The sequence below is a fragment of the Oncorhynchus clarkii genome, chromosome 19 (genome assembly GCF_045791955.1).
Source record: "Oncorhynchus clarkii lewisi isolate Uvic-CL-2024 chromosome 19, UVic_Ocla_1.0, whole genome shotgun sequence".
NCBI classification, from domain to species: domain Eukaryota; kingdom Metazoa; phylum Chordata; class Actinopteri; order Salmoniformes; family Salmonidae; genus Oncorhynchus; species Oncorhynchus clarkii.
In genome coordinates this window covers 64,580,638-64,724,816 of record NC_092165.1, presented here as the reverse complement: position 1 = coordinate 64,724,816, position 144,179 = coordinate 64,580,638, and the positions used below count along the sequence as shown (strand labels likewise).

Below are 144,179 nucleotides of genomic sequence, written 5' to 3'. Positions count from 1 at the left end.
AAGGCCAAATTACAGAAAGACTCATGTGAAGGCCAAATTACAGAAAGACTCATGTGAAAGCCAAATTACAGAAAGACTCATGTGAAGGCCAAATTACAGAAAGACACATGTGAAGGCCAAATTACAGAAAGACACATGTGAAGGCCAAATTACAGAACGACAGATGTGAAGGTCAAATTACAGAAAGACTCATGTGAAAGCCAAATTACAGAAAGACACATGTGAAGGCCAAATGACAGAAAGACTCATGTGAAGGCCAAATGACAGAAAGACCCATGTGAAGGCCAAATTACAGAAAGACTCATGTGAAGGCCAAATGACAGAAAGACTGATGTGAAGGCCAAATTACAGAAAGACACATGTGAAGGCCAAATTACAGAAAGACTCATGTGAAGGCCAAATGACAGAAAGACTCATGTGAAGGCCAAATGACAGAAAGACTCATGTGAAGGCCAAATTACAGAAAGACTCATGTGAAGGCCAAATAACAGAAAGACACATGTGAAGGCCAAATTACAGAAAGACTCATGTGAAGGCTAAATTACAGAACGACTCATGTGAAGGCCAAATTACAGAAAGACTCATGTGAAGGCTAAATTACAGAAAGCCTCATGTGAAGGCTAAATTACAGAAAGACTCATGTGACGGCCAAATTACAGAGGAGGAACTTCTTGATGCAATTAAAGCCTTTAAGGATGGGAACACTCCAGGGCTGGATGGCATACCAGTGGAAGTTTACCAAACTTTTTTGATAAACGCAGAGGACCATTATTAGCATGTTTTAACCACTTCTATATAAACAGTAGATTATCAGATATTCAACAAGGTCTGATATCATTATTACTGAAACAGGACCCAAGTGGTATATATAAAGGTCCAGTCCATTTAAAACATTGGAGACCTCTTACACTTCAGTGTAGAAGTAAAGTAAAAGGTATTGTCAGATATTATTCATCCTAATCAGACAGGTGTTTTACATGGACGATACATTGGAGATAATATAAGACAAGTACTGGAAACAATAGAACACTATGAAATAACGGGGAAACCAGGCCTGGTTTTCATAGCTGATTTTGAAAAGGCTTTTTATAAAGTACGACTGGAGTTTATATATAAATCCCTGGAATATTTCAATTTTCGGGAATCTCTTATAAAATGGGTTAAGGTTCTGTATAGTAACCCTAGGTGTAAAATAGTAAATAATGGCTACATCTCAGAAAGCTTTAAACTATCTAGAGGAGTAAAACAAGGTTATCCACTATCGGCATATCTATTTATTATTGCCATCGAAATGTTAGCTGTTAAGATTAGATCAAAGAATAATATTAAGGAATTAGAAATCCGTGGCTTAAAAACAAAGGTGTCATTGTACGCTGATTATTCATGTTTTCTTTTAAAACCACAATTAGAATCTCTCCACGGCCTCATAGAGGATCGAGATACTTTTGCTATCCTCTCTGGATTGAAAACAAATTATGAAAAGTGCACTATATTAAGTATTGGATCACTAAAGAAATACAACTTTTACATTACCATGTAGTTTACCAATTAAATGGTCTGACGGAGATGTGGACATACTCGGTATACAAATCCCAAAAGAAAGAAATTATCTCACTCCAATAGATTTTTATAGAAAGTTAGCAAAATAGATAAGATCTTGCTACCTTGGAAAGGATAATACCTGGTTAACTCTTTAGTCATATCACAGTTGACCTATTTGCTCATGGTTTTGTCTACACCTAGTGGTCTGCTTTTTAAATTATGCGAACAAAACATATTCATTTTATTTGAAATGGCAAGCCAGACAAAATGAATAGGGCCTATTTATATAACGAATATGAATTCGGAGGGCAGAAATGATTAAATATTAAAGCATTACACCTCTCACTAAAGGCATTAGTTATACAAAAGTTATACTTAAATCCAAACTGGTTCTCTAGTAAATTGGTAGGAATGTCTCATCCTATGTTCAAGAATGGCCTTTTCCCCTTTATTCAGATTACACCTGCTCTCTTTCGGTTGTTAGAAAAGGAAATCATCTCCAAAATATCGTTCTTTTTTTAAACAAGCCTTAGACAGTTGGTTGCAATTTCAGTTTAATCCACCTGAAAAGACAGAACAAATAATACAACAAATATTGTGGTTAAAATCAAATATACTAATTGATTAAAAAAAGTATTTTTCAAAGAAATTTTAAAAAAAGGTATAATTTTAGTGAATGATATCTTAAATAGGACTGGTGGAGTTATGTCACACATGCAGCTAACACAGACATGGATTTTGTGGTAATTGCAGCATTACCATAAAAATGGAAGAGGCAAGTAGAAAGGGAAAAAAGTAAGGAACTTGTATGTTGGCCTTTTTTAAAGAACATAAATAGTTAAAGAGAAGTGTGATGAATAAAAACATATACCAATTTCATTAAAGGACCAAAAACGGACAGCTGTGCCATATTGTCACGATCGTCGTAGTGAGGAGACCAAAGCGCAGCGTGGTGTGAATACATTATTTTAATGTTAGGCAAATGAACACGAAGAACATCAAACAAACAAACAAACAAACAAACAAACAAACAAACAAACAACAAAATAATAAGACGACCGTGACCGCTATCAATACTGTGTGCAAACATGCAACATCACATAGACAATAACCCACGAACCCAAACTGGAAAATAGCAACCTAAATAGGTTCCCCAATCAGAGACAACGATAAACAGCTGCCTCTGATTGGGAACCAATCCAGGCCAACATAGACCTACAATATGCCTAGACTAGACATGCAAAACTCTAGATGAGACAAAAACACACATACCACCCTCGTCACACCCTAACCTAACCAAAATATATAAAGAAAACAAAGAATACTCAGGTCAGGGCGTGACACATATAAATTGCAAAATAGTTGAGAAGAGATTTTGGTTTATGAATTGATGCGCAAAACAACGCCGGATTCAAAACTTCTAATTGTTCAATTTAAATTACTATACAAAATTCTTGCAACCAATAGAAGGTTAGAGAACAAGTATTTGATACACTGCCGATTTAAACAGCAAACAATGCAGAATTAGGCCGATATCCAGAAAATAGCGGTTCAATTCAACAACCACCTAAAAAGAAGCTATTCCCAAATCTTCCATAACAAAGCCATCACCTGCAGAGAGATGAACCTGGAGAAGAGTCCCCTAAGCAAGCTCGTCCTGGGGCTCTGTTCATAAATCTTTGTGGGCACAGTGGTGTGTAATGTTTACTGTTAATTTGTATTGTTTATTTCACCTTTGTTAATTATCTACTTCTGTTGGCCATCATTGTAAATACGAATTTGTTCTTAAAACTTCTTAAGGCTTGGGGGCAGTATTTTCACGTCTGGATGAAAAGCGTGCCCAAAGTAAACTGCCTGCTACTCAGGCCCAGAAGCTAGGTTATGCATATTATTAGTAGATGTGGATAGAAAACACTCTGAAGTTTCTTATACTGTTTGAATGATGTCTGTGAGTATAACAGACCTTATTTGGCAGGCGAAATCGCGAGGACAAACATCCAGGAAAATATAAATATTTTGAGGTCAGTGGGTTTTATACGGGGATCTGGATTTCTAAGACACTTGTTTGCAGTTCCTTTCGCTTCCACTAGATGTCAACAGTCATTAGAAATTGGTTGATGTTATTCCTTTGTGTAATGAAGAAGTAGAGCAGTTCCGAACGAGGGTCGAGTGAAGTGTACTGTTTGTTAGAGGCACACGACCTGAAAGCACACTCCACTTTGTTTTCGTCCGGCATTGAACACAGTTTATCACGTCTTAAATTTTAGCGATTATTTATGTTAAAAATTACCTAAAGTTGTATTAGGAAAGTTGTTTGAAATGTTTGGAACAAGTTTACAGGTAACTTACTAGATATTTTGTAGTCATGTTGCGCGAGTTGGAACCAGTGTTTTTCTGCATCAAACGCAGAAATATTATAGTGTTATAGTGTGTGTTATAGTGTATATAGTGGGTATTATAGTGCGTGTTATAGTGTGTATAGTGTGTATTATAGTGTGTGTTATAGTGTATATAGTGTGTATTATAGTGTGTGTTATAGTGTAGTATCATATAGTATGTATTGTAATGTGTATTATAGTGTAGTATCATATAGAGTGTATTATAGTGTGTATTATATAGTGAAGTATCATATAGTGTGTATTATAGTGTGTGTTATAGTGTATATAGTGTGCATTATAGTGTGTGTTATAGTGTATATAGTGTGTATTATAGTGTGTGTTATAGTGTATATAGTGTGTATTATAGTGTGTGTTATAGTGTATATAGTGTGTATTATAGTGTGTGTTATAGTGTATATAGTGTGTATTATAGTGTGTGTTATAGTGTATATAGTGTGTATTATAGTGTGTATTATATAGTGAAGTATCATATAGTGTGTATTATAGTGTGTGTTATAGTGTATATAGTGTGTATTATAGTGTAGTATCATATAGTGTGTATTATAGTGTGTATTATATAGTGAAGTATCATATAGTGTGTATTATAGTGTGTGTTATAGTGTATATAGTGTGTATTATAGTGTGTGTTATAGTGTAGTATCATATAGTATGTATTATAATGTGTATTATAGTGGAGTATCATATAGTGTGTATTATAGTGTGTATTATATAGTGAAGTATCATATAGTGTGTATTATAGTGTGTATTATAGTGTAGTATCATATAGTGTGTATTATAGTGTGTGTTATAGTGTAGTATCATATAGTGTGTATTATAGTGTAGTATCATATAGTGTGTATTATAGTGTGTGTTATAGTGTATATAGTGTGTATTATAGTGTGTGTTATAGTGTAGTATCATATAGTATGTATTATAATGTGTATTATAGTGGAGTATCATATAGTGTGTATTATAGTGTGTATTATATAGTGAAGTATCATATAGTGTGTATTATAGTGTGTATTATATACAGTGCCTTGCGAAAGTATTCGGCCCACTTGAACTTTGCGACCTTTTGCCACATTTCAGGCTTCAAACATAAAGATATAAAACTGTATTTTTTGTGAAGAATCAACAACAAGTGGGACACAATCATGAAGTGGAACGACATTTATTGGATATTTCAAACTTTTTTAACAAATCAAAAACTGAAAAACTGGGCGTGCAAAATTATTCAGCCCCTTTACTTTCAGTGCAGCAAACTCTCTCCAGAAGTTCAATGAGGATCTCTGAATGATCCAATGTTGACCTAAATGACTAATGATGATAAATACAATCCACCTGTGTGTAATCAAGTCTCCGTATAAATGCACCTGCACTGTGATAGTCTCAGAGGTCCGTTAAAAGCGCAGAGAGCATCATGAAGAACAAGGAAAACACCAGGCAGGTCCGAGATACTGTTGTGAAGAAGTTTAAAGCCGGATTTGGATACAAAAAGATTTCCCAAGCTTTAAACATCCCAAGGAGCCCTGTGCAAGCGATAATATTGAAATGGAAGGAGTATCAGACCACTGCAAATCTACCAAGACCTGGTCGTCCCTCTAAACTTTCAGCTCATACAAGGAGAAGACTGATCAGAGATGCAGCCAAGAGGCCCATGATCACTCTGGATGAACTGCAGAGATCTACAGCTGAGGTGGGAGACTCTGTCCATAGGACAACAATCAGTCGTATATTGCACAAATCTGGCCTTTATGAAAGAGTGGCAAGAAGAAAGCCATTTCTTAAAGATATCCATAAAAAGTGTTGTTTAAAGTTTGCCACAAGCCAACTGGGAGACACACGAAACATGTGGAAGAAGGTGCTCTGGTCAGATGAAACCAAAATTGAACTTTTTGGCAACAATGCAAAACGTTATGTTTGGCGTAAAAGCAACACAGCCCATCACCCTGAACACACCATCCCCACTGTCAAACATGGTGGTGGCAGCATCATGGTTTGGGCCTGCTTTTCTTCAGCAGGGACAGGGAAGATGGTTAAAATTGATGGGAAGATGGATGGAGCCAAATACAGGACCATTCTGGAAGAAAACCTGATGGAGTCTGCAAAAGACCTGAGACTGGGATGGAGATTTGTCTTCCAACAAGACAATGATCCAAAACATAAAGCAAAATCTACAATGGAATGGTTCAAAAATAAACATATCCAGGTGTTAGAATGGCCAAGTCAAAGTCCAGACCTGAATCCAATCGAGAATCTGTGGAAAGAACTGAAAACTGCTGTTCACAAATGCTCTCCATCCAACCTCACTGAGCTCAAGCTGTTTTGCAAGGGGGAATGGGAAAAAATTGTGCAAAACTGATAGAGACATACCCCAAGCGACTTACAGCTGTAATCGCAGCAAAAGGTGGCGCTACAAAGTATTAACTTAAGGGGTCTGAATAATTTTGCACGCCCAATTTTTCAGTTTTTGATTTGTTAAAAAAGTTTGAAATATCCAATAAATGTCGTTCCACTTCATGATTGTGTCCCACTTGTTGTTGATTCTTCACAAAAAAATACAGTTTTATATCTTTATGTTTGAAGCCTGAAATGTGGCAAAAGGTCGCAAAGTTCAAGGGGGCCGAATACTTTCGCAAGGCACTGTAGTGAAGTATCATATAGTGTGTATTATAGTGTGTGTTATAGTGTATATAGTGTGTATTATAGTGTATATAGTGTGTATTATAGTGTGTATTATATAGTGAAGTATCATATAGTGTGTATTATAGTGTGTGTTATAGTGTATATAGTGTGTATTATAGTGGAGTATCATATAGTGTGTATTATAGTGTGTATTATATAGTGAAGTATCATATAGTGTGTATTATAGTGTGTGTTATAGTGTGGTATCATATAGTGTGTATTATAGTGTGTGTTATAGTGTGGTATCATATAGTGTGTATTGTAATGTGTATTATAGTGGAGTATCACATGTTGTGTATTATAGTGTGTGTTATAGTGTAGTATCATATAGTGTGTATTATATAGTGAAGTATCATATGACATGATGTCCCAGTGCTCAATTGGATTCAGGTCTGGGGAACGGGCGGGCCAGTCCATAGCATCAATCCCTTCCTCTTGCAGGAACTGCTGACACACTCCAGCCACATGAGGTCTAGCATTGTCTTGCATTAGGAGGAACCCAGGGCCAACCGCACCAGCATATGGTCTCACAAGGGGTCTGAGGATCTCATCTCGGTACCCAATGGCAGTCAGGCTACCTCTGGAAAGCACATGGAGGGCTGTGCGGCCCCCCAAAGAAATGCCACCCCACACCATGACTGACCCACCGCCAAACCGGTCATGCTGGAGGATGTTGCAGGCAGCAGAACGTTCTCCACGGCATCTCCAGACTCTGTCACGTCTGTCACATGTGCTCAGTGTGAACCTGCTTTCATCTGTGAAGATCACAGGGCGCCAGTGGCGAATCTGCCAATCTTGGTGTTCTCTGGCAAATGCCAAACGTCCTGCACGGTGTTGGGCTGTAAGCACAACCCCCACCTGTGGACGTCGGGCCCTCATACCACCCTCATGGAGTCTGTTTCTGACCGTTTGAGCAGACACATGCACATTTGTGGCCTGCTGGAGGTCATTTTGCAGGGCTCTGGCAGTGCTCCTCCTGCTCCTCCTTGCACAAAGGCGGTGGTAGCGGTCCTGCTGCCGGGTTGTTGCCCTCCTACGGCCTCCTCCACGTCTCCTGATGTACTGGCCTGTCTCCTGGTAGCGCCTCCATGCTCTGGACACTACGCTGACAGACACAGCAAACCTTCTTGCCACAGCTCGCATTGATGTGCCATCCTGGATGAGCTGCACTACCTGAGCCACTTGTGTGGGTTGCAGACTCCGTCTCATGCTACCACTAGAGTGAAAGCACCGCCAGCACTCAAAAGTGACCAAAACATCAGCCAGGAAGCATAGGAACTGAGAAGTGGTCTGTGGTCCCCACCTGCAGAACCACTCCTTTATTGGGGGTGTCTTGCTAATTGCCTATAATTTCCACCTGTTGTCTATTCCATTTGCACAACAGCATGTGAAATGTATTGTCAAACAGTGTTGCTTCCTAAGTGGACAGTTTGATTTCACAGAAGTGTGATTGACTTGGAGTTACATTGTGTTGTTTAAGTGTTCCCTTTATTTTTTTGAGCAGTGTACATTGTTCTCAATGAGAGACACACAATCCATGTTCTTGAGAGAAACATACCTTGGTATATAGTGTGAGATTCTCCAAACTATTTCAGATGATACTTTATAAAAAACTGTATATAGTAACTCATTCTTGTGTTCTTCTTCTCCAGACGCTGATGACTCCGGCTGTGTCCTACTCAACACATCAAGAAAGGTAAGGATTAGAATGGTTACTCAAAGCCTCCTAGTTTCTGGGATGGAAAATATGATGCCTTCTGGGATAGTAGTCCTAATTCCAGTCTTCAATATTTTATTAATTGACATCTATATTGCCATATGTCTTTATCTATTGACATCTATAATACCATATGTCTTTATCTATTGATAATACATCTATAATACCATATGTCTTTATCTATTGATAATAAATCTATAATACCATATGTCTTTATCTATTGACAGCTAAGATACCATATGTCTATATCTATTGACATCTATATTGCCATATGTCTTTATCTATTGATAATAAATCTATAATACCATATGTCTTTATCTATTGATAATACATCTATAATACCATATGTCTTTATCTATTGACATCTATAATACCATATGTCTTTATCTATTGACAATACATCTATAATACCATATGTCTTTATCTATTGACATCTATTATACCATATGTCTTTATCTATTGATAATAAATCTATAATACCATATGTCTTTATCTATTGACATCTAAGATACCATATGTCTTTATCTATTGATAATATGTCTATAATACCATATGTCTTTATCTATTGACATCTATAATACCATATGTCTTTATCTATTGACATCTATAATACCATATGTCTTTATCTATTGACATCTATAATACCATATGTCTTTATCTATTGATAATATGTCTATAATGCCATATGTCTTTATCTATTGACATCTATAATACCATATGTCTATATCTATTGACATCTATATTGCCATATGTCTTTATCTATTGACATCTATAATACCATATGTCTTTATCTATTGACATCTATTATACCATATGTCTATATCTATTGACATCTATAATACCATATGTCTTTATCTATTGACATCTATAATACCATATGTCTATATCTATTGACATCTATAATACCATATGTCTTTATCTATTGACATCTATAATACCATATGTCTTTATCTATTGACATCTATAATACCATATGTCTTTATCTATTGACATCTATAATACCATATGTCTATATCTATTGACATCTATAATACCATATGTCTTTATCTATTGACATCTATAATACCATATGTCTTTATCTATTGATAATATGTCTATAATGCCATATGTCTTTCTCTATTGATAATATGTCTATAATGCCATATGTCTTTATCTATTGACATCTATAATGCCATATGTCTTTATCTATTGATAATACGTCTATAATGCCATATGCCTTTATCTATTGTAAATATGGGATCCCTCTCCTTTTTAATGTAAATCTGGGATCCCTCTTCTTTTTAATGAAAATCTTGGATCCCTCTCCTTTTTAATGGAAATCTGGGATCCCTCTCCTTTTTAATGGAAATCTGGGAACCCTCTCCTTTTTAATGGAAATCTAATGGAAATCTGGGATCCCTCTCCTTTTTAATGGAAATCTGGGATCCCTCTCCTTTTTAATGGAAATCTGGGAACCCTCTCCTTTTTAATGGAAATCTAATGGAAATCTGGGATCCCTCTCCTTTTTAATGGAAATCTGGGATCCCTCTCCTTTTTAATGGAAATCTAATGGAAATCTGGGATCCCTCTCCTTTTTAAATGAAATCGGGGATCTCTCTCCTTTTTGATGTAAATCTGGGATCCCTCTCCTTTTTAATGGAAATATGGGATCCCTCTCCTTTTTAATGGAAATCTGGGATCCCTCTCCTTTTTAATGGAAATCTAATGGAAATCTGGGATCCCTCTCCTTTTTAAATGAAATCGGGATCCCTCTCCTTTTTAATGTAAATCTGGGATCCCTCTCCTTTTTAATGGAAAATCTGGGATCACTCTCCTTTTTAATGGAAATCTGGGATCCCTCTCCTTTTTAATGGAAATCTAATGGAAATCTGGGATCCCTCTCCTTTTTAATTGAAATCTGGGATCCCTCTCCTTTTAAATGGAACTCTGGGATCACTCTCCTTTTTAATGGAAATCTGGGATCCCTCTTCTTTTTAATGGAAATCTGGGATTCCTCTCCTTTTTAATGGAAATCTAATGGAAATCTGGGATCCCTCTCCTTTTTAATTGAAATCTGGGATCCCTCTTCTTTTTAATGAAAATCTGGGATCCCCCTCATTTTAAATGGAACTCTGGGATCACTCTCCTTTTTAATGGAAATCTGGGATCCCTCTCCTTTTAATGGAAATCTGGGATCCCTCTCCTTTTTAATGGAAATCTAATGGAAATCTGGGATCCCTCTCCTTTTTAATGGATACCTGGGATCCCTCTCCTTTTTAATTGAAATCTGGGATCCCTCTCCTTTTTAATGGAAATCTAATGGAAATCTGGGATCCCTCTCCTTTTTAATGGATACCTGGGATCCCTCTCCTTTTTAATTGAAATCTGGGATCCCTCTTCTTTTTAATGAGAATCTGGGATCCCCCTCATTTTAAATGGAACTCTGGGATCACTCTCCTTTTTAATGGAAATCTGGGATCCCTCTCCTTTTAATGGAAATCTGGGATCCCTCTCCTTTTTAATGGAAATCTAATGGAAATCTGGGATCCCTCTCCTTTTTAATGGATACCTGGGATCCCTCTCCTTTTTAATTGAAATCTGGGATCCCTCTTCTTTTTAATGAGAATCTGGGATCCCTCTCCTTTTAAATGGAACTCTGGGATCACTCTCATTTTTAATGGAAATCTGGGATCCCTCTCCTTTTTAATGGAAATCTGGGATCCCTCTCCTTTTTAATGGAAATCTGTGATCACTCTCATTTTTAATGGAAATCTGGGATCCCTCTCCTTTTTAATGGAAATCTGGGATCCCTCTCCTTTTTAATGGAAATCTAATGGAAATCTGGGATCCCTCTCCTTTTTAATGGACACCTGGGATCCCTCTCCTTTTTAATTGAAATCTGGGATCCCTCTTCTTTTTAATGAAAATCTGGGATCCCTCTCCTTTTAAATGGAACTCTGGGATCACTCTCATTTTTAATGGAAATCTGGGATCCCTCTCCTTTTTAATGGAAATCCGGGATCCCTCTCCTTTTAAATGAGACTCTTGGATCACTCTCCTTTTTAATGGAAATCTGGGATCCCTCTCCTTTTTAATGGAAATCTGTGATCCCTCTCCTTTTTAATTGAAATCTGGGATCCCACTTCTTTTTAATGAAAATCTGGGATCCCTCTCCTTTTAAATGGAAATCTGGGATCCCTCTCCTTTTTAATTGAAATCTGGGATCCCTCTCCTTTTTAATGGAAATCTGGGAACCCTCTCCTTTTTAATGGAAATCTAATGGAAATCTGGGATCCCTCTCCTTTTTAATGGAAATCTGGGATCCCTCTCCTTTTTAATGGAAATCTAATGGAAATCTGGGATCCCTCTCCTTTTTAATTGAAATCTGGGATCCCTCTCCTTTTTAATGGAAATCTGGGATCTCTCTCCTTTTTGATGTAAATCTGGGATCCCTCTCCTTTTTAATGGAAATATGGGATCCCTCTCCTTTTTAATGGAAATCTGGGATCCCTCTCCTTTTTAATGGAAATCTAATGGAAATCTGGGATCCCTCTCCTTTTTAAATGAAATCGGGATCCCTCTCCTTTTTAATGTAAATCTGGGATCCCTCTCCTTTTTAATGGAAATCTGGGATCACTCTCCTTTTTAATGGAAATCTGGGATCCCTCTCCTTTTTAATGGAAATCTAATGGAAATCTGGGATCCCTCTCCTTTTTAATGGAAATCTAATGGAAATCTGGGATCCCTCTCCTTTTTAAATGAAATCGGGATCCCTCTCCTTTTTAATGTAAATCTGGGATCCCTCTCCTTTTTAATGGAAATCTGGGATTCCTCTCCTTTTTAATGAAAATCTGGGATCCCTCTCCTTTTAAATGGAACTCTGGGATCACTCTCCTTTTTAATGGAAATCTGGGATCCCTCTTCTTTTTAATGGAAATCTGGGATTCCTCTCCTTTTTAATGGAAATCTAATGGAAATCTGGGATCCCTCTCCTTTTTAATTGAAATCTGGGATCCCTCTTCTTTTTAATGAAAATCTGGGATCCCCCTCATTTTAAATGGAACTCTGGGATCACTCTCCTTTTTAATGGAAATCTGGGATCCCTCTCCTTTTTAATGGAAATCTGGGATCCCTCTCCTTTTTAATGGAAATCTAATGGAAATCTGGGATCCCTCTCCTTTTTAATGGATACCTGGGATCCCTCTCCTTTTTAATTGAAATCTGGGATCCGTCTCCTTTTAAATGGAACTCTGGGATCACTCTCCTTTTTAATGGAAATCTGGGATCCCTCTTCTTTTTAATGGAAATCTGGGATTCCTCTCCTTTTTAATGGAAATCTAATGGAAATCTGGGATCCCTCTCCTTTTTAATTGAAATCTGGGATCCCTCTTCTTTTTAATGAAAATATGGGATCCCCCTCATTTTAAATGGAACTCTGGGATCACTCTCCTTTTTAATGGAAATCTGGGATCCCTCTCCTTTTTAATGGAAATCTGGGATCCCTCTCCTTTTTAATGGAAATCTAATGGAAATCTGGGATCCCTCTCCTTTTTAATGGATACCTGGGATCCCTCTCCTTTTTAATTGAAATCTGGGATCCCTCTTCTTTTTAATGAAAATCTGGGATCCCTCTCCTTTTAAATGGAACTCTGGGATCACTCTCATTTTTAATGGAAATCTGGGATCCCTCTCCTTTTTAATGGAAATCTGGGATCCCTCTCCTTTTTAATGGAAATCTGTGATCCCTCTCCTTTTTAATTGAAATCTGGGATCCCACTTCTTTTTAATGAAAATCTGGGATCCATCTCCTTTTTAATGGAAATCTGGGATCACTCTCATTTTTAATGGAAATCTGGGATCCCTCTCCTTTTTAATGGAAATCTGGGATCCCTCTCCTTTTTAATGGAAATCTGGGATCCCTCTCCTTTTTAATTGAAATCTGGGATCCCTCTTCTTTTTAATGAAAATCTGGGATCCCTCTCCTTTTGAATGAAAACCTGGGATCCATCTACTTTTTAATGGAAATCTGGGATCACTCTCATTTTTAATGGAAATCTGGGATCCCTCTCCTTTTAATGGAAATCTGGGATCCCTCTCCTTTTTAATGGAAATCGAATGGAAATCTGGGATCCCTTTCCTTTTTAATGGAAATCTGGGATCCCTCTTCTTTTTAATGGAAATCTGGGATCCCTCTCCTTTTTAATAGAAATCCGGGATCACTCTCCTTTTTAATGGAAATCTGGGATCCCTCTCCTTTTTAATGGAAATCTAATGGAAATCTGGGATCCCTCTCCTTTTTGATGTAAATCTGGGATCCATCTCCTTTTTAATGGAAATCTAATGGGAATCTGGGATCCCTCTCCTATTTGATGTAAATCTGGGATCCATCTCCTTTTTAATGGAAATCTGGGATCCCTCTCCTTTTAAATGGAACTCTGGGATCACTCTCCTTTTTAATGGAAATCTGGGATCCCTCTCCTTTTTAATGGAAATCTGGGATCCCTCTCCTTTTTAATTGAAATCTGGGATCCCTCTTCTTTTTAATGAATATCTGTGGTCCCTCTCCTTTTAAATGGAAATCTGGGATCCCTCTCCTTTTTAATTGAAATCTGGGATCCCTCTTCTTTTTAATGAAAATCTGGGATCCCTCTCCTTTTAAATGGAACTCTGGGATCACTTTCCTTTTTAATGTAAATCTGGGATCCCTCTCCTTTTTAATGTAAATCTGGGATCCCTCTTCTTTTTAATGAAAATCTTGGATCCCCCTCCTTTTTAATGGAAATCTGGGATCCCTCTCCTTTTTAATGGAAATCTGGGAACCCTCTCCTTTTTAATGGAAATCTAATGGAAATCTGGGATCCCTCTCCTTTTTAATGGAAATCTGGGATCCCTCTCCTTTTTAATGGAAATCTGGGAACCCTCTCCTTTTTAATGGAAATCTAATGGAAATCTGGGATCCCTCTCCTTTTTAATGGAAATCTAATGGAAATCTGGGATCCCTCTCCTTTTTAATGGAACTCTGGGATCACTCTCCTTTTTAATGGAAATCTGGGATCCCTCTTCTTTTTAATGGAAATCTGGGATTCCTCTCCTTTTTAATGGAAATCTAATGGAAATCTGGGATCCCTCTCCTTTTTAATTGAAATCTGGTATCCCTCTTCTTTTTAATGAAAATCTGGGATCCCCCTCATTTTAAATGGAACTCTGGGATCACTCTCCTTTTTAATGGAAATCTGGGATCCCTCTCCTTTTTAATGGAAATCTGGGATCCCTCTCCTTTTTAATGGAAATCTAATGGAAATCTGGGATCCCTCTCCTTTTTAATGGATACCTGGGATCCCTCTCCTTTTTAATTGAAATCTGGGATCCCTCTTCTTTTTAATGAAAATCTGGGATCCCTCTCCTTTTAAATGGAACTCTGGGATCACTCTCATTTTTAATGGAAATCTGGGATCCCTCTCCTTTTTAATGGAAATCTGGGATCCCTCTCCTTTTTAATGGAAATCTGTGATCCCTCTCCTTTTTAATGGAAATCTGGGATCCCACTTCTTTTTAATGAAAATCTGGGATCCCTCTCCTTTTTAATGGAAATCTGGGATCACTCTCATTTTTAATGGAAATCTGGGATCCCTCTCCTTTTTAATGAAAATCTGGGATCCCTCTCCTTTTAAATGGAACTCTGGGATCACTCTCATTTTTAATGGATACCTGGGATCCCTCTCCTTTTTAATTGAAATCTGGGATCCCTCTTTTTTTTAATGAAAATCTGGGATCCCTCTCCTTTTAAATGGAACTCTGGGATCACTCTCATTTTTAATGGAAATCTGGGATCCCTCTCCTTTTTAATGGAAATCTGGGATCCCTCTCCTTTTTAATGGAAATCTGGGATCCCTCTCCTTTTTAATGGAAATCCGGGATCCCTCTCCTTTTAAATGAGACTCTGGGATCACTCTCCTTTTTAATGGAAATCTGGGATCCCTCTCCTTTTTAATGGAAATCTGTGATCCCTCTCCTTTTTAATTGAAATCTGGGATCCCACTTCTTTTTAATGAAAATCTGGGATCCCTCTCCTTTTAAATGGAAATCTGGGATCCCTCTCCTTTTTAATTGAAATCTGTGATCCCTCTTCTTTTTAATGAAAATCTGTGATCCCTCTCCTTTTGAATGAAAACCTGGGATCCATCTACTTTTTAATGGAAATCTGGGATCACTCTCATTTTTAATGGAAATCTGGGATCCCTCTCCTTTTAATGGAAATCTGGGATCCCTCACGTTTTTAATGGAAATCGAATGGAAATCTGGAATCCCTTTCCTTTTTAATGGAAATCTGGGATCCCCCTCCTTTTTAATGGAAATCTGGGATCCCTCTCCTTTTTAATGGAAATCTGGGAACCCTCTCCTTTTTAATGGAAATCTAATGGAAATCTGGGATCACTCTCCTTTTTAATGGAAATCTGGGATCCCTCTCCTTTTTAATGGAAATCTGGGAACCCTCTCCTTTTTAATGGAAATCTAATGGAAATCTGGGATCCCTCTCCTTTTTAATGGAAATCTAATGGAAATCTGGGATCCCTCTCCTTTTTATTGGAACTCTGGGATCACTCTCCTTTTTAATGGAAATCTGGGATCCCTCTTCTTTTTAATGGAAATCTGGGATTCCTCTCCTTTTTAATGGAAATCTAATGGAAATCTGGGATCCCTCTCCTTTTTAATTGAAATCTGGTATCCCTCTTCTTTTTAATGAAAATCTGGGATCCCCCTCATTTTAAATGGAACTCTGGGATCACTCTCCTTTTTAATGGAAATCTGGGATCCCTCTCCTTTTTAATGGAAATCTGGGATCCCTCTCCTTTTTAATGGAAATCTATTGGAAATCTGGGATCCCTCTCCTTTTTAATGGATACCTGGGATCCCTCTCCTTTTTAATTGAAATCTGGGATCCCTCTTCTTTTTAATGAAAATCTGGGATCCCTCTCCTTTTAAATGGAACTCTGGGATCACTCTCATTTTTAATGGAAATCTGGGATCCCTCTCCTTTTTAATGGAAATCTGGGATCCCTCTCCTTTTTAATGGAAATCTGTGATCCCTCTCCTTTTTAATGGAAATCTGGGATCCCACTTCTTTTTAATGAAAATCTGGGATCCCTCTCCTTTTTAATGGAAATCTGGGATCACTCTCATTTTTAATGGAAATCTGGGATCCCTCTCCTTTTTAATGAAAATCTGGGATCCCTCTCCTTTTAAATGGAACTCTGGGATCACTCTCATTTTTAATGGATACCTGGGATCCCTCTCCTTTTTAATTGAAATCTGGGATCCCTCTTTTTTTTAAATGAAAATCTGGGATCCCTCTCCTTTTAAATGGAACTCTGGGATCACTCTCATTTTTAATGGAAATCTGGGATCCCTCTCCTTTTTAATGGAAATCTGGGATCCCTCTCCTTTTTAATGGAAATCTGGGATCCCTCTCCTTTTTAATGGAAATCCGGGATCCCTCTCCTTTTAAATGAGACTCTGGGATCACTCTCCTTTTTAATGGAAATCTGGGATCCCTCTCCTTTTTAATGGAAATCTGTGATCCCTCTCCTTTTTAATTGAAATCTGGGATCCCACTTCTTTTTAATGAAAATCTGGGATCCCTCTCCTTTTAAATGGAAATCTGGGATCCCTCTCCTTTTTAATTGAAATCTGTGATCCCTCTTCTTTTTAATGAAAATCTGTGATCCCTCTCCTTTTGAATGAAAACCTGGGATCCATCTACTTTTTAATGGAAATCTGGGATCACTCTCATTTTTAATGGAAATCTGGGATCCCTCTCCTTTTAATGGAAATCTGGGATCCCTCTCCTTTTTAATGGAAATCGAATGGAAATCTGGGATCCCTTTCCTTTTTAATGGAAATCTGGGATCCCTCTTCTTTTTAATGGAAATCTGGGATCCCTCTCCTTTTTAATAGAAATCTGGGATCCCTCTCCTTTTTAATGGAAATCTAATGTAAATCTGGGATCCCTCTCCTATTTGATGTAAATCTGGGATCCATCTCCTTTTTAATGGAAATCCGGGATCACTCTCCTTTTTAATGGAAATCTGGGATCCCTCTCCTTTTTAATGGAAATCTAATGGAAATCTGGGATCCCTCTCCTTTTTGATGTAAATCTGGGATCCATCTCCTTTTTAATGGAAATCTAATGGGAATCTGGGATCCCTCTCCTATTTGATGTAAATCTGGGATCCATCTCCTTTTTAATGGAAATCTGGGATCCCTCTCCTTTTAAATGGAACTCTGGGATCACTCTCCTTTTTAATGGAAATCTGGGATCCCTCTCCTTTTTAATGGAAATCTGGGATCCCTCTCCTTTTTAATTGAAATCTGGGATCCCTCTTCTTTTTAATGAAAATCTGTGGTCCCTCTCCTTTTAAATGGAAATCTGGGATCCCTCTCCTTTTTAATTGAAATCTGGGATCCCTCTTCTTTTTAATGAAAATCTGGGATCCCTCTCCTTTTAAATGGAACTCTGTGATCACTCTCCTTTTTAATGTAAATCTGGGATCCCTCTCCTTTTTAATGTAAATATGGGATCCCTCTTCTTTTTAATGAAAATCTTGGATCCCTCTCCTTTTTAATGGAAATCTGGGATCCCTCTCCTTTTTAATGGACATCTGGGAACCCTCTCCTTTTTAATGGAAATCTAATGGAAATCTGGGTTCCCTCTCCTTTTTAATGGAAATCTGGGATCACTCTCCTTTTTAATGGAAATCTGGGATCACTCTTCTTTTTAATGGAAATCTGGGATTCCTCTCCTTTTTAATGGAAATCTAATGGAAATCTGGGATCCCTCTCCTTTTTAATTGAAATCTGGTATCCCTCTTCTTTTTAATGAAAATCTGGGATCCCCCTCATTTTAAATGGAACTCTGGGATCACTCTCCTTTTTAATGGAAATCTGGGATCCCTCTCCTTTTTAATGGAAATCTGGGATCCCTCTCCTTTTTAATGGAAATCTAATGGAAATCTGGGATCCCTCTCCTTTTTAATGGATACCTGGGATCCCTCTCCTTTTTAATTGAAATCTGGGATCCCTCTTCTTTTTAATGAAAATCTGGGATCCCTCTCCTTTTAAATGGAACTCTGGGATCACTCTCATTTTTAATGGAAATCTGGGATCCCTCTCCTTTTTAATGGAAATCTGGGATCCCTCTCCTTTTTAATGGAAATCTGTGATCCCTCTCCTTTTTAATGGAAATCTGGGATCCCACTTCTTTTTAATGAAAATCTGGGATCCCTCTCCTTTTTAATGGAAATCTGGGATCACTCTCATTTTTAATGGAAATCTGGGATCCCTCTCCTTTTTAATGAAAATCTGGGATCCCTCTCCTTTTAAATGGAACTCTGGGATCACTCTCATTTTTAATGGATACCTGGGATCCCTCTCCTTTTTAATTGAAATCTGGGATCCCTCTTTTTTTTAATGAAAATCTGGGATCCCTCTCCTTTTAAATGAAACTCTGGGATCACTCTCATTTTTAATGGAAATCTGGGATCCCTCTCCTTTTTAATGGAAATCTGGGATCCCTCTCCTTTTTAATGGAAATCTGGGATCCCTCTCCTTTTTAATGGAAATCCGGGATCCCTCTCCTTTTAAATGAGACTCTGGGATCACTCTCCTTTTTAATGGAAATCTGGGATCCCTCTCCTTTTTAATGGAAATCTGTGATCCCTCTCCTTTTTAATTGAAATCTGGGATCCCACTTCTTTTTAATGAAAATCTGGGATCCCTCTCCTTTTAAATGGAAATCTGGGATCCCTCTCCTTTTTAATTGAAATCTGTGATCCCTCTTCTTTTTAATGAAAATCTGTGATCCCTCTCCTTTTGAATGAAAACCTGGGATCCATCTACTTTTTAATGGAAATCTGGGATCACTCTCATTTTTAATGGAAATCTGGGATCCCTCTCCTTTTAATGGAAATCTGGGATCCCTCTCCTTTTTAATGGAAATCGAATGGAAATCTGGGATCCCTTTCCTTTTTAATGGAAATCTGGGATCCCTCTTCTTTTTAATGGAAATCTGGGATCCCTCTCCTTTTTAATAGAAATCTGGGATCCCTCTCCTTTTTAATGGAAATCTAATGTAAATCTGGGATCCCTCTCCTATTTGATGTAAATCTGGGATCCATCTCCTTTTTAATGGAAATCCGGGATCACTCTCCTTTTTAATGGAAATCTGGGATCCCTCTCCTTTTTAATGGAAATCTAATGGAAATCTGGGATCCCTCTCCTTTTTGATGTAAATCTGGGATCCATCTCCTTTTTAATGGAAATCTAATGGGAATCTGGGATCCCTCTCCTATTTGATGTAAATCTGGGATCCATCTCCTTTTTAATGGAAATCTGGGATCCCTCTCCTTTTAAATGGAACTCTGGGATCACTCTCCTTTTTAATGGAAATCTGGGATCCCTCTCCTTTTTAATGGAAATCTGGGATCCCTCTCCTTTTTAATTGAAATCTGGGATCCCTCTTCTTTTTAATGAAAATCTGTGGTCCCTCTCCTTTTAAATGGAAATCTGGGATCCCTCTCCTTTTTAATTGAAATCTGGGATCCCTCTTCTTTTTAATGAAAATCTGGGATCCCTCTCCTTTTAAATGGAACTCTGTGATCACTCTCCTTTTTAATGTAAATCTGGGATCCCTCTCCTTTTTAATGTAAATATGGGATCCCTCTTCTTTTTAATGAAAATCTTGGATCCCTCTCCTTTTTAATGGAAATCTGGGATCCCTCTCCTTTTTAATGGACATCTGGGAACCCTCTCCTTTTTAATGGAAATCTAATGGAAATCTGGGTTCCCTCTCCTTTTTAATGGAAATCTGGGATCACTCTCCTTTTTAATGGAAATCTGGGATCACTCTTCTTTTTAATGGAAATCTGGGATTCCTCTCCTTTTTAATGGAAATCTAATGGAAATCTGGGATCCCTCTCCTTTTTAATTGAAATCTGGTATCCCTCTTCTTTTTAATGAAAATCTGGGATCCCCCTCATTTTAAATGGAACTCTGGGATCACTCTCCTTTTTAATGGAAATCTGGGATCCCTCTCCTTTTTAATGGAAATCTGGGATCCCTCTCCTTTTTAATGGAAATCTAATGGAAATCTGGGATCCCTCTCCTTTTTAATGGATACCTGGGATCCCTCTCCTTTTTAATTGAAATCTGGGATCCCTCTTCTTTTTAATGAAAATCTGGGATCCCTCTCCTTTTAAATGGAACTCTGGGATCACTCTCATTTTTAATGGAAATCTGGGATCCCTCTCCTTTTTAATGGAAATCTGGGATCCCTCTCCTTTTTAATGGAAATCTGTGATCCCTCTCCTTTTTAATGGAAATCTGGGATCCCACTTCTTTTTAATGAAAATCTGGGATCCCTCTCCTTTTTAATGGAAATCTGGGATCACTCTCATTTTTAATGGAAATCTGGGATCCCTCTCCTTTTTAATGAAAATCTGGGATCCCTCTCCTTTTAAATGGAACTCTGGGATCACTCTCATTTTTAATGGATACCTGGGATCCCTCTCCTTTTTAATTGAAATCTGGGATCCCTCTTTTTTTTAATGAAAATCTGGGATCCCTCTCCTTTTAAATGAAACTCTGGGATCACTCTCATTTTTAATGGAAATCTGGGATCCCTCTCCTTTTTAATGGAAATCTGGGATCCCTCTCCTTTTTAATGGAAATCTGGGATCCCTCTCCTTTTTAATGGAAATCCGGGATCCCTCTCCTTTTAAATGAGACTCTGGGATCACTCTCCTTTTTAATGGAAATCTGGGATCCCTCTCCTTTTTAATGGAAATCTGTGATCCCTCTCCTTTTTAATTGAAATCTGGGATCCCACTTCTTTTTAATGAAAATCTGGGATCCCTCTCCTTTTAAATGGAAATCTGGGATCCCTCTCCTTTTTAATTGAAATCTGTGATCCCTCTTCTTTTTAATGAAAATCTGTGATCCCTCTCCTTTTGAATGAAAACCTGGGATCCATCTACTTTTTAATGGAAATCTGGGATCACTCTCATTTTTAATGGAAATCTGGGATCCCTCTCCTTTTAATGGAAATCTGGGATCCCTCTCCTTTTTAATGGAAATCGAATGGAAATCTGGGATCCCTTTCCTTTTTAATGGAAATCTGGGATCCCTCTTCTTTTTAATGGAAATCTGGGATCCCTCTCCTTTTTAATAGAAATCTGGGATCCCTCTCCTTTTTAATGGAAATCTAATGTAAATCTGGGATCCCTCTCCTATTTGATGTAAATCTGGGATCCATCTCCTTTTTAATGGAAATCCGGGATCACTCTCCTTTTTAATGGAAATCTGGGATCCCTCTCCTTTTTAATGGAAATCTAATGGAAATCTGGGATCCCTCTCCTTTTTGATGTAAATCTGGGATCCATCTCCTTTTTAATGGAAATCTAATGGGAATCTGGGATCCCTCTCCTATTTGATGTAAATCTGGGATCCATCTCCTTTTTAATGGAAATCTGGGATCCCTCTCCTTTTAAATGGAACTCTGGGATCACTCTCCTTTTTAATGGAAATCTGGGATCCCTCTCCTTTTTAATGGAAATCTGGGATCCCTCTCCTTTTTAATTGAAATCTGGGATCCCTCTTCTTTTTAATGAAAATCTGTGGTCCCTCTCCTTTTAAATGGAAATCTGGGATCCCTCTCCTTTTTAATTGAAATCTGGGATCCCTCTTCTTTTTAATGAAAATCTGGGATCCCTCTCCTTTTAAATGGAACTCTGGGATCACTCTCCTTTTTAATGTAAATCTGGGATCCCTCTCCTTTTTAATGTAAATATGGGATCCCTCTTCTTTTTAATGAAAATCTTGGATCCCTCTCCTTTTTAATGGAAATCTGGGATCCCTCTCCTTTTTAATGGACATCTGGGAACCCTCTCCTTTTTAATGGAAATCTAATGGAAATCTGGGTTCCCTCTCCTTTTTAATGGAAATCTGGGATCCCTCTCATTTTTAATGGAACTCTGGGATCACTCTCATTTTTAATGGATACCTGGGATCCCTCTCCTTTTTAATTGAAATCTGGGATCCCTCTTTTTTTTAATGAAAATCTGGGATCCCGCTCCTTTTAAATGGAACTCTGGGATCACTCTCATTTTTAATGGAAATCTGGGATCCCTCTCCTTTTTAATGGAAATCTGGGATCCCTCTCCTTTTTAATGGAAATCTGGGATCCCTCTTTTTTTTAATGAAAATCTGGGATCCCTCTCCTTTTTAATGGAAATCTGGGATCCCTCTCCTTTTTAATGGAAATCTGTGATCCCTCTCCTTTTTAATTGAAATCTGGGATCCCACTTCTTTTTAATGAAAATCTGGGATCCCTCTCCTTTTAAATGGAAATCTGGGATCCCTCTCCTTTTTAATTGAAATCTGTGATCCCTCTTCTTTTTAATGAAAATCTGTGATCCCTCTCCTTTTAAATGGAACTCTGGGATCACTCTCATTTTTAATGGAAATCTGGGATCCCTCTCCTTTTTAATGGAAATCTGGGATCCCTCTCCTTTTTAATGGAAATCTGTGATCCCTCTCCTTTTTAATGGAAATCTGGGATCCCACTTCTTTTTAATGAAAATCTGGGATCCCTCTCCTTTTTAATGGAAATCTGGGATCACTCTCATTTTTAATGGAAATCTGGGATCCCTCTCCTTTTTAATGAAAATCTGGGATCCCTCTCCTTTTAAATGGAACTCTGGGATCACTCTCATTTTTAATGGATACCTGGGATCCCTCTCCTTTTTAATTGAAATCTGGGATCCCTCTTTTTTTTAATGAAAATCTGGGATCCCTCTCCTTTTAAATGAAACTCTGGGATCACTCTCATTTTTAATGGAAATCTGGGATCCCTCTCCTTTTTAATGGAAATCTGGGATCCCTCTCCTTTTTAATGGAAATCTGGGATCCCTCTCCTTTTTAATGGAAATCCGGGATCCCTCTCCTTTTAAATGAGACTCTGGGATCACTCTCCTTTTTAATGGAAATCTGGGATCCCTCTCCTTTTTAATGGAAATCTGTGATCCCTCTCCTTTTTAATTGAAATCTGGGATCCCACTTCTTTTTAATGAAAATCTGGGATCCCTCTCCTTTTAAATGGAAATCTGGGATCCCTCTCCTTTTTAATTGAAATCTGTGATCCCTCTTCTTTTTAATGAAAATCTGTGATCCCTCTCCTTTTGAATGAAAACCTGGGATCCATCTACTTTTTAATGGAAATCTGGGATCACTCTCATTTTTAATGGAAATCTGGGATCCCTCTCCTTTTAATGGAAATCTGGGATCCCTCTCCTTTTTAATGGAAATCGAATGGAAATCTGGGATCCCTTTCCTTTTTAATGGAAATCTGGGATCCCTCTTCTTTTTAATGGAAATCTGGGATCCCTCTCCTTTTTAATAGAAATCTGGGATCCCTCTCCTTTTTAATGGAAATCTAATGTAAATCTGGGATCCCTCTCCTATTTGATGTAAATCTGGGATCCATCTCCTTTTTAATGGAAATCCGGGATCACTCTCCTTTTTAATGGAAATCTGGGATCCCTCTCCTTTTTAATGGAAATCTAATGGAAATCTGGGATCCCTCTCCTTTTTGATGTAAATCTGGGATCCATCTCCTTTTTAATGGAAATCTAATGGGAATCTGGGATCCCTCTCCTATTTGATGTAAATCTGGGATCCATCTCCTTTTTAATGGAAATCTGGGATCCCTCTCCTTTTAAATGGAACTCTGGGATCACTCTCCTTTTTAATGGAAATCTGGGATCCCTCTCCTTTTTAATGGAAATCTGGGATCCCTCTCCTTTTTAATTGAAATCTGGGATCCCTCTTCTTTTTAATGAAAATCTGTGGTCCCTCTCCTTTTAAATGGAAATCTGGGATCCCTCTCCTTTTTAATTGAAATCTGGGATCCCTCTTCTTTTTAATGAAAATCTGGGATCCCTCTCCTTTTAAATGGAACTCTGGGATCACTCTCCTTTTTAATGTAAATCTGGGATCCCTCTCCTTTTTAATGTAAATATGGGATCCCTCTTCTTTTTAATGAAAATCTTGGATCCCTCTCCTTTTTAATGGAAATCTGGGATCCCTCTCCTTTTTAATGGACATCTGGGAACCCTCTCCTTTTTAATGGAAATCTAATGGAAATCTGGGTTCCCTCTCCTTTTTAATGGAAATCTGGGATCCCTCTCATTTTTAATGGAACTCTGGGATCACTCTCATTTTTAATGGATACCTGGGATCCCTCTCCTTTTTAATTGAAATCTGGGATCCCTCTTTTTTTTAATGAAAATCTGGGATCCCGCTCCTTTTAAATGGAACTCTGGGATCACTCTCATTTTTAATGGAAATCTGGGATCCCTCTCCTTTTTAATGGAAATCTGGGATCCCTCTCCTTTTTAATGGAAATCTGGGATCCCTCTCCTTTTTAATGGAAATCTGGGATCCCTCTCCTTTTTAATGGAAATCTGGGATCCCTCTCCTTTTTAATGGAAATCTGTGATCCCTCTCCTTTTTAATTGAAATCTGGGATCCCACTTCTTTTTAATGAAAATCTGGGATCCCTCTCCTTTTAAATGGAAATCTGGGATCCCTCTCCTTTTTAATTGAAATCTGTGATCCCTCTTCTTTTTAATGAAAATCTGTGATCCCTCTCCTTTTGAATGAAAACCTGGGATCCATCTACTTTTTAATGGAAATCTGGGATCACTCTCATTTTTAATGGAAATCTGGGATCCTCTCCTTTTAATGGAAATCTGGGATCCCTCTCCTTTTTAATGGAAATCGAATGGAAATCTGGGATCCCTTTCCTTTTTAATGGAAATCTGGGATCCCTCTTCTTTTTAATGGAAATCTGGGATCCCTCTCCTTTTTAATAGAAATCTGGGATCCCTCTCCTTTTTAATGGAAATCTAATGTAAATCTGGGATCCCTCTCCTATTTGATGTAAATCTGGGATCCATCTCCTTTTTAATGGAAATCCGGGATCACTCTCCTTTTTAATGGAAATCTGGGATCCCTCTCCTTTTTAATGGAAATCTAATGGAAATCTGGGATCCCGCTCCTTTTTGATGCAAATCTGGGATCCATCTCCTTTTTAATGGAAATCTAATGGGAATCTGGGATCCCTCTCCTATTTGATGTAAATCTGGGATCCATCTCCTTTTTAATGGAAATCTGGGATCCCTCTCCTTTTAAATGGAACTCTGGGATCACTCTCCTTTTTAATGGAAATCTGGGATCCCTCTCCTTTTTAATGGAAATCTGGGATCCCTCTCCTTTTTAATTGAAATCTGGGATCCCTCTTCTTTTTAATGAAAATCTGTGGTCCCTCTCCTTTTAAATGGAAATCTGGGATCCCTCTCCTTTTTAATTGAAATCTGGGATCCCTCTTCTTTTTAATGAAAATCTGGGATCCCTCTCCTTTTAAATGGAACTCTGGGATCACTCTCCTTTTTAATGTAAATCTGGGATCCCTCTCCTTTTTAATGTAAATATGGGATCCCTCTTCTTTTTAATGAAAATCTTGGATCCCTCTCCTTTTTAATGGAAATATGGGATCCCTCTCCTTTTTAATGGACATCTGGGAACCCTCTCCTTTTTAATTGAAATCTAATGGAAATCTGGGTTCCCTCTCCTTTTTAATGGAAATCTGGGATCCCTCTCATTTTTAATGGAAATCTGGGAACCCTCTTCTTTTTAATGAAAATCTGTGGTCCCTCTCCTTTTAAATGGAAATCTGGGATCCCTCTCCTTTTTAATTGAAATCTGGGATCCCTCTTCTTTTTAATGAAAATCTGGGATCCCTCTCCTTTTAAATGGAACTCTGGGATCACTCTCCTTTTTAATGTAAATCTGGGATCCCTCTCCTTTTTAATGTAAATATGGGATCCCTCTTCTTTTTAATGAAAATCTTGGATCCCTCTCCTTTTTAATGGAAATCTGGGATCCCTCTCCTTTTTAATGGACATCTGGGAACCCTCTCCTTTTTAATGGAAATCTAATGGAAATCTGGGTTCCCTCTCCTTTTTAATGGAAATCTGGGATCCCTCTCATTTTTAATGGAAATCTGGGAACCCTCTCCTTTTTAATGGAAATCTAATGGAAATCTGGGATCCCTCTCCTTTTTAATGGAAATCTAATGGAAATCTGGGATCCCTCTCCTTTTTAATGGAAATCTGGGATCCCTCTCCTTTTTAATGGAAATCTAATGGAAATCTGGGATCCCTCTCCTTTTTAATGGAAATCTAATGGAAATCTGGGATCCCTCTCCTTTTTAATGGAAATCTAATGGAAATCTGGGATCCCTCTCCTTTTTAATGGAAATCTGGGATCCCTCTCCTTTTTAATGGAAATCTAATGGAAATCTGGGATCCCTCTCCTTTTTAATGGAAATCTAATGGAAATCTGGGATCCCTCTCCTTTTTAATGGATACCTGGGATCCCTCTCCTTTTTAATGGAAATCTGGGAACCCTCTCCTTTTTAATGGAAATCTAATGGAAATCTGGGATCCCTCTCCTTTTTAATGGAAATCTAATGGAAATCTGGGATCCCTCTCCTTTTTAATGGAAATCTAATGGAAATCTGGGATCCCTCTCCTTTTTAATGGATACCTGGGATCCCTCTCCTTTTTAATGGAAATCTGGGAACCCTCTCCTTTTTAATGGAAATCTAATGGAAATCTGTAATCCCTCTCCTTTTTAATGGAAATCTAATGGAAATCTGGGATCCCTCTCCTTTTTAATGGAAATCTAATGGAAATCTGGGATCACTCTCCTTTTTAATGGATACCTGGGATCCCTCTCCTTTTTAATGGAAATCTGGGAACCCTCTCCTTTTTAATGGAAATCTAATGGAAATCTGGGATCCCTCTCCTTTTTAATGGAAATCTAATGGAAATCTGGGAACCCTCTCCTTTTTAATGGAAATCTAATGGAAATCTGGGATCCCTCTCCTTTTTAATGGATACCTGGGATCCCTCTCCTTTTTAATGGAAATCTGAGAATCCTCTCCTTTTTAATGGAAGTCTAATGGAAATCTGGGATCCCTCTCCTTTTTAATGGATACCTGGGATCCCTCTCCTTTTTAATGGAAATCTGGGAACCCTCTCCTTTTTAATGGAAATCTAATGGAAATCTGGGATCCCTCTCCTTTTTAATGGAAATCTAATGGAAATCTGGGATCCCTCTCCTTTTTAATGGAAATCTGGGAACCCTCTCCTTTTTAATGGAAATCTAATGGAAATCTGGGATCCCTCTCCTTTTTAATGGAAATCTAATGGAAATCTGGGATCCCTCTCCTTTTTAATGGAGATCTAATGGAAATCTGGGATCCCTCTCCTTTTTAATGGAAATGTAATGGAAATCTGGGATCCCTCTCCTTTTTAATGGAAATCTGGGATCCCTCTCCTTTTTAATGGAAATCTAATGGAAATCTGGGATCCCTCTCCTTGTTAATGGAAATCTGGGATCCCTCTCCTTGTTAATGGAAATCTGGGATCCCTCTCCTTGTTAATGGAAATCTGGGATCCCTCTCCTTGTTAATGGAAATCTGGGATCCCTCTCCTTGTTAATAGATACCTGGGATCCCTCTCCTTTTTAATGGAAATCTGGGATCCCTCTCCTTTTTAATTGAAATCTGGGATCCCTCTTCTTTTTAATGAAAATCTGTGGTCCCTCTCCTTTTAAATGGAAATCTGGGATCCATCTTCTTTTTAATGAAAATCTGGGATCCCTCTCCTTTTAAATGGAACTCTGGGATCACTCTCCTTTTTAATGTAAATCTGGGATCCCTCTCCTTTTTAATGTAAATATGGGATCCCTCTTCTTTTTAATGAAAATCTTGGATCCCTCTCCTTTTTAATGGAAATCTGGGATCCCTCTCCTTTTTAATGGAAATCTGGGAACCCTCTCCTTTTTAATGGAAATCTAATGGAAATCTGGGTTCCCTCTCCTTTTTAATGGAAATCTGGGATCCCTCTCCTTTTTAATGGAAATATGGGAACCCTCTCCTTTTTAATGGAAATCTAATGGAAATCTGGGATCCCTCTCCTTTTTAATGGAAATCTAATGGAAATCTGGGATCCCTCTCCTTTTTAATGGATACCTGGGATCCCTCTCCTTTTTAATGGAAATCTGGGAACCCTCTCCTTTTTAATGGAAATCTAATGGAAATCTGGGATCCCTCTCCTTTTTAATGGAAATCTAATGGAAATCTGGGATCCCTCTCCTTTTTAATGGAAATCTAATGGAAATCTGGGATCCCTCTCCTTTTTAATGGATACCTGGGATCCCTCTCCTTTTTAATGGAAATCTGGGAACCCTCTCCTTTTTAATGGAAATCTAATGGAAATCTGTAATCCCTCTCCTTTTTAATGGAAATCTAATGGAAATCTGGGATCCCTCTCCTTTTTAATGGAAATCTAATGGAAATCTGGGATCCCTCTCCTTTTTAATGGATACCTGGGATCCCTCTCCTTTTTAATGGAAATCTGGGAACCCTCTCCTTTTTAATGGAAATCTAATGGAAATCTGGGATCCCTCTCCTTTTTAATGGAAATCTAATGGAAATCTGGGAACCCTCTCCTTTTTAATGGAAATCTAATGGAAATCTGGGATCCCTCTCCTTTTTAATGGATACCTGGGATCCCTCTCCTTTTTAATGGAAATCTGGGAACCCTCTCCTTTTTAATGGAAATCTAATGGAAATCTGGGATCCCTCTCCTTTTTAATGGAAATCTAATGGAAATCTGGGATCCCTCTCCTTTTTAATGGAAATCTAATGGAAATCTGGGATCCCTCTCCTTTTTAATGGAAATCTAATGGAAATCTGGGATCCCTCTCCTTTTTAATGGAAATCTAATGGAAATCTGGGATCCCTCTCCTTTTTAATGGAAATCTAATGGAAATCTGGGATCCCTCTCCTTTTTAATGGATACCTGGGATCCCTCTCCTTTTTAATGGAAATCTGAGAACCCTCTCATTTTTAATGGAAATCTAATGGAAATCTGGGATCCCTCTCCTTTTTAATGGAAATCTAATGGAAATCTGGGAACCCTCTCCTTTTTAATGGAAATCTAATGGAAATCTGGGATCCCTCTCCTTTTTAATGGATACCTGGGATCCCTCTCCTTTTTAATGGAAATCTGGGAACCCTCTCCTTTTTAATGGAAATCTAATGGAAATCTGGGATCCCTCTCCTTTTTAATGGAAATCTAATGGAAATCTGGGATCCCTCTCCTTTTTAATGGAAATCTGGGAACCCTCTCCTTTTTAATGGAAATCTAATGGAAATCTGGGATCCCTCTCCTTTTTAATGGAAATCTAATGGAAATCTGGGATCCCTCTCCTTTTTAATGGAAATCTAATGGAAATCTGGGATCCCTCTCCTTTTTAATGGAAATGTAATGGAAATCTGGGATCCCTCTCCTTTTTAATGGAAATCTGGGATCCCTCTCCTTTTTAATGGAAATCTAATGGAAATCTGGGATCCCTCTCCTTGTTAATGGAAATCTGGGATCCCTCTCCTTGTTAATGGAAATCTGGGATCCCTCTCCTTGTTAATGGAAATCTGGGATCCCTCTCCTTGTTAATGGAAATCTGGGATCCCTCTCCTTGTTAATGGATACCTGGGATCCCTCTCCTTTTTAATGGAAATCTGGGATCCCTCTCCTTTTTAATGTAAATATGGGATCCCTCTTCTTTTTAATGAAAATCTGTGGTCCCTCTCCTTTTAAATGGAAATCTGGGATCCCTCTCCTTTTTAATTGAAATCTGGGATCCCTCTTCTTTTTAATGAAAATCTGGGATCCCTCTCCTTTTAAATGGAACTCTGGGATCACTCTCCTTTTTAATGTAAATCTGGGATCCCTCTCCTTTTTAATGTAAATATGGGATCCCTCTTCTTTTTAATGAAAATCTTGGATCCCTCTCCTTTTTAATGGAAATCTGGGATCCCTCTCCTTTTTAATGGAAATCTGGGAACCCTCTCCTTTTTAATGGAAATCTAATGGAAATCTGGGATCCCTCTCCTTTTTAATGGAAATCTGGGATCCCTCTCCTTTTTAATGGAAATCTTGGATCCCTCTCCTTTTTAATGGAAATCTGGGATCCCTCTCCTTTTTAATGGAAATCTGGGAACCCTCTCCTTTTTAATGGAAATCTAATGGAAATCTGGGATCCCTCTCCTTTTTAATGGAAATCTGGGATCCCTCTCCTTTTTAATGGAAATCTGGGAACCCTCTCCTTTTTAATGGAAATCTAATGGAAATCTGGGATCCCTCTCCTTTTTAATGGAAATCTAATGGAAATCTGGGATCCCTCTCCTTTTTAATGGAAATCTGGGATCCCTCTCCTTTTTAATGGAAATCTAATGGAAATCTGGGATCCCTCTCCTTTTTAATGGAAATCTAATGGAAATCTGGGATCCCTCTCCTTTTTAATGGATACCTGGGATCCCTCTCCTTTTTAATGGAAATCTGGGAACCCTCTCCTTTTTAATGGAAATCTAATGGAAATCTGGGATCCCTCTCCTTTTTAATGGAAATCTAATGGAAATCTGGGATCCCTCTCCTTTTTAATGGAAATCTAATGGAAATCTGGGATCCCTCTCCTTTTTAATGGATACCTGGGATCCCTCTCCTTTTTAATGGAAATCTGGGAACCCTCTCCTTTTTAATGGAAATCTAATGGAAATCTGGGATCCCTCTCCTTTTTAATGGATACCTGGGATCCCTCTCCTTTTTAATGGAAATCTGGGAACCCTCTCCTTTTTAATGGAAATCTAATGGAAATCTGGGATCCCTCTCCTTTTTAATGGAAATCTAATGGAAATCTGGGAACCCTCTTCTTTTTAATGGAAATCTAATGGAAATCTGGGATCCCTCTCCTTTTTAATGGATACCTGGGATCCCTCTCCTTTTTAATGGATACCTGGGATCCCTCTCCTTTTTAATGGATACCTGGGATCCCTCTCCTTTTTAATGGAAATCTGGGAACCCTCTCCTTTTTAATGGAAATCTAATGGAAATCTGGGATCCCTCTCCTTTTTAATGGAAATCTAATGGAAATCTGGGATCCCTCTCCTTTTTAATGGAAATCTAATGGAAATCTGGGATCCCTCTCCTTTTTAATGGAAATCTAATGGAAATCTGGGATCCCTCTCCTTTTTAATGGAAATCTAATGGAAATCTGGGATCCCTCTCCTTTTTAATGGATACCTGGGATCCCTCTCCTTCCTTTTTAATGGAAATCTAATGGAAATCTGGGATCCTCTCCTTTTTAATGGAAATCTAATGGAAATCTGGGATCCCTCTCCTTTTTAATGGAAATCTAATGGAAATCTGGGATCCCTCTCCTTTTTAATGGAAATCTAATGGAAATCTGGGATCCCTCTCCTTTTTAATGGATACCTGGGATCCCTCTCCTTTTTAATGGAAATCTGGGAACCCTCTCCTTTTTAATGGAAATCTAATGGAAATCTGGGATCCCTCTCCTTTTTAATGGATACCTGGGATCCCTCTCCTTTTTAATGGAAATCTGGGAACCCTCTCCTTTTTAATGGAAATCTAATGGAAATCTGGGATCCCTCTCCTTTTTAATGGAAATCTAATGGAAATCTGGGAACCCTCTCCTTTTTAATGGAAATCTAATGGAAATCTGGGATCCCTCTCCTTTTTAATGGATACCTGGGATCCCTCTCCTTTTTAATGGATACCTGGGATCCCTCTCCTTTTTAATGGAAATCTGGGAACCCTCTCCTTTTTAATGGAAATCTAATGGAAATCTGGGATCCCTCTCCTTTTTAATGGAAATCTAATGGAAATCTGGGATCCCTCTCCTTTTTAATGGAAATCTAATGGAAATCTGGGATCCCTCTCCTTTTTAATGGAAATCTAATGGAAATCTGGGATCCCTCTCCTTTTTAATGGAAATCTAATGGAAATCTGGGATCCCTCTCCTTTTTAATGGAAATCTAATGGAAATCTGGGATCCCTCTCCTTTTTAATGGATACCTGGGATCCCTCTCCTTTTTAATGGAAATCTGGGAACCCTCTCCTTTTTAATGGAAATCTAATGGAAATCTGGGATCCCTCTCCTTTTTAATGGAAATCTAATGGAAATCTGGGAACCCTCTCCTTTTTAATGGAAATCTAATGGAAATCTGGGATCCCTCTCCTTTTTAATGGATACCTGGGATCCCTCTCCTTTTTAATGGAAATCTGGGAACCCTCTCCTTTTTAATGGAAATCTAATGGAAATCTGGGATCCCTCTCCTTTTTAATGGAAATCTAATGGAAATCTGGGATCCCTCTCCTTTTTAATGTAAATCTGGGAACCCTCTCCTTTTTAATGGAAATCTAATGGAAATCTGGGATCCCTCTCCTTTTTAATGGAAATCTAATGGAAATCTGGGATCCCTCTCCTTTTTAATGGAAATCTAATGGAAATCTGGGATCCCTCTCCTTTTTAATGGAAATGTAATGGAAATCTGGGATCCCTCTCCTTTTTAATGGAAATCTGGGATCCCTCTCCTTTTTAATGGAAATCTAATGGAAATCTGGGATCCCTCTCCTTGTTAATGGAAATCTGGGATCCCTCTCCTTGTTAATGGAAATCTGGGATCCCTCTCCTTGTTAATGGAAATCTGGGATCCCTCTCCTTGTTAATGGAAATCTGGGATCCCTCTCCTTGTTAATGGATACCTGGGATCCCTCTCCTTTTTAATGGAAATCTGGGATCCCTCTCCTTTTTAATGGAAATCTAATGGAAATCTGGGATCCCTCTCCTTTTTAATGGAAATCTAATGGAAATCTGGGATCCCTCTCCTTTTTAATGGAAATGTAATGGAAATCTGGGATCCCTCTCCTTTTTAATGGAAATCTAATGGAAATCTGGGATCCCTCTCCTTGTTAATGGAAATCTGGGATCCCTCTCCTTGTTAATGGAAATCTGGGATCCCTCTCCTTGTTAATGGAAATCTGGGATCCCTCTCCTTGTTAATGGAAATCTGGGATCCCTCTCCTTGTTAATGGATACCTGGGATCCCTCTCCTTTTTAATGGAAATCTGGGATCCCTCTCCTTTTTAATGATAATCTAATGTAAATCTCATTAAAACTGCTGATTTCCCCACTTTGCTTGCACTGCTTTCCAGAATGTATGTTGCCTCCAGTTATCTCATAGAACACAGCAACAACCCCACTAGGTAAATAGATTAACTAGTCCACTATGGGGTTGTCTGATGTTTCTATTCAGCACCAGTTTTATCATCTTCGTAGTGCGCCTCAGAACATAGAATAAATATATTTTTTTGCCGTAGCGCAGCGCCACAGATAAACGACTGCATCAGAAACACTGTTCCAATCTGTGATTAAGGTAAGTGAAGCCTGTGTGTGTAACTACCCACCTCCACAATCCTTCCCTCCCAGTACGTGAAGCTGATGAACTTTGAGGAGGAGGTGAGGGCTCATCGAGACCTGGACGGCTTCCTGGCCAGAGCTAGCATCATATTGGACGAAACGGCGCCGGCGCTAGACGACGTTCTGAAGAGGATGTTGCATCACATGGGGCAGGACAGCCACACGGCCGAGCCAGGATGCCATTTTGAGGAGTTCATGAGCATGTTGTTCACCGACGCAGGAGCACAGGAGATTAACGGTGAGCAATACACTACATAGCTCTTTATGAGGTCTATATGACAGGTTATAACTGGTTGTGGCAGTTTAATGACAGGTTATGTGCATGTAGTTCACTGACGCAGGAGCTCAGGAGGTTAACGGTAAGGAGCTCTATATGGAGGTCCCTATGTCAGGTTATAGCATTCTAATGAAAGGTTATTGGCAGGTCATGAGCATGTTGTTCACTGGTGCTGGAGCTCAGAGGTTAACAGTGAGCAGCTTTATCCTAATCCTAACCTTGTACAGCTCTCTATGAGGTCTATATGATAGTTTATAACAGAGATGGTGATGGATGGAGGGAGATGTGTTTAGAAATAAACTGACAGACATGAGCCATGTTGGAAGGATCAAGGTTCAATGTTGGGCATCCAGGCATTTGTATTTTCCCTCTCTCCCTCTGTCTCTCACTATCTCTCCCTCTGTCTCTCACTGACTCTCCCTCTGTCTCTCACTGACTCTCCCTCTGTCTCTCCCTCTGTCTCTCACTGACTCTCCCTCTGACTCTCCCTCTGTCTCTCCCTCTGTCTCTCACTGACTCTCCCTCTGTCTCTCCCTCTGTCTCTCACTGACTCACCCTCTGTCTCTCACTGACTCTCCCTCTGTCTCTCCCTCTGTCTCTCCCTCTGTCTCTCCATCTGTCTCTCCCTCTGTCTCTCCCTCTGTCTATCCCTCTGTCTCTCACTGACTCTCCCTCTGTCTCTCACTGACTCTCCCTCTGACGCTCCCACTGACTCTCCCTCTGTCTCTCTCTCTGTCTCTCCCTCTGTCTCTCACTGACTCTCCCTCTGTCTCTCACTGACTCTCCCTCTGTCTCTCACTGACTCTCCCTCTGTCTCTCACTGACTCTCCCTCTGACTCTCCCTCTGTCTCTTACTGACTCTCTCTCACTGACTCTCCCTCTGTCTCTCCCTCTGTCTCTCACTGACTCTCCCTCTGTCTCTCACTGACTCTCCCTCTGTCTCTCACTGACTCTCACTCTGTCTCTCACTGACTCTCCCTCTGTCTCTCACTGACTATCCCTCTGTCTCTCACTGACTCTCGCTCTGTCTCTCACTGACTCTGTCTCTCACTGACTCTCCCTCTGTCTCTCACTGTCTCTCCCTCTGTCTCTCACTGTGTCTCTCCCTCTGTCTCTCCCTCTGTCTCCCACTGTCGCCCTCTGTCTCTCACTGACTCTCCCACTGACTCTCACTGACTCTCACTGACTCTCTCTCACTGACTCTCTCTCACTGACTCTCCCTCTGTCTCTCCCTCTGTCTCTCACTGACTCTCCCTCTGTCTCTCACTGACTCTCCCTCTGTCTCTCACTGACTCTCCCTCTGTCTCTCCCTCTGTCTCTCACTGACTCTCCCTCTGACTCTCCCTCTGTCTCTCCCTCTGTCTCTCACTGACTCTCCCTCTGTCTCTCCCTCTGTCTCTCACTGACTCACCCTCTGTCTCTCACTGACTCTCCCTCTGTCTCTCCCTCTGTCTCTCCCTCTGTCTCTCCATCTGTCTCTCCCTCTGTCTCTCCCTCTGTCTATCCCTCTGTCTCTCACTGACTCTCCCTCTGTCTCTCACTGACTCTCCCTCTGACGCTCCCACTGACTCTCCCTCTGTCTCTCTCTCTGTCTCTCCCTCTGTCTCTCACTGACTCTCCCTCTGTCTCTCACTGACTCTCCCTCTGTCTCTCACTGACTCTCCCTCTGTCTCTCACTGACTCTCCCTCTGACTCTCCCTCTGTCTCTTACTGACTCTCTCTCACTGACTCTCCCTCTGTCTCTCCCTCTGTCTCTCACTGACTCTCCCTCTGTCTCTCACTGACTCTCCCTCTGTCTCTCACTGACTCTCACTCTGTCTCTCACTGACTCTCCCTCTGTCTCTCACTGACTATCCCTCTGTCTCTCACTGACTCTCGCTCTGTCTCTCACTGACTCTGTCTCTCACTGACTCTCCCTCTGTCTCTCACTGTCTCTCCCTCTGTCTCTCACTGTGTCTCTCCCTCTGTCTCTCCCTCTGTCTCCCACTGTCGCCCTCTGTCTCTCACTGACTCTCCCACTGACTCTCACTGACTCTCACTGACTCTCTCTCACTGACTCTCTCTCACTGACTCTCCCTCTGTCTCTCCCTCTGTCTCTCACTGACTCTCCCTCTGTCTCTCACTGACTCTCCCTCTGTCTCTCACTGACTCTGTCTCTCACTGACTCTCCCTCTGTCTCTCACTGACTCTCCCTCTGTCTCTCACTGACTCTCACTCTGTCTCTCACTGACTCTCTCTCACTGACTCTCTCTCACTGACTCTCCCTCTGTCTCTCCCTCTGTCTCTCACTGACTCTCCCTCTGTCTCTCACTGACTCTCCCTCTGTCTCTCACTGACTCTCCCTCTGTCTCTCACTGACTCTCGCTCTGTCTCTCACTGACTCTGTCTCTCACTGACTCTCCCTCTGTCTCTCACTGTCTCTCCCTCTGTCTCTCACTGTGTCTCTCCCTCTGTCTCTCCCTCTGTCTCCCTCTGTCTCTCACTGACTCTCCCACTGACTCTCACTGACTCTCACTGACTCTCTCTCACTGACTCTCTCTCACTGACTCTCCCTCTGTCTCTCCCTCTGTCTCTCACTGACTCTCCCTCTGTCTTTCACTGACTCTCCCTCTGTCTCTCACTGACTCTGTCTCTCACTGACTCTCCCTCTGTCTCTCACTGACTCTCCCTCTGTCTCTCACTGACTCTGTCTCTCACTGACTCTCCCTCTGTCTCTCACTGACTCTCCCTCTATCTCTCACTGACTCTCCCTCTGTCTCTCACTGACTCTCCCACTGTCTCCCTCTGTCTCTCACTGACTCTCCCACCGACTCTCCCTCTGTCTCTCACTGACTCTCTCTCACTGACTCTCTCTCACTGACTCTCCCTCTGTCTCTCCCTCTGTCTCTCACTGACTCTCCCTCTGTCTCTCACTGACTCTCCCTCTGTCTCTCACTGACTCTCCCTCTGTCTCCCTGTGTCTCTCACTGACTCTCCCACTGTCTCCCTCTGTCTCTCACTGACACTCCCATTGACTCTCCCTCTGTCTCTCACTGACTCTCTCTCGCTGACTCTCCCTCTGTCTCTCCCTCTGTCTCTCACTGACTCTCCCTCTGTCTCTCATTGACTCTCCCTCTGTCTCTCACTGACTCTCCCTCTGTCTCTCACTGACTCTCCCTCTGTCTCTCACTGTCTCTCCCTCTGTCTCTCCCTCTGCCTCGCACTGACTCTCCCACTGTCTCCCTCTGTCTCTCACTGACTCTCCTACTGACTCTCTCTCACTGACTCTCTCTCACTGACTCTCTCTCACTGACTCTCCCTCTGTCTCTCCCTCTGTCTCTCACTGACTCTCCCTCTGTCTCTCACTGACTCTCCCTCTGACTCTCCCTCTGTCTCTCACTGACTCTCCCTCTGTCTCTCACTGACTCTCCCTCTGTCTCTCTCTGTCTCTCACTGACTCTGTCTCTCACTGTCTCTCCCTCTGTCTCTCCCTCTGTCTCTCCTACTGTCTCCCACTGTCTCTCACTGACTCTCCCACTGACTCTCACTGACTCTCTCTCACTTACTCTCTCTCACTGACTCTCTCTCACTGACTCTCTCTCACTGGCTCTCCCTCTGTCTCTCACTGACTCTCCCTCTGTCTCTCACTGACTCTCCCTCTGACTCTCACTGACTCTGTCTCTCACTGACTCTCCCTCTGTCTCTCACTGTCTCTCCCTCTGTCTCTCCCTCTGTCTTTCCCACTGTCTCCCACTGTCTCTCACTGACTCTCCCACTGACTCTCACTGACTCTCTCTCACTGACTCTCTCTCACTGACTCTCTCTCACTGGCTCTCCTTCTGTCTCTCACTGACTCTCCCTCTGTCTCTCACTGACCCTCCCTCTGTCTCTCTCTGTCTCTCACTGACTCTGTCTCTCACTGACTCTCCCTCTGTCTCTCACTGTCTCTCCCTCTGTCTCTCCCTCTGTCTCTCCCACTGTCTCCCACTGTCTCTCACTGACTCTCTCTCACTGACTCTCCCTCTGTCTCTCACTGACTCTCCCTCTGTCTCTTACTGACTCTCCCTCTGACTCTCCCTCTGTCTCTCACTGACTCTCCCTCTGTCTCTCACTGACTCTCCCTCTGTCTCTCACTGACTCTGTCTCTCACTGACTCTCCCTCTGTCTCTCGCTGACTCTCCCTCTGTCTCTCTCTGTCTCTCACTGACTCTGTCTCTCACTGACTCTCCCTCTGTCTCTCACTGACTCTCCCTCTGTCTCTCACTGACTCTCCCACTGACTCTCCCTCTGTCTCTCACTGACTCTCTCTCACTGACTCTCCCTCTGTCTCTCCCTCTGTCTCTCACTGACTCTCCCTCTGTCTCTCACTGACTCTCCCTCTGTCTCTCCCTCTGTCTCTCACTGACTCTCCCTCTGTCTCTCACTGACTCTCCCTCTGTCTCTCACTGACTCTCCCTCTGTCTCTCACTGACTCTCCCTCTGTCTCTCACTGACTCTGTCTCTCACTGACACTCCCTCTGTCTCCCGTCTCCCCCTGTCTCTCCCTCTGTCTCTCCCTGTGTTTTTTAGAAATGTTTGCTAATTTATAAAAATGAAAAGCTGAAATATAACATTTATATACAGTAAGTATTCAGACGCTTTACTCAGTACTTTGTTGAAGCACCTTTGGCAGCGATTACAGCCTCCAGTCTTCTTGGGTATGATGCTACAAGCTTGGCACACCTGTATTTTGGGAGTCTCTCCCATTCTTCTCTGCAGATCCTCTCAAGCTCTGTCAGGTTGGATGGGGAGCGTCGCTGCACAGCTATTTTCAGGTCTCTCCAGAGATGTTCGATCGGGTTCAAGTCCAGCCTCTGGCTGGGCCACTCAAGGGCATTCGGATGCTTGTACCGATGCCACTACTGTGTTGTCTTGGCTGTGTGCTTAGGGTCGTTGTCTTGTTGGAAGGTGAACCTTCACCCCAGTCTGAGGTCCTGAGTGCTCTGGAGCAGGTTTTCATCAAGGATCTCTCTGTACTTTGATCCGTTCATCTTTCCCTCAATCCTAACTAGTCTCCCAGTCCCTGCCGCTGAGAAACATCCCCACAGCATGATGCTGCCACCACCATGCTTCACCGTAGAGATGGTGCCAGGTTTCCTCCAGACGTGACGCTTGACATTCAAACCAATGTGTTCAATCTTGGTTTCATCAGACCAGAGAATCTTGTTTCTAATTATCTGAGTCTTTGGGTGCCTTTTTGCAAACTCCAAGCGGGCTGTCATGTGCCTTTTACTGAGGAGTGTTTTCCGTCTGGCCACTCTACCATAAAGGCCTGATTGGTGTAGTACTGCAGATATGGTTGTACTTCTGGAAGGTTCTCCCATCTCCATAGAGGAACTCTGGAGCTCTCTCAGAGAGACCATCGGGTTCTTGGTTACCTCCCTGACCAAGGCCCTTCTCCCCTGATTGCTCAGTTTGGCCAGGCAGCCAGCTCTAGGAAGAGTCGTATTGGTTCCAAACTTCTTACATTTAAGAATGATGGAGGCCACTGTGTTCTTGGAGACCTTCAATGCTGCAGAAATGTTTTGGTACCCTTCCCTAGATCTCTGCCTCAACACAATCCTGTCTCTGAGCTCTACGGACAATTATTTTGACCTCATGGCTTTGGTTTTTGCTCTGACATGCACTGTCAACTGTGGGACCTTATAGACCGGTGTGTGCCTTTCCAAATCATGTCCAATCAATTGAATTTACCACAGGTGAACTCCAATCAAGTTGTAGAAACAGCTCAAGGATTATCAATGGAAACATGATGCACCTGAACTCAAATTTTGCAAAGGGTCTGAATACTTATGAAAAATAGGTATTTCTGTTTTTGATTTGAATACATTTGCAAACATTTTCAAAAAAAAAAATCTTGCTTTGTTATTAATGGGTATTGTGTGTAGATTGCTGAGGATTTGTATTCATTTAATCCATTTTAGAATAAGGCTGTAAAGTAACAAAATGTGGAAAATGTCAAGGGATCTGAATAATTTCCAAAGGCACTGTATAACATAACACCCATCCCTTTGAGGGAGGTAATTAGGAGCAGACAGATGGTGTGTTTTGCTGTGAGGAGTTTGTGTCGTCTCCAGACATTCTCTCTCTTTAGGTGAATTATATATTTATGGGAGGGAGGGAAATATTGGGAGGGAGGGATATAGAGGGAGGGAGGGATATAGAAGGAGGGAGGATATAAAGGGAGGGAGGAGGGATATAGAGGGAATGAGGGAGGGATATGGAAGGAGGGAGGATATAGAGGGAGGGGGGTATATATGGAGGGAGGGAGGGAGGGATATAGAGGGAGGGGGGGTATAGAGGGAGGGATATAGAGGGAGTGGGAGCGATATAGAGGGAGGGATATAAAGGGAGGGAGGGACATAGAGGGAGGGGGGAGGGATAAAGAGGGAGGGATATAGAGGGAAGGGGGAGGGATATAGAGGTAGGGATATAGAGGTAGGGAGGGATATAGGAGGGGGGAGGGATATAGAGGGAGGGATATGGAGGGAGGGAGGGATATAGACGGAGGGAGGGATATAGAGGGAGGGAGGGATATAGGAGGCAGGGTTAGGGAGGGATATAGAAGGAGGGAGGGATAGAGGGAGGGAGGGATATAGAAGGAGGGAGGGATATAGAGGGAGGGAGGGATATAGAAGGAGTGAGGGATATAGAGGGAGGGATGATATAGAGGGAGGGAGGGAGGGATATAGTGGGAGGGATGATATAGAAGGAGGGAGGATATAGAGGGAGGGAGGGAGGGATATAGAAGGAGTGAGGGATATAGAGGGAGGGATGATATAGAGGGAGGGATTGATGATATAGAGGGAGGGAGGGATGATATAGAGGGAGGGAGGGATATATTATAGAGGGAGGGATGATATAAAGGGAGGGATGATATAGAGGGAGGGATATAGAGGGAGGGATGATATAGAGGGAGGGATGGAGGGATATAGAAGGAGGGGGATATAGAGGGAGGGAAGGAGGGATATAGAGGGAGGGAGGGAGGGAGGGATATAGATGGAGGGAGGGAGGGATATAGAGGGAGGGGGGGAAGGATATAGAGGGAGGTAGGATATAGAGGGAGGTAGCATATAGAGGGAAGGAGGGAGGGATATAGAGGGGGGAGGGATAGAGAAGGAGGGAGGATATAGAGGGAGGGGGAGGGCTATAGAGGGAGGGAAGGAGGGATACGTAACAAGGGAGGATATAGAGGGAGGGAGGGAGGGATATGGAAGGAGGGAGGATATAGAGGGAGGTAGGGAGGGATATAAAGAGAGGGATATAGAGGGAGGGTTATAGAGGGGGGTGATATAGAGGGAGGTATATAGAAGGAGGGAGGAATATAGAGGGAGGATATAGAAGGAGGGTGGGATATAGAAGGAGGGAGGGATATAGAGGGAGGGATATAGAGGGAGGGATATAGAGGGAGGGAGGGATATAGAGGAGGGAGGATATAGAGGGAGGGAGGGATATAGAGGGAGGGATATAGAGGGAGGGAGGATATAGAAGGAGGGTGGGATATAAAAGGAGGGAGGATATAGAGGGAGGGATATAGAGGGAGGGAGGGATATAGAAGGGGGGAGGATATAGAGGGAGGGAGGGATATAGCAGGAGGGAGGATATAGAGGGAGGGGAGGGATATAGAGGGGGGAGGGATATAGTGGGAGGGATATAGAAGGAGCGGGGATATAGAGGGAGGGAGGGATATAGCAGAAGGGAGGATATGGAGGGAGGGGAGGGATATAGAGGGGGGAGGGATATAGTGGGAGGGATATAGAAGGAGGGGGGATATAGAGGGAGGGAAGGAGGGATATAGAGGGAGGGAGGGATATAGTGGGAGGAATATAGAAGGAGGAGGGACATAGAGGGAGGGAGGGACGGATATAGAGGGAGGTAGGATATAGAGGGAGGGATGAAAATAGAGGGAGGGAGGGATCTAGAGGGAGGGAGGGATATAGAAGGAGGGGGGGATATAGAGGGAGGGAAGGAGGGATATAGAGGGAGGAAGGGATATAGTGGGAGGGATATAGAAGGAGGGGGGATATAGAGGGAGGGAGGGAGGGATATAGAGGGAGGTAGGATATAGAGGGAGGGATGAAAATAGAGGGAGGGAGGGATCTAGAGGGAGGGAGGGATATAGAAGGAGGGAGGAGATAGAGGGAGGGAGGGATATAGAACGAGGGGGATATAGAGGGAGGGAAGGAGGGATATAGAGGGAGGTAGGATATAGAAGGAGGGAGGATATAGAGGAAGGGGGTGGGATATAGAGGGAGGGAGGGATATGGAAGGAGGGAGGGATATAGAGGGAGGGAGGGAGGATATAGAGGGAGGTTGGGATATATAGAGGCAGGGAGGGATATAGAAGGAGGGGGATATAGAGGGAAGGAAGGAGGGTATAGAGGGAGGGAGGTAGGATATAGAGGGAGGGAGGGAGGGATATAGATGGAGGGATGGAGGGAGGGATATAGAGGGAGGGAGGGAGGGAGGGAGGGAGGGAGGGAGGGAGGGAGGGAGGGAGGGAGGGAGGGAGGGAGGGAGGGAGGGAGGGAGGGAGGGAGGGAGGGAGGGAGGGATATAGAGGGAGGGAGGGATATAGAGGGAGGTGGAAGGATATAGAGGGAGGGAGGGAGGGATATGGAAGGAGGGAGGATATAGAGGGAGGGAGGGATATGGAAGGAGGGAGGGATATAGAAGGAGGGAGGATATAGAGGGAGGGGGAAGGATATAGAGGGAGGGAGGGAGGGATATGGAAGGAGGGAGGATATAGAGGGAGGGAGGTAGGGAGGGATATGGAAGGAGGGAGGATTTAGAGGGAGGGAGGGAGGGATATAGAGGGAGGGATGGAGGGATATAGAAGGAGGGATGTATATAGAAGGAGGGGGATATAGAGGGAGGGATATAGGGGGGTGATATAGAGGAAGGGATATAGAAGGAGGGAGGAATATAGAGGGAGGGATATAGAAGGAGGGTGGGATATAGAAAGAGGGAGGGATATAGAGGGAGGGATATAGAAGGAGGGGGATATAGAGGGAGGGAAGGAGGGATATAGAGGGAGGTAGGATATAGAGGGAGCTAGGATATAGAGGGAGGGATGAAAATAGAGGGAGGGAGGGATATAGAAGGAGGGAGGAGATTGAGGGAGGAAGGGATGATATAGAGGGAGGGATGATATAGAGGGAGGGATGATATAGAGGGAGGGAGGGATATAGAAGGTGGAAAGGAGATAGAGGGAGGGAGGGAGGGATATAGAGGGGGGGAAGGAGGGATATAGAGGGAGGGGAATATAGAGGGAGGGAAGGAGGGATATAGAGGGAGGGAGGGATATAGAGGGAGGGAGGGATAGAGGGAGGTAGGATATAGAGGGAGGGAGGGAGGGATATAGAGGGAGGGAGGGAGGGATATAGAGGGGGGGAAGGAGGGATATAGAGGGAGGGGAATATAGAGGGAGGGAAGGAGGGATATAGAGGGAGGGAGGGAGGGAGGGAGGGAGGGAGGGAGGGAGGGAGGGAGGGAGGGAGGGAGGGAGGGAGGGAGGGAGGGAGGGAGGGAGGGAGGGAGGGAGGGAGGGAGGGAGGGAGGGAGGGAGGGAGGGAGGGATAGAGAAGGAGGGGGATATAGAGGGAGGGAAGGAGGGATATAGAGGGAGGTAGGGATATAGAGGGAGGGAGGGATATAGCAGGAGGGGGATATAGAGGGAGGTATGATATAGAGGGAGGGATATAGTGGGAGAGAGGGAGGGATATAGAAGGAGGGGGATATAGAGGGAGGGACGGAGGGATAGAGGGAGGTAGGATCTAGAGGGAGGGTGTGAGGGATATAGAGGGAGGGATTTAGAGGAAGGGATATAGAGGGAGGGAAGGAGGGATATAGAGGGAGGTAGGATATAGAGGGAGGGAGGGAGGGATATAGAGGGAGGGAGGGAGGGATATAGAGGGAGGGAGGGATATAGAGGGAGGTAGGATATAGAGGGAGGGGGAGGGATATAGAGGGAGGAAGGGAGGGATATGAAAGGAGGGAGGATATAGAGGGAGGGAGGGAGGGAGGGCTATAGAGGGAAGGAGGGCTATAGAAGGAGGGAGGATATAGTGGGAGGGAGGGACGGAGGGATATGGAAGGAGGGAGGATATAGAGGGAGGGAAGGAGGGATATAGAGGGAGGTAGGGATATAGAGGGAGGGAGGGATATAGCAGGAGGGGGATATAGAGGGAGGTATGATATAGAGGGAGGGATATAGTGGGAGAGAGGGAGGGATATAGAAGGAGGGGGATATAGAGGGAGGGACGGAGGGATAGAGGGAGGTAGGATCTAGAGGGAGGGTGTGAGGGATATAGAGGGAGGGATTTAGAGGAAGGGATATAGAGGGAGGGAAGGAGGGATATAGAGGGAGGTAGGATATAGAGGGAGGGAGGGAGGGATATAGAGGGAGGGAGGGAGGGATATAGAGGGAGGGAGGGATATAGAGGGAGGTAGGATATAGAGGGAGGGTGAGGGATATAGAGGGAGGAAGGGAGGGATATGAAAGGAGGGAGGATATAGAGGGAGGGAGGGAGGGAGGGCTATAGAGGGAAGGAGGGCTATAGAAGGAGGGAGGATATAGTGGGAGGGAGGGACGGAGGGATATGGAAGGAGGGAGGATATAGAGGGAGGGAAGGAGGGATATAGAGGGAGGTAGGGATATAGAGGGAGGGAGGGATATAGCAGGAGGGGGATATAGAGGGAGGTATGATATAGAGGGAGGGATATAGTGGGAGAGAGGGAGGGATATAGAAGGAGGGGGATATAGAGGGAGGGACGGAGGGATAGAGGGAGGTAGGATCTAGAGGGAGGGTGTGAGGGATATAGAGGGAGGGATTTAGAGGAAGGGATATAGAGGGAGGGAAGGAGGGATATAGAGGGAGGTAGGATATAGAGGGAGGGAGGGAGGGATATAGATGGAGGGATGGAGGGAGGGATATAGAGGGAGGGAGGGAGGGAGGGAGGGAGGGAGGGAGGGAGGGAGGGAGGGAGGGAGGGAGGGAGGGAGGGAGGGAGGGAGGGAGGGAGGGAGGGAGGGAGGGAGGGATAGAGAAGGAGGGGGATATAGAGGGAGGGAAGGAGGGATATAGAGGGAGGTAGGGATATAGAGGGAGGGAGGGATATAGCAGGAGGGGGATATAGAGGGAGGTATGATATAGAGGGAGGGATATAGTGGGAGAGAGGGAGGGATGTAGAAGGAGGGGGATATAGAGGGAGGGACGGAGGGATAGAGGGAGGTAGGATCTAGAGGGAGGGTGTGAGGGATATAGAGGGAGGGATTTAGAGGAAGGGATATAGAGGGAGGGAAGGAGGGATATAGAGGGAGGTAGGATATAGAGGGAGGGAGGGAGGGATATAGAGGGAGGGAGGGAGGGATATAGAGGGAGGGAGGGATATAGAGGGAGGTAGGATATAGAGGGAGGGGGAGGGATATAGAGGGAGGAAGGGAGGGATATGAAAGGAGGGAGGATATAGAGGGAGGGAGGGAGGGAGGGCTATAGAGGGAAGGAGGGCTATAGAAGGAGGGAGGATATAGTGGGAGGGAGGGACGGAGGGATATGCAAGGAGGGAGGATATAGAGGGAGGGATATAGAAGGAGGGAGGGAGGGATATAGAGGGAGGGATATAGAGGGAGGGATATAGAAGGAGTGGGATATAGAAGGAGGGGGATATAGAGGTAGGGATATAGAAGGAGGGAGGGATATAGAAGGAGGGGTGATATTCAGGGAGGGAGGAGGGATATAGAGGGAGGGGGTATAGAGGGAGGGAAGGGGGGATATAGAGGGAGGGATATAGAGGGAGGAAGGGATATAGAAGGAGGGGGATATAGAGGGAGGTAAGGAGGGATATAGAGGGAGGGAGGGAGGGATATAGAGGGAGAGAGGGAGGGATATAGAAGGAGGGGGATATAGAGGGAGGGAAGGAGGGATATAGAGGGAGGTAGGATATAGAGGGAGGGAGGGATATAGAGGGAGGGAAGGAGGGATATAGAGGGTGGTAGGATATAGAGGGAGGGAGGGATATAGAGGGATGTAGGGATATAGAGGGAGGGAGGGATATAGAAGGAGGGAGGAGGGATATAGAGGGATGGAGGGAGGGATATGGAAGGAGGGAGGATATAGAGGGAGGGAGGGAGGGAGGGATATAGGGGAGAGAGGGAGGGATATAGGGGAGGGAGGGAGGGATATAGAGGGAGGGAGGGGGTATATGGAAGGAGGGAGGATATAGAGGGAGGGAGGGATATAGAAGGAGGGAGGAATATAGAGGGGGGGTGATATGGAGGCAGGGATATAGAAGGAGGGAGGGATATAGAGGGGGGGTGATATAGAGGGAGGGAGGGATATAGGGATTGCTTTAGAGCCTAAAAATGATTGTCTGCCACTGGAAAACTAGTCCAGTCCACTGGAAAACTAGTCCAGTCCACTGGAAACCTAGTCCAGTCCACTGGAAACCTAGTCCAGTCCACTGGAAAACTGGTCCAGTCCACTGGAAAACTGGTCCAGTCCACTGGAAACCTAGTCCAGTCCACTGGAAAACTAGTCCAGTCCACTGGAAACCTGGTCCAGTCCACTGGAAACCTAGTCCAGTCCACTGGAAACCTAGTGCAGTACACTGGAAAACTAGTCCAGTCCACTGGAAACCTGGTCCAGTCCACTGGAAACCATGTCCAGTCCACTGGAAACCATGTCCAGTCCACTGGTTGTATCAAGGCCCTTATTGAACTTTGTTTAATTCTTTATTTTATGTATTGAACATCTTAGGGAGTGAGGGAATTATTGTAATGTTTGTTCATGTCTCAATTAATCCCATAAGGGACTGGCGATTTGACACGAAAATAAAATGTCATTTTCATTCACAGCTGGTTACTTTGTGAACACCACCACCCTCCTCTAACCAGCTGTCTGTCCCCCCCTGCAGCCCACCTGGTGTCAGAGACCATCCAGGGAGTAACAGCCACTGCCACCGGGGTCCAATACCAACAATCCTGGTTATGTATCCTGTAAGTCAGGGTTCCCCAACAATCCTGGTTATGTATCCTGTAAGTCAGGGTTCCCTAACAATCCTGGTTCTGTATCCTGTAAGTCAGGGTTCCCCAACAATCCTGGTTATGTATCCTGTAAGTCAGTGTTCACTAACAATCCTGGTTATGTATCCTGTAAGTCAGGGTTCCCCAACAATCCTGGTTATGTATCCTGTAAGTCAGGGTTCCCTAACAATCCTGGTTATGTATCCTGTAAGTCAGGGTTCCCTAACAATCCTGGTTATGTATCCTGTAAGTCAGGGTTACCCAACAATCCTGGTTATGTATCCTGTAAGTCAGGGTTCCCTAACAATCCTGGTTATGTATCCTGTAAGTCAGGGTTCCCTAACAATCCTGGTTATGTATTGTGGCAAAGAAGGGGGTTGAGTGATAAATGGCAGATATGTGAGAGCAGAACTAATAAACGGGCTCTGCCCGATCACTAAAATGGCCACCCCTGTCAGAACTACAAGTCCCAGAAGCAAGGGGAACCCTCAGAAGGTGGAGCCGACCCACAGATAAAGGGTCAAGAAAAACCAGGAAGAGGGAGAGAGAGTGCTGGAAGGATCTATGAACAATAGAGAAAGAGACAATAGAGACTGGCTGGATTTACCGTGTATGAGCTGGATTGTTTTGGATTTACCTGTTGGTGTTTGGACCTGGACCTACCGAGAACCCGATTCGTGTAACGAACCCTGCTATCCTTGACCTCGCCTACGGCCTGGGTGAACCAGGACGGAGAAACAAACACACAGGTACTGTCCTGTTCGAATGAACTCTCATTCTTGGGTGATTTGGTGACAGTTTACCACTTAATTTGTGACAAACGCTCCTAACCTTGAAGAGGTTTGCCACAGTATCCTGTAAGTCATTGTTCCCTAACAATCCTGGTTATGTATCCTGTAAGTCAGGGTTCCCTAACAATCCTGGTTACGTATCCTGTAAGTCAGGGTTCCCCAACTGGTGTCCCGCGGGTGATTTTAGAATTCAAGGCATTCTTAACCAACATGGCTACCACAGCATTCTGCAGTGGTACGCCATCCCATCTGGTTTGCTCTTAGTGGCCCTTACACCTCCAGTCTGTGTAAGGGCTATTTTACCAAGGAGGGAGATGGAGTGTTGCATCAGATGACCTGGCCTCAACAATCACCTGACCTCAACCCAATTGAGATGGTTTGGGATGGGTTGGACCGCAGAGTGGGTCTCCCGAGTGGCACAGCAGTCTAAGGCACTGCATCTCAGTGCTAGAGGCGTCACTACATACCCTGGTTCGATTCCAGGCTGTATCACAAGCTGTAATTGGAAGTCCCATAGGGCGGCGCACAATTGGCCCAGCGTCGTCTGGGTTTGACTGGGATAGGTCATTGTAAATAAGAATTTGTTCTTAAAACTGACTTGCCTAGATAAATAAAGGTTAAATAAAAAAAATATAAAATCTGCCAACAAGTGCTCAGCATATGTGGGAACTCTTTCAATGGCCCCGGAAGAGCATTCCAGGTGAAGCTGGTTGAGAGAATGCCAAGAGTGTGCAAAGCTGTCATCAAGGCAAAGGGTGGCTACTTTGAAAAATATATTTTGATTTGTTTGACACTTTTCTGGTTACTACATGATTCCATATGTGTTATTTCATGGTTTTGATGTCTTCAATATTATTCTACAATGTAGAAAATAGTACAAATAAAGAAAAGCCCTTGAATGAGTAGGTGTGTCCAAACTGGAACTGAAGGGGCTGAATACTTATTGACTCAAGACATTTCAGATTTTCATATGTAATTCATATGTACCTGTAGAGACCTGTTAGACAAATAGACCTGTAAGACACAGGGACCTAAAAGACACAGGGACCTAAAAGACACAGGGACCTAAAAGATACAGGGACCTAAAAGATACAGGGACCTAAAAGACACAGGGACCTAAAAGACACAGGGACCTAAAAGATACAGGGACCTGTAAGACACAGGGACCTAAAAGATACAGGGACCTGTAGGGCCTATAAGACACAGGGACGTGAAAGACAAAGGGACCTGAAAGACACAGGGACCTGTAAGACACAGGGACGTATAAAACACAGGGACCTGTAAAACACAGGGACCTAAAAGACACAGGGACCTATAAGACACAGGGACCTGAAGGGCCTGTAAGACACAGAGACCTGTAGGGCCTGTAAGACACAGGGACCTGTAAAACACAGGGACCTAAAAGACACTGTGACCTATAAGACACAGGGACCTATAAAACACAGGGACCTATAAAACACAGGGACGTATAAAACACAGGGACGTATAAAACACAGGGACCTATCAGACACAGAGACCTGTAAGACACAGGGACCTGTAGGGCCTGTAAGACACAGAGACCTGTAAGACACAGAGACCTGTAAGACACAGGGACCTGTAGGGCCTGTAAGACACAGGGACCTGTAAAACACAGGGATCTAAAAGACACTGTGACCTATAAGACACAGGGACCTGTAGGACCTATAAGACACAGAGACCTGTAAGACACAGGGACCTATAAAACACAGGGACCTATAAAACACAGGGACGTATAAAACACAGGGACGTATAAAACACAGGGACCTATCAGACACAGAGACCTGTAAGACACAGGGACCTGTAGGGCCTGTAAGACACAGAGACCTGTAAGACACAGAGACCTGTAAGACACAGGGACCTATAAGACACAGACACCTGTAAGACACAGGGACCTGTAGGGCCTGTAAGACACAGGGACCTGTAAGACACAGGGACGTATAAAACACAGGGACCTGTAAGACACAGGGACCTAAAAAACACAGGGACATATAAGACACAGGGACCTAAAAGACACAGGGACCTGTAAGGCCTGTAAGACACAGGGACCTATAAGACACAATCGCTGTGGCCTACCGAAACACATCTTATGGACCTGTACCAATCACTGGGGCCTACCGATACACATCTTATGGACCTGTACCAATCACTGGGGCCTACCGATACACATCTTATGGACCTGTACCAATCACTGAGGCCTACAGATACAAATCTTATGGACCTGTACCAATCACTGGGGCCTACCGATACACATCTTATGGACCTGTATCAATCACTGAGGACTACCGATACACATCTTATGGACCTGTACCAATCACTGGGGCCTACAGATACACATCTTATGGACCTGTACCAATCACTGAGGCCATCCAATACACATCTTATGGACCTGTACCAATCACTGAGGCCTACAGATACACATCTTATGGACCTGTACCAATCACTGAGGCCATCCAATACACATCTTATGGACCTGTACCAATCACTGAGGCCTACAGATACAAATCTTATGGACCTGTACCAATCACTGGGGCCATCCAATACACATCTTATGGACCTGTACCAATCACTGAGGCCTACAGATACACATCTTATGGACCTGTACCAATCACTGAGGCCTACCGACTGCAATAGCCGGTGAAGTGTGAGCATTTTGAACTTGCAAACCATGAGGTGCTTTTTTAAAACACCAAGTTCATGATGGGGCATAACATTCCATCACTCTTGGGAAATAAGAAGTACCTGCTGTGCCAAACGCTCTGCACTTCTGAGACGGAGACCACCCAAATAGCCTGCTTTGAAGATGATGTGTTATAACCTGTATTATGTGTAATAACCTGTGTGATATGTTATAATGTGTTTGTGTTATAACCTCGGTATGATGTGTTATAACCTGTGTGATGTGTTATAATGTGTTTGTGTAATAACCTGTATGATGTGTAATAACCTGTGATGTGTTGTGTTTGTTATAACCTCGGTATGATGTGTTATAACCTGTGTGATGTGTTATAATGTGTTTGTGTTATAACCTCAGTATGATGTGTTATAACCTATATGATGTGTAATAACCTGTGTGATGTGTTATAATGTGTTTGTGTTATAACCTCGGTATGATGTGTTATAACCTCTGTTTCCACAGCTGCAACGTGAAGAGTCTCCAGAGACGTCATGTCTGTATCTCTCGTCTGGAGCGGCCTCAGAACTGGGGAGAGAACTGCTGTGAAGTCCGTTATGTCATCCTCATCCTGGCCCCACTCAAAATGGTAACTATGCCACCCTCATCCTGGCCCCACTCAAAATGGTAACTATGTCACCCTCATCCTGGCCCCACTCAAAATGGTAACTATGTCACCCTCATCCTGGCCCCACTCAAAATGGTAACTATGCCATCCTAATCCTGGTCCCACTCAAAATGGTAACTATGTCACCCTCATCCTGGCCCCACTCAAAATAGTAACTATGGCATTCTCTTCCTGGCCACACTCAAAATGGTAACTATGTCATCCTCATCCTGGCCCCACTCAAAATGGTAACTATGCCACCCTCATCCTGACCCCACTCAAAATGGTAACTATGCCACCCTCATCCTGGCCCCACTCAAAATGGTAACTATGTCACCCTCATCCTGGCCCCACTCAAAATGGTAACTATGTCACCCTCATGCTGGCCCCACTCAAAATTGTAACAATGTCACCCTCATCCTGGCCCCACTCAAAATGGTAACTATGCCATCCTAATCCTGGCCCCACTCAAAATGGTAACTATGTCACCCTCATCCTGGCCCCACTCAAAATGGTAACTATGTCACCCTCATCCTGGCCCCACTCAAAATGGTAACTATGTCACCCTTATCCTGGCCCCACTCAAAATGGTAACTATGGCATTCTCTACCTGACCCCACTCAAAATGGTAACTATGGCATTATCTTCCTGGCCCCACTCAAAATGGTAACTATGGCATTCTCTTCCTGGCCCCACTCAAAATGGTAACTATGGCATTCTCTTCCTGGCCCCACTCAAAATGGTAACTATGGCATTCTCTTCCTGGCCCCACTCAAAATTGTAACTATGGCATTCTCTTCCTTGCCCCACTCAAAATGGTAACTTTGCCATCCTTTACAAACCCTATAATTTCCGTCCAGCTTTTCCTTTATGCTTCAGTCTTATGGTCTAACCTCAACCCCCTTTTCCTTCTCAAATGTGTCTGCTCTTTGCCCCCCTATAGTTATTCTCTTCTCTAGAGCTGGGTGATATAAAGCCATATCCCGATAAATTTACTAATTTATTGCGATAACGATAAATCTGCGATAAATTATGATAAATTATTTTTGGGGGGAGGTGCTAGAGCTGGCAGATATGGACATAAGGTTATATTGCAATAAACATGACCATTTTGTTCGATAATAACAAATACAACAATATATACAATGTATATATATTTTGTATGGACAGTTGCTTTACATTAGCAGCAGGGCTCTAGACCATTTTATTCCAGTGCCAAGTAAGACAACTGAGATAGAAGCCTATGATTCAGAAAGTTATTTCATCTAACAACCTGTCAAAATAGGATTCAAAATGATCAGATTTCTACAACTACCATCGGCCAAAAAATATTCCCCCCAAAAAATAAACATCCTGCTCCATCCCTGACTAAATACATTGCTCAGTTGTCAGAATTATAAAATCACAAATGGAAAAACATTTAGAGGTTGTTTACCTGTTTTCTAACAGCTATTACTAACTTAAGGGGCCAAGACAAATGTGGCGAATGGCGTTGATAACAAGGTGCTAATGCGTCTCTTTCCTCACTGAATGAATGTCGGCCTCATTCATATATCCTTATGTACATATTCTTTATCCCCTTACACTGTGTACAAGACAGTAGTTTTGGAATTGTTAGTTAGATTACTTGTTATTACTGCATTGTCGGAACTAGAAGCACAAGCATTTCGCTACACTCGCATTAACATCTGCTAACCATGTGTATGTGACAAATAAAATTTGATTTGATTGATTTGATTTGATTTCAACTGATGAATGGCCGATAGAAACCAGATAGATGTGACTTCACAATCTGAATGATGAGGGTGAAGAGGATGATTCAATTTAGAACAATAGTGTAATGATGATGAATAATTGTGGGAGGTCTAATGATTGTATTATGAAAGGATGGAAATGGAATATAATTTACTTCAGTGTCTGATTTGACTCTCTGAACATACAACGTGTGTATTTGTCACGGCTACTCCCACTTCCTCTCTGCAGCTCTCGACATCGACCGTCTCCTAACCACCGACCCTGGCAACAATCATTATCGTTACAAACACCTGGTCTCCATCATTACACACACCTGGTCCCCATCATTACACACACCTGGTCCCCATCATTACACAGACCTGGTCTCCATCATTACAAACACCTGGTCCCCATCATTACACACACCTGGTCCCCATCATTACACACACCTGGTCCCCATCATTACACACACCTGGTCTCCATCATTACACACACCTGGTCCCCATCATTACACACACCTGGTCCCCATCATTACACACACCTGGTCCCCATCATTACACACACCTGGTCCCCATCATTACACACACCTGGTCCCCATCATTACACACACCTGGTCCCCATCATTACACACACCTGGTCATCATCATTACACACACCTGGTCCCCATCATTACACACACCTGATCTCCATCATTACACACACCTGGTCTCCATTATATAGGGAGGAGGTCAGACACCTGGCCGTGTGGTGCCAGGACAACAACCTCTCCCTCAACGTAATCAAGACTAAGGAGATGATTGTGAATTACAGGAAAAAGAGGACCGAGCATGCCCCCATTCTCGTTGATGGGGCTGCAGTGGAACTAGTTGAGAGCTTCAAGTTCCTTGGTGTCCACATCACCAACAAATTAACATGGTCCAAGCACACCAAGACAGTCGTGAAGAGGGCACGACATAACCTATTCCCCCTCAGGAGACTGAAAAGATTTGCCATGGGTCCTCAAATCCTCAAAAGGTTCTACAGCTGCAACATCGAGAGCATGGTTGCATCACTGCCTGGTAATGACAACTGCTGGTCTCTGACCGCACGGCACTACAGAGGGTAATACGAACGGCCCGGTACATCGCTGGGGCCAAGCTTCCTGCCATCCAGGACCTATATACAGTGCCTTGCAAAAGTATTCGGCCCCCTTGAACTTTGCGACCTTTTGACACATTTCAGGCTTCAAACATAAAGATATAAAACTGTATTTTTTGTGAAGAATCAACAACAAGTGGGACACAATCATGAAGTGGAACGACATTTATTGGATATTTCAAACTTTTTTAACAAATCAAAAACTGAAAAATTGGGCGTGCAAAATTATTCAGCCCCTTTACTTTCAGTGCAGCAAACTCTCTCCAGAAGTTCAGTGAGGATCTCTGAATGATCCAATGTTGACCTAAATGACTAATGATGATAAATACAATCCACCTGTGTGTAATCAAGTCTCCGTATAAATGCACCTGCACTGTGATAGTCTCAGAGGTCCGTTAAAAGCGCAGAGAGCATCATGAAGAACAAGGAACACACCAGGCAGGTCCGAGATACTGTTGTGAAGAAGTTTAAAGCCGGATTTGGATACAAAAATATTTCCCAAGCTTTAAACATCCCAAGGAGCACTGTGCAAGCGATAATATTGAAATGGAAGGAGTATCAGACCACTGCAAATCTACCAAGACCTGGCCGTCCCTCTAAACTTTCAGCTCATACAAGGAGAAGACTGATCAGAGATGCAGCCAAGAGGCCCATGATCACTCTGGATGAACTGCAGAGATCTACAGCTGAGGTGGGAGACTCTGTCCATAGGACAACAATCAGTCGTATATTGCACAAATCTGGCCTTTATGGAAGAGTGGCAAGAAGAAAGCCATTTCTTAAAGATATCCATAAAAAGTGTTGTTTAAAGTTTGCCACAAGCCACCTGGGAGACACACCAAACATGTGGAAGAAGGTGCTCTGGTCAGATGAAACCAAAATTGAACTTTTTGGCAACAATGCAAAACGTTATGTTTGGCGTAAAAGCAACACAGCTGAACACACCATCCCCACTGTCAAACATGGTGGTGGCAGCATCATGGTTTGGGCCTGCTTTTCTCCAGCAGGGACAGGGAAGATGGTTAAAATTGATGGGAAGATGGATGGAGCCAAATACAGGACCATTCTGGAAGAAAACCTGATGGAGTCTGCAAAAGACCTGAGACTGGGACGGAGATTTGTCTTCCAACAAGACAATGATCCAACACATAAAGCAAAATCTACAATGGAATGGTTCAAAAATAAACATATCCAGGTGTTAGAATGGCCAGACCTGAATCCAATCGAGCATCTGTGGAAAGAACTGAAAACTGCTGTTCACAAATGCTCTCCATCCAACCTCACTGAGCTCGAGCTGTTTTACAAGGAGGATTGGGAAAAAAATTCAGTCTCTCGATGTGCAAAACTGATAGAGACATACCCCAAGCAACTTACAGCTGTAATCGCAGCAAAAGGTGGCGCTACAAAGTATTAACTTAAGGGGGCTGAATAATTTTGCACGCCCAATTTTTCAGTTTTTGATTTGTTAAAAAAGTTTGAAATATCCAATAAATGTCGTTCCACTTCATGATTGTGTCCCACTTGTTGTTGATTCTTCACAAAAAAAACAGTTTTATATCTTTATGTTTGAAGCCTGAAATGTGGCAAAAGGTCGCAAAGTTCAAGGGGGCCGAATACTTTCGCAAGGCACTGTAATAGGCGGTGTCAGAGGAAGGCCCTAAAAATTGTCAGAGTCTCCAGCCACACTAGTCATAGACTGTTCTCTCTGCTATCGCACAGCAAGCGGACTCCTGATCACCTAATCAAATAGCTACCCTGACTATTTGCATTCCCCCCCCCTCTTTTACACTGCTGCTAGTCTCTGTTGTTATCATCTATGCGTCATCACTTTAATAACTCTACCTACATGTACATACTACCTCAACTAACCGGTGCCCCCGCACATTGACTCTGTATCGGTACCCCCTGTATATAATCTCGCTATTGTTATTTTACTGCTGCTCTTTAATGACTTGTTACGTCTTATTCTCATCCATATTTTTTTTAATTGCATTGTTGGCTCGTAATTAAGCACCTTTTGCATTTGGTAGAACATTTGAATTGAATGAATACACCCCTGATCACACGCAAACACAGTTCACTCTCATAGCAGCCACATACAAACACAATGATCACTTTGCTTGTTGTAATTCCTTCTCTGATCTACGCACTCCCCTCCTCTCTCACCGCTTGTGGACTACAGTGCAGAACACATCAGCTGTCTGTGACTAGGCGAAAACACCTTTCCAAGCCAAACCTTGCTCTCATAACCGCTAACCGCTACACACAGCCTACATCGTAGTCACCATATTATCTAACGTCATAGTCAACAGAGCTAAAATAACTAATACGTTAGTAAACCCGCTACAATCATGCAGTACAGTGTACAGTCAGTAAGCAGTTTAGCAGTTACCCAGGAGGCAATAATTTATTAAAACCAAAACCTTACCTTGACTTGGAAGAGTTCCAGTGTTGGATAGCCATAGCCAACTAGCTAACATAGCATCCCTCTCTGTTGGATAGCCATAGCCAACTAGCTAACATAGCATCCTTCTCTGTTGGCTAGCCATAGCCAACTAGCTAACATAGCATCCTTCTCTGTTGGATTGCCATAGCCAGCTAGCTAACATCCCTCTCTGTTGGATAGCCATAGCCAACTAGCATTCCTCTGTGTTTGAGTTGGCTAATATCTCTCTCATATATATATATATATATATATACATATATATAGAAAGGTTAGTAGGTTATACATCATCCAAAATGAAGGATGAGGTGGGGGAAGCCAAGGGGGAGACTGAGGATGAGGTGGGGGAAGCCAAGGGGGAGACGGAGGATGAGGTGAGGGAAGACGGAGGATGAGTTGGGGGAAGCCAGGGGGAGACGGAGTTTAAAGCACCCCAACTCATCCTCCCTGCTGTATGATATGGTCTCTTCTTCTCTGTTTGAACGCAGTCTTCTTCTCTTCTGACGTGGAAATTTCCTGTATTTACCAAATCATGAGAGCAAACCACACACAAGTCAGAGTTATCATAAAGTCCATCTTTAATTATATGAGCTCCATCACAACCCTGTGACTCTCAGATCAATTCAGTGTTTATAAATGAATTCTCTGAGAGACCTTACACATTGCAACTGAGATCCTTTATAGCAAAGACACACATAGCCAGACAGCATTGGCCATAATTTATCGTTCAGCTTTGTCTCCTAAACTATGTTATTTTACTCGCTCTCAGGACCATAAACCAATCCTCCATATCAACAGGCATATATAAAATGCACCCCTCCTTGACAAGATCACAGAGACACAGTGACTGGCACACAGACATTGTGGAGCCAAGAGATAATTGATTTAAAAGATATGTTTACATATGAAGACAAGCTTGACACCTCCCCTCTCTGCGGCCCAAGTAACTGACCCCATGTCAGAGAACAGATAACTGCAACTGGCCAAAAGTATTATCCAAAAATAGACATTCTCATGAGAAGTAACTCACAAGCATATAATGAATATAAAACATCTTATCTATGTTACCAACTAATTCTGATTATTCCCCAACACTTACTCCTCTTCCTCTTCCCCTTTTTCTTCTTCTTCTTCTTCTAATTTGTTCATCAATAGACAGACTAAACAACTTGTTTGTCGTTTTGGTTTGTCCAGTCATAATGCTCTCTCTATCTCCTCTCCTTTGCACAGAAGAGTACAAAGACAGCGATGGAGCTGGGCAGGACATTTGGGACGTTATTCTCAGACATCTCGTTCAGACAGAAGCTCCTAGAGACCAAGACCCAGGAGGAGTTTAAAGAAGCCCTGGTGTTCCAACGACACCAGCTCACAGCAGCCAATCAGCAACCTGCTGCCACGGAGGAGGAGGAAGAAGAGGAGGAGGAGACTGACCCACACTCCCACAAACCACTCAAGGTGAGGCTCCCAACACTCAACACACGTGTCCCAGCTGGGCACATGAAGTGACATGAGCCAACCCCTACCCCAAAGCAAAGCTGTCATCAAGGCAAAGGGGGGCTACTTTGAAGAATCTAAAAAATGTTTAACACTTTTTTGGTTACTACATGATTCCATATGTGTTATTTCATAGTTTTGACGTCTTCACTATTATTCTACAATGTAGAAAATAGTCAAACTAAAGAAAAACCCTGGAATGAGTAGTCCAAACTTTTGACTGGTACTGTAAGTATTCAGACCCTTTACTCAGTATTTTGATGAAGCACATGTGGCAGTGATTACAGCATCAAGTCTTCTTGGGTATGACGCTACAAGCATGAGCCCCCCTCCATCACCCATCCACAAGAGGAGCATAGTAGAGTAGCAGTCACCTAGTCACCTAGTCACCTAGTCACCTCTAGTCACCTTAGTGTGACTAGAGTAGCAGCACTGTACTAAAGGGAGCGGGGGGGAGGTTTCAATGTAAATTGTCCGGGCCGATTTTATTAATTGTTCAGCAGTCTTATGGCTTGGGGGTAGAAGATGTTAAGGAGCCTATTGCTTGAGAAAACAGTTTTGGGTGACTGGAGTCTCTGACAATTGTATGGGCTTTCCTCTGACACCGCCTATTATATAGGTCCTGGATGGAAGGAAGCTTGGCCCTTGTGATGTACTGGACCGTATGCACTACCCTCTGCAGCTTCCTACGGTCAGATGCTGTGCAGTTGTCATTACCAGGCAGTGATGCAACCAGTCAGGATGCTCTCGATGGTGCAGCTGTAGAACCTTTTGAGGATCTGGGGAGCTATGCCAAATCTTCTCAGTCTCCTGAGGGGGAAAAGGTTTTGTCGTGCCCTCTTCACGACTGTCTTGGTATGTTTCGACCATGATAGTTTGTTGGTGATGTGGACACCAAGGAACTTGAAGCTCTCAATCTGCTCCACACAGCCCCATCGATGTTAATGGGGGACTGTTCGGCCTGCCTTTTCCTGTAGTCCACAATCAGCTCCTTTGTCTTGCTCACATTGAGGGAGTGGTTGTTGTTCTGGCACCACACTGCCAGTTCTCTGACCTCCTTCCTATAGGCTGTCTCATCGTTGTCGGTGATCAGGCCTACCACTGTTGTGTCGTCAGCAAACTTAATGATGGTGTTGGAGTCGTGTTTGGCCATGCAGTCGTGTGTGAATGTTGACCTGTTTAAAGGTTTTGTTCATATCGGCTACCCGAGAGCGTGACCACACGGTCATCCAGAACAGCTGGTTCTCTCGTGCATGCATCAGTGTTGCTTGCATCAGTGTTGCTTGCCTTATAGAGTTGGTTGAGAGCGGTCTTAGTGCCAGTTTCATTCTGTGGTGGTAAATAGACGGTTACGAATAATATAGATGAGAACTCTCTTGGTGAATAGTGTGGTCTACAGCTTATCATAAGGTACTCTACCTCAGGTGAGCAATACCTCGACACTTCTTTACTATTAGACATCGCGCACCAGCTGTTATTGACAAATAGACACACAACCCCACCCCTTCGTCTTAGAGTTATGTTAACCCATTTGCTATCCCTTTAGCTTTGCTTGCTTTCTTGCTGGCTAACTAGAGGTTAACTGGCTAGTTAGCTACTGCCATCAGTTGTTGTTGTGTTATTATCATATTTTGCCTATTCCACCATTTGAAGAATGCATATTGAATGCACATTAGAATATAGTGCAGGAAAAGGGAATTCAGACACATTGAGGACACGGTAGATGTTTAAATGTAGGTGTAGACACAACACGAGTTCGGAATTCCATGATCAGAACACTGATCAGACTGCTAATGTTGCGTGAACTGTCAAGTCTAGACAGGGCCAGAATATTAAAACCCCATGAACTGTCAAGTCTAGACAGGGCCAGAATACTAAAACCCTGTGAACTGTCAAGTCTAGGCAGGGCCAGAATATTAAAACCCCATGAACTGTCAAGTCTAGACAGGGCCAGAATACTAAAACTGCATGAACTGTCAAGTCTAGACAGGGCCAGAATAATAAAACTGCATGAACTGTCAAGTCTAGACAGGGCCAGAATACTAAAACCCTGTGAACTGTCAAGTCTAGGCAGGGCCAGAATAATAAAACCCCATGAACTGTCAAGTCTAGACAGGGCCAGAATAATAAAACTGCATGAACTGTCAAGTCTAGACAGGGCCAGAATACTAAAACCCTGTGAACTGTCAAGTCTAGGCAGGGCCAGAATAATAAAACCCCATGAACTGTCAAGTCTAGACAGGGCCAGAATAATAAAACTGCATGAACTGTCAAGTCTAGGCAGGGCCAGAATAATAAAACCCCATGAACTGTCAAGTCTAGGCAGGGCCAGAATATTAAAACCCCATGAACTGTCAAGTCTAGGCAGGGCCAGAATATTAAAACCCCATGAACTGTCAAGTCTAGACAGGGCCAGAATACTAAAACTGCATGAACTGTCAAGTCTAGACACAGTCAGAATATTAAAACCCTGTGAACTGTCAAGTCTAGACAGGGCCAGAATAATAAAACTGCATGAACTGTCAAGTCTAGACAGGGCCAGAATAATAAAACCCTGTGAACTGTCAAGTCTAGACACAGTCAGAATATTAAAACCCCATGAACTGTCAAGTCTAGACAGGGCCACAATACTAAAACTGCATGAACTGTCAAGTCTAGACAGGGCCACAATACTAAAACTGCATGAACTGGGCCTGGGGACCCAAGTGGGTGCACATTTTTAGTTTTTGCCCCATCACTACACACCTGATTCCACTGATGAAATATTTGACAATGAGTGAATTAGTGGAATCAGGTGTGTAGTGCTAGGGGAAAAACAGAAATGTGCATCCCTTTGGTTCCCCCGGACAAGGATTAACCCAATGAGTCCCACCGTAACACCTGTGTGTTTTGGATTCTAACTTTGAACATCATGTGAGAGCTGAGAGCGGGAGCTGAGCTAGAATGGTTTTTGCAAGACATGCGCGGATTCTGAAGGGGCCCGGGTCTGGGTCTATTCCCAGAGGTGCCCAGGTAAGGGTATTTTCCCAGAGGGGTCTGGGGCCAGGTCTATTCCCAGAGGGGCCTGGTCTTTTCCCAGAGGGGCCCGGGGCCTGGTCTTTTTACAATCAAATCTGTAGAGTCCAAATGATTTGAGCTACAAACTAAAGAAAGCCACACAAAAGTCATTAGAAGGTAAGGGGATTTTCTACATCAGGTGTGCCCAACCTTCTTTGATCTACTTTTTCATTTATCAGCCTGACGAGATCTACCAGTTAAATCTAAACCAACCAACAAACTGTATGAAACGCAACACACCACTGAGTATGGACCTGTTGCTATGACACCTATTTGACACCCAAATATAATGTGGACCAATAACATGTTTTCCAATAAGTGCAACTAATTTCATTTCCTACCTTAGTGTGACTTTTGGCATTGGGTGGAGGCAAGTCGTTTTTTTAGTCAGGGCTGTAGCAGCTTGTAGCAAGTCTCATGGTCATCAGTCAAAGTAGATCGGTACTTGGACTTCATTATCTTCATGTGAGAAAATGCAGACTCACAGAGGTAGGTTGATCCAAAAAGGGTTGATAAGTTGAGAGCACATCTTCTTATGTTGGGATATGTAATGTCCGGGGTGTAGTGGAGGAAGGAGTCAGACGCAGGAGACAGAAAGTTCTGAGAAGGCACGTCTTTAATACACCGACCAGGTGAAAAAGCAGACGCCACTCAACACAAATACCCCAAACTACAGGGGAACAAAACTGTATCCAAAAAACAGCTCACGTACACGAAACAGTTGTGACATACATGCGTGCACGACAAGTACACATAGAACAATCCCGTACAAAGAGCAGGCGGGCCGGCTGGCTAATAAAGCCCAACTAATAACCAAATTAACAACCGGTGTAACCAATAAACAGACAAGGAGGTGGGGGAAAAAATCAGTGGCAGCTAGTAGGCCGGTGACAACCTTCGGTAGGAGTCGTGACAGGATACTTCTCCTCTAGCAGTAGCTCCCAGAACTCTTCCCTCATCTCAGTGGTTGCCCTGGATTTCAGCTGAAAATCCACTTTAATGCCACTTTAATCATGTTTACATATCTTACATTATTCACCTCATATGTATATACTGTATTTTATACCATCTATTGCATCTTGCCTATGCCGCTCGGCAATCGCTCATCCATATACTTATATGTACATATTCGCATTCATCCCTTTAGATGTGTGTGTATTAGGTAGTTGTTGTGGAATTGTTAGATTACTTGTTACATATTACTGCACTGTCAAAACTAGAAGCACAAGCATTTCGCTACACTCACATTAACATCTGCTAACCATGTGACCAATACAATTTGATTTAGTGCAGTCTTAGGTACCCTGGTGAGGCCCCATAGTGCAGGCATAGGTACCCTGGTGAGGCCCCATAGTGCAGGCATAGGTACCCTGGTGAGGCCCCATAGTGCAGGCATAGGTAACCTGGTGAGGCCCCATAGTGCAGGCATAGGTACCCTGGTGAGGCCCCATAGTGCAGGCATAGGTACCCTGGTGAGGCCCCATAGTGCAGGCATAGGTAACCTGGTGAGGCCTCATAGTGCAGTCATAGGTACCCTGGTGAGGCCCCATAGTGCAGGCATAGGTAACCTGGTGAGGCCCCATAGTGCAGGCATAGGTACCCTGGTGAGGCCCCATAGTGCAGGCATAGGTAACCTGGTGAGGCCCCATAGTGCAGGCATAGGTACCCTGGTGAGGCCCCATAGTGCAGGCATAGGTACCCTGGTGAGGCCCCATAGTGCAGGCATAGGTAACCTGGTGAGGCCCCATAGTGCAGTCATAGGTACCCTGGTGAGGCCCCATAGTGCAGTCATAGGTACCCTGGTGAGGCCCCATAGTGCAGTCATAGGTACCCTGGTGAGGCCCCATAGTGCAGGCATAGGTAACCTGGTGAGGCCCCATAGTGCAGGCATAGGTACCCTGGTGAGGCCCCATAGTGCAGGCATTGGTACCCTGGTGAGGCCCCATAGTGCAGGCATAGGTACCCTGGTGAGGCCCCATAGTGCAGGCATTGGTACCCTGGTGAGGCCCCATAGTGCAGGCATTGGTACCCTGGTGAGGCCCCATAGTGCAGGCATAGGTACCCTGGTGAGGCCCCATAGTGCAGGCATAGGTACCCTGGTTAGGCCCCATAGTGCAGTCATAGGTAACCTGGTGAGGCCCCATAGTGCAGTCATAGGTACCCTGGTGAGGCCCCATAGTGCAGTCATAGGTACCCTGGTGAGGCCCCATAGTGCAGTCATAGGTAACCTGGTGAGGCCCCATAGTGCAGTCATAGGTACCCTGGTGAGGCCCCATAGTGCAGGCCTAGGTACCCTGGTGAGGCCCCATAGTGCAGTCATAGGTACCCTGGTGAGGTATGATATGTACTACACGCACAGAGAACAGCTCAGTCAGTCGGATATTGGCTTGAACTAGAACACACTGTCGTACACGTTGATCCAGAGCATCCCAAACATGCTCAATGGGTGACATGTCTGGTGAGGATGCAGGTCACGGAAGAACATTTTCTGCTTCCAGGAATTGTGTACAGATCCTTGCAAAAGGAGCTGTGCATTATCATTCTGAAACATGAGGTGATGGCGGATGATGACTGGCACGACAATGGGCCTCAAGATCTCGTTACAGTATCTCTGGGCATTCAAATTGCCATCGTTGTCCGTAGTTTATGCCTTCCCATATCATAACCCCACCACCACCATGGAGCACTCAGTTCACAACGTTGACATCAGCAAACCACTCACCCACACAACACCATACACGCTGTCTGCCATCTTCCTGGTACAGTTGAACCCGGGATTCATCCGTGAAGAGCACACTTCTCCAGCGTGTCAGTGGCCATCGAAGGTGAGCATTTGCCCAATGAAGTCGGTTACGATGCCGAACTGCAATCAGGTCAAGACCTTGATGAGGACGACGAGCACGCAGATGAACTTCCCTGAGACGGTTTGTGCAGAAATTCTTTGGTTGTGCAACCCCAGTTACATCAGCTGTCCTGGTGGCTGGTCTCAGACGATCCCGCAGGTGAAGGAGCCGGATGTGGAGGTCCCGGGCTGGCGTGGTTACATGTGGTCTGCTGTTGTGAGACTGATTGAACATACTGCCAAATTCTCTAAAACGACATTGGATGTGGCTTATGGTAGAGAAATGAACATTAAATTCTCTGGCAATAGCGCTGGTGGACATTCCTGCAGTTAGCATGCCAATTGCACTCTCCCTCAAAACTTGTGACATCTGTGGCATTCTGTTGTGTGACAAAACTGCACATTTTAGAGTGCCCTTTTATTGTCCCCAGCACAAGGTGCACCTGTGTAATGATCATGCCGTTTTATCAGCTTCTTGATATGCCCCACCGGTCAGGTGGATGGATTATCTTGGGAAAGGAGAAATGCAACTAACAGACAATATGAAGGCTGCATCCCAAACAACACCCCAGACCAGACTCCTAAAGTAGTGCACTATATATGGATAAGAGACTGCCATTTGGGACATAACAGGGTTGGGGAGTAACGGATTGCATTTTGATTGACCTACCCAACCCTGGACATAACAATAGTCTTAATGCAGGAATTGTCACGGATCCTTCCGGAACTGTCATTATCACACCTGGTTCCCATTCCCACTGATTGTGTATTGTATCAGTGTACCCTTTGTTCACCATTGTCCTGTCGATTATTGGTCCAATGTCCGTTGGTGGTGTGACCACCTGTGCTGTGTTGTTTTGGCTTTCGTGACGCTTGTATTGTGCAGATGATTACGGGTCTCGCCCCATGTATTTATTTGAGGTATTACTCTCTCTTTTGTTTGGGTTTCAACCCTGTGTTTTGTTACGTGTTGGTTTGGTCTTCGTCCTCGTGCCTTTACACGCCACGCCGTAATTTGGGAAATAAAACCCCCCATTACGCATTCCTGCGCCTGTCTCCTGATCCCTCATACCAGAATGACAGGAATACGGGGCTGGAGTGATTTTCCCACTAAGTTCTCTTACCTCTATCCAACTTTTATTTAAAATATACAGTGCCTTGCGAAAGTATTCGGCCCCCTTGAACTTTGCGACATTTTGCCACATTTCAGGCTTCAAACATAAAGATATAAAACTGTATTTTTTTGTGAAGAATCAACAACAAGTGGGACACAATCATGAAGTGGAACGACATTTATTGGATATTTCAAACTTTTTTAACAATTCAAAAACTGAAAAATTGGGCGTGCAAAATTATTCAGCCCCTTTACTTTCAGTGCAGCAAACTCTCTCCAGAAGTTCAGTGAGGATCTCTGAATGATCCAATGTTGACCTAAATGACTAATGATGATAAATACAATCCACCTGTGTGTAATCAAGTCTCCGTATAAATGCACCTGCACTGTGATAGTCTCAGAGGTCCGTTAAAAGCGCAGAGAGCATCATGAAGAACAAGGAACACACCAGGCAGGTCCGAGATACTGTTGTGAAGAAGTTTAAAGCCGGATTTGGATACAAAAAGATTTCCCAAGCTTTAAACATCCCAAGGAGCACTGTGCAAGCGATAATATTGAAATGGAAGGAGTATCAGACCACTGCAAATCTACCAAGACTTGGCCGTCCCTCTAAACTTTCAGCTCATACAAGGAGAAGACTGATCAGAGATGCAGCCAAGAGGCCCATGATCACTCTGGATGAACTGCAGAGATCTACAGCTGAGGTGGGAGACTCTGTCCATAGGACAACAATCAGTCGTATATTGCACAAATCTGGCCTTTATTGAAGAGTGGCAAGAAGAAAGCCATTTCTTAAAGATATCCATAAAAGTGTTGTTTAAAGTTTGCCACAAGCCACCTGGGAGACACACCAAACATGTGGAAGAAGGTGCTCTGGTCAGATGAAACCAAAATTGAACTTTTTGGCAACAGTGCAAAACGTTATGTTTGGCGTAAAAGCAACACAGCTGAACACACCATCCCCACTGTCAAACATGGTGGTGGCAGCATTATGGTTTGGGCATTATGGTTTTCTTCAGCAGGGACAGGGAAGATGGTTAAAATTGATGGCAAGATGGATGGAGCCAAATACAGGACCATTCTGGAAGAACCTGATGGAGTCTGCAAAAGACCTGAGACTGGGACGGAGATTTGTCTTCCAACAAGGCAATGATCCAAAACATAAAGCAAAATCTACAATGGAATGGTTCAAAAATAAACATATCCAGGTGTTAGAATGGCCAAGTCAAAGTCCAGACCTGAATCCAATCGAGAATCTGTGGAAAGAACTGAAAACTGCTGTTCACAAATGCTCTCCATCCAACCTCACTGAGCTCGAGCTGTTTTGCAAGGAGGAATGGGAAAGAATTTCAGTCTCTCGATGTGCAAAACTGATAGAGATATACCCCAAGCGACTTACAGCTGTAATCGCAGCAAAAGGTGGCGCTACAAAGTATTAACTTAAGGGGGCTGAATAATTTTGCACACACAATTTTTCAGTTTTTGATTTGTTAAAAAAGTTTGAAATATCCAATAAATGTCATTCCACTTCCTGATTGTGTCCCACTTGTTGTTGATTCTTCACAAAAAAGATTTATATCTTTATGTTTGAAGCCTGAAATGTGGCAAAAGGTCGCAAAGTTCAAGGGGGCCGAATGCTTTCGCAAGGTACTGTAGATATACAAGTCTTCACCTGTAAACATAGGTTAATAACCAGTAAATTAGAGGTTTATTTAGAAATTGTTTGATGGTGCTTTTGACTTTTATTTGTAAACCCTACTGTGTTTCTCCAGTGGAAAGACTTCTTCAGGCCCGGGCGGGGGATTTATGAAGACCTGTGTCGCAGACTGCCACTGTACTCTTCAGACTTTACAGATGGTAGGCTGGGGCAACAGCTCAGTGGTGCTGGCTTCTCATACCCTTCTCTGTTTCCCACTACTAGCATTTTTCTCACTTATTCAATTAGTAAATCATATATATATATAATTTACTATGTATAAACTCTATTCTAGATAGAACATCAGTATGTTATTGTGTGTAAACTCCATTCTAGATAGAACATCAGTATGTTATTGTGTATAAACTCAATTCTAGATAGAACATCAGCATGTTACTGTGTTTTAGTAATCAGGGTAATTGAAGTAAGTAAGTTTATTGAGTATTTGAGTTGACACCTAACCTCCTCCTGCCTCTCTTCTCCTCCTTCCCTTCTTCTCCTCCTTCCCCTCCTCCTCCCTCTCTTCTTCTCCTCCCTCTCACCTCCTCCCTCTCACCTCCTCCCTATATTGTCCTCCCTCTCTCCTGCTCCTCCCTCTCTCCTCCCTTTCCTCCTCTCCTCTCCTCTCCTCCTCCTCTCCTCTCTGCCTCCTCCCTCTCCCCAGGTGTAGTAGGCAGTAATAAGACTGTACTGAAGTACATGACAACAGCTATCTTCCTGTACATTGCTATCCTCCTCCCTGCAATCGCTTTCGGCTCACTCAACGATGAGAGAACGCGGGGCGAGATTGGTATACACACACACAGACACACGCACACATGCACGCAAACACACACACACCTGACTGTGTGTGTGTCTTTTCAGATGTCAGGAAGACCATTATCGGCCAAAGTATAGGAGGGCTCATCTATTCTCTTTTCGCTGGGTCACCGTTGGTCATCCCTCTGACCACAGCTCCTCTGGCCATCTTTATCAGTGGTAGGTCACTCTTTTCTTCTTCATCAGTGGTAGGTCACTCTCTTCTTCTTCATCAGTGGTGGGTCTCTCTTCTTCATCAGTAGTAGGTCTCTCTCTTCTTCTTCATCAGTGGTAGGTCGCTCTCTTTTTCTTCATCAGTGGTAGGTCTCTCTCTTCTTCTTCATCAGTGGTAGGTCTCTCTCTTCTTCTTCATCAGTAATAGGTCACTCTCTCTTCTTCTTCATCAGTAGTAGGTCTCTCTCTTCATCTTCATCAGTGGTAGGTCTCTCTCTTCTTCTTCATCAGTGGTAGGTCACTCTCTTCTTCTTCATCAGTGGTAGGTCTCTCTCTTCATCTTCATCAGTAGTAGGTCTTTCTCTTCTTCTTCATCAGTAGTAGGTCTCTCTCTTCTTCTTCATCAGTGGTAGGTCTCTCTTCTTCATCTTCATCAGTAGTAGGTCTTTCTCTTCTTCTTCATCAGTAGTAGGTCTCTCTCTTCTTCTTCATCAGTGGTAGGTCTTTCTCTTCTTCTTCATCAGTGGTAGGTCTCTCTCTTCATCTTCATCAGTAGTAGGTCTTTCTCTTCTTCTTCATCAGTAGTAGGTATCTCTCTTCTTCTTCATCAGTGGCAGGTCTCTCTTCTTCTTCATCAGTAGTAGGTATCTCTCTTCTTCTTCATCAGTAGTAGGTCTTTCTCTTCTTCTTCTTCTTCATCAGTGGTAGGTCTCTCTTCTTCTTCATCAGTAGTAGGTATCTCTCTTCTTCTTCATCAGTAGTAGGTCTTTCTCTTCTTCTTCATCAGTAGTAGGTCTTTCTCTTCTTCTTCATCAGTGGTAGGTCTTTCTCTTCTTCTTCATCAGTAGGTATCTCTCTTCTTCTTCATCAGTAGTAGGTATCTCTTCTTCATCAGTGGTAGGTCTCTCTTCTTCTTCATCAGTGGTAGGTCTCTCTTCTTCTTCATCAGTGGTAGGTCTCTCTTCTTCTTCATCAGTAGTAGGTCTCTCTTCTTCTTCATCAGTGGTAGGTCTCTCTTCTTCTTCATCAGTGGTAGGTCTCTCTTCTTCTTCATCAGTAGTAGGTCTCTCTTCTTCTTCATCAGTAGTAGATCTCTCTCTTCTTCTTCATCAGTGGTAGGTCTCTCTTCTTCTTCATCAGTAGTAGGTCTTTCTCTTCTTCTTCATCAGTAGTAGATGTCTCTCTTCTTCTTCATCAGAAGTAGGTCTTTCTCATCAGTTGTTTGTCTGAGGAAACCCATGTTTTTTTAAAATGTTTTTATTTATTTCACCTTTATTTAACCAGGTAGGCAAGTTGAGAACAAGTTCTCATTTACAATTGTGACCTGGCCAAGATAAAGCAAAGCAGTTCGACACATACAACGACACAGAGTTACACATGGAGTAAAACAAACATACAGTCAATAATACAGTAGAAACAAGTCTATATACGATGTGAGCAAATGAGGTGAGATAAGGGAGGTAAAGGCAAAAAAAAGGCCATGGTGGCAAAGTAAATACAATATAGCAAGTAAAACACTGGAATGGTAGATTTGCAGTGGAAGAATGTGCAAAGTAGAAATAAAAATAATGGGGTGCAAAGGAGCAAAATATATAAATAAAATAAATACAGTAGGGAAAGAGGTAGTTGTTTGGGGTAAATTATAGGTGGGCTATGTACAGGTGCAGTAATCTGTGAGCTGCTCTGACAGCTGGTGCTTAAAGCTAGTGAGGGAGATAAGTGTTTCCAGTTTCAGAGATTTTTGTAGTTCGCTCCAGTCATTGGCAGCAGAGAACTGGAAGGAGAGGCGGCCAAAGGAAAAATTGGTTTTGGGGGTGACCAGAGAGATATACCTGCCGGAGCGCGTGCTACAGGTGGGTGATGCTATGGTGACCAGCGAGCTGAGATAAGGGGGGACTTTACCTAGCAGGGTCTTGTAGATGACATGGAGCCAGTGGGTTTGGCGACGAGTATGAAGCGAGGGCCAGCCAACGAGAGCGTACAGGTCGCAATGGTGGGTAGTAATGGGGCTTTGGTGACAAAACGGATGGCACCGTGATAGACTGCATCCAATTTGTTGAGTATGGAGATGTTTGATGTGGGTCTGGAAGGAGAGTTTACAGTCTAACCAGACATCTAGGTATTTGTAGTTGTCCACATAGTCTATGTCAGAACCATCCAGAGTAGTGATGTTGGACAGGCGGGCAGGTGCGGGCAGCGATCGGTTGAAGAGCATGCATTTAGTTTTACTTGCATTTAAGAGCAGTTGGAGGCCACAGAAGGAGAGTTGTATGGCATTGAAGCTCGTCTGGAGGTTAGTTAACACAGTGTCCAAAGTATACAGAATGGTGTCGTCTGTGTAGAGGTGGATCACCTAGTGGTAAAACATGGTGGTAAAACAGTTGTTTGTCTGAGGAAGCCCATGGTGGTAAAACAGTTGTTTGTTTGAGGAAGCCCATGGTGGTAAAACAGTTGTTTGTCTGAGGAAGTCCATGGTGGTAAAACAATTGTTTGTCTGAGGAAGCCCATGGTGGTTTTGTTGCTGTATAATGTTGGTAACATTGGAGTTATATTTGCCTGGCACCATCAGATATGTCTGTAGCTGAGCCTGGGGCTTGGTCTAACGGCTAGTTGAATCCTACTGTAGTCTGTCCCACTGTCTTCACTTTCCTGTCTGTCTACCCAGACTGACAGGGCGCTGCAGTAGTCTCAAGGATATGGTGTTGGATATCCCCGACCGTGGAGCAACGTAAGCAGGAGCACTGATGCATTGCCGGAAACAAACTGTCTATCAAGGTTAATTAAGGAAGTTGGCCAGCACCTGCTTGAACAAGCAACTTTCACCCTTAAACTTCTCATTGGGTGTTGCACTACAGCTGCCCTTTCCTCTCTTCAACTAATGCATGTACATCACAGGGTTTGGACATATTTCTGTCTTGTGTTGACTAATAAAGTCTTCTTCTATCTCCCTGATCATTAACAAATATAATTCTCTGTGTGTCTACAGTGATCCGTGGTCTCTGTGACGACTATGATCTGGACTTTCCAGCGTTCTACGCCTGCATCGGTCTCTGGAACTCCCTCTTCCTCATCCTGGGAGGCATCTTCAACGTCTCCCTGCTCATGAAGCTGTTCAAAAGGTACTCTGTATGTATTGAATATTATACTGTGTTCCAGTGCTTATATAAACGCTATGAGCTATGGGATATGAGTTCTATAGTTCTAATGAATGACATGGAAGGTGTGTTCCACGACGTGCTAGCAGAGTGGAACACACACCCTTCCACAGAGTTGCATTATTTTCCAGGGCCTGCATAGAGCCCCGAGTTGATTATCCCTTTCATACCATGTCTATAATTTACCACGTATGAAGCTAGAAATGCTAAAACATCCACTGAAGTAGCTTGAAAGATTAGTAGAAATCTACAGTAGTTTCTGTGGTAACCAAACGAACAGACTTGCTAGTTTAGCTAATTAAACCATCAGTCCTAGCTTGGTATTATTACAATCAAAAATCGCAATGGCAAAAAAAAATTCTGCTTTCAAAAGCAGCTCAGACATAGAACATGTAAGAACTATAGCCATTGAATTCTACCGTGCTGATACACTGTGTGTTTATAGGGAAATATAAACTGAGTGGTTTAAGCCCTGAATGCTAATTGGCTGGCAGCCGTGGTATATCAGACCATATACCACGGGTATTACAAAACATATATTTTTATTGCTCTAATTACGTTGGTAACTGTCACGAGATTTTTCAATCCCAATGATAATAACTAACACTCAATAAGATTTGACCAATCCCAGAGGTTTGTAAGACCCTGGGTTTAATAATAACTAGGCAAAGACTCTAACTAGGCAAAGACGCTAATGCAAAAGGTTAGTACAGTTTATTCAGAGAACGTTCTGAAGTCCATTATACAAAGACATCCATTTTATATCCCACTCCCTACTTACGCACATACCTCCACACAAACAGTAGATAACCTACCCACATACCTCCACACAAACGGTAGATAACCTACCCACATACCTCCACACAAACGGTAGATAACCTACCCACATACCTCCTCACAAACAGTAGATAACCTACCCACATATCTCCACACAAACAGTAGATAACCTACCCACATACCTCCACACAAACAGTAGATAACCTACCCACATACCTCCACACAAACGGTAGATAACCTACCCACATACCTCCACACAAACGGTAGATAACCTACCCACATACCTCCACACAAACGGTAGATAGCCTACCCACATACCTCCACACAAACAGTAGATAACCTACCCACATACCTCCACACAAACGGTAGATAACCTACCCACACACCTCCACACAAACGGTAGATAACCTACCCACATACCTCCACACAAACGGTAGATAACCTACCCACATACCTCCACACAAACGGTAGATAACCTACCCACATACCTCCACACAAACGGTAGATAACCTACCCACATACCTCCACACAAACAGTAGATAACCTACCCACATACCTCCACACAAACAGTAGATAACCTACCCACATACCTCCACAAAACAGTAGATAACCTACCCACATACCTCCACACAAACAGTAGATAACCTACCCACATACCTCCACACACAAACAGTAGATAACCTACCCACATACCTCCACACACAAACAGTAGATAACCTACCCACATACCTCCACACACAAACGGTAGATAACCTACCCACATACCTCCACACACAAACGGTAGATAACCTACCCACATACCTCCACACAAACGGTAGATAACCTACCCACATACCTCCACACAAACGGTAGATAACCTACCCACATACCTCCACACAAACGGTAGATAACCTATCCACATACCTCCACTCAAACGGTAGATAACCTACCCACATACCTACACACAAACGGTAGATAACTTACCCACATAACTCCACACAAACGGTAGATAACCTACCCACATACCTCCACACAAACGGTAGATAACCTACCCACATACCTCCACACAAACGGTAGATAACCTACCCACATACCTCCACACAAACGGTAGATAACCTACCCACATACCTCCACACAAACGGTAGATAACCTACCCACATACCTCCACACAAACGGTAGATAACCTACCCACATACCTCCACACAAACGGTAGATAACCTACCCACATACCTCCACACAAACGGTAGATAACCTACCCACATACCTCCACACAAACGGTAGATAACCTACCCACATACCTCCACACAAACGGTAGATAACCTACCCACATACCTCCACACAAACGGTAGATAACCTACCCACATACCTCCACACAAACGGTAGATAACCTACCCACATACCTCCACACAAACGGTAGATAACCTACCCACATACCTCCACACAAACGGTAGATAACCTACCCACATACCTCCACACAAACGGTAGATAACCTACCCACATACCTCCACACAAACGGTAGATAACCTACCCACATACCTCCACACAAACGGTAGATAACCTACCCACATACCTCCACACAAACGGTAGATAACCTACCCACATACCTCCACACAAACGGTAGATAACCTACCCACATACCTCCACACAAACGGTAGATAACCTACCCACATACCTCCACACAAACGGTAGATAACCTACCCACATACCTCCACACAAACGGTAGATAACCTACCCACATACCTCCACACAAACGGTAGATAACCTACCCACATACCTCCACACAAACGGTAGATAACCTACCCACATACCTCCACACAAACGGTAGATAACCTACCCACATACCTCCACACAAACGGTAGATAACCTACCCACATACCTCCACACAAACGGTAGATAACCTACCCACATACCTCCACACAAACGGTAGATAACCTACCCACATACCTCCACACAAACGGTAGATAACCTACCCACATACCTCCACACAAACGGTAGATAACCTACGCACATACCTCCACACAGGAACAGTAGGTGGGATGTATCCTTCCCTATGGTTCTCACCACTGTTTATCACTACCAAGCTAGCAGTTCCCTCCTCCTGAGATTAGCGGAACCTTGACTGGACTCCCTGTCCTGTCGTAAGTTTCCCAGAGTTCTAACCAGGTCAGGTCATACACAGTTTAATTGTTCTCTGTATTTTCTTAGTCACACACACACACATTTCTCTCCCTCACTTGTCTCTACCGAACCTTATTGGACTTACGTTTATCGTTCTAATTAATTATACATGTTACAGAATCGAATGATTACTAATAGTTACGTTTGTCTAATTATTCATTATATCTGTTACATAATGTCATAATTACATTTAAGGGTGGAATTCTTTAGTCATTACCTTTAAGCATATAAATTCTCTTATCAGTAACCAGTTTATAATAGCAATAAGGCACCTCTGGGGGTTGTGGTATATGGCCAAGATACCACGGCCTAAGGCTGTATCCAGGCAGTCTGCGTTGCGTCGTGTGAAGAACAGACTTAGCCGTGGTAGATTGGTCATATACCACACCCCCTCTGGCCTTATTCCTTAAACAATGCACGCTCTAGAATGGCCGTCAAGCCAATCAGAAACACGTATTCAACAATGCCATGGTATAACGTGCAGTAACATCTACAATGTCATGAAGCTGTTTTAAAGGTCTGGTCACCTACATCATAGACACATGGACATGGGGTACAAGCCATCATTTCACTGATGTTGTCGTTGGGGAGGGGACTGTGGATGTGTCTCTGTTCGTCTGTACGTTAGTCACTCAGACAGCAATGGCCCGGTTTTGACAAAACTTGGTTGAATGATGCATCTTGCCATAGAGATCCAACATTTACAAAATGACAGCGATAGGCCCAAGTCGGGAGCTATAGTAATTAACTGTGTTAGAATGTGTTAGTCAAATGTGATATCTCATTTGGCCCAAGGGAAGTGCTGCATCGTTGGTGGGGGACAACATGTTTACTGTTGCCTTGTCTATTGTTGTTTCTCTTGTTGTTCTTCTCGTCTCCCAGGTCAACAGAGGAGGTCATAGCTCTGTTCATCTCTATAGCCTTCGTAGTGGACGCTCTGAAAGGAACCATCAAAAGTAAGGAGGAGGACAACTCAATATAGGTCATACAGACCATACTGAACTAATACCATACAGACCATACAGAACATATACCATACAGACTATACAGAACATATACCATACAGAACAAATACCATACAGACCATACAGAACATATACCACACAGACCATACAGATGATTATATAACATACAGACCATACAGATGATAATATACCATATACACCATACAGATGATGTATACCATACAGACATACAGAAAATATACCATACAGACCATACAGATTATGATATACCATACAGAACATATACCATACAGACCATACAGATGATGATATACCATACAGACCATACAGATGATGATATACCATACAGAACATATACCATACAGACCATACAGATAATGATATACCATACAGACCATTCAGATGATTATATACCATACAGACCATTCAGATGATTATATACCATACAGACCATACAGATGATGATGATATACCATACAGACCATACAGAACATATACCATATAGAACAAATACCATACAGATCACACAGAACATATACCATACAGATGATTATATACCATACAAGCCATTCAGATGATTATATACCATACAGACAATACAGAAATTATATACCATACAGACCATACAGCACATATACCATACACACCAATCAGAAAATATACCATACAGTCCATTCAGACGATTATATACCAAACAGACCAATCAGAACATATACCATACAGTACATTCAGATGATTATATACCATACAGACCAATCAGCACATATACCATACAGACCAATCAGAACGTATACCATACAGACCATTCAGATGATTATATACCATACAGACCATACATAACATATACCATACAGACAATTCAGATGATTATATACCATAGAGACCATACAGATATGTATATACCATACATGACATATACCATATAGACCATACAGAACATATACCATAGAGACCATTCAGATGATTATATACCATACAGAACATACAGAACAAATACCATACTGACCATACAGATGATTATATACCATACAGAACATTCAGATGATTACATACCATACATAACATTCAGATGATTATATACCATAAAGACCACACAGATTACTATATACCATACAGACCATACAGATGATTATATACAATACACACCATACAGATGATTATATACCATGCAGACCGCACAGATTACTATATACCATATAGACCATACAGAACATATACCATACAGACAATTCAGATGATTATATACCATACAGACAATGCAGATGATTATATACCATACAGACCATTCAGATGAGTATATACCATACAGGCCATTCAGATGATTACATACCATACAGATCATACAGAACATATACCATACAGACAATTCAGATGATTATATACCATACAGGCCAGTCAGATGATTACATACCATACAGACCATTCAGATGACTATATACCATGCAGACCATTCAGATGATTATATACCATACAGACCATACAGAATATATACCATGCACACCATTCAGATGATTATATACCATACAGACCATACAGAACATATACAATACAGACCATACAGATTATTATATACCATACAGAACATATACCATACAGACCATACAGAACATGGACCATACAGTACATATACCATACAGACCATACAGATGATTATATACCATACAGACCATTCAGATGATTATATACCATACAGAACATATACAATACAGACAATTCAGATTATTATATCCATGCCGAACATATACCATACAGACCACACAGATGATTATATACCATACAGAACATTCAGATGATTATATACACCATACAGAATATATACCATACAGGACATATACCATACAGATCATACAGAACATATACCATACAGACCATACAGAACATATACCATACAGACCATTCAGATGATTATATACCATACAGACCATTCAGATGATTATATACCATACAGACCATACAGAACATATACCATACAGACCATTCAGATGATTATGTACCATACAGAACATATACCATACAGACCATTCAGAACATATACCATAGAGTCCATACAGATGATTATATACCATACACACCATACAGATGATTATATACCATACAGAACATTCAGATGATTATATACCATACAGACCATACAGAACATATACCATACAGACCATTCAGAACATTTACCATACAGTCCATACAGATGATTATATACCATACAGACCATTCAGATGATTATATACCATACAGACCATTCAGATGATTATATACCATACAGACCATACAGAACATATACCATACAGACCGTACAGATGATTATATTCCATACAGACCATACAGATGATTACATACCATACAGAACATTCAGATGATTATATACCATACAGACCATACAGATTACTATATACCATTTTCTTTCAGTAGGCTACCATGCCCAAGGTGTCATGGAGATGATCCAATTTGATATGTTGAAGTGATGATAATGAATTACTCCCTGTTGTGTCTCCACCCTTCAGTCTTCCATAAATACTACCACGCCCCGACGCTGACCAATGGAAGTGGGGAGGCATTGCTACGGCTACAGGAGCAGGGGGGTGTGACCCTACTGGGGGGTAATGGGACGGGGGCGGGGGGAGGAGGGATGGGGAGCTCTCACCCTCTGCCTGACTCCTTCATCCAGTGTACCAGGGAGAGACCAGTCCTGTGCCTGCTGCTTATGCTGGGAACCCTGTGGCTGGGCTACACCCTCTACCAGTTTAAACAGAGGTACAGCAGAACCCCCTCTACCAGTTTAAACAGAGGTACAGCAGAGCCCCCTCTACCAGTTTAAACAGAGGTACAGCAGAACCCCTCTACCAATTTAAACAGAGGTACAGTAGAACCCCTCTACCGGTTTAAACAGAGGTACAGAAGAACCCACTCTACCAGTTTAAACAGAGGTACAGTAGAACCCCCTCTACCAGTTTAAACAGAAAGACAGTAGAACCCCCTCTACAATTTTAAACAGAGGTACAGTAGAACCCCCTCTACCAGTTTAAACAGAGGTACAGTAGAACCCCCTCTACCAGTTTAAACAGAGATACAGTAGAACCCCCTCTACCAGTTTAAACATAGGTACAGTAGAACCCCCTCTACCAGTTTAAACATAGGTACATTAGAACCCCCTCTACCAGTTTAAACAGAGAGACAGTATAACCCCCTCTACCAGTTTAAACAGAGGTACAGTAGAACCCCCTCTACCAGTTTAAACAGAGGTACAGTAGAACCCCTCTACCAATTTAAACAGAGGTACAGCAGAACCCCCTCTACCGGTTTAAACAGAGGTACAGAAGAACCCACTCTACCAGTTTAAACAGAGGTACAGTAGAACCCCCTCTACCAGTTTAAACAGAAAGACAGTAGAACCCCCTCTACAATTTTAAACAGAGGTACAGTAGAACCCCCTCTACCAGTTTAAACAGAGGTACAGTAGAACCCCCTCTACCAGTTTAAACAGAGATACAGTAGAACCCCCCTACCAGTTTAAACATAGGTACAGTAGAACCCCCTCTACCAGTTTAAACAGAGAGACAGTAGAACCCCCTCTACCAGTTTAAACAGAGGTACAGTAGAACCCCCTCGACCAGTTTAAACAGAGATACAGTAGAACCCCCTCTACCAGTTTAAAAGGAGGTACAGTAGAACCCCCTCTACCAGTTTAAACAGAGAGACAGTATAACCCCCTCTACCAGTTTAAACAGAGGTACAGTAGAACCCCCTCTACCAGTTTAAACAGAGAGACAGTAGAACCCTCTCTACCAGTTTAAACAGAGGTACAGTAGAACCCCCTCTACCAGTTTAAACAGAGATACAGTATAACCCCCTCTACCAGTTTAAACAGAGGTACAGTAGAACCCCCTCTACCAGTTTAAACAGAGGTACAGTAGAACCCCCTCTACCAGTTTAAACAGAGGTACAGTAGAACCCTCTCTACCAGCTTAAACAGAGGTACAGTAGAACCCCTCTACCAATTTAAACAGAGGTACAACAGAACCCCCTCTACCGGTTTAAACAGAGGTACAGTAGAACCCACTCTACCAGTTTAAACAGAGGTACAGTAGAACCCACTCTACCAGTTTAAATAGAGGTACAGTAGAACCCACTCTACCAATTTAAACAGAGAGACAGTAGAACCCCCTCTACCAGTTTAAACAGAGGTACAGTAGAACCCCCTCTACCAGTTTAAACAGAAAGACAGTAGAACCCCCTCTACAATTTTAAACAGAGGTACAGTAGAACCCCTCTACCAGTTTAAACTGAGATACAGTAGAACCCCCTCTACCAGTTTAAACAGAGGTACAGTAGAACCCCCTCTACCAGTTTAAACAGAGGTACAGTAGAACCTCCTCTACCAGTTTAAACAGAGGTACAGTAGAACCCCCTCTACCAGTTTAAACAGAGAGACAGTAGAACCCCCTCTACCAGTTTAAACAGAGAGACAGTAGAACCCCCTCTACCAGTTTAAACAGAGAGACAGTAGGACCCCCTCTACCAGTTTAAACAGAGGTACAGTAGAACACCCTCTACCAGTTTAAACAGAGAAACAGTAGAACCCCCTCTACCAGTTTAAACAGAGAGACAGTAGAACCCCCTCTACCAGTTTAAACAGAGAGACAGTAGAACTCCCTCTACCAATGCATGCTTGTCCCAACTCACGTTTTGACAACTGAATGGGAACTGCCTGCCTGCCCACCCATTTGATCAATGCCAAATCAATTTGATTGACAACTAAAATATACACTAATTGTGGATAACATTCGTTCAAGTTCAGAATAGTTAGCTAATCTCCACCTACAGTATTGTAACGACCCTTGGTGTCACGTTCTGACCTTAGTTCCTTTGTTTTATCTTTTGTTTTAGTATGGTCAGAGCGTGAGTTGGGTGGGTTGTCTATGTTAGTTTTTCTATGATTTGCTATTTCTGTGTTTGGCCTGGTATGGTTCTCAATCAGAGGCAGCTGTCAATCATTGTACCTGATTGAAAACCATATTTAGGGAGCCTGTTTTCTATTGTGTTTTGTGGGTGGTTGTTTTCTGTCTTTGTGTGTCTACACCAGACAGAACTATTTCGGTTGTTTTCGTTGTTGTTTTGTTATTCAGTGTTCAGTTTACTTTATTAAAAAGATGAACACGTACCACGCTGCGCATTGGTCCTCACCTTCTTCCCAAGACAGCCATTACACTGGGTTTATAAGCTCGGAAATCGACTCTGCCGCTTGAGCATGCTTTAAGGGCACAGTCGATAACGCGCTGGACTTCGGGCTAGATTGGTCGATGCTCCCTGCCTGTTTCATTACAGCATGTACACAGGGTGCTGTATATGGCGTTTTAACATATTAAAACAAAAGAGATCAATAAGATTTATCCAGCCTTTGCTGCTATGCTGTAGGTTGTTGTAACATTTCAACTTAAAACATGTTTTTCCTTATTTTGCACTGCAACGTTGCTGAATGGTACACTCCAAATGTATTGTAGTTGAGTTGCCAACCGAGGCTACTGCTCAAATGTGGCTGTAATAGTCCTACGTGTTTCTGCTATGCTGTGTTTTGTTGGTTTAGTTTTTTTGGTTATTCATTGTCAAGCTTTACAAACTCAAGCCAGACTGAAACATTTTGGTAGCCTAGCTAAGACTGTGGTATGTGTCTGTACCATGTCCATCCGGTGCGCACTATAAACAGGACTCACGAAGGCAGTGCAGTTGAATTCAAATCAAATCTAATTCTATTGGTCACATACACATATTTAGCAGATGTTTTTGCGGAGCGAAATGCTTGTGTTCCCAGCTCCAACAGTGCAGTAGTATCTAACAATTCAGAACAGTAAACAAATCTATAAGTAAAATAATGGAATTAAGAAATATATAAATATTAGATTGAGCAATGTCGGAGTGGTATTGACTAAGATACAGTAGAATAGAATACAGTATATACATATGAAGGCGGCTAGTGATATTTAACAGTCTGATGGCCTTGAGATAGAAGCTGTTTTCAGTCTCTCGGTCCCAGCTTTGATGGAAATGAACTAACCTCACCTTCTAGATGGTCGTGGGGTGAACAGGCAGTGGCTCGAGTGGTTATCGTCCTTGATGATCTTGTTGGCCTTCCTGTGACATCGGGTGGTGTAGGTGTCCTGGAGGGCTGGTAGTTTGACCTCAGTGATGTGTTGTGCAGACCTCACTACCCTCTGGAGAGCCCTGAGGTTGCGGGCGGAGCAGTTGCCGTACCAGGTGGGGATACAGCCAGACACGATGCTCTCCCTGTTAAAGTTTGTGAGGGTTTTAGATGACAAGCAAATTTCTTCAGCTTCCTGAGATTTAAGAGGCGCAGTTTCGCCTTCACCACACTTTCTGTGTGGGTGGACCATTTCAGATCGTCAGTGATGTGCACGCCAAGGAACTTGAAGCTTTCCACCTTCTCCACTGTGGTCCCGTCGATGTACGGAAGTATTCAGACCCTTTGATATGAGACTCAAAATTGAGCTCAGGTGCATCGTGATCATCCTTTAGATGTTTCTACAACTTGATTGGAGTCCACCTGTGGTAAATTCTATTGTTTGGACATGATTTGTAAAGGCACACACCTGTCTATATAAGGTCCAAAGTTGAGAGTGCATGTCAGAGCAAAAAGCAAGCCATGAGGTCGAAGCATTGAAGCATTGAAGGTCCCCAAGAAAACAGTGGCCTCAATCATTCTTAAATATAAGACGTTTGGAACCACCAAGACTCTTCCTAGAGCTGGCCTTCCGGCTAAACTGAGCAATTGGGGGAGAAGGGCCTTGGTCAGGGAGGTGACCAAGAACCCGATGGCCACTCTGACAGAGCTCCAGAGAAGGACAACCATCTCTGCAGTACTCCACCAATCAGGCCTTTATTGTAGAGTGGCCAGACGGAAGCGACTCCTCAGTAAAAGGCACGACAGCCCGCTTGGAGTTTGCCAAAAGGCACCTAAAGGACTCTGACCATGAGAAACAAGATTCTCTGGTCTGATGAAACCAAGATTGAACTCTTTGGCCTGAATGCCAAGCGCACGTCTGGTGGAAACCTGGCACCTGTGGGGATGTTTTTCAGTGGCAGGGACTTGGAGACTAGTCAGGATTGAAGGAAAGATGAACGGAGAAAAGCACAGTGAGATCCTTGATGAAAACCTGCTCCAGATCACTCAGGACCTCAGACTGGGGTGAAGGTCCACCTACCAACAGGAGAACAACCTTAAGCACACAGCCAAGTCAATGCAGGAGTGACTTTGGGACAAGTCTCTGAATGTCCTTGAGTGGCCCAGCCAGAGCCCGAACTTGAACCCGATCGATCATCTCTGGAGAGACCTGACCATAGCTGTACAGCGATGCTCCCCATCCAACCTGACAGAGCTTGAGAACAGAAGAATGTGAGAAACTCCCCAAATACAGGTGTGGCAAACTTGTAGCGTCATAGAAAACTCAAGGCTGTAAATGCGGCTGAAGGTTCTTCAACAAAGCACTGAGTAAAGGGTCTGAATACTTATGTAAATGTGATATTTCCGTTTTTTATTTTTAATACATTTGCAAAAGAAATTCTACCTGTTTTGCTTTGTCATTGTGTGATATTGTGTGTAGATTGATGAGTAAAGTAACAAAATGTGGAGTAAGTGAAAGGTTCTGACTGCACTGTATAGTGCACATTAGAGGTGTGGCCTCTCCATGCGGTTCCTATTGACCTATTGCAGGGCCTTGTGTGCATCCCAAGTGACACCCTATTCCCTATGTAGTGCACTACTTTAGACCAGGGCTCTATGGCACCCTATTCCCTATGTAGTGTACAATTTTAGACCAGGGCTCTATGGCACCCTATTCCCTATGTAGTGTACACCTTTAGACCCTGAGGGCCTCTGTGTCTGCTAGCTGCCCTGAGGGCCTCTGTGTCTGCTCCCTGCCCTGAGGGCCTCTGTGTCTGCTCCCTGCACTGAGGGCCGCTGTGTCTGCTAGCTGCCCTGAGGGCCTCTGTGTCTGCTCCCTGCCCTGAGGGCCTCTGTGTCTGCTGCCTGCCCTGAGGGCCTCTATGTCTTCTCCCTGCTCCGAGGGCCTCTGTGTCTGCTCCCTGCCCTGAGGGCCTCTGTGTCTGCTCCCTGCCCTGAGGGCCTCTATGTCTGCTCCCTGGCCTGAGCGCCTCTGTGTCTGCTCCCTGCCCTGAGGGCCCCTGTCTGCAGCTGCCCTGAGGGCCTCTGTCTGCTCCCTGCTCTGAGGGCCCTTGTGTCTGCTCGCTGCCCTGAGGGCCTCTGCTCGCTGCCCTGAGGGCCTCTATGTCTGCTCCCTGCTTTGAGGGCCCCTGTGTCTGAAGCTACCCTGAGGGCCTCTATGTCTGCTCCCTGCTCTGAGGGCCCCTGTGTCTGAAGCTGCCCTGAGGGCCTCTATGTCTGCTCCCTGCTCTGAGGGCCCCTGTGTCTGAAGCTGCTGTGAGGGCCTCTGTCTGCTCCCTGCTCTGAGGTACCCTGTATCCAGCTGCCCTGAGGGCCTCTGTGTCTGATACCTGCCCTGAGGGCCACCGTGTCTGCTAGCTGCCATGAATGCCTCTGTCAGTCCAGCCTCTTTTCAATAAGCTTTGGCATACATAGTCTAATTGTTTTGATTAATCCAATCAACCTCGCTCTCTCTCCTCACTTCCTCCCTCTCTCTTCCTCCCTCTATCCCCCCCCCCCTGCTCTCTCCCTCTCCTCTCTCCCTCACCCTCCCTCTCCTCTCTCCCTCCAGTCCATTCCTCCATGCCAGGGTGAGAGAGGTTTTGTCAGACTGTGCCCTGCCTATCTCGGTTTTGACATTCTCCTTCATCGGATCCTACCTGTTCAACGACATCGAGCGTCAGTACCTCCCTCCTCTCCTCCTTCTCTACTCCTCCTCTTCTGTCTCCTTCTTCTTCATTGGATCCCACCTGTTCAATGACATCAAGCATCAGCACCCCTCGCCTCCTATCCTTCAGCACCCCTCTCCTCCTCTCCTTTTCCCTTCTCAGTACCCTCTCCTCCTCTCCTTCAGCACCCCTACTCTCTTCTCCTTCTCGCCTCTCAGTACCCTATCCTCCTCTCCTTCCATCCTTTAGTACCCCTCTCCTCCACTCCATCTATACTTCAGTACCCTCTCCTCTTCTTTCTCGACAACTCTCCTCTCCTTCTTCTTCATTGGGATCCTACCTGTTCAACGACATCAAGCTTCTCCTCCTGTCCTTCCGTCCTTTTATCCTCTGTACCCTCTTCAGTACCTGACTCCTTCTCCCTGTCCACCTGATATACTCTCCTCTGTTTCTTACTTTCTGCACTCAAACACAAACAACTCTAGTCCTCAAGCCTCGTCCTCAACACTCATCCACAACCCTGGTCTTCAATCCTAGTCCTCAACCCTCGACCTCACACTCATCCTGAAAACTCATCCTCAACCCCAGTCTTCAACCCTAGTCTTCCACCCCAGTCTTCAACCCTAGTCCTCAACCCTCTTCCTCAAACCTCGTCCTCAACACTCATCCTCAACCCTAGTCTTCAACCCTAGTCTTTAAACCTAGTCCTCAACTCTAGTCCTCAACCCTAGTCTTCAACCCTCATCCCAATCCTCGTCCTCAACACTCTTCCTCAACCCTTGTCCTCAACCCTCGTCCTCAACCCTCGTCCTCAAAATTTGTCCTCAACACTCATCCTCAACCCTAGTCTTCCACCCTAGTCCTCAACCCTAGTCCTCAACCCTAATCCTCAACCCTAGTTTTCAACACTATTCCCCCTTCCTAGTCCTCAACCCTATTCTTCAAACCTATTCCTCAACACTCATCCTCAACCCTAGTCCTCAACACTCATCCTCAACCCTAGTCTTCATCCCTAGTCCTCAACTCTAGTCCTCTACTCTAGTCCTCAACCCTAGTCTTCAAGCCTCGTCCTCAACCCTCATCCTCAACACTCATCCTCAACCCTAGTTTCAACCCTAGTCCTCAACCCTAGTCCTCAACCCTAGTCTTCAACCCTAGTCTTCAACCCTAGTCCACAACCCTAGTCTTCAACCCTAGTCTTCAACCCTAGTCCTCAACCCTAGTCCTCAACCCTAGTCTTTAACCCTAGTCCTCAACCCTAATCCTCAACCCTAGTTTTCAACACTAGTCCCCTTCCTAGCCCTCAACCCTAGTCTTCAAGACTAGTCCTCAACACTCATCCTCAACCCTAGTCCTCAACACTCATCCTCAACCCTAGTCTTCAACTCTAGTCTTCATTCCTAGTCCTCAACTCTAGTCCTCAACCCTAGTCTTCAACCCTAGTCCTCAACCCTAGTCTTCAACCCTAGTCTTCAACCCTAGTCCTCAACTCTAGTCCTCAACTCTAGTCCTCAACCCTAGTCCTCAACCCTAGTCCTCAACCCTAGTCTTCAAACCTAGTCCTCAACTCTAGTCCTCAACCCTAGTCTTCAACCCTAGTCCTCAACCCTAGTCCTCAACCCTAGTCTTCAAACCTCGTCCTCAACACTCACCCCCACCCTAGTCTTCAAACCTAGACTTCACCCCTAGTCTTCAACCCTAGTCTTCCACCCTAGTCTTCAAGCCTAGTCTTCAAGCCTAGTCCTCAACCCTAGTCCTCAACCCTAGTCCTCAACCCTAGTCTTCAACCCTAGGCTTCAACCCTAGTCTTCAAACCTAGTCCTCAACCCTAGTCTTCAAGCATCGTCCTCAACACTCATCCTCGACCCTAGTCTTCAAACCTAGTCCTCAAATCTAGTCTTCAACCCTAGTCTTCAACCCTAGTCTTCAACCCTAGTCTTCAACCCTAGTCTTCAACCCTAGTCTTCAAGCCTAGTCTTCAAGCCTAGTCCTCAAACCTAGTCTTCAACCCTAAACTTCAACCCTAGTCTTCAAACCTAGTCCCCAACCCTAGTCTTCAAGCCTCGTCCTCAACACTCATCCTCAACTCTAGTCTTCAAACCTAGACTTCACCCCTAGTCTTCAACCCTAGTCTTCCACCCTAGTCTTCAAGCCTAGTCTTCAAGCCTAGTCTTCAAGCCTAGTCTTCAACCCTAGTCCTCAACCCTAGTCTTCAACCCTAGTCTTCAACCCTAGTCTTCAACCCTAGTCTTCAACCCTAGTCCTCAACCCTAGTCTTCAAGCCTAGTCCTCAACCCTAGTCTTCAACCCTAGTCCTCAACCCTAGTCCTCAACCCTAGTCTTCAAACCTCGTCCTCAACACTCATCCTCAACCCTAGTCTTCAACCCTAGTCTTCAACCCTAGTCTTCAACCCTAGCCTTCAACCCTAGTCCTCTACCCTAGTCTTCAAGCCTAGTCTTCAACCCTAGTCCTCAAGCCTAGTCCTCAAGCCTAGTCTTCAAGCCTCGTCCTCAACACTCGTCCTCAACCCTAGTCTTCAAACCTAGTCCTCAACCCTAGTCTTCAACCCTAGTCTTCAACCCTAGTCTTCAACCCTAGTCTTCAACCCTAGTCTTCAACCCTAGTCTTCAACCCTAGTCTTCAACCCTAGTCTTCAAGCCTAGTCTTCAACCCTAGTCTTCAAACCTAGTCCTCAACCCTACTCTTCAAGCCTCGTCCTCAACACTCATCCTCAACCCTAGTCTTCAACCCTAGTCTTCAACCCTAGTCTTCCATCCTAGTCTTCAACCCTAGTCTTCAACCCTATTCTTCAACCCTAGTCCTCAACCCTAGTCTTCAACCCTAGTCCTCAACCCTAGTCTTCAAACCTAGTCCTCAACCCTAGTCTTCAAGCCTAGTCCTCAACCCTAGTCCTCAACCCTAGTCTTCAACCCTAGTCCTCAACCCTAGTCTTCAAACCTCGTCCTCAACACTCATCCTCAACCCTAGTCTTCAACCCTAGTCTTCAACCCTAGTCTTCAACCCTAGTCCTCTACCCTAGTCCTCTACCCTAGTCTTCAACCCCAGTCTTCAACCCTAGTCTTCAACCCTAGTCCTCAACCCTAGTCCTCAACCCTAGTCCTCAACCCTAGTCTTCAACCCTAGTCCTCAACCCTAGTCTTCAAGCCTAGTCCTCAAGCCTAACCCTAACCCTAGTCTTGTTTCTACAGTTCCAGCATTTAACTTCCATAACGGTCCGATGTTCAGCGTTGCTCCAGTTGGGAAGTTGTCAGTCATGAACGTTTTGTCGGCCATGGTTCTGGGCTTCCTCCTGGCTCTCCTCATCTTCATCGACCAGAACATCGTGGTCTCTCTCACCAACGCTCCCGAGAACAGGTAAAGATGTGCCGAAGGCGATGCGCTATATCTGTGTGTGTGTGTGTGTGTGTGTATATCAACTGTGTGTGTGTGTGTGTATATATCAACTGTGTGTGTGTGTGTGTGTGTGTATATCAACTGTGTGTGTGTGTGTGTGTATATATCAACTGTGTGTGTGTGTGTGTGTGTGTATATCAACTGTGTGTGTGTGTGTGTATATATATCAACTGTGTGTGTGTGTGTGTGTATATATATCAACTGTGTGTGTGTGTGTGTGTGTGTGTGTGTATATATCAACTGTGTGTGTGTGTGTGTGTGTGTATATATCAACTGTGTGTGTGTGTGTGTGTGTGTATATATCAACTGTGTGTGTGTGTGTGTGTGTGTATCTATCCACCGTGTGTGTGTGTGTGTATATATCAACTGTGTATGTGTGTGTGTGTGTGTGTGTGTATATCAACTGTGTGTGTGTGTGTGTGTATATATCAACTGTGTGTGTGTGTGTGTGTGTGTGTGTGTGTGTGTGTGTGTGTGTGTGTGTGTATATATCAACTGTGTGCGTGTGTATCAACTGTGTGTGTGTGTGTGTGTGTGTGTGTGTGAGTGAGTATCAACTGTGTGTGTGAGTATCAACTGTGTGTGTGTGTGTGTATCAACTGTGTGTGTGTGTGTGTGTATCAACTGTGTGTGTGTGTGTGTGTGTGTATCAACTGTGTGTGTGTGTATCAACTGTGTGTGTGTGTGTGTATCAACTGTTTGTGTGTGTTTATCAACTGTGTGTGTGTGTATCAACTGTGTGTGTGTATCAACTGTGTGTATCAACTGTGTGTGTGTGTGTGTGTGTCAACTGGGTGTGTGTGTATCACCTGTGTGTGTGTGTGTGTGTGTGTGTGTGTGTGTGTGTATCAACTGGGTGTGTGTGTGTGTGTATCACCTGTGTGTGTGTGTGTGTGTGTGTGTGTGTGTGTGTGTGTGTGTGTGTGTGTGTGTGTGTGTGTGTGTGTGTGTGTGTGTGTGTGTGTGTGTGAGTGAGTATCAACTGTGTGTGTGTGTGTATCAACTGTGTGTGTGTGTGTATCAACTGTGTGTGTGTGTGTGTGTGTGTCAACTGTGTGTGTGTGTGTCAACTGTGTGTGTGTGTGTCAGGCTGCTGAAGGGAACAGCGTACCACTGGGACCTGATGCTCTCTGGGCTCATCAACATCCTGATGTCTCTCCTGGGGTTACCATGGATACACGCAGCCTTCCCCCACTCCACCCTGCACGTCAGACAGCTGGCCTTCGTAGAGCAGCGGGTGGAGGGAGGACATCTATATGAGACGTGAGTTACCTGCACAGACCTGCCCCTTAGAGACGACCTGCACCTTAGAGACGACCTGCCCCTTAGAGATGACCTGCCCCTTAGAGACGACCTGCCCCTTAGAGACGACCTGTCCCTAGAGACGACCTGTCCCTTAGAGACGACCTGCCCCTTAGAGACGACCTGCCCCTTAGAGACGACCTGCCCCTTAGAGACGACCTGCCCCTCAGGAGTGGACCCTCATGTCGCATCAGTACAAACCCCTTTTACTGGGAGGGGCCTATCAACCCCCTTCAGACCAGGAACCATTGTTGACCCCACTGGCCAGAATAAGTCCATTTTGAACTGCAGGGTCAGGATATTGCCCCAATCAGCCTGCTATCTTGATCCATATCATATACAAAAGTATGTGGACACCTCTTCAAATTTGTGGATTCGGCGATTTCAGCCACACCGTGTATACAGGTGTATAAAATCGAGCACAGAGCCATGCAATCTCCATAGACAATCACTGGCAGTAGAATGGGCCTTACTGAAGAACTCAGTGTCTTTCAACGTGGCACCGTCATAGGATGCCACCTTTCCAACAAGTCAAATTTCTGCCCTGCTAGAGCTGCCCCGGTCAACTGTAAGTGCTGTTGTTGTGAAGTGGAAATGTCTAGGAGCAACAACGGCTCGGTCGCGAAATGGTAGGCCGCACAAGCTCACAGAATGGGATAGCCGAGTGATGAAGCACATTGGGCTGTTTTTCATGGTTCGGGCCTCTTAGTGCCAGTGAAGGAAAATCTTAACATTACAGCATACAATGACATTCTAGACAATTCTGTGCTTCCAACTTTGTGGCAACAGTTTGGGGCAGGCCCTTTCCTGTTTCAGCATGACAATGTTCCCGTGGACAAAGTGAGGTCCATACAGACATGGTTTGTCGACATTGGTGTGGAAGAACTTGACTGACTGGCCTACACAGAGCCCTGACCTCAACGCCATTGAACACCTTTGGGGTGAATTGGAACGCTGACTGCGAGCCAGGCCTAATCGCCCAACATCAGCGCCCTACATCACTAATGCTCTTGTGGCTGAATGGAAGCAAGTCCCTGCAGCAATGTTCCAACATCTAGTGGAAAGCCTTCCCAGAAGAGTGGAGGCTGTTATAGCAGCAGTGTTCCAACATCTAGTGGAAAGCCTACCCAGAAGCGTGGAGGCTGTTATAGCAGCAATGTTCCAACAGCTAGTGGAAAGCCTTCCCAGAAGAGTGGAGGCTGTTATAGCAGCAGTGTTCCAACATCTAGTGGAAAGCCTACCCAGAAGCGTGGAGGCTGTTATAGCAGCAATGTTCCAACAGCTAGTGGAAAGCCTTCCCAGAAGAGTGGAGGCTGTTATAGCAGTAAAGGGGAACCAACTTCATATTAATGGCCATAATTTTGGAATGAGATGTTTGATGAGCACGTGTCCACATACTTTTGGTAATGTAGTGTATTCTAAAGTTTGAATGCTTTTTGCTCCAGAATAGGGGCGGCAGGTAGCCTAGTGGTTAGAGTGTGTTGGGCCAGTAACCGAAAGGTTGCTAGATCGGATCCCCAAGCTGACAAGGTACAAATCTGTCGTTCTCCCCTGAACAAGGCAGTTAATCCACTGTTCCTAGGCTGTCATTGTAAATAAGAATTTGTTCTTGACTGACTTGCCTGGTTAAATAAAGGTCAAATAAAGGTCAAATAAAAAAATACAACAGGACAATGAACCTCATCTTGACGACAGAAAATAGACTCATTAAACAACGGACCAAGATGTCATCTACAATGCCTTCTGAAAGTATTCACCCCCTTTGGCATTTTTCCTATTTTGTTGCCTTACAACCTGGAATTAAAATTGATTTTTTGGGGGTTTGTATCGTTTGATTTACACAACATGCCACTACCACTTTGAAGATGCAAAATATTTTTTATTGTGAAACAAACAAAAAATAAGACAACAAAACAGAAAACTTGAGCGTGCATAACTATTCACCCCCCCAAAGTCAATACTTTGTCGAGCCACCTTGTGCAGCAATTACAGCTGCAAGTCTCTTGGGGTATGTCTCTATAAGCTTGGCACATCTAGCCACTGGGATTTTTTCCTTCATGTTGGGATGGGTTCCGCTGGTGTACAGCAATCTTTAAGTCATACAACAGATTCTCAATTGGATTGAGGTCTGGCCTTTGCATAGGCCATTATAAGACATGTAAATGTTTCCTCTTAAACCACTCGAGTGTTGCTTTAGCAGTATGCTTAGTGTCATTGTCCAGCTGGAAGGTGAACCTCCGTCCCAGTCTCAAATCTCTGGAAGGCTGAAACATGTTTCTCTCAAGAATGTCCCTGTATTTAGCGCCATCCATCATTCCTTCAATTCTGACCAGTTTCCCAGTCCCTGCCGCTGAAAAAAATTCTGATGCTGCCACCACCATGCTTCACTGTGGGGATAGTGTTCTCGGGTGATGTGAGGTGTTGGGTTTGTGCCAAACATAGCGTTTTCCTTGATGGCCAATAAGCTCAATTTTAATCGCATCTGACCAGAGTACCTTCTTCCATATGTTTGGGGAGTCTCCCACATGCTTTTTGGCGAACAATAAACATGTTTGCTAATTTTTTAATTTAAGGAAAGGCTTTTTTCTGGCCACTCTTCCGTAAAGCCCAGCTCTGTGTACCTGGGGCGGCAGGGTAGCCTAGTGGTTAGAGCGTTGGACTAGTAACCGGAAGGTTGCGAGTTCAAACCCCCGAGCTGACAAGGTACAAAATCTGTCGTTCTGCCCCTGAACAGGCAGTTAACCCACTGTTCCCAGGCCGTCATTGAAAATAAGAATTTGTTCTTAACTGACTTGCCTGGTTAAATAAAGGTAAAAAAAAAATAAAAAAAATAAATAAAAAAAAGAGGTCCTATGGACAAATACTCCAATCTCAGCTGTAGAGCTTTGCAGCTCCTTCAGGGTTATCGTTGGTCTCTTTGCTGCCTCTCTGATGAATGCCCTCCTTGCCTGGTCCGTGAGTTTTGGTGGGCGGCCCTCTCTTGGCAGGTTTGTTGTTTTTAATAATGGATTTAATGTTCAAAGTTTGGGATATTTTTTTTATAACCCAACCCTGGTCTGTACTTCTCCACAACTTTGTCCCTGACCTGTTTGGAAAGCTCCTTGGTCTTCATGGTGTCGCTTGTTTGGTGGTACCCCTTGCTTAGTGGTGTTGCAGACTCTGGGGCCTTTCAGAACAGGTGTATATGTACTGAGATCATGTGACAGATCATTTGACACTTATATTGCACACAGGTGGTCTTTATTTAACTAAATATGTGACTTCTGAAGGTAATTAGTTGCACCAGATCTTATTTAGGGGCTTCAGCAAAGAGGGTGAATACAAATCTACACACCACTTTTTAATTTATGTTTTTCTTAATTTTTTGAAACAAGTTATTTTTTTCACTTCACCAATTTGGACTATTTTGTGTCCATTACATGAAATCCAAATAATAATCTATTTAAATTACAGGTTGTAATGCACCAAAATAGGAAAAACAATAGGGGTGAATACTTTTGCAAGGCATCATAAAACACTAACAGCACTCATAAAATATGTGGTTAGTGTAAAGTATATTGTGTGATATTATTTAGTTTATGTTATTACAAGGTATAATATTCTTATTACAAGTTACCATACAATGTGTAACTTAATCAAAGGCATACTTGGTGCCTACAAACTGCAGACTTAATTTCATTCACTATTGGACTGCCTCTGTGAGTGTATGGTTCATGAAGAACATGCTATGGACACTTATGGACAAATCACTAATTTCTCCAATTGGCACAAACATGACGAGAGGTTTAGAGGAGGCTTGGATGACTTTCACCCACATTTTCAGACTTGAACCAAACATTTTGAACTTTCCCCTCAAATGGAGGGAATAAAAGAACTGAGGTTTCAGACCTCAGTTCCAGTGAATGTTTTGGCTATCAAGACTGTCTGGATGACTTCTGGATTAACGACCCAAGGATTTACTTTAGCGAGTTTTCCATCGAAACCGAGCTAAAGACTCCAGATCATCCAACTGATCCCATCTAGATAAAATGTAATTTCACATGTGCCGAATACAATGCTTACTTACAAGCCCCTAACCAACAATGCAGTTTAAAAAATATGAATAAGAAATAAAAGTAACAAGTACTTAAAGAGCAGCAGTAAAATAACAATAGCGAGCCCGTACCGGTACCCCCTGTATATAGAGTCAATGTGCAGGGGCACCAGTTAGTCAATGTATTTGAGGTAATATGTACATGTTGGTAGAGTTAAAGTGACTATGCATAGATAAAAACAGAGAGTAGCAGTGGCGTAAAAGGGGGGTGTAATGCAAATAGTCTGAGTAGCCACTTTGATTAGATGTTCAGGAGTCTTATGGCTTTGAGGTAGAAGCTGTTTAGAATCCTCTTGGACCTAGACTTGGCGTTCCAGTACTGCTTGCCGTGCGGTAGCAGAGAACACAGTCTATGACTAGGGTGGTTAGAGTCTTTGACAATTTTCAGGGCCTTCCTCTGACACCACCTGGTATTGAGGTCCTGGATGCCAGGAAGCTAGGCCCCAGTGATGTAGTGGGCCGTACGCACTACCCTCTGTAGTGCCTTGCGGTCGGAGGCTGAGCAGTTGCCATACCAGGCAGTGATGCAACCATGCTATCGATGGTGAAGCTGTAGAACCTTTTGAGGATCTGAGGACCCATGGCAAATCTTTTCAGTCTCCTGAGGGGGAATAGGCATTGTCATGCCTTCTTCACAATTTTCTTGGTGTGCTTGGACCATATTAGTTTGTTGGTGATGTGGACACCAAGGAACTTGAAGCTCTCAACCTGCTCCACTCCATCAATGAGAATGGGGGCTGCTCGGTCCTCCTTTTCCTGTAGTCCACAATCATCTCCTTTGTCCTGATCACGTTAAGGGAGAGGTTGTTGTCCTAGAACCACACAGCCAGGTCTCTGATATTATCCCTATACGCTGTCTTGTCATTGTCGTTGATTAAGGCCTACCACTGTTGTGTCATCGGCAAACTTAATGATGGTGTTGGAGTCGTACCTGGCGGTGCAGTCATGAGTGAACAGGGAGTAGAGGAGGGGACTGAGCACACACCCCTGAGGGGCCCCCGTGTTGAGGATCAGCGTGGCGGATGTGTTGTTACCTACCCTTACCATCTGGGGGGAGCCCGTCAGGAAGTCCAGGATCCAGTTGCAGAGGGAGGTGTTTAGTCCCAGGTTCCTTAGCTTATTGATGAGCTTTGAGGGCACTATGGTGTTGAACGCTAAGCATTAGTCAATGAATAGCATTCTCACATAGGTGTTCCTTTTGTCCAGGTGAGAAAGGGCAGTGTGTAGTGCAATAGAGATTGCATTATCTGTGGATCTGTTGGGGCAGTACGCAAATTGGAGTGGGTCTAGGGTTTCTGGGATAATGGTGTTGATGTGAACCATGACCAGCCTTTCAAAGCACGTCATGGCTACAGATGTGAGTGCTACGAGTCATTTAGGCAGGTTACCTTAGTGTTCTTGAGCACATCAACTTTTCAGAGGAGACTGTGTGAATCAGGCCTCCATGGTCGAATTGCTGCAAAGAAATCACTACTAAAGGACACCAATAAGAAGAAGAGACTTGTTTGGACCAAGAAACACGAGCAGTGGACATTAGACCGGTGGAAAAGTGTCCGTTGGTCTGGAGTCCAAATTGGAGATTTTCGGTTCCAACCGCCATGTTTTTGTGAGACTCAAAGTAGGTGAACGGATGATCTCCGCATGTCTGGTTCCCACTGTGAAGCCCGGAGGAGGAATTGTGATGTTGTGGGGGTAATTTGCTGGTGACACAGTCTGTGATTTATTTAGAACTCAAGGCACACTTAACCAGCATGGCTACCACAGCATTCAGCTGCGATACGCCATCTCATCTGCTTTGCGCTTAGTGGGACTATCATTTGTTTTTCAACAGGACAATGACCCAACACACCTCCAGGGTAAGGGCTATTTGACCAAGAAGGAGAGTGATGGAATACCTCTACACAATTTACATTGTTTGGGATTAATTGGACCACAAAGTGAAGGAAAATCAGCCAACAAGTGCTCAGCATAAGGGGGAACTCCTTCAAGACTGTTGGAAAAGCATTCCAGGTGAAGCTGGTTGAGAGAATGCCAAGAGTGTGCAAAGCTGTCATCAAGGCAAAGGGTGGCTACTTTAAAGAATCTAAAATATGAAATATATTTTGACTTGTTTAACACTTTTTTTGTAACTACACAATTCCACATGTTATTTCATAGTTTGGATGTCTTCACTATTATTCTACAATGTAGAAAACAGTAAAAAAATAAATAAAGAAAAACCCTTAAATGAGCAGGTGTGTCCAAACTTTTGAGTGGTACTGTACGTTGCTAGCTACCATGACAAAGACGAAAGCTGGCGAGATTACCGTTGAGGACAGTGGTGTCTCTCGATCACAGGTAAAGGATATTTTAAACAAACAAAAAGAGTTCTACAAGCAGTTCTACAAGTGTTTTGTCCAAATATTGGTGGATTCAACTAATAAAAGAATGGACAACCGGACAAGAGACGTCCAGGACCTGAAGAACAGTTTGTAGGTCAGCTGAATGAGTTGAAACAGGAGAACGGCAAGTTGACAGCAATCTCTCTAAGTCATTGAGAGAGGAAATCGGTTCGGTGTGTGAATCCATGATAACAATGACAGATAAATCAGTCAAGGGACGATCAAGGTGGAACAACATGGTTGTGGACAGAATTGCAGAATCTCTACATGAGACCTGGACGGAGTCTGAGGACAAAGTCAGGGAAATGATCTCTGAGAAATTGAAGATGGACCACAGGAAAATTGAGGTGGAGTGCGCCCACAGGACGGAAAAACCCACCACCGGCCCAGGTGACAAGCCCAGGTCGATAGTGGTCAAGTTCCTGAGGTTCAAGAACTTGGTAGCTGTTCTGGAAAGAGCCAAGAACTTGAGATGAACGTATATCTTCCTCGACGAGGACTATCCTAAAGCTGTCTGAATGACCCGAAGCAGAAATAAAGGGTCAAATCGGGGCAATGTAAAGGGGGTACGAGCAACCCCTTCCTCCGCGCCGTCCTCTGACTTGGCATCGGAAGGTTTACCGTCTCCTGAAGACCCCCTCTTGTCATCTTTCAACAAGAAAATTAGTTTTCGCCTAAAACCCTCCCTGACTTGTACCACAAGCTCAGCCTTTAGGGCTTTCTCAGAGACTAAGAGTCCATAATGGTCAGCTACAGCTAAAAGGTCTACTTTCCTCAGCCAACCAATCAACAGAGGGCGCTTCAATAACTGGGAGATGGCTGAGGCAGCCATTTTGTACACTGCAGTCTACTGAACACACAAACTAAACAAGTCCCCCAAACTCACAACCCACCATCACACCTCAATCACCAATCACAGAGAGCTCAGAGCACCAGGGTCCGGTGGGTTTAATGGAATGATCCCGGATGAGCCCCCATTATGTTACGCCTCTGTGAAGAGGGAACACACTGCTACACTCAACTCCCCGTGGAGTGAAAAAGGTATGGGACTGTAGGTGGAAGTAAAGAGGTATGGGACTGTAGGTGGAGGTAAAGAGGTATGGGACTGTAGGTGGAGGTAAAGAGGTATGGGACTGTAGGTGGAGGTAAAGAGGTATGGGACTGTAGGTGGAGGTAAAGAGGTATGGGACTGTAGGTGGAGGTAAAGAGGTATGGGACTGTAGGTGGAGGTAAAGAGGTATGTGACTGTAGGTGGAGGTAAAGAGGTATGTGAATGTAGGCGGAAGTAAAGAGGTATGTGACTGCAGGTGGAGGTAAAGAGGTATGTGACTGTAGTTGGAGGTAAAGAGGTATGTGACTGTAGGTGGAGGTAAAGAGGTATGTGATTCTAGGTGGAGGTAAAGAGGTATGTGACTGTAGGTGGAGGGAAAGAGGTATGTGATTCTAGGTGGAGGTAAAGAGGTATGTGACTGTAGGTGGAGGAAAAGAGGTAAGGGACTGTAGGTGGAGGTAAAGAGGTATGGGACTGTAGGTGGAGGTAAAGAGGTATGTGACTGTAGGTGGAGGGAAAGAGGTATGGGACTGTAGGTGAAGGGAAAGAGGTATGGGACTGTAGGTGGAGGTAAGCGACTGTAGGTGGAGGTAAAGAGGTATGGGACTGTAGGTGGAGGTAAAGAGGTATGGGACTGTAGGTGGAGCTAAATAGGTATGTGACTGTAGGTGGAGGTAAAGAGGTATGGGACTGTAGGTGGAGGTAAAGAGGTATGGGACTGTAGGTGGAGGTAAAGAGGCATGGGACTGTAGGTGGAGGTAAAGAGGTATGAGACTGTAGGTGGAGGTAAAGAGGTATGGGACTGTAGGTGGAGGTAAAGAGGTATGGGACTGTAGGTGGAGGTAAAGAGGTATGGGACTGTAGGTGGAGGTAAGTGGCTGTAGGTGGAGGTAAAGAGGTATGTGACTGTAGGTGGAGGTAAATTACTGTAGGTGGAGGTAAAGAGGTATGTGACTCCAGGTGGAGGTAAAGAGGTATGGGACTGTAGGTGGAGGTAAAGAGGTATGGGACTGTAGGTGGAGGTAAAGAGGTATGGGACTGTAGGTGGAGGTAAAGAGGTAAGGGACTGTAGGTGGAGGTAAAGAGGTATGGGACTGTAGGTGGAGGGAAAGAGGTATGGGACTGTAGGTGAAGGGAAAGAGGTATGGGACTGTAGGTGGAGGTAAGCGACTGTAGGTGGAGGTAAAGAGGTATGGGACTGTAGGTGGAGGTAAAGAGGTATGGGACTGTAGGTGGAGGTAAAGAGGTATGTGACTGTAGGTGGAGGTAAATTACTGTAGGTGGAGGTAAAGAGGTATGTGACTCCAGGTGGAGGTAAAGAGGTATGTGACTCCAGGTGGAGGTAAAGAGGTATGGGACTGTAGGTGGAGGTAAAGAGGTATGGGACTGTAGGTGGAGGTAAAGAGGTATGGGACTGTAGGTGGAGTTAAAGAGGTATGGGACTGTAGGTGGAGGTAAAGAGGTATGGGACTGTAGGTGGAGGTAAGCGACTGTAGGTGGAGGTAAAGAGGTATGGGACTGTAGGTGGAGGTAAAGAGGTATGGGACTGTAGGTGGAGGTAAAGAGGTATGGGACTGTAGGTGGAGCTAAATAGGTATGTGACTGTAGGTGGAGGTAAAGAGGTATGGGACTGTAGGTGGAGGTAAAGAGGTATGGGACTGTAGGTGGAGGTAAAGAGGCATGGGACTGTAGGTGGAGGTAAAGAGGTATGTGACTGTAGATGGAGGTAAGTGGCTGTAGGTGGAGGTAAAGAGGTATGTGACTGTAGATGGAGTTAAGTGACTGTAGATGGAGGTAAATAGGTATGTGACTGTAGGTGGAGGTAAAGAGGTAAAGAATACCAAATCAAAGAGAGTTAAAGTTTGAGTCCCCTCTCCTACCTTACCTGCCTACCCACTACTTACCTAACCTACCCTCTCCTATCTTACCTGCCTACCCACTACTTACCTAACCTACCCTCTCCTACCTTACCTGCCTACCCATTTCTTACCTAACCCAGCCTCTCCTACCTTACCTACCTACCCACTACTTACCTAACCTACCTTCTCCTACCTTACCTGCCTACCCACTACTTACCTAATCTACCCCCTCCTACCTTACCTGCCTACCCACTACTTACCTAACCTACCCTCTCCTACCTTACCTACCTACCCACTACTTACCTAACCTACCCTCTCCTACCTTACCTGCCTACCCACTACTTACCTAACCTACCCTCTCCTGCCTTACCTGCCTACCCACCACTCACCTAACCGACCCTCTCCTGCCTTACCTGCCTACCCACCACTTACCTAACCTACCCTCTCCTGCCTTACCTGCCTACCCACCACTCACCTAACCTACCCTCTCCTGCCTTACCTGCCTACCCACTACTCACCTAACCGACCCTCTCCTACCTACCCACCACTTACCTAACTTACCCTCTCCTACCTTACCTGCCTATCCACGACTTACTTAACCTACCCTCTCCTGCCTTACCTGTCTACCCACCACTTACCTAACTTACCCTCTTCTGCCTACTCACTACTTACCTAACCTACCTTCTCCTACCTTACCTGCCTACCCACTACTGACCTAACCTACCCTCTCCTACCTTACCTACCCACTACTTACCTAACCTACCCTCTCCTACCTTACCTACCTACCCACTACTGACCTAACCTACCCTCTCCTACCTTACCTACTCACTACTTACCTAACCTTAACGCCCCCTGGCGCGCTAACCAAAATACAGGGGGGTGGTCCTCCCAGGTCTTACCTAGTGTGTATAGACAGTAAATACTACAGGTTATGTATACCCACAGGCCTCTTGTCTAAGCATTCCCAAGGTGCCTTCCCATTCCCCCCCTGGGAACAAAAACAGAACAATTACTAACGTAAAGTGAACAATTTCAATAATCACAAACACAGTCCTTTTGACGTACACATACGTCTGCAGGACCGGCTACTAAATACTTTACAACAACGAAACAGAGGACACACCAAGTAGCTCTCTCTCGCCTAACAAAGGAACACTGGCTTTTATCATGCTGCAGGAGTCTGTAATTGAAGACAGCTGTATCCCCTGAGACCATAGACCATCCTCTGTCATATACCGGACTCTGTCATAGACCAGACTCTGTCATAGACCATCCTCTGTCATAGACCATCCTCTGTCATAGACCAGACTCTGTCATAGACCAGACTCTGTCATAGACCGTCCTCTGTCATAGACCAGACTCTGTCATAGACCGTCCTCTGTCATAGACCGTCCTCTGTCATAGACCGTCCTCTGTCATAGACCAGACTCTGTCATAGACCAGACTCTGTCATAGACCATCCTCTGTCATAGACCATCCTCTGTCATAGACCAGACTCTGTCATAGACCGTCCTCTGTCATAGACCGTCCTCTGTCATAGACCGTCCTCTGTCATAGTCCGTCCTCTGTCATAGACCGTCCTCTGTCATAGACCGTCCTCTGTCATAGACCGTCCTCTGTCATAGACCGTCCTCTGTCATAGTCCGTCCTCTGTCATAGACCATCCTCTGTCATAGACCATCCTCTGTCATAGACCAGACTCTGTCATAGACCAGACTCTGTCATAGACCGTCCTCTGTCATAGACCATCCTCTGTCATAGACCATCCTCTGTCATAGTCCGTCCTCTGTCATAGACCAGACTCTGTCATAGACCGTCCTCTGTCGTAGACCGTCCTCTGTCGTAGACCGTCCTCTGTCATAGACCAGACTCTGTCATAGACCAGACTCTGTCATAGACCAGACTCTGTCATAGACCAGACTCTGTCATATACCATCCTCTGTCATAGACCAGACTCTGTCATAGACCGTCCTCTGTCATAGACCAGACTCTGTCATAGACCAGACTCTGTCATAGACCAGACTCTGTCATAGACCAGACTCTGTCATAGACCATCCTCTGTCATAGACCAGACTCTGTCATAGACCAGACTCTGTCATAGACCATCCTTTGTCATAGATCATTCTCTTTCATACCCTTTCGCAGTATGCCACGTGTGACCTGTTAACCTCTTAGACGAGTGTCCTGTGGGTTATAACATGCTCTAAGAGGTTATAGATAGACTAGTGTCCTGTGGGTTATAACATGCTCTAAGAGGTTATAGATAGAGCATGTTATAACCCACAGGACACTAGTCTAAGAGGTTATAGATAGACTAGTGTCCTGTGGGTTATAACATGCTCTAAGAGGTTATAGATAGACTAGTGTCCTTAATCAGAAGTAACTTTTGACTTGTGTGTGTGTGTGTGTGTGTGTGTGTGTGTGTGTGTGTCTCCAGTATTGTCAGTGTAAAGGAGACCAGGCTAACATCTCTAGTGGCCAACATCTTCATCGGTATGTCAGTGTTTCTGCTACCGGTTCCTCTCCAGTGGATCCCCAAACCTGTCCTCTACGGACTCTTCCTTTACATCGCCCTTACATCTATAGACGGGAACCAGATGTGTGACCGCATGGCCCTGCTCCTTAAAGAACAGGTTAGTGACCACAATGCCCTGCTCCTTAAAGAACAGGTTAGTGACCACAATGCCCTGCTCCTTAAAGAACAGGTTAGTGACCACAATGCCCTGCTTCTTAAAGAACAGGTTAGTGACCACAATGCCCTGCTCCTTAAAGAACAGGTTAGTGACCACAATGCCCTGCTCCTTAAAGAACAGGTTAGTGACCACAATGCCCTGCTCCTTAAAGAACAGGTTAGTGACCACAATGCCCTGCTTCTTAAAGAACAGGTTAGTGACCACAATGCCCTGCTCCTTAAAGAACAGGTTAGTGACCACAATGCCCTGATTCTTAAAGAACAGGTTAGTGACCACAATGCCCTGCTCCTTAAAGAACAGGTTAGTGACCACAATGCCCTGCTTCTTAAAGAACAGGTTAGTGACCACAATGCCCTGATTCTTAAAGAACAGGTTAGTGACCACAATGCCCTGCTCCTTAAAGAACAGGTTAGTGACCACAATGCCCTGCTTCTTAAAGAACAGGTTAGTGACCACAATGCCCTGCTCCTTAAAGAACAGGTTAGTGACCACAATGCCCTGCTTCTTAAAGAACAGGTTAGTGACCACAATGCCCTGCTCCTTAAAGAACAGGTTAGTGACCACAATGCCCTGCTCCTTAAAGAACAGGTTAGTGACCACAATGCCCTGCTCCTTAAAGAACAGGTTAGTGACCACAATGCCCTGATTCTTAAAGAACAGGTTAGTGACCACAAGGCCCTGCAGGTGAGAACAGGTGAACAGGTGATTTTGGACAGTGCCACACATTGACCACAGGGCTTTTGGTGGGTTACTGTAATGACCACAGGGCTTTTGGTGGGTTACTGTAATGGCCTCAGGGCTTTTGGTGGGTTACTGTAATGGCCACAGGGCTTTTTGGTGGGTTACTGTAATGGCCACAGGGCTTTTGGTGGGTTACTGTAATGGCCACAGGGCTTTTGGTGGGTTACTGTAATGGCCACAGGGCTTTTGGTGGGTTACTGTAATGGCCACAGGGCTTTTGGTGGGTTACTGTAATGGCCACAGGGCTTTGCAGATCAAAACAACGGTAGGATCCTGTAGGCACAGTTTAAACCTGCACATCTTTTGGAGACCACCGACCAACAGATGACACTGTTAAATCAGTAAAGAAGTTAATTGTTCTCTCTCTCTCTCTCTCTCTCTCTCTCTCTCTTTCTCACTGTCTCTCTCGCTCTCTCTCTCTCTCTTTCTCACTGTCTCTCACTTTCTCACTGTCTCTCTCCATCTCTGTCTCTCTCTCTTTCTCTCTCTCTCTCTCTCGCTCTCTTTCTCACTGTCTCTCACTTTCTCACTGTCTCTCTCCATCTCTGTCTCTCTCTCTCTCTGCTCCCTCTCTCTCTCTGCTCCCTCTCTCTCTCTGCTCTCTCTCTCTTCTGCTCTCTCTCTCTCTCTCCTACTCTCTCTCTCTCTCTCTCTCTCTCTCTCTCTCTCTCTCTCTCTCTCTCTGCTCCCTCTCTCTCTTCTCCCTCTCCTATCTCTAGACGTCCTACCCCCCCGCCCACTACATCCGTAAGGTTCCTCAGAGGAAGATCCACTATTTCACGTTTCTCCAGATGATGCAGCTACTGGTGTTGTGTGGCTTTGGCATGTCCCCTCTACCCTACATGAAGATGGCATTCCCTCTCTTTATGGTACTGCTTATACCTATCAGGTACAACACAGTGTACATTACACTACACACTAGGTAGTACACTAAAGCTTGTCCCCTCTACCCTACATGAAGATGGTACTGACAACCAGACAATATGTTCCTCCATCATGTACAGTAGACTACAAACAATATGTTCCTCCATCATGTACAGTAGACTACAGACAGACTACAAAACTTGGTCTGGTGTCTGCTGACACTACAATACGGGTTGTGCAGGCCCTTAGCTCGAGACCTCCAATGCGCCTCCACGGCCGTGTATCCGGTGCCTCGGCCTCCTGCATGTCTCCCCAGCCTGGTTTGTCCGGAGCTGCCAGAGTCGCCCTCCTGTCCGGAGCTGCCAGAGTCGCCCTCCTGTCCGGAGCTGCCAGAGTCGCCCTCCTGTCCGGAGCTGCCAGAGTCGCCCTCCTGTCCGGAGCTGCCAGAGTCGCCCTCCTGTCCGGAGCTGCCAGAGTCGCCCTCCTGTCCGGAGCTGCCAGAGTCGCCCTCCTGTCCGGAGCTGCCAGAGTCGCCCTCCTGTCCGGAGCTGCCAGAGTCGCCCTCCTGTCCGGAGCTGCCAGAGTCGCCCTCCTGTCCGGAGCTGCCAGAGTCGCCCTCCTGTCCGGAGCTGCCAGAGTCGCCCTCCTGTCCGGAGCTGCCTGAGTCATTTTGATTAAAATAAAGAAAATGCTGCACCTTGGTCCTCTCCTTCCAACAGCCGTGGCAGAGTGTCTCTCTTGATCCTAGGTCCTGGCAGAGTTGTGCAGATTCAGGACAACTGAGCTTTGAAGGAATACACAGATTTAAAGAGGAGTCCGTAATTTGCTTTTTAAATGATCATGATCTTTTCCTCAAAGAAGTTCATGAATTTATTACTGCTGAAGTGAAAGCCATCCTCATTTGGGGAATGCTACTTTTAAATTTAGGATTGTTCTTATTTTCCTCAATTAAGTTGGAAAAATAGGATGATCAAGCAGCAGTAAGGGCTCTTCGATACTGCACGGTACTGTCTTTCCAAGCTAGTCGGAAGACTTCCAGTTTGGTGTGGCGCCATTTCCGTTCCCATTTTCAGGAAGCTTGCTTCAGAGCTCGGGTATTTTCTATGTATACCAGGGAGCTAGTTTCTTATGACAAATGTTTTTAGTTTTTAGGGGTGCAACTGCATCTAGGGTATTGTGCAAGGTTAAATTGAGTTCCTCAGTTAGTTGGTTAACTGATTTTTGTCCTCTGATGTCCTTGGGTAGGCAGAGGGAGTCTGGAAGGACATCAAGGAATCTTTGTGTTGTCTGTGAATTTATAGCACGACTTTTGATGATCCTTGGTTGGGGTCTGAGCAGATTATTTGTTGCGATTGCAAACGTAATAAAATGGTGGTCCGATAGTCCAGGATTATGAGGAAAAACATTAAGATCCACAACATTTATTCCATGGGACAAAACTAGGTCCAGAGTATGACTGTGGCAGTGAGTAGGTCCAGAGACATGTTGGACAAAACCCACTGAGTCGATGATGGCTCCGAAAGCCTTTTGGACTGGGTCTGTGGACTTTTCCATGTGAATATTAAAATCAGCAAAAATGTGAATATTATCTGCTATGACTACTTCACACTCACCCTCCGATGTCTTTCCTGTTAGCTAGTGATAACTAGTGATAGCTAGTGATAACTAGTGATAGCTAGTGATGCATGTCCTATTTGAAACATCACCATCTACTGTCAGCATTTACCTGACAGATTCAGGAGCTTGATACCCCCATTAAGGAAAAAGACTACAGTGGAACGTAATTCATTTGGCTTTTTATTTTCTTTCAGCTCATTTTGGAGTCAGAGTATAGTTTCAGTATAGTTTTAGTTTTTCAAATGTTTTCGTTAATTATTTTATTTAAGTTTACTAAATTGTTTTTCCAATTTTAGTTTTTATTTGAGTTTTTATTGACAAACATAACGTTGGAATGGGGTGCGAGATAAAGCACATATGTCCAGGCATCAAGTCTCACTACCACCAGCGTCGACATTGTGCCAAAAGTCCAACGTTAGAAATTGTATCTTACATGTTTTATTTAATTTGGGGGAGAATTGCCATATCTTTCAATTCTGTTTACATTATTTAACAGTTTTAACAAATGTATTTTCTAGTTAATGACATCACCAGCTGTTTTTCAAAGCGCCGGAAGTTCAAATGCAACCGCAACCAAATTGTCTGTCCCTTGTTGCCAGATGGCATAAAGGTGATACAGTACCCACTAACTGACTTCCCACTAACTGACTTCCCACTAACTGACTTCCCACTAACTGACTTCCCACTAACTGACTTCCCACTAACTGACTTCCCACTAACTGTCTTCCCACTAACTGTCTTCCCACTAACTGTCTTCCCACTAACTGACTTCCCACTAACTGACTTCCCACTAACTGACTTCCCACTAACTGACTTCCCACTAACTGACTTCCCACTAACTGACTTCCCACTAACTGACTTCCCACTAACTGACTTCCCACTAACTGACTTCCCACTAACTGACTTCCCACTAACTGACTTCCCACTAACTGACTTCCCACTAACTGACTTCCCACTAACTGACTTCCCACTAACTGACTTCCCACTAACTGACTTCTCACTAACTGACTTCTCACTAACTGACTTCTCACTAACTGACTTCCCACTAACTGACTTCCCACTAACTGACTTCCCACTAATTCTTCTTCCTGTTTCAGGAACTGTGTTCTTCCTCACATCATCGAGGCTAAATACCTGGATATCATGGACGCCCAACACATGTAACTACAGACGCAAGACAAAAACATTTAACAGACCAACACATGTAACTACAGACACAGACCAACACATGTAACTGCAGACACAGACCAACACATGTAACAGACCAACACATGTAACTGCAGACACAGACCAACACATGTAACAGACCAACACATGTAACAGACCAACACATGTAACAGACCAACACATGTAACTACAGACACAGACCAACACATGTAACAGACCAACACATGTAACTACAGACACAGACCAACACATGTAACAGAACAACACATGTAACAAACCAACACATGTAACTACAGACACAGACCAACACATGTAACAGACCAACACATGTAATAGACCAACATATGTAACTACAGACACAGACCAACACATGTAACAGACCAACATATGTAACTACAGACACAGACCAACACATGTAACAGACCAACACATGTAACTACAGACACAGACCAACACATGTAACAGACCAACACATGTAACTACAGACACAGACCAACACATGTAACAGACCAACACATGTAACTACAGACACAGACCAACACATGTAACAGACCAACACATGTAACTACAGACACAGACCAACACATGTAACAGACCAACACATGTAACTACAGACACAGACCAACACATGTAACAGACCAACACATGTAACTACAGACACAGACCAACACATGTAACAGACCAACACATGTAACTACAGACACAGACCAACACATGTAACAGACCAACACATGTAACTACAGACACAGACCAACACATGTAACAGACCAACACATGTAACTACAGACACAGACCAACACATGTAACAGACCAACACATGTAACTACAGACACAGACCAACACATGTAACAGACCAACACATGTAACTACAGACACAGACCAACACATGTAACAGACCAACACATGTAACTACAGACACAGACCAACACATGTAACAGACCAACACATGTAACTACAGACACAGACCAACACATGTAACAGACCAACACATGTAACTACAGACACAGACCAACACATGTAACAGACCAACACATGTAACTACAGACACAGACCAACACATGTAACAGACCAACACATGTAACTACAGACACAGACCAACACATGTAACAGACCAACACATGTAACTACAGACACAGACCAACACATGTAACAGACCAACACATGTAACTACAGACACAGACCAACACATGTAACAGACCAACACATGTAACTACAGACACAGACCAACACATGTAACAAACCAACACATGTAACTACAGACACAGACCAACACATGTAACAAACCAACACATGTATCTACAGACACAGACCAACACATGTAACACACCAAAACATGTAACAGCCCAACACATATAACAGACCAACACATGTAACTACAGACACAGACCAACACATGTAACAAACCAACACATGTATCTACAGACACAGACCAACACATGTAACAAACCAACACATGTAACAGCCCAACACATGTAACAGACCAACACATGTAACTACAGACACAGACCAACACATGTAACAAACCAACACATGTATCTACAGACACAGACCAACACATGTAACAAACCAACACATGTAACAAACCAACACAAGTAACTACAAACACAGACCAACACATGTAACAGACCAACACATGTAACTACAAACACAGACCAACACATGTAACTACAAACACAGACCAACACATGTAACAGACCAACACATGTAACTACAAACACAGACCAACACATGTAACTACAAACACAGACCAACACATGTAACAGACCAACACATGTAACTACAAACACAGACCAACACATGTAACTACAAACACAGACCAACACATGTAACTACAAACACAGACCAACACATGTAACAGACCAACACATGTAACTACGGACACAGACCAACACATGTAACTACAGACACAGACCAACATATGTAACAGACCAACACATGTAACAGACCAACACATGTAACTACAGACACAAACCAACACATGTAACAGACCAACACATGTAACTACAGACACAGACCAACACATGTAACAGACCAACACACGTAACAAACCAACACATGTAACTACGGACACAGACCAACACATGTAACTACAGACACAGACCAACACATGTAACAGACCAACACATGTAACAGACCAACACATGTAGATACAGACACAGACCAACACATGTAACAGACCAACACATGTAGATACAGACCAGCTCCTGGATAAAAGGACTGTGATTTGTTGTCATCCACACAGGTGAAGCACTGGAACAAAGGGATGGAGGGAGAGGTGAAAGAGAGAGAGAGAGAGGTGCCCATCAGGACCTTTATAAACAGACAGACCAGGTGTCTCCTCTCTCTACCAGCAGGAACAGGTCTGGACCAGCACCATGTGATCAAAAACCAGGACCAGAACTCTGTTCCACCTCTTCTCTCCACAGCATCTCACAACTCCAGTCCAGTGCCATAAAGCTCCATTCCTGCATTTGTATTATTCTCTGTTGTTGGTCTGGTTTGTTTATGTAAGGTTGTGCCATGACTGGCTTGGCAACATGTAGGACCACAGAGATTTGCCACAGTCTCCACCTAGTGCAGATTTCTCAGTGACTCTGATATGGTGCCAACATTTAGAAAAACACATTACTGAGTGGGAATGCAACAATTTGCATGCCTTCACACAGACACAACCTCTCTCCCTATCTATCACTCTCTCCCTATCTATCCCTCTCTCGCTCCCTCTCTCTCTCACTCTCTTGCCCTGTGTGTGTCTCTCTCTCGCCCTGTCGCTCTCTCTCTCTCGCCCTGTCTCTCACCCTGTCTCTCTTTCTTGCCCTGTCTCTATCTCCCTCTCTTTCTCTCTCTCCCTATCTCTCACTCTCTCCCTATCTATCACTCTCTCCCTATCGCTCTCCCTTTCTCTCTCTCTTTCGCCCTGTCTCTCTCTCTAGCGCTGTCTCTCTCTCTCGCCCTGTGTCTCTCTTGCCCTGTGTCTCTCTCTAGCGCTGTGTCTCTCTCTTGCCCTGTCTCTCTCTCCCTCTCTCACCCTGTCTCTCTCTCCCTCTCACTCCCTGTCTCTCTCTCCCTCTCACTCCCTGTCTCTCTCTCCCTCTCACTCCCTGTCTCTCTCTCCCTCTCACACCCTGTCTCTCTCTCCCTCTCACGCCCTGTCTCTCTCTCCCTCTCACGCCCTGTCTCTCTCTCCCTCTCACGCCCTGTCTCTCTCTCCCCCTCTCTCCCCCCTCCCCCCCTCCCTTAAGATAAGTCATATTTATGTAAGGCGACACCACAGAACAAAATGATAGTTTAACATTGATTTGATTGTGAATACAGTATATATCATAGCAATATACACATGTTTTATATGTTTTAAGAAAGGTTTATTTTGATAAATAATAACGATGTGGATCTCATCAATATTAATGTATGTGCTCATTTGTTCCTGACTTTGAAGGAGTAATATGAGCCTGTCTTGATGTTTTACAAATATATATTTTTTTACAAATGTTTTTAATATCTGTTTACCTTTCCTTCTTACATATTGCATCTGTGTTTACTAGACCAGCAAGACCATGGAAAACAGTTCCCCAATAACTTACTGTAATTGGGATGGCAGATAGCCTAGTGGTTAGAGCGTTGGGCCAGTAACCCGAAAGGTTGACAATAACTTACTGTAATTGGGGTGGCAGATAGCCTAGTGGTTAGAGCGTTGGGCCAGTAACCCGAAAGGTTAACAATAACTTACTGTAATATTTTATTTTACATGAGACATTCCTAATTGCAGAGAAGACTGCCATTGGTTTGCTAGTGATCATGTCTTGGAATTAATTGACGGAGAACAGAACTTCCGCAACATTACTTTTGTACCTGCTGGCGGAGCTGGAGTAACACAGCCTTGGGAAGGAAGTAACACAGCCTTGGGAAGGAAGTAACACAGCCTTGGGAAGGAAGTAACACAGCCTTGGGAGGGAAGTAACACAGCCCTGGGAAGGAAGTAACACAGCCCTGGGAAGGAAGTAACACAGCCTTGGGAGGGAAGTAACACATCCTTGGGAGGGAAGTAACACAGCATTGGGAAGGAAGTAACACAGCCCTGGGAGGGAAGTAACACAGCCCTGGGAGGGAAGTAACACAGCCCTGGGAAGGAAGTAACACAGCCCTGGGAGGGAAGTAACACAGCCCTGGGATGGAAGTAACACAGCCTTGGAAAGGAAGTAACACAGCCTTGGGAAGGAAGTAACACAGCCCTGGGAGGGAAGTAACACAGCCCTGGGAGGGAAGTAACACAGCCCTGGGAGGGAAGTAACACAGCCTTGGGAGGGAAGTAACACAGCCTTGGGAAGGAAGTAACACAGCCCTGGGAAGGAAGTAACACAGCCCTGGGAAGGAAGTAACACAGCCCTGGGAGGGAAGTAACACAGCCCTGGTAGGGAAGTAACAGCTGGCGAGAAGTTTACAATATCTGTCTTATCTCCATGTTTCTGGTTTGTAACGCTCATTACTTTCAACACATTTCAGACATCATTTCATGTTTGTGTCGATTTGAATTGTTAATGCTATAGGTTTGAAATGTATGAAAATGAACCATGCATCAACATCACAATGCTGCGTAACCACTGTATTTTACCTTACAATCTTAATGGGACTACAATGGATGACATTATAGCTAAATTGACCATCATTTTCATCTCTCTTAAAATGGCAATGTAGTAGGATATCTTTCCCACCATTTTCAATTACTATTCATACTTAGCCAATCAGGTGCTCCAGCTGTCCTTTGTATTTACATATTCCACCTTTATTTAACCAGGGAGGCTAGTTGACCTTTATTTAACCAGGGAGGCTAGTTGACCTTTATTTAACCAGGGAGGCTAGTTGACCTTTATTTAACCAGGGAGGCTAGTTGAGAACAAGTTCTCATTTACATCTGCGACCTGGCCAAGATAAAACAAAGCAGTTCAACACATACAACAACACAGAGTTACACATGGAATAAACAAACATACAATCAATAATACAGTAGAAAATCTATATACAGCATGTGCAAATGAGGTAGGATAAGGGAGGTAAGGCAACAAATAGGCCATAGTGGCAAGGTAATTACAATATAGCAATTAAACACTGGAATGGCAGATGTGCAGAAGATGAATGTGCAAGTAGAGATACTGGGGTGCAAAGGAGCAAGATAAGTAAATACATACAGTATGGGGATTAGCTAGTTGGATGGGCTATTTACAGATGGGCTATGTACAGGTGCAGTGATCTGTGAGCTGCTCTGACAGCTGGTGCTTAAAGTTAGTGTGGGAGATATGAGTCTCCAGCTTCAGTGATTTTTTTGCAGTTCGTTCCAGTCATTGGCAGCAGAGAATTGGAAGGAAAGGCGGCCAAAGGAGGAATTGGCTTTGGGGGTGACCAGTGAGATATACCTGCTGGAGTGCGTGCTACGGGTGGGTGCTGCTATGGTGACCAGTGAGTTGAGATAAGGCGGGGCTTTACCTAGCAAAGACTTATAGATGACCTGGAGCCAACGGGTTTGGTGACGAGTATGAAGCAAGGGCCAGCCAACGAGAGCGTACAGGTCGCAGTGGTGGGTAGTACATGGGGCTGTGGTGACAAAATGCATGGCACTGTGATAGATTACATCCAGTTTGCTGAGTAGAGTGTTGGAGGCTATTTTGTAAATGAGCTCGCTGAAGTCCAGGATCGGCAGGAGAGTCAGTTTTACGAGGGTATGTTTGGCAGCATGAGTGAAGGATGCTTTGTTGCGAAATAGGAGCTGATTCTAGATTTAATTTTGGATTGGAGATGCTTAATATGAGTCTGGAAGGAGAGTTTACTGTCTAACCAGACATAAGTATTTGTAGTTGTCCACGTATTCTAAGTCAGAGCCGTCCAGAGTAGTGATGCGGGCAGGTGCGGGCAGTGATCGATTGAATAGCAAGCATTTAGTTTTACTTGCATTTAAGAGCAGTTGGAGGCCACGGAAGGAGAGTTGTACGGCATTGAAGCTCGTCTGGAGGTTAGTTAAAACAGTGTCCAAAGAAGGGCCAGAAGTATACAGATTGGTGTCGTCTGCGTAGAGGTGGATCAGAGAATCACCAGCAGCAAGAGCAACATCATTGATGTATACAGAGAAGAGAGTCGACCCGAGAATTGAACCCTGTGGCACCCCCATAGAGACTGCCAGAGGACCGGACAACATGCCCTCCGATATGACACACTGAACTCTGTCTGCAGAGTAGTTGGTGAACCAGGCGAGGCAGTCATTTGAGAAACCAAGGCTGTTGAGTAATGCACAGTGATGTCTCTTATCGATGGCGGTTATGATATCATTTAGGGCCTTGAGCGTGGCTGAGGTGCACCCATGACCAGCTCTGAATCCAGATTGCATAGCATAATCTGTTTGTTAGCTTGACTTTTGAAGACCTTAGAAAGGCAGGGTAGGATAGATATACAGTGCCTTGCGAAAGTATTCGGCCCCCTTGAACTTTGCGACCTTTTGCCACATTTCAGGCTTCAAACATAAAGATATAAAACTGTATTTTTTTGTGAAGAATCAACAACAAGTGGGACACAATCATGAAGTGGAACGACATTTATTGGATATTTCAAACTTTTTTAACAAATCAAAAACTGAAAAATTGGGCGTGCAAAATTATTCAGCCCCTTTACTTTCAGTGCAGCAAACTCTCTCCAGAAGTTCAGTGAGGATCTCTGAATGATCCAATGTTGACCTAAATTACTAATGATGATAAATACAATCCACCTGTGTGTAATCAAGTCTCCGTAGAAATGCACCTGCACTGTGATAGTCTCAGAGGTCCGTTAAAAGCGCAGAGAGCATCATGAAGAACAAGGAACACACCAGGCAGGTCCGAGATCCTGTTGTGAAGAAGTTTAAAGCCGGATTTGGATACAAAAATATTTCCCAAGCTTTAAACATCCCAAGGAGCACTGTGCAAGCGATAATATTGAAATGGAAGGAGTATCAGACCACTGCAAATCTACCAAGACCTGGCTGTCCCTCTAAACTTTCAGCTCATACAAGGAGAAGACTGATCAGAGATGCAGCCAAGAGGCCCATGATCACTCTGGATGAACTGCAGAGATCTACAGCTGAGGTGGGAGACTCTGTCCATAGGACAACAATCAGTCGTATATTTCACAAATCTGGCCTTTATGGAAGAGTGGCAAGAAGAAAGCCATTTCTTAAAGATATCCATAAAAAGTGTTGTTTAAAGTTTGCCACAAGCCACCTGGGAGACACACCAAACATTTGGAAGAAGGTGCTCTGGTCAGATGAAACTAAAATTGAACTTTTTGGCAACAATGCAAAACGTTATGTTTGGCGTAAAAGCAACACAGCTCATCACTCTGAACACACCATCCCCACTGTCAAACATGGTGGTGGCAGCATCATGGTTTGGGCCTGCTTTTCTTCAGCAGGGACAGGGAAGATGGTTAAAATTGATGGGAAGATGGATGGAGCCAAATACAGGACCATTCTGGAAGAAAACCTGATGGAGTCTGCAAAAGACCTGAGACTGGGACGGAGATTTGTCTTCCAACAAGACAATGATCCAAAACATAAAGCAAAATCTACAATGGAATGGTTCAAAAATAAACATATCCAGGTGTTAGAATGGCCAAGTCAAAGTCCAGACCTGAATCCATTCGAGAATCTGTGGAAAGAACTGAAAACTGCTGTTCACAAATGCTCTCCATCCAACCTCACTGAGCTCGAGCTGTTTTGCAAGGAGGAATGGGAAAAAATGTCAGTCTCTCGATTTGCAAAACTGATAGAGACATACCCCAAGCGACTTACAGCTGTAATCGCAGCAAAAGGTGGCGCTACAAAGTATTAATTTAAGGGGGCTGAATCATTTTGCACGCCCAATTTTTCAGTTTTTGATTTGTTAAAAAAGTTTGAAATATCCAATAAATGTCGTTCCACTTCATGATTGTGTCCCACTTGTTGTTGATTCTTCACAAAAAAATACAGTTTTATATCTTTATGTTTGAAGCCTGAAATGTGGCAAAAGGTCGCAAAGTTCAAGGCACTTTATATAGGTCTGTAGCAGTTTGGGTCTAGAGTGTCTCCCCCTTTGAAGAGGGTGAGGTTCGTGGCTGCTTTCCAATCTTTGGGAATCACAGGCTAGTAATAGGGGTTGCAACAATTTCTGCAGATAATTTTAGAAAGAGAGGGTCCAGATTGTCTAGCCCGGCTGATTTGTAGGGGTCCAGATCTGGCAGCTCTTTCAGAACATCAGCTATCTGGATTTGGGTGAAGGAGAAATGGGGGAGGCTTGGGCGAGTTGCTGTGGGGGGTGCAGGGCAGTTGACCGGGGTAGGGGTAGCCAAGTGGAAAGTATGGCCAGCCATAGAAAAATGCTTATTGAAATACTAAATTTTAGTGGATTTATCGGTGGTGACAATGTTTCCTAGTCTCAGTGCAGTGGGCAGCTGGGAGGAGGTGCTCTTATTCTTTCTGGACTTTACCGTGTCCCAGAACTTTTTTGAGTTTGTGCTGCAGGGATGCAAATTTCTGTTTGAAAAAGCTAGCCTTAGCTTTCCTAACTGCCTGTGTATATTGGTTCCTAACTTCCCTGAAAAGTTGCATATCACGGGGGCTATTCGATGCTAATGTATTACGCCACAGGATGTTTTTGTGCTGGTCAAGGGCAGTCAGGTCTGGAGTGAACCAAGGGCTGTATCTGTTCCTGGTTCCATATTTTTTGAATGGGGCATGCTTATTTAAGATGGTGAGGAAGGCACTTTTAAAGAATAACCAGGCATCCTCTACTTTCGGGATGAGGTCAATGTCATTCCAGGATACCCCGGCCAGGTTGATTAGAAAGGCCTGCTCGCAGAAGTGTTTTAGGGAGCGTTTGACAGTGATGAGGGGTGGTTATTTGACAGCAGACCCATTACGGATGCAGGCAATGAGGAAGTGATCGCTGAGATCTTGGTTGAAAACAGCAGAGGTGTATTTGGAGGGCAAGTTAGTTAGGATGACATCTACGAGGGTGCCCATGTTTACGGATTTGGGGTTGTACCTGGTAGGTTCATTGATAATTTGTGTGAGATTGAGGACTTCAAGCTTAGATTGTAGGACGGTTGGGGTGTTAAGCATGTCCCAGTTTAGGTCACCTAGCAACACGAGCTCAGAAGACAGATGAGGGGCAATCAATTCACAGATGGTGTTGAGGGCACAGCTGGGGGCAGAGGGTGGTCTATAGCAAGCGGCAACGGTGAGAGACTTGTTTCTGGAAAGGTGGATTTTTAGAAGTAGAAGCTTGAATTGTTTGGGCACAGACCTGGATAGTAAGACAGAACTAAGGCTATCTCTGCAGTAGATTGCAACTCCGCCCCCTTTGGCAGTTCTATCTTGTCGGAAAATGTCATATTTAGGGATGGAAATTTCAGGGTTTTCGGTGGTTTTCCTAAGCCAGGATGCAGACACGGCTAGAACATCCGGGTTGGCAGAGTGTGCTAAAGCAGTGAATAAAACAAACTTAGAAACCTCCTCCCTAAGGTTAACATGCATGAAACCAAGGCTTTTACGGTTACAGAAGTCAACAAATGAGAGCGCCTGGGGAATAGGAGCTAGGCACTGCAGGGCCTGGATTCACCTCTACATCACCAGAGGAATAGAGGAGTAGGTTTAGGGTACGGCTAAAAGCTATGAGAATTGGTCGTCTAGAACGTCCGGAACAGAGAGTAAAAGGAGGTTTCTGGGTGCGATAGAATAGATTCCAGGCATAATGTACAGACAAAGGTATGGTAGGATGTGAGTACATGGGAGGTAAAACCTAGGTATTGAGTGATGATGAAAGAGATTTTGTCTCTAGAAACATTTAAACCAGCTGATGTCACCGCATGTTGTGGGAGGTAGAACTAAAGTGTTGGTTTAGGCATATTGAGCAGGGCTAGAGCCTTTCAAAGCACTTCATTGCTACAGACGTGAGTGCTACGGGTCGGTAGTCATTTTGGCAGGTTACCTTAGTGTTCTTGGGCACAGGGACTGTGATGGTCTGCTTAAAACATGTTGGTATACAGACTCATACAGGGAGAGGTTGGAAATGTCAGTGAAGACACTTGCCAGTTGGTTAGCGCATGCTCACAGCACACGTCCTGGTAATCCGTCTGGCCCCGCAGCCTTGTGTATGTTGACCTGTTTATTAAATGTCTTACTCAGGTCGGCTACGGAGAGCATGATCACACAGTCGTCCGGAACAGTTATGATGTCCCAGTTTATCTATCCTGCTGTCCAAGTTTACCATGCACAAAATGAAAATGTGGTTTTGGCTCATTGCACACAAATTGTCTCCTGTGATTATGATATCTACATTTCTCATTTTTGTGTGATTAGGAAACATCATGAAGATTTCAGAAATGTGTTAGGCTAATATGTTGGATAGACAGGGGCGCCACTTTAACTGGCGACAGGGGGGACTTGACCCCACCACATTCTAAAATTTCATTTTTGTCTTTGCACATTTTATCATTGCACATAAGCGGCATCAGTATGCTTTAGGACCATGCGGATGCCTCAGAGCGGCGTTTCATATGGGCTGGATTTAGGACCTCACAGTCACCACTGAGGGTGCGGACAGTCTGTGTGAAAGCAAAACTTCTGAAAGGCAAGGTGCTGCTGTCTGCAAATGCTGTCTCTGTCTGTGTTGCGCTTTTTCTCAGAGTAAAAGCAAGCAGAGGCTACTATTTATTTGACTGATATAGCTGGCAAGGTAAATGCTGTTTGACTTAACAGAAAAAATGATTTATTCCTGAACTATACTTGCGTACTATTGTTTGTACAGATGAACGTGGTACACTTCAGGCATTTGGAAATTGCTCTCAAGGATGAACCAGACTTATGGGGGTCTACAATTTTTTTTCTGTGGTCTTGGCTGATTTCTTTTGATTTTCCCATGATGTCAAGCAAAGAGGTACTGAGTTTGAAGGTAGGCCTTGAAATACATCCACAGGTACACCTCCAATTGACTCAAATGATGTCAATTAGCCCATCAGATGCTTCTAAAGCCATGACATAATTTTATGGAATTTTCCAAGCTGTTTAAAGGAACAGTAAACTTAGTGTATGTAAACTTCTGACCCACTGGAATTGTGATACAGTGAAACAATTGTTGGAAAAATGACTTGTGTCATGCACAAAGTAGATGTCCTAACCGACTTGCCAAAACTATAGTTTGTTAACAAGAAATTTGTGGAGTGGTTGAAAAACGAGATTTAATGACGCCAACCTAAGTGTATGTAAACTTCCGAATTCAACTGTAAATGTACACCAAGGTAATTATTTGTCATGCCTCTTCCAAGCAGGATCAGATGGTGACAGGGGTCTCAGCAGGGTCAGATAGCCAGGGGAGACCAGTCTGTGATGGTGCTGAGGTCAGGCAGTCAGGGGGAGACCAGTCTGTGATGGTGCTGAGGTCAGGCAGTCAGGAGGAGACCAGTCTGTGATGGTGCTGAGGTCAGGCAGTCAGGGGGAGACCAGTCTGTGATGGTGCTGAGGTCAGGCTGTCAGGGGGAGACCAGTCTGTGATGGTGCTGAGGTCAGGCAGTCAGGGGGAGACCAGTCTGTGATGGTGCTGAGGTCAGGCAGTCAGGGGGAGACCAGTCTGTGATGGTGCTGAGGTCAGGCAGTCAGGGGGAGACCAGTCTGTGATGGTGCTGAGGTCAGGCAGTCAGGGAGGGGGAGACCAGTCTGTGATGGTGCTGAGGTCAGGCAGTCAGGGGGAGACCAGTCTGTGATGGTGCTGAGGTCAGGCAGTCAGGGGGAGACCAGTCTGTGATGGTGCTGAGGTCAGGCAGTCAGGAGGAGACCAGTCTGTGATGGTGCTGAGGTCAGGCAGTCAGGGGGAGACCAGTCTGTGATGGTGCTGAGGTCAGGCAGTCAGGGGGAGACCAGTCTGTGATGGTTCTGAGGTCAGGCAGTCAGGGGGAGACCAGTCTGTGATTGTTCTGAGGTCAGGCAGTCAGGGGGAGACCAGTCTGTGATGGTTCTGAGGTCAGGCAGTCAGGGGGAGACCAGTCTGTGATGGTGCTGAGGTCAGGCAGTCAGGGGGAGACCAGTCTGTGATGGTGCTGAGGTCAGGCAGTCAGGAGGAGACCAGTCTGTGATGGTGCTGAGGTCAGGCAGTCTTATAAACCTCAAATTGTTTTCCAAACTGTATCAAAGGTTGATAGAGGATTTTCCTGATGACACAAAACATGTCAAACAACAATGTGAGGAAGACCTGGGAAACACTATTGATGATGATGAATGGATACAGATATGTGTGAAGGACCAGTCATGTTCATATAATCTCAGACATAATTACTGCAGGTTAAGACCATCCATAAAACACACTACATGCCAGTGAAACTGAATATGATGCACTCAGAAATGTAATTCCTTGTGAAGGCTGGCTGAATTCTTACTTATTTTTTCTCAGCATGTCTACAGATTCTCACTGTTTTTCTTTGCTTAGAAATGTTGATACTGGAGACTGTTATCAGAAGATACTGTGTAACCTAACATTTATAGCAGCTAATAAATGCATTGTAATTAATTGGAAGGTTGGTTATCCTCCCACAAGGTCACAATGGACGGCAGAAATGTCAAGTTATATATCACTAGATTTAATTTATTACCAAATGAATGGTATACTGGGAAACTTTCATAAGGTATGGATGCCTTATATGGAATACTGTGTGAGAAAAGAGGTATGTATTGAAAACATGAGATTTTTTTTGTCCAGCAGTCGCAAATATACATATATTTTTTCAAGGCACACAAGACACCTGTCTGATTTGCGCCTGTCTCTGTAGACTGATCCATTGAGGAGGCCACGGGAAAGCCGAGGGGGAGGCCGCGGGGAGGCCACTGGGAGGCCCCGGGGAGGGGGAGGCTGCGGGGAGGGGGAGGCCGCGGGGAGGCCACTGGGAGGCCACCGGGAGGGGGAGGCCCCGGGGAGGGGGAGGCCGCGGGGAGGCCCCGGGGAGGGGGAGGCTGCGGGGAGGCCGCGGGGAGGGGGAGGCCGCGGGGAGGCCGCAGGGAGGGGGAGGCCACGGGGAGGAGGAGGCCACGGGGAGGAGGAGGCCACGGGGAGGCCGCGGGGAGGGGGAGGCCGCGGGGAGGGGGAGGCCGCGGGGAGGGGGAGGCCACGGGGAGGGGGAGGCCGCGGGATTGGGAGGCTGCGGGGATGGGGTGGCTGCGGGGAGGGGGAGGCCGCGGGGAGGAGAGGCCACGGGGATTCCACGGGGAGGGGGAGGCCACGGGGAGGCCGCAGGGAGGGGGAGGCCACGGGGAGGAGGAGGCCACGGGGAGGAGAAGGCCGCGGGGAGGGGAGGCCACGGGAAGCCACGGGGATTGGGAGGCCACGGGGAAGCCACGGGGATTGGGAGGCTGCAGGGAGGAGGAGGCCACGGGGAGGGGGAGGCTACGGGGAGGGGGAGGCCACGGGGAGGGGGAGGCTACGGGGAGGGGGAGGCTACGGGGAGGAGGAGGCCACGGGGAGGCCGCGGGGAGGGGAGGCCACGGGGAGGGGGAGGCCACGGGGAGGCCATTCAGAGACTTGTCTCGAAGCCACTCCTGTGTTGTCTTGGCTGTGTGCTTAGGGTCGTTGTCTTGTTGGAAGGTGAACCTTCGCCCCCGTCTGAGGTCCTGGGCGCTCTGGAACAGGTTTTCATCAAGGATCTCTCTGTACTTTGCTCCGTTTATCTTTCTTCTTTCTCTCGATCCTGACTAATCTCCCAGTCTCTGCCACTGAAAAACATCCCCACAGCATAATGCTGCCACCACCATGCTTCACCGTAGGGATTGTGCCAGGTTTCCTACAGCTGTAACGCTTGGCATTCAGGCCAAAGAGTTCAATCTTGCTTTCATCAGACCAGAGAATATTGTTTCTCGTGGACTAAGTCCTTTAGGTGCCTTTTGGCAAACTCCAAGTGGGCTGTCATGTGCCTTTTACTGAGGAGTGGCTTCCGTCTGGCCACTCTACCATAAAGGTCTGATTGGTGGAGTGCTGCAGAGATGGTTGTCCTTCTAGAAGCTTCTCCCATCTCCACAGAGGAACCCTAGAGCTCTAGAGTGACCATCGGATTCTTGGTCATCTCCCTGACCAAGGCCCTTCTCCCCTGATTGCTGAGTTTGGCCGGGTGGCCAACTCTAGGAAGAGTCTTGGTTTTTGGTCTGACATGCACTGTCAACTGTGGGACCTTATATAGACAGGTGTGTGCCTTTCCAAATCATGTCCAATCAATTGAATTTACCACACTTGGAATCCAATCAAGTTGTAGAAACATATCAAAGATGATCAGTGGAAACAGCATTCACCTGAGCTCAATTTAGAGTCTCATAGCAAAGAGTCTGAATACTTAAATAAGGTCTTTCAAGTTCTTTTCTTTGTAATACATTTGCAAAATTATTTGAAAAACACTTTTCACTTTTTCATTATGGGGTATTGTGATGTCATTATGGGGTATTGTGATGTCATTATGGGGTATTGTGATGTCATTATGGGGTATTGTGATGTCATTATGGGGTATTGTGATGTCATTATGGGGTATTGTGTGTAGATTGCTGAGGAAAAACATGTATTTAATCCATTTTAGAATAAGGCTGTAAGGTAACAAAATGCACTGTATCACCAGTAGTAGCCTACATTAATTCCCATAATTTCTAATCTGCAATGTTTGTTTGGTTGCGGTAATTTCTGTTAATGGTTTCAATATATTATTATTACAGTAATTTACCGTTCTCGTTGTCGGATTGGACACGTTTTGCAGAACTCACAACATACACTTATGAGAAACACGTTTTGGTTTATTTCATTCCATTTATGAGTTTTGTCAATTTATTGATAGTCTTTTGTTTGAAATGCTCCAGTCAATATTGGGTAAGGTCACACACCTGATTACGCATATAGAAGTAGGACTAGTCTACTTGGCCTGCTCACAAATGTAGGCCTATAAATGTGCCTATTTGGGGATGTCTGATAGTATTTCTGATTGTCTTAACTCACCACCACTAATGAACTGTGGAGCTTCTCAAAGTAATTTTTTCTTCACCTCAAACAGCAAGTAAACAAACTCTGCTTTTATTTAGAATCCGTTGAGAATGACAATTGTTCCTCAAAGTATTTGAACAATATTTCCAGCTCTCTCCCTTTCAATAACCACTCGGCACAGAGGGAACATGACATGCTCTGATCCAGTGGAAACGTCATAAAATACATAAATGAAATGAAACTGTTCCAGTAAAATGTACATATGAAAATCATAACTGGAACGCAGATTGGTAGAAATGGTAAGATAACTTGGCACTCCAAATGGAAAAGTAGAAATGGTAAGATAACTTGGCACTCCAAATGGAAAAGTAGAAATGGTAAGATAACTTGGCACTCCAAATGGAAAAGTAGAAATGGTAAGATAACTTGGCACTCCAAATGGAAAAGTAGAAATGGTAAGATAACTTGGCACTCCAAATGGAAAAGTAGAAATGGTAAGATAACTTGGCACTCCAAATGGAAAAGTAGAAATGGTAAGATAACTTGGCACTCCAAATGGAAAAGTAGAAATGGTAAGATAACTTGGCACTCCAAAATGGAAAAGTAGAAATGGTAAGATAACTTGGCACTCCAAATGGAAAAGTAGAAATGGTAAGATAACTTGGCACTCCAAATGGAAAAGTAGAAATGGTAAGATAACTTGGCACTCTAAATGGAAAAGTAGAAATGGTAAGATAACTTGGCACTCCAAATGGAAAAGTAGAAATGGTAAGATAACTTGGCACTCCAAATGGAAAAGTAGAAATGGTAAGATAACTTGGCACTCCAAATGGAAAAGTAGAAATGGTAAGATAACTTGGCACTAAGATGGTAACTTGGCACTCCAAATGGAAAAGTAGAAATGGTAAGATAACTTGGCACTCCAAATGGAAAAGTAGAAATGGTAAGATAACTTGGCACTCTAAATGGAAAAGGTTGCCGACCACTGGTGTAGCACTATACCGGCAACTTCAGGAGCCTAAGGGCAGAATACGCAAAGTCCAGCAGCCGGAAGAGGAAGGTCGGGAGCAGGGTTTTCTTTCTTCTGGTTAGGCTATCGTGATCTCTGGCTCCCTTGAGCCATTTGTGTGTCTTGATTATTTAATCAAACAGCATGCTTAAAGCATCAGACAAGTTCATTACATATAGCCTAGTTGATTTTATACAAACACATAGGGTGTGTCTATGTATGAAAAAAATCACAATTAAAAATGTCAATCAATGTAGAAAAGACTACTCTTGGACGAACAAGTTTTTTTTTAGTCGGGGACAGCCCTAGTAGAAATTAGCTTTAGATGCCCCAACCAATTCTGAGGGAGGACCCCCAGATCCACTGCCAGGTTATGTCCCCCCCCACTTCTAAAACCAAAGTTGCACCCCTGTGGATAGATGTCGAAAAGGGGTAACAGAAGATGAATTAAAACTACAATAATGTAAAGAATGGAGCTAATGCGTCCTGTGACATTTTCACAAATATCACTAGATTTTTATGAGATGTATGTTTGAAGTGCTCTAAGAATTAGCCTACTTTCGATGAGAACATTACTGTTTTCAACGGCCACCTTGTCGGAGAGAGATTTACACGGTTATCAAAACGTCACGCCAGCATAAACCCACACAAAACATCGTCCTTATTTCACATAGAAACTATAGATCTATCATTCTACTCGAAAGCAAGTCTAAGAAGCGGTGGATCTGATATATGTGTGCTATATCTATGCTTCTTACTTTTTTGTTTGAGCAACTTGTACTTTCTGTTTTGTACACCAACTTTAAACAGCTGAAACAACAATATTTGGAGTTATGGAAAATATATTTCACAGCGGTTTAGATGGTATAATGATTATCTACACTATACTTGCTTATTTTGACCCATAAACTGAAATTAGACAAACTATTATAGAGTTTTAGCACCCGGGAAATGGTGGAGTGATTTCTGCATAGTGCATCTTTAACCTATAACAACAAAACGCCTAAATCAAGGGGCATTTATCATTTATCAAATGACTGGAAAACGTGTAGACTGTCCCTTTAATTGATGAACAGTTTTAAACCGTTCAGGGATGTTGGGATGTTGAACGCAGCACCAATCGAGGACATGTCAACAGTTCAGTGGGTTTAACGCGTTGGTCGAGCGGCATAAGGACTCAGCAGCAACAACAACATAGTAGGTTTATTTTGCAGCACATCGTGCATTTGTCAGTCCCTGGAGGAGGTTGTGTATCGTCGATGGGCAGGGCTATGCTCCTCCAGGGGTGGCTCGGTCCCACCCTGCTGTCAGCTGGCCACCGTTCTGCAGGAGGGAGGAAACAGACGCCGTTCACCCCCAAGCTGAAACACGTGTCTCTCTTTAGGAGTCCCAGCAGCAGACACGGCATGGCGGAAGAAGCGAAGAAACTAGCAGGCTATGCTGCGGTGGATAATCATGTTCAGGTAACACAACTGATATTGTGTTGACTAATATAGCTAACAATGGGGACAGTTGGTGTATTTTGTTTAGCAGATAGCTAGGTCAGCTACCGTGCTCAGTTCGGTGTGTTAATGTGGGGGCCATGCTGATGCTAAACACCTAGTTGACTGACTAGTACATCATGTAATGTACTGGTGAACCGTTAGGAAGTAGTTAGACAGTAAACATACCGTGTCCTGGTACCTAGTTGACTGACTAGTACATCATGTAATGTACTGGTGAACCGTTAGGAAGTAGTTAGACAGTAAACATACCGTGTCCAGGTACCTAGTTGACTGACTAGTACATCATGTAATGTACTGGTGAACCGTTAGGAAGTAGTTAGACAGTAAACATACCGTGTCCTGGTACCTAGTTGACTGACTAGTACATCATGTAATGTACTGGTGAACCGTTAGGAAGTAGTTAGACAGTAAACATACCGTGTCCAGGTACCTAGTTGACTGACTAGTACATCATGTAATGTACTGGTGAACCGTTAGGAAGTAGTTAGACAGTAAACATACCGTGTCCAGGTACCTAGTTGACTGACTAGGTCATCATGTAATGTACTAGTGAAACGTTAGACAGTAAACATACGTGGACTTCGACACGGTATCTAGCTAGTTATCTAGCTAGTTGGCGCAGATATGTTTTGTGCCAGCCAGGTAGACGGTAGTGGCGACCAGGTAGACGGTAGTGGCGACCAGGTAGACGGTAGTGGCGACCAGGTAGACAGTAGTGGCGGCCAGGTAAGTAAACATGACCACAACACAAAGCTGCACAACCATCTAGTGAATGCGCTACCGAGTGGCGCAGTGGTCTAATGTACCGCACCTCGGTGATAGAGGCGTCACAACAGACCCTGGTTCGATCCCGGGCTGTATCACAACAGGCCGTGATCGGGAGCCCCATAGGGCAGGGCACAATTGAAATATCAGAACGAACTCTGAACCAACTATATTAATTTGGGGACAGATCTAAAAGCATTAAACATTTATATTCGCTACCTTGCTGTTGCTAGCTCATTTGTCCTTGGATATGAACATTGGGTTGTTATTTTACCTGAAATGCACAAGGTCCTCTATTCAGACAGTTCATCAACAGATAAAAGGGTAAACCTAGTTAGTGTCTAGTAATCTCTCCTCCTACAGGCTTCTTCTTCTTTGGACTTTATATGGCGGTTGGCAACCAACTTTTAAGGTGCATTACCACCACCAACTGGAGTGTGGACCTCAGTTCATGTTGCAATCACCCACGTGCATTTTTGTTCCTAAAAACCAATGTGGAGAGGCGAGACTTGCAGCGCATCAAGTGTTACAAATAGAACCAAGTTCTATTTTAGCACCTGGCTACACAGATGCTCGTTGACGTAATGAGGGAATAACGCGTACAATCATTCTGCAAGGCTCGTGTACATGTTATTCAGTCATTACACCCACACTGCTCAGGAGCATCTGCACCATGCTGACCAGACCTCTGGTGCCCGTGTGTCCGCATGTTGATTTAGTGACACTGGACGTGCTGCATGTCCCGCCTCTCCCATCTCCTCGTTGGTTTTTAGGAACATATACCCACGTGGGCGATTGCAACATGAACTGAGGTCCACATTCCAGTCCAGTTGGACTGTGAGCCCTGTGGTCACTTTATTTGTCTTGTGATTAGTTACAATGACATTACACTCATTACTGTAAACACCAAACATGAGAATGATGAGTTGCTTGAGTCAGTAGAGAAACGTATTCTTCATTATCTAAATTTACCAATTCGTTATTGATAGGAGGCGACTTTAACATCACTATAGATAATTCAACTGATAGATGGCCCCCAGGTAGGCCAACCCAGCAGAATTTGGGTTTAATACTTTTTATGGAAAAGTTTGATCTTACTGATATATGGAGAGAGAGGTTTCCGGCCGACAGATCATTCACTTGGAGTAACAAAACAGGTTCCAGACAGTCCAGAATACATTTTTGGCTTATATTGAAATGTATTGATAGTGTGTTGTACTCCCCTCAGACCATAGGGCCATTTACATTAATGTCAAAATATTTACCCCTGATACTAACCTTGGTAGGGCATCCTACTGGAAGATAAATAGCTCCTTGTTAAATAATGAAATTTGAGGTTAAAGATCTGCTCTCACACTTTTGGAAATGATATGGGTTGAAAAACGTACCTCAATGCAGGGATGGGATATGCCACTGTACACCGAGTTTGACGAAAGATATGGGTTGAAAAACGTACCTCAATGCAGGGATGGGATATGCCACTGTACACCGAGTTTGACGAAAGATATGGGTTGAAAAACGTACCTCAATGCAGGGATGGGATATGCCACTGTACACCGAGTTTGACGAAAGATATGGGTTGAAAAACGTACCTCAATGCAGGGATGGGATATGCCACTGTACACCGAGTTTGACCTATCCACACTGCTTCATCGAAGATGGAAATAATGGTAGTTGTCCTGTGAAACTGCCCTTTTCATCCTCATGATAGCTAACAGTAGCCACAGCAGCAATTTTGGAATGGCACGTTGCCTTGAACAACAACAAAGGAGCTGATTGGCTGACACTGCCATTCCAAAATGGCTGAGGTGACTACTGCTAGCTAGCATGAGGATGAAAAGAGCAGTTTTCTATGGTATTAGCGCAGTCCGCAAACAGCGTTAGAGGTGCATGCCGCCACCTACGGGCTGAGGGGAAAACTGATCAGCTTTAACGCTAAACAATACTAGACTAGGGAAATGTGAACAAATGTACTATTAGTATTCAAAAGTAAATTTTTGTAATATCTATTCAGACCTTTTACACGGGCGCAGGAACCTGGGAGGGGGGAACCTCTTCATTCAGTTTTCTTTAACATTTCGGCTGTAAAGTACTGGCGTTCCAGAAATCTCTTTGCCGCCATCACATTTTTGTCTAGCTTCTTTAGATTGTTTTTGTGGCAATTTATCACTTGCTGTATGAACGCAACAAAGTCCTCCACCACTGCTCGTGTGTTGGGATCCTTCTCCTGCATGGCATTGACTGCAGACTGTGGGACATCCACTACCATCTCTACTCAAGCTATTTTCACTGCCTCCACATAGGAGACCTGCTGGATGACCCTGATCCTAGCTACTGCGACCTCTTCATCCATACAGGGCACTCCGGGAATGTGATTCCCATCACAATTACAGCAACATGCCTCATCTGACTTGTCAGCTAATACATATTTATTCCTTTGTCAACGTGTCAACTTTTACAATGTAACACTGCAGCGGCTTCTGTACATACGGTATTACCTCATATCTCACATACCCAAGTTTTCCATGATTCAGGAGAACCACTTCATCAAACCACACTAAACCGATAGGCATACTTCCTTTCTATCATTCGTGCCAAGCGATGTGCGTCCACTGCTCCTGCCATCCCAAAACCACAGAGCCTCTATGTCTGAGACGCCAGAGATGACGCCTTTTTAACCGTTGCCCTACTCTGAAAGTCAAAGCCTTTGTTGATATCTTGTAGAGCCTTTTGGACTGTTAATAAACTGTCACTAAATCAGAAAATGGCTCTTTGTCACTCTAACCATTTGTCTTTCACCATCTTCGAGACTGCGAACAGATCACCCAATAAACATCGTAGCTGGTGAATTCCACTCCAACCATAAACTGCTGTTCATTTCCACCTTCAGCCCTTTTCATTCTACTGTTCTTCACCGTCATCCATTCATTTTCACCAACTTTACTCCCGCCAACAGAGTCGCTCAATGCTTCCAAACTCTCCTTGTCCCCCGACGGCCATTAAGCTGGAGCCTCTCCTCCCTCTGCCACATCTTTCGGGGCAGTTTTTTGTGAGACACCGCGGGTTTTACAATCTTCTCGCTGTATCGGTAAGGATAACGGTAACATTTGGAGTCCAGTTCCATATCCCATCCCTGCATCGAGGTACGTTTACTAACCCATATCTCTCTCCGGTTCCACGGTGTCTTAATGTAACCATGATTGCATTCTGACCCCAGTGCAGCTCAGTGTAAACAAGCGTAACGGTGGGTCGGTATCTTCTGGCTATATGATCATGTGAACTGGCTGTTACATGTCTTTCCTTCCATCACAGAACAACCAGGTAGTTGGAGTGGGCAGTGGATCCACCATTGTGTATGCTGTAGACAGACTAGGTGAGGAGACCATAATACTAGCCTACCGGTTGATTGTAGAACAAGAGAATGTAGTACTTTATTAATCCACAAAGAGCTGATTGTGATCACCTCTCTGACCTGTTCTAGCGGAGAGAGTTCGTCAGGAGAAACTCAACATAGTGTGTGTCCCCACCTCCTTCCAGGTGAGTGTGAGGTACGATGGCTGTGTATCATGTATTCTACAGGGATCTCAGAGAGCCGACTCTAATCTGGCAGATGGCCCTCAACATTTGATCTTGTCCTCCAGGCTCGTCAGTTGATTCTGCAGCATGGTCTAACCCTGTCTGATCTGGATAGACACCCAGAGGTACTGTTGGTTAGCAACTTAAACAATGTGTTACATGTCCTCAAGTTTGACACATTCTTTAGGAAACGTGTGGAGTTAGTGTGTTAAATCAGAAGTTTGTCCTGTAGACTGTGTTATTGTCAGCAGTATTGTGTTCAACCTCTCTGACCTCTAACCCCCTTCCAGCTGGACGTGGCCATCGATGGGGCAGACGAAGTGGATGCTGCTCTCACACTCATCAAAGGAGGAGGGTAAGACACTGTATATTCACCGGATCACAGTTCTAGGCTGTCCTGTTGCTCTCCCTGGCTAACAGTCCTGTTGCTCTCCCTGGCTAACAGTCCTGTGGCTCTCCCTGGCTAACAGTCCTGTGGCTCTCCCTGGCTAACAGTCCTGTGGCTCTCCCTGGCTAACAGTCCTGTGGCTCTCCCTGGCTAACAGTCCTGTGGCTCTCCCTGGCTAACAGTCCTGTGGCTCTCCCTGGCTAACAGTCCTGTGGCTCTCCCTGGCTAACAGTCCTGTGGCTCTCCCTGGCTAACAGTCCTGTTTACATCACCATCTCACCAGTTATCTTGGTCTCTCTGTCTCCCCTCTCCCTCACCCCCTTCCTCTCCCTCACTCACTCTCCTAGAGGCTGTCTGACTCAGGAGAAGATTGTAGCCGGCTGTGCCAAACACTTCATCGTCATCGCTGACTTCAGGTGGGTGTGTTCTCCTGTAATTGCACAGTGCCTAGACATGGTAAGGTCTTTGATTGGCTAAAGTATAATAGAGGTTACAAATATAAAGAAACCCAGCCTCCGACCCCCGGGGGACTCCACTGCAGGCCTGGGAACCCTCTGACCCCGGGGGACTCCACTGCAGGCCTGGGAACCCTCTGACTCCGGGGGACTCCACTGCAGGCCTGGGAACCCTCTGACCCCGGGGGACTCCACTGCAGGCCTGGGAACCCTCTGACCCCGGGGGACTCCACTGCAGGCCTGGGAACCCTCTGACCCCGGGGGACTCCACTGCAGGCCTGGGAACCCTCTGACCCCGGGGGACTCCACTGCAGGCCTGGGAACCCTCTGAATCCGAGGGACTCCACTGCAGGCCTGGGAACCCTCTGACCCCGGGTGACTCCACTGCAGGCCTGGGAACCCTCTGACCCCGGGGGACTCCACTGCAGGCCTGGGAACCCTCTGACGCCGGGGGACTCCACTGCAGGCCTGGGAACCCTCTGACCCCGGGGGACTCCACTGCAGGCCTGGGAACCCTCTGACCCCGGGGGACTCCACTGCAGGCCTGGGAACCCTCTGACCCCGGGGGACTCCACAGCAGGCCTGGGAACCCTCTGACCCCGGGGGACTCCACTGCAGGCCTGGGAACCCTCTGACCCCAGGGGACTCCACTGCAGGCCTGGGAACCCTCTGACCCCGGGGGACTCCACTGCAGGCCTGGGAACCCTCTGACCCCGGGGGACTCCACTGCAGGCCTGGGAACCCTCTGACCCCGGGGGACTCCACTGCAGGCCTGGGAACCCTCTGACCCCGGGGGACTCCACTGCAGGCCTGGGAACCCTCTGACCCCGGGGGACTCCACTGCAGGCCTGGGAACCCTCTGACCCCGGGGGACTCCACTGCAGGCCTGGGAACCCTCTGAATCCGAGGGACTCCACTGCAGGCCTGGGAACCCTCTGACCCCGGGTGACTCCACTGCAGGCCTGGGAACCCTCTGACGCCGGGGGACTCCACTGCAGGCTTGGGAACCCTCTGACCCCGGGGGACTCCACTGCAGGCCTGGGAACCCTCCAGGCCAGGTCCTTCATCCCCGTCAGTGGCCCGCTTGGGCCAGTGAAAATAATATTGTAGTAATGCTATTTTTAATCTAGGCCAGTGCCTTCAGAAAGTATTCATACCCCTTGACCTATTCCACATTTTGTTGTTACAGCCTGATGTTCAAATGAATTAATGTTTTCTCACCGATCTACACACACAATACCCCTTAATGACAAGGGGATTTTAGCAGATGTATTGAATGAAATGCAGAAGTATTCACACCCTTGAGGCAATGGTTTGTTCAGGCATCTTTCTTTAAGTGCTGTCAAATTGGGTGTTGATCATTGCTAGACAACCATTTTCAGGTCTTGCCATAGATTTAAGTAGATTCACTGTCTTATTGGTCAGCAACTCCAGAGTAGATTTGGCCTTGTGTTTTAGGTTATTGCCCTGTTGAAAGGTGAATTCATCTCCCAGTGTCTGGTGGAAAGCAGACTGAACCAGGTTTTCTTCTAGGATTTTGCCTGTGCTGAGCTCCATTTCCTTTTAATAAAAAAAACTCCCTAGTCCTTAACGATGACAAGTATTCTGCCCTTGAGTTGCGTTCCCATGCAAAACTAGACAGATAGCTAACAACTAAGTCTTCAATAAAACTCCCAAGGTGTGACTTTTCTTGAATGAATATATTGAAAATGTTTATGTTGTGAAAAAACTAAGATTTTCCAAGGCTGAAGTGTGACAAGAAATAACTACATTGAAAGACCTGCACAGTAGCGTTGTTTGTAGCTGCTTCTATGCGTGCAGAACAAATTCTCTACTTCCTGTTTGCGTAGTCTTTCTAAGTACCAGAAAGCTCCACTAGGGGGCAAATAACACCATTGAACACAATGAAAATCCAACTTAACCATTGTAATAAATAATCTGTTACCTTCTAACAGGATGGCAGCACAACAAGCATACCCATAACATGATGCAGTCACCACTGTGTTGTATTGTTTTTTTCCCCAAACAACCCTTTGTTTTCAGGACAAAAAGTTCATTTCTTTGCCACATTGTTTGCAGTATGACTTTAGTGTTGCAAACAGGATGCATGTTTTGGGATATTATTCTGTAAGGGCTTCCTTCTTTTCACTCTTTCATTTAGGTTTGTATTGTGGAGTAACTACACTGTTGCTCCATCCTCAGTTGTCTCCTATCACAGTCATTAAACTCTAACTGTTTTAAAGTCACCATTGGCCTCATGGTGAAATCCCTGAGCGGTTTCCTTCCTCTCCGACAATTGCGTTAGGAAGGATGCCTGTATCTTTGAAGTGACTGGGTGTATTGATACACCATCCAATGTGTAATTAATAACTTCATGCTCAAAGGGATATTCAATGTCTGCTTTTTTATTTTTACCCATCTACCAACAGATGCCTCCCTGGTCTTTGTGGTTGAAACTGTTTGAAATTCACTGCTAGACTGAGGAACCATAGGTGATTGTATGGGCGGGGTACAGCGATGGGGTAGTCTTTAAAAAATCATGTTAAACCCTATTACTGCACACAGTGAGTCCATGTAACTTATTATGCGGTATTTCAATGTGCCATAAAGGGTTGACTACTTATTGACTCTAGATATTTCAGCTTTTCATCTTTATTCATTATTCAACAATTCCACTTGTTGAATTCAATTGTTCAAATGTTGGAATTGTTGAATATCTTGGCCATGTTCTGTTATAATCTCCACCCGGCACAGCCACAGGCCATCCCTCATAGCCTGGTTCCTCTCTAGGTTTCTTCCTAGGTTTTGGCCTTTCTAGGGAGTTTTTCCTAGCCACCGTGCTTCTACACCTGCGTAGCTGCCACGCGGGCTGTCTGTTTAGTCAGTCAAGGCCCACATTATTCTGACGTGTTTTACAATCCCCCCCCCCCCCCCCCCCCCCCCCCCAGGAAGGACTCCTCGGTCCTGGGTCAGCAGTGGAAGAAGGGTGTTCCTATTGAGGTGATCCCTATGGCCTACGTCCCCGTCTCCAGGACTATAGCCAAGCGCTTCGGAGGGGAGGCAGTACTCCGCATGGCCGTCAGTAAAGCTGTGAGTCACCATATACACAACTCTTCCTGTTGTAAAGCTGTGAAGAACTAACACAATACATTGCCTTCGGAAAGCATTGAGACCCCTTTTCCAAATTGTGTTAATTTACAGCCGTATTCTAAAATGGATTGAATATTTTTTTCTGATCAATTTACACACAATAACCCATAATGACGAAGCGAAAACAGGTTTTTAGAATTGTTAGCAAATGTATGAAAAATCAGAAACAGATTCCTTATTTACATAAATATTCAGACTCTTTGCTATGAGACTCTAAATTGAGCTCAGGTGCATCTTGTTTCCATTGAAACATCTTGATGTTTCTACAACTTGATTGGAGTCCACCTGTGGTCAATTAAATTGATTGGATATGATTTGGAAAGACACACACCTGTCTATATAAGGTCCCACAGTTGACAGTGCATGTCAGAGCAAAACCCAAGTCATGAGGTTGAAGGAATGGTCCGTAGAGCTCAGAGACAGGATTGTGTCGAGGCACAGATCTGGGGAAGGGTAGCAAAAAATGTCTGCAGCATTGAAGGTCCCCAAGAACACACAGCAATCGGGGGAGAAGGGCCTTGGTCAGGGAGGTGACCAAGAACCTGATGGTCACTCTGACAGAGCTCAAGAGTTATTCTGTGGAGATGGGAGAAGCTTCCAGAAGGACAACCATCTCTGCAATTCTCCACCAATCAGGCATTTTGTGGTAGAGTGGCCAGACGAAAGCAACTCCTCAGTAAAAGGCACTTAAAGGACCCTCAGACCATGAGAAACAAGATTCTCTGGTCTGATGAAAGCAAGATGGAACTCTTTGGACTGAATGCCAAGGGTCACGTCTGGAGGAAACCTGGCAGCATCCCTACGGTGAAGCATGGTGGTGGTAGCATCATGCTGTGGGGATGTTTTTAATCGGCAGGGACTGGGAGACTAGTCAGGATCGAGGGAAAGGGGAACGGAGCAAAGTACAGCGAGATCCTTGATGAAAACCTGCTCCAGGGCCTCAGACTGGGGTAAAGGTTCACCTTCCAACAGGACAATGACCCTAAGCACACAGCCAAGACACCGCAGGAGTGGCTTCGGGACAAGGCTCAATGTCCTTGAGTGGCCCAGTCAGAACTGCTACTTGGAACATGATGGAACATCTCTGAAGAGACCTGACAATAGCTGTGCAGCGACGCTCCCCATCCAACCTGACAGAGCTTGAGAGGATCTGCAGAGAAGAATGGGAGAGACTCGCCAAATACAGGTGTGCCAAGCTTGTAGCGTCATTACCCAAGAAGACTAGAGGCTGTAATCGCTGCCAAAGGTGCTTCACCATAGTACTGAGTCAAGGGTCTGAATACCTATGTTAATGTTATATTTCAGCTAAACCTGTTTTTGCTTTGTCATTATGGGATATTGTGTGTAGATTGAGGGGATAAAACAATTGAATCATTTTTAGAATAACGCTGTAATATAACAATGTGGCAAAAGTCAAGGGGTCTGAATACTTTCCGAATGCACTGTGGTTCATTCAGGTCATTTGTTGTGTATTATAGTGAATATAAAATTGTAAATTAACAGTTGAATAAATCACAAGAAGAGAAGTGTATTAATGGAGTGGAAAGTCATTAACAGGCTTTCAGTGTAGAGCACAAAGCATGACATTTACGACAGGAAGAGTTTTCATTGGACCTCTTCTGAGAGGAAAGCATTCTCATTGGTCATTTAAATGTGAGTGAGATCCAGTATATTGATTGTTCAGGGTCCGGTGGTAACGGACAACAGTAACTTCATTCTGGACTGGAAGTTTGAACACACTCACAACTGGAAGGAGGTCAATATCGCTATCAAGATGATTCCAGGTACACACACACACGCACACACACTGAAATTGCTGCTGCTGTTCCTGCTCCGACAGTGACTTGTTCTGGGACATGAATGTTAGTCTGTTTCTCTCCTTCCCATCTCGCCCCTCTCCCTCCCCCCCTACCTCACCTTGCCTCCCTCCCTCCTACCTCACCTTGCCTCCCTCCCTCCCCCCTACCTCACCATGCATCTCTCCCTCCCACCTACCTCACCATGCATCTCTCCCTCCCACCTACCTCACCTTGCCCCTCTACCTCACCTTGCCCCCCTACCTCACCATGCCCCTCTCCCTCCACCCTACCTCACCATGCCCCTCTCCCTCCACCCTACCTCACCATGCCCCTCTCCCTCCACCCTACCTCACCAAGCCCCTCTCCCTCCACCCTACCTCACCATGCCCCTCTCCCTCCACCCTACCTCACCATGCCCCTCTCCCTCCACCCTACCTCACCATGCCCCCCCCCCCCTACCTCACCTTGCCTCTCTACCTCATGTCTCTCCTCCCCCCTACCTCACCTTGCCTCTCTCTCCCTAACTCACCTTGCCTCTCTCCCTCCCACCTACCTCACCTTGCCTCTCTCCCTCCCCCCTACCTCACCATGCCTCTCTCCCTCCCTCCTAGGTGTGGTAGAGACAGGTCTGTTTGTGGGGATGGCAGAGCGGGTGTACTTTGGGATGGAGGATGGTAATGTTGGGGTCAGAGACCCTCCAGTCAACTGACCTGAGCCCTGCTCCACCTGGAACCAACCAGCACCACCCCCCTCCACCTGGAACCAACCAGCACCCCCCCCCCCTCCACCTGGAACCAACAAGCACCTCCACCTGGAACCAACCAGCACCCCCCCCCCTCCACCTGGAACCAACCAGCACCCCCCCCCCCTCCACCTGGAACCAACCAGCACCCCCCCCCTCCACCTGGAACCAACCAGCACCCCCCCTCCACCTGGAACCAACCAGCCTCAACCACAGTGCCCTATACTATTATGGATGCATCCCAAATGGCCACCTATTCTCTATATAGTGCACTACTTTAGACCAGAGCCCTATTAGAGCCCTATGGGTCCTGGTCAACGTGCCCTATTAGAGCCCTATGGGTCCTGGTCAACGAGCCCTATTAGAGCCCTATGGGTCCTGGTCAACGTGCCCTATTAGAGCCCTATGGGTCCTAGTCAACGAGCCCTATTAGAGCCCTATGGGTCCTGGTCAATGTGCCCTATTAGAGCCCTATGGGTCCTGGTCAATGTGCCCTATTAGAGCCCTATGGGTCCTGGTCACAGTGACCTATTAGAGCCCCCTATGGGTCCTGGTCACAGTGCCCTATTAGAGCCCTATGGGTCCTGGTCACAGTGCCCTATTAGAGCCCTATGGGTCCTGGTCAATGTGCCCTATGGGTCCTGGTCAACGAGCCCTATTAGAGCCCTATGGGTCCTGGTCACAGTGCCCTATTAGAGCCCTATGGGTCCTGGTCACAGTGCCCTATTAGAGCCCTATGGGTCCTGGTCAATGTGCCCTATGGGTCCTGGTCAACGAGCCCTATTAGAGCCCTATGGGTCCTGGTCACAGTGCCCTATTAGAGCCCTATGGGTCCTGGTCAATGTGCCCTATTAGAGCCCTATGGGTCCTGGTCACAGTGACCTATTAGAGCCCTATGGGTCCTGGTCACAGTGACCTATTAGAGCCCTATGGGTCCTGGTTACAGTGCCCTATTAGAGCCCTATGGGTCCTGGTCAAAATGCCCTATTAGAGCTCTGTCGGTCTAGTTATAAGCTTGTAGCTCTTATTGACTCACTGTGGCTGTAGCTAAACCTGCATGGACTCCCTGAGTGGTTTCTATTCTCTTCAGATAAACAGAGAACCCTGGTGCAGTTGGAGCACACTGAAACCAATGGGCCCTCATCAAATGTAGTGCACTAAAATAGGGAATAGGGTGGCATTTTGACCACTAGCCTGAGCATCTGTCTCTGTTTGTACTGAGAACTGTCTCATTCGTTTGCCCTTTCACTGTCTTACAACATGTTGTTGATCATTTGCCTGGTCCCAGGTCTGCCTCTGGTTGCCTGGTCCCAGGTCTGCCTCTGGTTGCCTGGTCCCAGGTCTGCCTCTGGTTGCCTGGTCCCAGGTCTGCCTCCGGTTGCCTGGTCCCAGGTCTGCCTCCGGTTGCCTGGTCCCAGGTCTGCCTCCGGTTGCCTGGTCCCAGGTCTGCCTCCGGTTGCCTGGTCCCAGGTCTGCCAAGCTAACAATGCGTGTTGAAGTCGGCAGGATGGCCCACACACTGTTTCTCAGGACATGTCTGTCTAGTTGTTGCACATCGTTTCCTTTCGTTGCTCAAGCCAGCCTTGTGCCATTCTCTTACCTAATACCAAAGTTGCAGTGCCTGGATTTACAAAACATTTCTTAAGGTTTTCAAAATCCAGGCCCTGGTGTACTCAATGCTCCCTGAGTCTCCGCCTGCTTCCAAACAGCAGTACAGGGGAAGTTGTGGGGGGGGGGGGGGTTCACCTTAACACTTGAACACGGTTATAATGCACCAAATGTAACTATTAAATGGCCGTGCATGTTCCCATCTATAGCCTACTGGCTGTCCTGACTATCTGCTTCGGGATCCAATAACATCACTTCTATTGTAGATCCTTTATGGGTCAATTAGCAGGATGTTGCAGTTTAGCACCAGCTACACCTCTCTCTATCTACCATAGCTATACCTCTCTCTCTCTACCTACCATAGCTATACCTCTCTCTCTCTATCTACCATAGCTATACCTCTCTCTCTCTACCTACCATAGCTATACCTCTCTCTCTCTACCTACCATAGCTATACCTCTCTCTCTCTATCTACCATAGCTATACCTCTCTCTCTCTCTCTACCTACCATAGCTATACCTTTTAATGACTATATGACTGTGATGAGTTGGCTGTCTTCAAGCTGTAAGGTACTGGGTTGTATTAAAGATTAAACCAACATTACGGTTTCCTTTATTTAGAATATCATGGAGATTATTTCACATTTTGTTTACCACAGTTTTTTTGAAAAAAATATTTTGACCATTCTCAGGAATCGACGATAACGTTTTATTATAAACTGAACAGCATAATAAGTGTTTGGTAGCAGCAACAACCTCTTCCCTCAACGTGATCAAGATAAAGGAGATGATTGTGGACTACAGAAAAAGGACCGAGCACGCCCCCATTCTCATCGACGGGGCTGTAGTGGAGCAGGTTGAGAGCTTCAAGATCCTTGGTGTCCACATCAACAACAAACTAGAATGGTCCAAACACACCAAGACAGTCGTGAAGAGGGAACAACAAAACCTTTTCCCCCTCAGGAAACTAAAAAGATTTGGCATGAGTCCTGAGATCCTCAAAAGGTTCTACAGCTGCAACATCGAGAGCATCCTGACAGGTTGCATCACTGCCTGGTATGGCAACTGCTCGGCCTCCGACCGCAAAGCACTACAGATGGTAGTGCGTACGGCCCAGTACATCACTGGGGAAAAGCTGCCTGCCATCCAGGACCTCTACAGCAGGTGGTGTCAGAGGAAGGTCCTGAAAATTGTCAGAGACTCCAGTCACCCCAGTCATAGACTGTTCTCTCTGCTACAGCACGGCAAGCAGAATCAGAGCAGGTAGTCAGTCCTGTTAGGGTTAGAATCAGAGCAGGTGGTCAGTCCTGTTAGGGTTAGAATCAGAGCAGGTGGTCAGTCCTGTTAGGGTTAGAATCAGAGCAGGTGGTCAGTCCTGTTAGGGTTAGAATCAGAGCAGGTGGTCAGTCCTGTTAGGGTTAGAATCAGAGCAGGTGGTCAGTCCTGTTAGGGTTAGAATCAGAGCAGGTGGTCAGTCCTAAATAGAATCAGAGCAGGGTGTCAGTCCTGTTAGGTTTAGAATCAGAGCAGAGGGTCAGTCCTGTTAGGGTTAGAATCAGAGCAGGTGGTCAGTCCTGTTAGGGTTAGAATCAGAGCAGGTGGTCAGTCCTGTTAGGGTTAGAATCAGAGCAGGTGGTCAGTCCTGTTAGGGTTAGAATCAGAGCAGGTGGTCAGTCCTGTTAGGGTTAGAATCAGAGCAGGTGGTCAGTCCTGTTAGGGTTAGAATCAGAGCAGGGGGTCAGTCCTGTTAGGGTTAGAATCAGAGCAGGGGGTCAGTCCTGTTAGGGTTAGAATCAGAGCAGGTGGTCAGTCCTGTTAGGGTTAGAATCAGAGCAGAGGGTCAGTCCTGTTAGGGTTAGAATCAGAGCAGGTGGTCAGTCCTGTTAGGGTTAGAATCAGAGCAGGTGGTCAGTCCTAAATAGAATCAGAGCAGAGGGTCAGTCCTGTTAGGGTTAGAATCAGAGCAGGGGGTCAGTCCTGTTAGGGTTAGAATCAGAGCAGGTGGTCAGTCCTGTTAGGGTTAGAATCAGAGCAGGTGGTCAGTCCTAAATAGAATCAGAGCAGGGGGTCAGTCTTGTTAGGGTTAGAATCAGAGCAGGGGGTCAGTCCTGTTAGGGTTAGAATCAGAGCAGGGGGTCAGTCCTGTTAGGGTTAGAATCAGAGCAGGTGGTCAGTCCTGTTAGGGTTAGAATCAGAGCAGGTGGTCAGTCCTGTTAGGGTTAGAATCAGAGCAGGGGGTCAGTCCTGTTAGGGTTAGAATCAGAGCAGGTGGTCAGTCCTGTTAGGGTTAGAATCAGAGCAGGTGGTCAGTCCTGTTAGGGTTAGAATCAGAGCAGGGGGTCAGTCCTGTTAGGGTTAGAATCAGAGCAGGTGGTCAGTCCTGTTAGGGTTAGAATCAGAGCAGGTGGTCAGTCCTGTTAGGGTTAGAATCAGAGCAGGAGGTCAGTCCTGTTAGGGTTAGAATCAGAGCAGGTGGTCTGTCCTGTTCAAGTGTTCAGCAGTCTGATGGCTTGTAGATAGAAACAGTCTCGGAGCCTGTTGGTATCAGACCTCGTGCTCTGATACAGTCTGATCGACGATAAGGGAGAAAACGGCTATATATATTAGACAGACTATATATTATATATATTTTAGGCAAACCGTGTGTGTGTGTGTGTGTGTGTGTGTGTGTATGACAAATTAATAATGAATAATTAAAAAGTTGCTAAAATTCGAACAGTTCGACAAACAACGTATAATGTAGCATCTAAACCGATTTGAAATATATTTTCCATAATGCAACATTGTTTCAGGTGTTTTGAAACTGATGAAAACAACATTTTAAGAATGGGAAGCATAGAAAAGCTCTGATTAGATCTACCACTTCTTAGACTTGCATTCAATGAGTGACAAATCTATAACTCACAGTTCTATGTGAATTTGGTCAGCTCACCCAAAAAGTGACACATTGCAGCTTTAAATTGTATCCTTATTCACTTTGACTGAAAGATTGTGAATATTTTCTCCTGTTTTAATTGAATTGATGTACACTGAACAAAAATATGAACGCAACATGTAAAGTGTTGGTCCCATGTTTCATGAGCTGAAATAAAAGATCCCAGAAATGTTCTATACTCTCTCAAATGTTGTGCACATTTGTTTACATCTCTGTTAATGATAATTAATTATTTTCTCCTAAGCCAAGATACGCCACACCGGTCGGACTATCATGAAGCTAATTTAACAGCGTGGTCATTACACAGGTGCAATAATAGGCCACTCTAAAATGTGCAGTTTTGTCACACAATGTCACAGATCTTAGGTTTTGAGCAATTGGCATGCTGGGTGCAGGAATGTCCACCAAAGCTGTTGCCAGATAATTTAATGTTAATTTCTCTACCATAAGCCGCAGTACGTCCAACCGGCCTCACGACCGCAGACCACATGTAACAATGCCAGCCCAGGACCTCCACATCCGGCTCCTTCACCTGCGGGATCGGCTGAGACCAGCCACCGTGACAGCTGATGAAACTGGGTGTGCACAACCGAAGAATCTCTTCAGAAACCGTCTCAGAGAAGTTCCTCATCGTCCTCACCAGGGTCTTGACCTGACTGCAGTTCGGCTTTGTAACTGACTTCAGTGGGGGAAATGCTCACATTCGATGACCACGCTGGAGAAGTGTGCTGTTCACAGATGAATCCTGGTATCAACTGTACCAGGCAGATGGCAGAAGGTGTTGATGGCGTTGTGTGGACGAGTGGTTTGCAGAATGTTGTGAACAGAGTGCCCTGTGGTGGTGGGGTTATTGTATGGGCAGGCGTAAACCACAGACAATGAACACAATTGCATTTTATCGGTCAATTTGAATGCACAGAGATGATAAGCATGATAATGCACGGCCCCATGTCGCAAGTATCTGTTCACAATTCCTGGAAGCTGAAAATAAACCACGGCTTTCAACATTTTATTTATTTCACCTTTATTTAACCAGGTAGGCAAGTTGAGAACAAGTTCTCATTTACAACTGTGATCTGGCCAAAATCTGGTAGAAATACAAATAATGGGAGCAAAATAAATCAAATCAAATGTATTTATATAGCCCTTCGTACATCAGCTGATATCTCAAAGTGCTGTACAGAAACCCAGCCTAAAACCCCAAACAGCAAGCAATGCAGGTGTAGAAGCAAATACAGAAGGGGAAGGGGAAGCTGTTAGGCCTAAATTATAGATGGGCTATGTACACGTGCAGTAATCTGTGAGCTGCTCTGACAGCTGGTGCTTAAAGCTAGTGAGGGAGATAAGTGTTTCCAGTTTCAGAGATTTTTGTAGTTCGTTCCAGTCACTGGCAGCAGAGAACTGGAAGGAGAGGTGGCCAAAGGAAGAATTGGTTTTGGGGGTGACCAGTGAGATATACAGTGCCTTGGCGAAAGTATTCGGCCCCCTTGAACTTTGCGACCTTTTGCCACATTTCAGGCTTCAAACATAAAGATATAAAACTGTATTTTTTTGTGAAGAATCAACAACAAGTGGGACACAATCATGAAGTGGAACGACATTTATTGGATATTTCAAACGTTTTTAACAAATCAAAAAGTAGAGTATTGGAGGCTATTTTGTAAATGACATGGCCGAAGTCGAGGATCGGTAGGATGGTCAGTTTTACGAGGGTATGTTTGGCAGCATGAGTGAAGGATGCTTTGTTGTGAAATAGGAAGCCAAATTCTAGATTTAACTTTGTATTGGAGATGTTTGATGTGAGTCTGGAATGAGAGTTTACAGTCTAACCAGACACCTAGGTATTTGTAGTTGTCCACATATTCTAAGTCAGAACCGTCCCAAGTAGTGATGCTGGACGGGCGGGCAGGTGCAGGCAGCGATCAGTTGAAGAGCATGCATTTAGTTTTACTTGCATTTAAGAGCAGTTCGAGGCCACAGAAGGCATGGCATTGACGCTCGTCTGGAGGGTTGTTAACACAGTGTCCAAAAAAGGGCCAGAAGTATATAGAATGGTGTCGTCTGTGTAGAGGTGGATCAGGGACTCACCAGAAGCAAGAGCGACATCATTGATGTATACAGAGAAGAGAGTCGGCCCAAGAATTGAACTCTGTGGCACCCCCATAGAGACCGCCAGAGGTCTGGACAACAGGCCCTCCGATTTGACACTGAACTCTATCAGAGAAGTAGTTGGTGAACCAGGCGAAGCAGTCATTTGAGAAACCAAGGCTGTCAAGTCTACCAATAAGAATGTGGTGAATGACAGAGTCGAAAGACTTGGACAGGTCGTTGAATATGGCTGCACAGTATTGTTTCTTATCTATGGTGGTTATGATATCGTTTAGGACCTTGAGCATGGCTGAGGTGCACCCATGACCAGCTCTGAAACCAGATTGCATAGCGGAGAAGGTATGGTGGGATTCGAAATGGTCGGTAATCTGTTTGTTGACTTGGCTTTCGAAGACCTTAGAAAGGCAGGGTAGGATAGATATAGGTCTGTAGCAGTTTGGGTCTAGAGTGTCCCTCCATTTGAAGGGGGGGATGACCGCAGCTGCTTTCCAATCTTTGGGAATCTCAGACGACACGAAAGAGAGGTTGAACTGGCTAGTAATAGGGGTTGCAACAATTTCGGCAGATCATTTTAGAAAGAAAGGGTCCAGATTGTCTAACCTGGCTGATTTGTAGGGGTCCAGATTTTACAGCTCTTTCAGAACATCCGCTGACTGGTTTTGGGAGAAGGAGAAATGGGGAAGGCTTGGGTGAGTTGCTGTGGGGGGTACAGTGCAATTGACCGGGGTAGCCAGGTGGACAGCATGGCCAGTCGTAGAAAAATGCTTATTGAAATTTTCAATTATAGTGGATTTATCGGTGGTGACAGAGTTTCCTATCCTCACTGCAGTGGGCAGCTGGGAGGAGGTGTTCTTATTCTCCATGGACTTTATAGTGTCCCATAACTTTTTTGAGTTTGTGTTGCAGGAAGCTAATTTCTGCTTGAAAAAGCTAGCCTTGGCTTTTCTAACTGCCTGTGTATATTGGTTCTTAACTTCCCTGAAAAGTTGTATATCACGGGGGCTGTTCGATGCTAATGCAGAACGCCATAGGCTGTTTTTGTGTTGGTTAAGGGCAATCAGGTCTGGAGAGAACCAAGGGCTATATCTGTTCCTGGTTCTAAATTTCTTGAATGGGGCATGCTTATTTAAGATGGTGAGGAAGGCATTTTAAAAAAATAACCAGGCATCCTCTACTGACAGGGTGAGGTCAATATCCTTCCAGGATACCTGGGCCAGGTCGATTAGAAAGGCCTGCTCGCTGAAGTGTTTCAAGGAACAGTTGACAGTGATGAGTGGAGGTTGCTTGACCGCTGACCCATTACGGATGCAGTCAATGAGGCAGTGATCGCTGAGAGGCAGTGATCGCTTGGTTGAAAACAGCAGAGGTGTATTTAGAGGGCAAGTTGGTTAGGATGATATCTATCAGGGTGCCTGTGTTAACGGCTTTGGGGTGGTACCTGGTAGGTTCATTGATCATTTGTGTGTGATTGAGGGCATCAAGCTTAGATTGTAGGATGGCCGAGGTGTTAAGCATGTTCCAGTTTAGGTCACCTAGCAGCACAAGCTCCGAAGATAGATGGGGGGCAATCAGTTCACATATTGTGTCCAGAGCACAGCTGGGGGCAGAGGGTGGTCTATAGCAGGCGGCAACGGTGAGAGACTTGTTTTTAGAGAGTTGGATTTTTAAAAGTAGAAGTTCAAATTAATTGGGTACAGACTTGGATAGTAGGACAGAACTCTGCAGGCTATCGCTGCAATAGATTGCAACTCCGCCCCCTTTGGCAGTTCTATCTTGTTGGAAAATGTCATATTTAGGGATGGAAATTTCAGGGTTTTTGGTGGTCTTCCTAAGCCAGGATTCAGACATGGCTAGAACATCCGGGTTGGCAGAGTGTGCTAAAGCAGTGAATAAAACAAACTTAGGGAGGAGGTTTCTAATGTTAACATGCATGAAACCGGTTACAGCAGTCATCAAAAGAGAGCGCCTGGGGAATAGGAGTGGAGCTAGGCACTGCAGAGCATGGATTCACCTCTACATCACCAGAGGAACAGAGGAGGAGTAGGATAAGGGTACGGCTAAAAGCTATGAGAATTGGTCGTCTAGGATGTCCGAAACAGGGAGTAAAAGGAGGTTTCTGGGGGCGATAAAATAGCTTCAAGGTATAATGTACAGACAAAGGTATGGTAGGATGTGAATACAGTGGAGGTAAACCTAGGCATTGAGTGATGATGAGAGAGATATTGTCTCTAGAAACATCATTGAAACCAGGTGATGTCATCACATGTGTGGGTGGTGGAACTGAAAGGTTGGATAAGGTATAATGAGCAGTGCTAGAGGCTCTACAGTGAAATAAGCCAATAAACACTAACCAGAACAGCAATGGACAAGGCATATTGACATTAAGGAGAGGCATGCTTAGTCGAGTGATCATAATGGTCCAGTGAGTAGTGAGGTTGGTTGGGGTAACGGCGATTCAGACAGCTAGCCGGGCCAGTATAGACTTTACGTCCGTCCCCTCGCCCCTACCTGGGCGCGAACCAGGGACGCTCTGCACACGTCAAGAATCACCCTCGAAGCGTCGTTACCCATCGCTCCACAAAAGCCACGGCCCTTGCAGAGCAAGGGTAGCCACTACTTCAAGGTTTCAATGCGAGTGACTTCACTGATTGAAATGCTATTAGCGCGCACCACCGCTAACTAGCTAGTCATTTCACATCCGTTACACTAGCATAGGATGGAGGTCCGTTTTTAGCCACCTCGTGCGTTTCCATCGGTAGATTAGTGGGGCTCCGTGTGGTAGAGGGGACCAATCCAATTGGCAAAATAGATATAGTTATAGTGACCCAAGAAAATTGTCCGATAGACCTATTCAGATATAAGCAGATAAGACAGCTAACGATTACCGGGCTGCAGATGGGCGTTCAGGGGACGTTGAGACGGAGGGGCCAGTTGGATAACTCCCTCAGGCAGATAATGTCAGTAGTCCAGTCGTGAAGGCTCGGTGGGGCTCCGCATCGGCAGTAAAATGGGTCCGGATAGGTGATTGTAGCCCAGGAGTGGCTGATGGAACTCTTCAGCTGGCTCGCTCCGGAATAATTGATGTTTGCTCCGGGACCGACGTAAGCCAATAGTCACACGGATAGCAGCTAACTAGCTGCGAGATCCAGGTGTAAATGTCCAGAGCTTGCGGTAGAAATCTGTGAATATGGATAGAAAAATAGGTCCGGTATGCTCTGGTCAAAACTGGCGATAGCTTTTCGACCACCAACCATGGTTAGCTGAATACTAACGTTAGCCAGTAAACTGGCTAGCTTTTGGGGGCTCAACATTAAGGGCTCAAACCACCCAGTTTATATATACTGTGTGTGGATTTATTATGTCTTAACTTTTATAGAACCTATTGACAGTTTTATTACGTTTGAATTTGAGGAGTCTGTTTCATTGATGGACATTTTAGTGGTCCGTCTTCTGTTACCATTCTGTTAGCATTTGTCATTCTGGATACAGTTTACCACCTTGAAGTTCAGAACACTGCTTCTACTACAGCAACTGGTGATATAAACAGAAGAGGAACCCCATCGCTACAGAGTGGACACGGATGTTTCCATCTAGTCCCTGTTTCACAGCCCCTTCACTGCATTCTAATGGCGCATTCACGTGCTGGTCGGAACTAGGAAACTCTGACATTTCCAATTTGCTAACTGGTTGTAGTTATACATGTGCCGTGTTCAACGAAGCAGCTATTCGGACATTTTCATTATTTCCAAGTTCCGACAAGCATATGAACAAGGCATAATCCGCCTTGACCGTAGCAACGATTGCGATTGACAACTGGATATATTCACCTGGGAACCGAACTATCTTTCGTGGTCATATCAACCAATAGCTGTGGCTTCACAGAGAATTTGTATTGGTCCAGCGATGACTGTTTTAACCAATCATGTTTTAACACACCACCGAGTTTTTGACGTCAGTGGCTTTCCCTTGTGGACGTAGTCACTAGTTACCACAGCCACAAAGTCGGAAGGCCCAGCCAATCAGATGAGGGAGTGTGAGGATGTGTATTCCGTTTTGCGGGAAATGCCTCATTTTCGAAATGGCATATTGAGTTTGAGAGCCAAATAACTATATACATTCAGGAATAAGAATTAGCAATTTCACAAAAATTCTGAACATTGAGAAAGGACAAAACAAACGTTTATTTATTTTTTAGATGACAAGTAGCTACTCATCTAAAATGGCATGGATTCCATTCCAAGCACAGAGGAGTTATTCTAGTTTACAGAGTTGTTAGTTTCCCTACAAGCCTTTAATGCTAACAGATATACTGTATTTCACCTTTTCATTTTTTTTCTTCCTGTAAAGCACATTTTATTTATTTAAATGTTAACTTTATTTAACATTGCGTTACATTCCATGTCTGAAA

General features: G+C 44.5%; 2 protein-coding genes across 2 annotated transcripts; both read left to right on the top strand.

The window, feature by feature from the left end:
- The first annotated feature begins 33,780 nt into the window (after positions 1-33,780).
- LOC139374409 (solute carrier family 4 member 11) lies at positions 33,781-104,735 on the top strand. Its single transcript, XM_071115462.1, has 16 exons — positions 33,781-34,006; positions 46,979-47,060; positions 51,033-51,156; positions 57,719-57,943; positions 66,768-66,852; positions 67,356-67,481; positions 67,556-67,669; positions 70,650-70,782; positions 74,635-74,708; positions 77,216-77,465; positions 83,459-83,565; positions 86,766-86,931; positions 88,060-88,233; positions 100,094-100,289; positions 101,810-101,979; positions 104,669-104,735. The coding sequence occupies exons 1-16, from the start codon at positions 33,790-33,792 to the stop codon at positions 104,733-104,735; spliced, it is 2,310 nt and encodes a 769-aa protein (XP_070971563.1). The 5' UTR covers positions 33,781-33,789.
- A 17,152-nt stretch (positions 104,736-121,887) lies between these two features.
- LOC139375480 (ribose-5-phosphate isomerase-like) lies at positions 121,888-135,142 on the top strand. Its single transcript, XM_071117300.1, has 9 exons — positions 121,888-122,203; positions 126,323-126,383; positions 126,492-126,547; positions 126,652-126,711; positions 126,877-126,941; positions 127,322-127,390; positions 130,378-130,519; positions 132,264-132,363; positions 132,990-135,142. The coding sequence occupies exons 1-9, from the start codon at positions 122,000-122,002 to the stop codon at positions 133,085-133,087; spliced, it is 855 nt and encodes a 284-aa protein (XP_070973401.1). The 5' UTR covers positions 121,888-121,999; the 3' UTR covers positions 133,088-135,142.
- The last annotated feature ends 9,037 nt before the right edge of the window (positions 135,143-144,179 follow it).

What these genes read in the sequence shown, in the direction of transcription:
- LOC139374409 (XM_071115462.1), top strand. Translation starts at nt 33,790, where the DNA reads ATGAACTTTGAGGAGGAGGTGAGGGCTCATCGAGACCTGGACGGCTTC. An exon ending in AGGAGCACAGGAGATTAACG is followed by an intron (nt 34,007 to 46,978) that starts GTGAGCAATACA and finishes CCCCCCCTGCAG; the next exon opens with CCCACCTGGTGTCAGAGACC. An exon ending in TCTGAAAGGAACCATCAAAA is followed by an intron (nt 74,709 to 77,215) that starts GTAAGGAGGAGG and finishes TCCACCCTTCAG; the next exon opens with TCTTCCATAAATACTACCAC.
- LOC139375480 (XM_071117300.1), top strand. Translation starts at nt 122,000, where the DNA reads ATGGGCAGGGCTATGCTCCTCCAGGGGTGGCTCGGTCCCACCCTGCTG. An exon ending in ATCTGGATAGACACCCAGAG is followed by an intron (nt 126,712 to 126,876) that starts GTACTGTTGGTT and finishes ACCCCCTTCCAG; the next exon opens with CTGGACGTGGCCATCGATGG. An exon ending in ATCGTCATCGCTGACTTCAG is followed by an intron (nt 127,391 to 130,377) that starts GTGGGTGTGTTC and finishes CCCCCCCCCCAG; the next exon opens with GAAGGACTCCTCGGTCCTGG.